We start from the raw sequence: 115,049 nt of genomic DNA, 5'->3' as shown, positions 1-115,049 counted from the left end.
TATACGTGCGATAGTTCGACAAAAGATGAGTGTGTACATGTATATGGGACTGTACAGTACCCATATACTGGTCATATAAGCTATTCCCGTTAGATCGCCCAGCCATCTCTGGACAGATTTGGCCGGGTAAGAGGAGGGGGTGAGGCCCGAGTGGACATGTCATGCGGTGAAATATCTTATCTAAAAGCGTAGCAAGCTTAAATCCCACAGTTTCTGCCCCGATAGTTTAATTTTATCATTTTTATCATTAATTATAGCCTAATTTAGAGAAGCTCTCGCGCATAATTGCCCTATTAATGATCATGTACGGGTTTGTACGCACGGCGTATACTAGCTGGAGTGTAATTATACTGTTAATACGAATAACATGCAAATAGACTTTTTAGTTCTAATTTGTGGCTATTTTAACAAATTTGTAGTATATATATTTGTCACTGTTCCTTTGGGCAATAGTGAAGATTTAATTTCCAATTTGTTTTTTGCTTATATAGTTGACACTGATGTGATGAAAAGGGTCTAAGAGACGAATGTTGAAAATCGAATCAAATGCATTAAATTCTGAAAATCGTTTTCTTTGCAATTCACTGAAAAGTCCAGGAATGCGTCTTAATTTGTGAAATCACTGACATCAGTGCAATTATTGAATGCCAAGTTGCTTTGGTAAAAGTGCTGACCAAACAATGAACGTATTAATCTCAGCCAAACTACCAACCGAAGTCAAAATAATTGAACTGAACTGAACTAAACTAATCGAAAGTTCCTCGATGTTTGGATTCGTAAACTGTACTAAAAACGAAATGCATGTTATTTTTTTGCAAATCCTGTATACATCCTTGTGGTCTATATTACTGTACGTCCTTTATACGCCTCTGTACATATAGCTTCCGTAAGTTGGTCTATTTATAGACACACGGTGTAATAAAAAAGAACTAAACAGTTCCAATTTCAATCCAACCAGGCACTCACACGAAACACCTGCTCCCTCTCTCAGAACTAGAAGTACGGTAAAAACTGATTGGATTTAAGCTGTGGGACCGTTACTGTAACCTGAGTTAGTCTAGACTAGAATCAGGTACACATGATATAGCAATAATTATATACTGTTCACCGGGTAACCAATCTAATCACACTCACAGGTAGGTTGTCAGAGATCATGCTGTATTTGCAATTTGGACGTTACAGCAAAGCTATCTCAAATTACATCCAAACAATCGTATAAATATCAGTAACTAGTAAGTTAGCCTAAACTTTTTGGTTACGGTAACCTAGGCCCATAGAACAGAATATTCTACTCAGGCCTAACCTAGAAATTAGAATTAACAGTAGCTTAATGTGACTTTGTTATGCACTTGTGCCTAAAGGTCAGGTCTACAAATTAGGCAACAGACCTAGGCTAACTTCGGCCTGGGGACCTACGGTAGTTCTACGCTAAACGTCAAGCTAAATTCCTATTCTAGCCTGACTTGGGTAAATTGTGGGAGGCCAAGGCCTAACAAGGGTCTAGGCCTACCTTCAGTCTATATCAGCATCAATGTCAAGTTGATCAAGCAAGGCTAGGCCTATAGTACTATAGCTTACTAAAAATACTACTAGTGGCAGCTAGTAGTAAGGCATAATCAGCCACCATAAGTCATATTTTCCCTGAAATAGACCTAGCTCAGAGTATGCAGAGACCATGTTAGCTTTATGCTATGCTTAGTAACCTACTGTGGGAACTATTATTTAACTGTCAGGAAATGTGGTGGCCCTAGCCTAGGCAAACGCTAGTGTGTCTAGGCTAATTAACTACTGTTTTGAATGTAGCCTAGCCTAAGCAGATCTAGTGCCATTCCGCCATAGGTACATACCGCCATACCTTTCCGCAGTAGGATTTGATCCTTTCCTCCATGGCGGAAAGGCTCGAAACCTATGGCGGAAAGGTACATTTTAGGAATGGATTTTACTACATGGTAAACAAGAATAATCGGTGAAACTTTCTATGAATCGCATGGATGGATAGGTTACTTTAGTTTAGTAGCAAAAATGGATCAGGAGGGCAATTAAGTCCCCATCAAGGACCCTATAGGAGAGAATAGAAATTGACGACAAAAACACTCAGACCCGATTACAATGCTTAAAGTGCTTGTCCAAAGCATTCTTAAACCCATTCACAATACTTGCAAACTACAACATTCTCAGGCAAACCATTCCACTCATTCACAACCCTCTTAGCAAAAAATGTATGCCAAATATTAATCCTACTTTGTGACTTTGAAGTTTAAGACAATGACCTCTGGTACAACTGTCAACTACTATTTAAAAACATGAAAAAGGCAGTGAAGGATAAATTGTCAAAACCGTACAAAAGCTTGAAAACCTGAATCAAGTCACCACGTAAGCTCCAGTGTGGTGAGATTCAGCAGCTGTAACCGCAGATAATAAGGAACACCCTTGAAGGAATTAATCATCCTAGTAGCCCTTCTCTGGACCTCCTAGGTACACTGTCTTCAAATGTGACGGTTCGCTGGATAGACTGAATTTGTAGTTAAGACAAGATTGGGGAATTGATATGTGTCTTTAATGAACAGGTTGATTGAATATTATTAAATTATTTATTGTAAGTTCGCAAGAATCGATTCACTGTCTTCAAATATAATAGTTGGTTGACTTTAAATCGTATAAAAATTAAGCTGAATTTTTATTAAAAGGTCCAATTCTGGTTGTTGATATAACTAACCGATTTTGCAGGCGTAGGTAGTGTGAAGCGAAGCAAAAGACAGTGCATATACAATGCACTCACAATAATGTGCTCTCTTTGCCGTACAAAAAGTGCTTTACCGCCATGGCAGTAACATGGCGGAATGGCACTTTTTCTATGGCGGAAAGTACCGATGGCGGAATGACACGACCCCTAGCCTAAGCCACTATATTCACGAATCACACTTAGAATGCTTCTCTACCCAAATCCTTGAGAAATTAAGGACAGTGTTACTGCTGGATTAAATGTCAGTTTTATAGGGGTTTTGTTTGTAAACAACATCACCCTCCTATTTTGCCAATTATGTGCGGTAGGTAAGAAATTCACTTTAAAACAAGATTGGACTCATTTGGAATTGGGATCATGTGGTATATTAGCAGCATGGCTGTCATAGTTCATGACCGAACAGCCAAAGAGGTAAACGGCACTGGTCTTGAGCCCTGGTACGAAGCTACCTTACTTAGCATTGGTAGAGTATCCTGGCCCTCTGTGAAAGCTTCTAAAGTAAGCTAGGTCTATATATGCCTTATCTACAGTAAGTCTAGATGTAGAAAACACCAGTTGGCAATCTGTTTCTGTAGGGGAGGAGGGAGTTAGGGGGGGGGTACTTTCTCTCAAGAAACTAGTACCCAGGCTAAGCCAAACTCATAAATAAACTTATCTACTGTACAGCTCTACTGATAGTCCTGAGCGATTTTAAATTTTGAGCAATGCTTCGTTCGAGAAAGAATTGCCTAGAGAAGTAGAGGCAATATTTATTTGTTTGTTAAATGTATCGCACATGATATCCAGGCTCTGATCATAGTATACATCATTGTACTTCATAGATTCTCTCTGATGATGGACTTTGATGCAACACAAGCGATTGACTTGAGTGACTTTGAAGATGATACACAAGATGAATCCGAGGGCAAAACTGCAGTAAGTACTTTTACATATATTCAAATATTAAAGATTGGCAACTTTGGGCTTGTTCACACTTAAGAATGCACCCGTACTTTAAGTTTGTAAAAGCGATTAATTCCCTTAGTGTGAACGCTCGCGTACTGGTAATTCAAGTCCGTGTGCGTTCTTAAGAATAATCCTCCTGTGTGGGTTTCTTCAATCTCTCATACGTTCTTAATAAATGTAATGTAACGGGTCACGGACATACGGTGACCCAAGATTTTCGGTCTAGTTATAATATGCGCTCCATCCAGGTGCAATTTGGCGGGTATTTTTGAACGTGCAGTAGGCCTACGGCACAGATCTGTCATAGTACAGTACAGAAAAGTGAGGCTACCTACATTGTGTTTATTTGAAAGTATCAGACTGTTGCCTTTCTTAACCGAAACACTACCCATTTCGTTTTTCTTTGCACCGATTTGACCAACACTGCAGAAATGTCGCCGTTAAGGTTGTGAGACTAAAACAAACTGAGACAGTCCACTTAAATCTAATAAACTTAAATTCATTGTACGCCAAACTCACAGGGTTTTGAAAAGGCCAAAATCGGTAATTTTATGTTGATTTCGAAACAGATGAGTTTTAATCGGTTGCTACGGCAGTTAATTTAAAGTTTAAATCATTACGTACAGTATGTTCTAGCTTATAATGAAATTACGTTAGCCTACACACATGCCTGACTAGGTCTTTAGACCTAACATTAAACGCCTTCCATGTTGGTTTATCCTCAAATACGACATCAGCAGTAAAACAGTTATGATAGTTATGATGTCAATTTGAAGGTTTGCGTCCCTGGCTTAAAGATTGCGTCCCAGACGTAGAATCCTTGTTCGTAACAATGCTGGTAATTATGTAGATCTAACCAAGTTGTAGAGTGCGCTAACCTGATTGAACTTGGTGATGGTCAAAGTTTATTTGAGGTCATCAGTGGTCAAAGAGTTAAATGTGATATATAATTCCAAAATTATAAAATTAAATTGATACATTAGTCAACTTAATCTTAGCAAGGGCTATAAAGGGTCAAACCTTAACATATTGGGTGCAGGTGTACTTTAAACAATATTGTTATCAAAAAACTGTGGCATGGATTCTTAAGCCTGCTGACTTTCTGGTTTCAAAAGAGAATCTCTGATATAATCAAAACATTTCTTGGAGAAATTTGTCATGAAAAGCTTCCCCAGACAGTTATGAAACGTCTGATTGCTATTTTTAACGATATCCAAAGTTCGATGTTCTTTTCCCATTTTCTAAAAAAAACTTGAACAATCGAGGAAGTCCAAATATGACAACTCATGTACACGATTTTGGAAAGAGTACATGTACCCTGTACAATATAGGCAGGAATGAAACAATTCACTTGCAATATCAGATAACTGTTGTACACACACACACACACACACACGCACACACACATTTTTAGCTGCTGATTGTGAATGGTTGATGAGAAGTAAGATGTTGTTAGTCAACACCTACTGGCTAATGGTGACTAAAGTGACAAAGATTGACTTCATATTTCTCTGGGAGACTCTGACAAGCAACTCATCTACTGAACTGAGGTCATGTGACCGACAAACTTTCCTTGCTTTAGAAACTAGTCTATTTAACTTGGTTATGTCTCTAGCAGTAGTATTTCCACCCCACGCGGCTAAACAGAATGTAATGATGGTCTCGATTGCCGCTTTATAGAACAGAGAAATGAGAGTTGTGTTTATTCTGAGTGAATTAAGCTTCCGTAAAAGGAACATACACTGATTAGTGTTTGCTAGAACAGTTTTTACATGTTCATCCCACTCCAATTTATCAGTGATGGTCACTCCCAGGTATTTATAAGATTGCACTTGTTCTACTGGCTCATTTCCAATCTCAATTCTCTCGAGTCGGTGCCCGCTACATCGAAAATCAACACATTCAGTCGTAATCTGTTTCTATCACACCAAATTGTGAAGGTGGATATTTCTTGCCTATATACCCGGTCTCGTCACCATTCTTACCAATAAGACAGATCTAAGATGCATGTGGCGTTGGCAAATTTAACAATATGCGTGTTAGGTTGTGTGCTAGGAAAGCTAGAAGTATAAAGGGTGAATAGAACAGGTAATATAACACAACCTTGCGGGGCGCCAGTTTTTGTAACAATATCACTTGAAAATCCCCCATATACAGACACTCTCTGGATCCTGTAAATGTTAGAAAATATATACAAGTAATGAAATTATTAACATGACCTACAATTGCTGGCATGCTGGCATCGGTTTCATTGTCAACACTGTTTTAATAAAGTGAATTCCTTGAAAATGTGACATGAAGAGCAAAGGGAAAGTAAATAAGAAAATTTCAAATTCTAGTTGAAATATGACACCACAAACAAGAATCGATAGCCTTTCTTTTCTCCCATTCTCTGTTCTGTTCCTCGGACACTATTTCTCATAATGTTGAAACTCAAACGAATGAAATAGTTTCAAATATTCAACTTTTACAATTTTACTACTTGTAGCTAATAATCTTAGATTGATATTTTTGCATCCAAACAGCTCTATGAAAATGTTTTCTTGATCAATTTGAAATGCTTTAAGTCAGAAGGGGTTGCACATGTATGGGAAAGTAAGTTATACTCATTAATATTCAAGTTATATTCATGGAGATCAAAGTCAACAGCAAAGAGAACAAAAAACCTCTGTAGTTTACAACAAATTCCATGCCAATTTCTATTGTTTATTCATTTTTCTGTTGTTTTGCTTTTCAGTTGGGATACTTGAAAGTATTCAGTAACAGAGGTTTTCAAGAGAAGGTTTATCCAGTGTTTGAAGGTGAGAATAACAAACTGTCTGTTCAAGGAAAACATTTAATATATCTGCTGAGTAATTGTTAGTTAGGTAGAAAGGGTGATAGTTAGGTTGATAGGGTGATTGTTTGTTAGAGTTTATAGGGTGGATGTAACTTCTAGGTTCAATGTGTCCATGGTTATAACTTACAGAAGGGTTCGTGGATGGTTGTACATTAAGGTAGCTAAGGGTGATTTGTAAGTCAGTATTCATCTAGAGTGGTACAAGTATGTTATGGTGGTTGTACAGTAACTTAGGCTTCATGTAGGTGTTTGGAAGTTGGGTGTTTCTTCTTGAGGTGAGATACTGTTAATTTTATCAGGTGATTTGTAAATCAATGTTTGTTGGTGATTGTATCATAAGGTTATTGTACAATAATTTGTAGCTATCATTGGGTGATTGTGAATTCTAGTTCATTGAGTGATTGTAAGTTACCCGTACAGCTGCTACATACGGTGATTCATAAGTCAGTATTCATAGGGTGGTTGTACAATAATTTGTAGGCATCATTGGGTGATTGTGAAGTATGGTTCATTAAGTGATTGTAAGTTACCCGTACAGCTGCTACATACGGTGATTCATACTGTAAGTCAGTATTCATAGGGTGGTTGTACAATAATTTGTAGGCATCATTGGGTGATTGTGAATTATGGTTCATTAAGTGATTGTAAGTTAAGGCTGCCATGGTGATTCGTAATTCAGTATTCATAGGGTGGTTGTATCTTAAGGTGGTTGTCAAGTGATTGTAAGTTAGGATTTGCAGATTGGTTGTTAGTTGGGATTGATATAGGGTTACTTCTGTTTGATCCAACGACTGTACAGTCATGCTAGAATGTCACATTTCAATCTAAGAACAAAGGCATGTCGCTTACAGTATTTTGTGGTGAATGACAGAAACAATACTAGTGTTGTGAAATGGATGTAAATAATTGAATTCAGAAAGGATGTCTTTGACACGTTGCTGCAATATGTTGTCTTTCTTTATTAAACTAGATTCAACAACTGTGTAGGGTTTCTGAATGAAAAAAAAAGGAAGAAAACAGTGTAAATAGTAGCATAAAGCATACTTAGTAGTAAGAAAATCATGGTTACCAGTTTTACCCCCCAAAACGATGAGAAATAAGCCCAACTGAAATAATATGTAACCTTGAAGTATGTGTTTTAACTTACGGCACTTAAGGGCATCCGTACAATACATTGGAAAAACCCTTCCCAGTAGTAGTCTTATCAACATAGAAAAAATAATTAGCCAACTAGAACCCGTGACCTCTAGGTCAACTTATAACTTAACATATACATACAACTTAGGGTAAACAAGTAGAAAGTAGGTTAATAGCAACTGTAAACATATCTCGCCCAGTATCAGGTCATAACTAAGAATGAGCTCACAGGCCTAACCAAGCAGAACCACGTAAACAATCCCCACCATAGTAGCCTAGCCCGTGATACAAATAATACGCTGAATAACTCCACCCCACTCTCCCCTATTAAATATAAAGCTAAATAAACGCTGAGAAGCAACTAAACATCAACATACCTTAACATCTCCACTGAACGTTATGTTTGAATATATGAAATGAACTGCAAGGTTGCACCGCAGCGCGGTGGTATGTCTTGTTGAAAGGCGAGCTATACAAGTAACTACAACGCATGTTAATAATAAAATATGAAAGTTAAAGTACGGAAACTTATACACGTCATAGAGGGAAAACAATTACACGACAACTAGCTTCATTGAATTACGGCAAAGCTTGATGGATATGTCAAACTACTGTAGGTTGCTTACAGTAATTTTTGGTGGTTTCATTGGTAGCGGTTTCTTGTATTCCAGGACATAATGTTCGGCTTGCAGGAGTACCAATATTGCCCAATTTCGTACAAGTCATCATTCTGATATTTATAAAGATATTTATAATACCTTTGGTATTTATGGTATTAGGAATAATACATCCTGTGACGTTAGTTTTCGACACTTTCGTTTCTACCGCCCCCTCCTGATCATTCAATACCATCACTAGTTCTATTGTCCTGTTAGTGCTTAAGGAAGTCCTGGATTGCCCCATATACTTCCTGCAATGTTCCAAACAATAACCTTTCAGAATATTTCTACTTTATGTTGTAGGTGAAAACTTCATCGGCAGAGATGATGCAAACCAGATTACCATACCAGTAAAGGTAAATATTCTGGGTTTTCTGTATGAAAGCAACATTTTGTCATGAACGTGTTTGATATTTCAATGCTGTTTTGGCATGAAAATTCAGTAGCAAAATGTTGATTTTAGGTAATAGTGATGACAAGTTTGAGAATTTCTCAATTGACTGTCAGACTTGTTATTAGTACCATGGAAAGTGTCCGTGGTAACGAGTGTTGTGAATTGTGTCAAATCATTTCCTAGGCCGCCCTTTATTACTCATTTGGTGGCGATAACAAAATTGAGAGTTATCTGAATATATAGAAAACTGAGTCATTTAGGGTATATTTATATTGATGACGAACATTAAAAGTTCCTGGATATGAAATATTTAGTCTTTGTTAACGACAAACTCCATCGTTTAATAACTGTGGATCACAGAATGAAAGAAAGCTTCCAAGCAGGAGAATAGAGTCTGATCCAGCGTCAAGAATCTTCTAAGGGAGCTGACGTAAAAGGGACAGTACTATGAAACCAGATCAACTCTTTGTTTCTGTATTTGGTAATAAAATGTCTTCAAAGTATGTGAAACATCGTAAGAAATTCCGGCGAGACTTGACGATATATTTATACTGTTTAATTCCTGTAGAGAAAACAAAAAATTCAAAATGGCCCAAGGAGGTACATCTTCTTAATTTCTTGTCATAAAAATGATCTTTGAAGATCTTTGTAGAATTGTTGGCATTAAAGGAGAAATGAACGCCAAGGTTTTGCAGTGTTCAAATGTTACAGAAAAACTTGAGAATAACGCCTGTAGCATAACAAATGGAAACTAACAATGTAGTTGCTCATAAAATACATGATAAATAATTAGAAAATACCATGGAAAGCACTTTTCTGATTAGTTATTTCTTATCAGAATATGATTCTGTAGTACAGTATGTGTTTACTGCAAAACCCCAGGATTTCATTTCTCCTTTAATGTCATATGTCAGATTATGGGAATAATACATAGACATTGGTTATATATATATTTGTATATTTAAATAATGCAATGTGATCCTGGTATTGATTCATTCATTCTTCCATCCTGAATGGTACTTGTAATCAGGGTCTCTGTTAAAGTACTGACTGCCTCTAACCAGCATTTTCAATTGACTGTACCACAGTCTGGAGTTGTGATATTTCACAGTCAAAATAAAGACAAACTCACCGAAAAAAACTTAAAGTATTCTTTGAATCCACCAAAACTGTCGTAGGAACTAAAATAAACTACAGTATTACTAATGACACAGTAGCACCGTGCTTTCAAATTTGTTGGAAACTTTGTTTTGAGTATCGACTTAAATGGTATTATGCCAATCGGAAGTTACCATATTTGGTTGTAATCACATGGATCTCTGAGGGGTATTTATTTATATATATGGCATTGCATGGTATTAGTATTTATTCAAAGCCACCACCTAACAATAAATGATAAAGTTAGGATGGTATTCTTCGGAAACCACATTGATCTCTGAGGGGTATTTATTTATATATAGCATCGCATGGTATTAGTATTTATTCAAAGCTACCACCAAACAATAAATGATAAAGTTGATGTTATGCTAAAGCATCATTACCCTGTATGTCAGATCTCTTGTAGCGGACAAAATGCCTGTTTTGTCGTCTTTGAAAATAACGTTCAGTCTGTCATTGTTTACTACTTCATTTCTTTGTAGTCCTTGTCCAAACAGCATGCTTGCATCGAAGTTCACGCAGACACACATTTGATATATGACCTAGGGAGCAGAAATAAATGCCGAAAAGGAAAGGTATGTTTTTTTTTAAGAGTCAATGTAAGTGCTGTACAATAATTCTTAAGATGCCGTCAATTACTGGAGCAAGTTTAAGGATTTAAATCATTTCGTTTTGTGATGAGGAGACTTCCCCTACTCAAATGACCTTACTGTAGATACGCACGTAATCTCTATTTGGAACTTGTACTTGTATTTGGGTCTCTAGCTTAGTAATGTTTCGCAGGTCACTTCTGGCTCTTCATCTTGCTATGGGAATCCTAAAGTCTCATTGGTGCTGTGGACATTTACTGGGCTTAAGGCCCGGTCACACTATACCGATTTTTTGTCGGAATACTATCCGATTTTCCGGGAGGAATCGAAACAGCCTGTTTTTCGTTCGGGTCTTCTAGCCACAGTGACAAAGGATCTGATTTGCTATCTGTTGAGCCATTCCGATGTGGAATAGCCCTCTCCTAACTTTTGATATTGATTCCGTTTCCTTTTATCGGATAGCTATCCGATTTCTCTTCCGATTTTTATCGTTTTTCGATGTGACATCACTTCAGAATGTAGTCCGTTCCAGAACCCCTCAGATTTGGAGTAGGTATTCGAATATTCCACTGCATTCATTACATTCACTACCACAAACCTCACTCTTCGGCCTAAAATCGGGAAAATCGCACCGTATTCCGATAAAATATCGCTGTAGTGTGACCGGGCCTTAACAGTGGGTAAAACTAGGTGAATAATTATGTGCCAAGAAATCCTTTGGTAACCTATTCGAACTCACGGTTACGCCGATCTTTCATGCATTCAATTCTTCTTAGTTCTAGTCGAATCAAGCCATTTCAGATCTGAAATAGCACAGTGACCCCCATGTCATTTTCATGCTTTAGTCACACTCAAATAAAAATACCCCCTCTCCTCACCCTCCCCTCACCTTCCCCTCCCGTCCCCCCCAAAAAAAAACGGAAAAAAATAATTAGTATTTCATTGTGGTAATAGGACTCAATTCTTGAAATTATCTGTGATGCGTAATATCGTACAATGACATAAGAAGAAATAGAAGGGAGAGTAATACTAACATCAGGTACTTGCATGAATAATAAATACTAATTAGTTTCATAGCTATTCGTGGATCATTTATTTACATAGAGAGATGTGTACATGAAGTATCATGGGAAGTCAGTAGTAGTAACCTCGTCTGTGCTTGTCTTCGCAGTTATTTTTGAAACCGAACGTTCGCTACAATATGCAACACGACGACAAGTTTATACTGGCAGATATGGCTTGCCAGTACTACCTTGCAAGTGAATATAACAAGGTAGGAAAGATATTCTATCAATTCCAAAGGTTATCGATAATAAATATACCATATCTAGAACAGGCTACTGTGAAGCACTGAACTGTGCAGTGTATTTAAAATTTACATAGATTTAAAACCTTTTTGATCGTTTTTGACTTCCGTTCTGACTCAGGAAAAGAGGGTTACCTGAGGAATGACATAGCCCTTTTTGTAGTTATATGATCTTTCCCATTGCATCCAGTTCACAGAGGTCTTTGAATAGTTTAAAGCACACCTGATCAGTTAAATATAACAGCTCTTTATTTGGTAATATCAAGTCAGCATTCATTTGAGTCATAACTGTGAAATTACGCAAATGTCTATGGTATATTTTCTCTGAACTGTTGCTGGTTTTGAAACAACACTTGAAAGGAAACTGCCGAGGTCATCATTTAAGAAACTTGTGGGGTTTAGTCACCTGGTACCTCGTCAGAATTAGAATGTACCATTACAAGTTGCATGTACGGTGTAGGTGAGAGGGCTTTCACATTGTTCCGAGTGCGACAATGGTTCTGGAATTGGGTTTTGTTGGAAATCACCCGAGTACGATCTTGTGTGGTAAAGGCTTTCTTACTGTTCATATCTGTTCATTGTCAACTTTGCATACAAGATTTCAGAGCTGACGTGTTTGACATCGTTTTAAAGCAAGTCACACAAACAAGTAACATGATCTTATGAATATTCATCAACCAAGCCACCTGCATCAGACAATATCAGCGGTTCTATTCTCAGACACTTTTGTAGATCTAATTTGATGAGAGTTGAAATTGTTTTTTTCATATCATTTGAAGTCTCAGGGATCTGGATCGGACACAGACTCCGAGCTGATGCTGGATGGTGTGGACTCTGACCAAGGATTGCTAATACCTCATACTGAAGATCAGAAAGAGGTAACAAGTCAAGTTTTGTTCACTGGGCTTTTTGTTTGTGTCTATTGTTTAACACGACTGTCTGCGAACAATCTTGGGGTGGGGCTGGCTGGGTGGAGTTGGGTAATCCAAAAATGGGTTGAGAAAAATGTTCATGGGTCACAGGATTTTTGTAGATGCCAGAACATATCTCTATATATATTTTAGAGATTTTTGACGGTGATCTTTTTATATATATATATATATGTCTTTAAATTTATATATCAATTCCAAAGTCCATAGCTTTCATGTATTTTCACATATATATATCTCTTCAGTCTGAAAATTCTGACTACTTGAACCTCAGTGACTGTATTCAGCCGACACAAGCCGTTAAGAGTGACCACGTAGGAAAGAATAAAACTCTTCAAATGAAGACACCGGCTGTGCCAAGAGCGGGAGGAGTCCTGGCTAGAGAATCAGATGAAGAGATAGCTGAAGACAAAGGTAATTACAGCCTCATAATTTACTTAGTTATTTAATTAATTAGTTTGAACAGACTGCCATCGAAGCAGAATGTTGGTTGATCATCAAGTTTGACCAAACAATAGAGCAGGGATGCCAGAATTCCGGCAATAGCCGGAATTCCGGCTTTTTCCCAATTTTGAAATTTGGTTCCATTTAAGGTTAAAGAATCGAACACATGACCATTATCCAGTTATGTTTTAATCTTATGGTGTTGTTTCTTATTTTTCTTATTGTATTTTTTATAGTATTTTTTTGGTAGTGTAAATTTCTAAAACGTGATATCCTCAAAATAAAGTTCAGATAAGAATAAATTTCAGATGCAACATACAAGGCCTGGGAAGTTCCATTTCCGGTGATCTGGGAGGGATATTTTGCCAAAATATTGATTGATTGATTGATATATTAGATAGTCTTTGGGACGTCCAAGTCCCCACAACTTTCAGGCCCTAGGGGAAAACCCTGCTGGCATCCCTGAATAGTACAATCATAATTGAACAAACGGAAGCCACTCTCCTGAATTTTTGCACAGGGTAGCGATAAAGGAGGCAGTTACATAGAGAGTACCCAAAGGCTTTTACTGAAGGGTCATTATAAAACTATTAAACCAGAACAAGTTATGCATATAGCTAGAGCTCTGAAATACTATCATTGTATCAATCATGAAACATAGAGAAACAGTGTTTGCAACATTAGATCATTAATTTCAAATGTGTAATTAGCATTCAGTTAATTTTCACTTCAGAGTATCTGATAAATGCATACAAGCAATTGCATAAAGTAACATACCTCTGGTTTCTCCGATCTACACGTGCCATGCTTGTGTCCCGCCTTCATTAACTTCACTATGTGTATATATGTATATGATTAGCGTGGAGCTGATCGGAGCACAGTAGGCAAAAGGAGGGCGTTAGCACTAGTCAACCTCAACTTTATGTGGGTATCCGCAGAAAGGGTCACAGGGTAGCATAACTTACATTGTATGACGGCTTGTAGGAACGCATCACATGACCAACTGCAGAATATGCAACAGAATACGATCAAAAAATGTGAGTGCAGTGGAAGGAACATATTAAACAAAGAATGAAGAACAATGAGGAGAGGTTAATAAACTTCTTCATACCCAGAAGGCGTAATTAGTCAGTAGGTAACCTTATTGCTCAAGGACGATAGGAACTCCTCTCAATTTAGGCCTAGGATATCTGCTCTAAGAAAGTTAGAAATTTGCCCAGGTGGATTAAAGATCTGCGACTAACAAAATATCGCATGCTCAAGTACATTTGGGTATAGAGGGGAAAATAACTTGGCCCTAAAAAACAGGTTTTTGTAAGAGTACTACATAACATGTTAATACAATTAAGTTATACTGTAGGTCTATAGAAATAACTTTATCAACTTGTCATTTTACATATTTCAAGTTTTGCCTTACAAATTACAAAGACCACCTCACCTGGATTCACGAAACTTCTGACAGTGAATTTGTTCCCTTCTCATAAAACATGAGCATGATTGGATCCCATTCTACAACCGTTACAAGTAGTACCCTTGGTTGTTGGACAATGCACTATTTTATCTGAGATAGTTGGATCTGTTGATGCCAGGTCACTTCATAGTGAGGGCTTCTGGACTATACCACTCAAAATAATTATGCATTTTACCGTAGGTACAGCAGATGTCTCTAGAGTTCTTGATTCAGGGTCAGAGGCAGATGTTGAACCAGATCTAGATGGTAAGATCCTTCCCTCTTAACCTTTCAACCTCAGGTCAGAGGTTAGATTCAAATTGTTGCTTATCTTTTATGATTGTTTTTTCTCTTAATAATGATAACAGAAGAAAAGTTAATTCAATTAATTATTGTTCTCATGATTTCTTAGTATTGTTTGTCTCTGTGACCTCTCCTTTGTTCATCCGTCTCGATAAGATAGAAGAAGGTCACATCCTTCTTAACCTTTCGACCCCTTAGGTCAGAGGTTAGATTCAACTTTTGCTTATCTTGTATACATGATTGTTTTTTCTCTTAATAATGATAACAGAAGAAAGCTTAATTCAACCAATTATTGTTCTGATGATTTCTATTGTTTATTGTTTGTCTCTGTGACCTTTCCTTTGTTCACTCATCTCGATAAGATAGAAGAAGGTCACATCCTTCTTAAGCTTTCAACCTTAGGTCAGAGGTTAGATTCAAAGTTTGCTTATATTGTGTGATTGTATTTCTCTTAATAATAATATGTGATTTGTGTCTAACGTAGTCCTCTTTGGCATCTGCAGGGTTGTTACATGCTACCTAGATCAATTTAGCATCGGTTGTAAATGTTTTTCATTTGAGACATTTCGGATAACCCAAAGAGAATAGAGATCATCAATTAATTGGCTGATAATAATCAATTGATTGCTGACCATCTGAATGCTCATCATCACCTGTCTGTCTCTTACAGTTTATTTTTATTTTGAATTATCCTTTTGTAATAAATTGAGTCACTATAAAGACGTTGACTGATCATTTCAAAGATGCATCACAGTAGTAATACATTTGTCATTTCATGGCAGATCTATTCCTCAGTAAATGTCTGAATCATGCATTTTTTATGTTATCATCTTCTCACTGCTATTCCCCTGGTAATTAATCCTCATATATAGCACACCCTTGAGCCCTTCTTATTGGCTTAGTAACATGCAACATCTTCTTCAAAGATGAGTGTCTATTAGTTAATAATACATTCTCATTTTCATGTTTCTCCATGACTCATGTTTCGTCATTCCTTTCAGACACAGATAACACAGAAGATGCAGATGACCTAGCTATGGCAGCAACTCAAGCAGTGGGTTTCATCCAGGATCCACCGACCCAGCCCACTAGTAAGGTCAGAGCCACCTTGACCTATGACCCAGATAGTGATTCTGAATCGGGTAAAGGTTTCTGGTATTCATTTTGTTGCATAATGTTTAAGAAAAAGGACATAAATAGACATACAGACACATACAAAGTATCACAATAGGGTGTGTATGGTTTCATGTCATGGGATGTAATGTGATATGAGACATAAAATAGACATACAGACACATACAAAGTATCACAATAGGGTGTGTATGGTTTCATGTCATGGGATGTAATGTGAAATAGACATAAAATAGACATACAGACACATACAAAGTATCACCATAGGGTGTGTATGGTTTCATGTCATGGGATGTAATGTGAAATAGACATAAAATAGACATACAGACACATACAAAGTATCACAATAGGGTGTGTATGGTTTCATGTCATGGGATGTAATGTGATATGAGACATAAAATAGACATACAGACACATACAAAGTATCACAATAGGGTGTGTATGCTTTCATTGCATGGGATGTAATGTGAAATAAGACATAAAATAGACATACAGACACATACAAAGTGTCATAATAGGGTGTGTATGGTTTCCGGTCATGGGATGTAATGTGAAATAAGACATAAAATAGACATACAGACACATACAAAGTTCCACAATAGGGTGTGTATGGTTTCATGTCATTGGATGTAATGTGAAATAAGACATAAAATAGACATACAGACACATACAAAGTGTCGCAATAGGGTGTGTATGGTTTCATGTCATGGGATGTAATGTGAAATAAGACATAAAATAGAGATACAGACACATACAAAGTATCACAATAGGGCATGTTTGGTTTCATGTCAGACACACAGAAAATGTACCATTGCCGTATATTGACTTTCATGCTGAACCTGATCTACAGTTGACATTCAGTTGTGGTTCGTAATATTATTCTTTACATGCACATCTATTTAATTAATTCTATTGTTTGGTTAATCTAGAAGATGGAGAAGGAGAAGAAAGGAGATTATTTGAAGCAGAAACCCAAGCCGTTCCATCAGCTGTATCGGATAGTGAAGATGGAGATGGTGAGTATCCAGGTTCTAAATGTTAAAATAAAATAAAACTGTTAGCAAACTGCTTATCCACTAGAGAGCCTAAATGTTGTTAGATTTATGTTTGAGTTCAAATGTATATTATGCATATTTAATCTTACCTGTAGGAGGATCAGAAGGGGGTAGGGTAGGGGGGAAGGGAGGGCATGGAGGAAAGGGAACAAGGAAGGGGAGAGAGAGGATGTGCAGTTTTGTCCTTTCATGTGTAAATGCATTTTCAGCCATCAGACAAGCTCAAGTATGTCATATATAGGTGTAAACTAAACTGTTTTTGGTTCCTTGCTTTAGCAAAAGGAACCTATGCAGTCAGGTTGGCGTGTGTGTGTGTGTGTGTGTATGTGTGTATGTGTGTGTGTGTGTGCGTCTGTGACACTTGCTTGGGTACGCTCTATCTCAATAAGGGAATGTTGGATTGAGGCCAAACTTTGACTATAGATCCGCCATATGGAGAAGGTGTGCCCTATTGTTTTTGGTGCTGACAAAGGTCACCAAAGGTCAGTTATGGTCCAAAAACAGAAAATATTAAAACTGCAATAACTCCCAGTGCAAATGTGTGACAAGGTTGATATTTTGGGACAAGTTGTGAACTGGTTAGGGGAACATTTTCAAACTTAATGGTCATGTGATCCGAGGTCACCAAAGGTCAATTAATGATAAAAAACTAGTATTTTTGCGATAACTTGAGAACGAATTGTCCGTTTGGGTTGGGAGTTGCCTCAATGTCATCCAATTGTCGACCCGCATCTTGGTGACCCTTGACCTCAATTTGACCTCTGGTGACCTTTTCGTGTTTTTGGGATTTTTACAGTTTCGATGCTATTTTCAGATGTCAAAGGTACCTTCTGATCATAAATGTCAATAGGTTGACCCTGTGTGACCTTTATGTGCGAAGTTATATGGGGTCAAAGTTTTTCGGTCGGAGTTAGGATGGTTGTACAGACTTTTCGTTTTGTTTTTTGGAATGAGGAGATTAAACTACATCTGCAACCAAGGTCAAAAGGTCAAAGGTCACATTAGAAAAAATGTGCTTATTTTGGGAGGAAACGAGCAAAAAAGAAAATGTTTGGTTTTGATGCTAGATTTGGATATCAAAGGTACCTTCCGATCAAAAATGTCAATTGGTTGACACCCGTGTGACCTTCGTGTGCGAAGTTATACGAGGTCAAAGTTAATTTTCAGACATTTAATGCAACAACTCCCAGTTCCAAGGTGTGACACGGTTAATATTTTTGGACAAGTTGCAAATGGTATAGGGGAATATTTTCAAACTTAACGGTCATGTGATCCGAGGTCACCAAAGGTCAATTAATGTCAAAAAACTAGTATTTTGGGGGTAGAAAATGGGCAAAGAAAAAATGTTTGATTTTTTATAGTTTGATGCTCTAATTTAGGTCTCATCAATCAAAAATGTCCATAAGTTGACCCAAGGTGACCTTTGTATGTTAAGTTATATGAGGTCAAAGTTAATTTTCAGACATTTAGTGTAATAACTCCCAGTGCCAAGGTGTTACACAGTTGATATTTTGAGACAAGTTGCAAATGGTATGGGGGAATATTTTCAAACATAACGGTCATGTGATCCGAGGTCACCAAAGGTCAATTAATGATAAAAAACTAGTATTTTTGTGATAACTTGAGAACGAATTGTCCGTTAGGGTTGGGAGTTGCTTCAATGTAATCCAATTGTCGACCCGCATGTGGGTGACCCTTGACCTCAATTTGACCTCTGGTGACCTTTTTAGTGTTTTGTGGAATTTTACAGTTTCGATGCTATTTTCAGATGTTAAAGGTAACTTCTGATCATAAATGTCAATGGGTTGACCCCCGTGTGACCTTCGTGTGCGAAGTTATATGAGGTCAAAGTTAATTTTCAGACATTTAATGCAATAACTCCCAGTTCCAAGGTGTGACAAGGTTGATATTTTTGGAGTAGTTGCAAATGGTATAGGGGAATATTTTCAAACTTAACCATTATGTGATACAAGGTCACCAAAGGTCAATTAATGATAAAAACTAGTATTTTTGCGACAACTTGAGAACAAATTGTCCGTTAGAGTTGGGAGTTGTTTCAATGAAATCCAATTGTCGACCCGCATCTGGGTGACCCTTGACCTCAATTTGACCTCGGGTGACCTTTTCGTGTTTTGTGGATTTTTTACAGTTTCGATGCTATTTTCAGATGTTAAAGGTACCTTCTGATCATAAATGTCAATGGGTTGACCCCCATTTGACCTTCGTGTGCGAAGTTATTTGAGGTCAAAGTTAATTTTCAGACATTTAATGCAATAACTCCCAGTTCCAAGGTGTGACAAGGTTGATATTTTTGGAGTAGTTGCAAATGGTATAGGGGAATATTTTCAAACTTAACCATTATGTGATACAAGGTCACCAAAGGTCAATTAATGATAAAAACTAGTATTTTTGCGACAACTTGAGAACAAATTGTCCGTTAGAGTTGGGAGTTGTTTCAATGAAATCCAATTGTCGACCCGCATCTGGGTGACCCTTGACCTCAATTTGACCTCGGGTGACCTTTTCGTGTTTTGTGGATTTTTTACAGTTTCGATGCTATTTTCAGATGTTAAAGGTACCTTCTGATCATAAATGTCAATGGGTTGACCCCTGTGTGACCTTCGTGTGCGAAGTTATATAAGGTCAAAGTTAATTTTCAGAAATTTAATGCAATAACTCCCAGTTCCAAGGTGTGACAAGGTTGATATTTTTGGAGTAGTTGCAAATGGTATAGGGGAATATTTTCAAACTTAACGGTCATGTGATACAAGGTCACCAAAGGTCAATTAATGATAAAAACTAGTATTTTTGCGACAACTTGAGAACAAATTGTCCGTTAGGGTTGGGAGTTGCTTCAATGTAATCCAATTGTCGACCCGCATCTGGGTAACCCTTAACCTCAATTTGACCTCTGGTGACCTTTTCGTGTTTTGTGGATTTTTACAGTTTCGATGCTATTTTCAGATGTTAAAGGTACCTTCTGATCATAAATGTCAATGGGTTGACCCCCATTTGACCTTCGTGTGCGAAGTTATTTGAGGTCAAAGTTAATTTTCAGACATTTAATACAATAACTCCCAGTGCCAAGGCGTGACAAGGTTGATTTTTTTGGACAAGTTGCAAATGGTATAGGGGTATATTTTCAAACTTAACAGTCATGTGATCCCAAGGTCACCAAAGGTCAGCTAATGTTAAAAAAGTAGTATTATGGGGGGGAGAAAATGGGCAACGAAAAAATGTTTGAATTTTTACAGTCATGCTCTATTTAGGTCTCACCGATCAAAAATGTCAATTGGTTGACCTCCGGGTGACCTTTGTGTGTGAAGTTACATACAAGTTCAAAGTTAATTTTTTGACATTTAATGCAATTAAATCTCAATGCCAAGGTGTGACATGGTTGATATTTTGGGACAAGATGTGAATGGGGTGGTGGAACATTTTGAAACTTAAAGGTCATGTCATCTGAGGTCACCATTGTTATCATATCTGTTGACACGCTTGAAGGTCTCTTATATTTCTTACATTTTCGACGCCATATTTAGATCTCAAAAGTGCCTTTTGATAAAAAATCAGATCACATTTTGTGATCACAGAAGTGTTGGCTATAGTGTTGGTTACTTTATGGGAACATGTAGGACCACAATTACTTGGACTATTTCAGCCCAATCTTGCTTGATAATATTATGTGTATTGTCATATACCCCAAGCAAGGAACCACAGTGCCCTTGGGCTCTTGTTTACTATAGTTGTGTGGTCGGCATCTTCCTCATCATTATCTGGAATTGGTCATGAATAGTTTCATTCAGGTATAAGGTGTGTAAACAAGTCATTTATGTCATGTTAATCTTGCAGTACGAGTACCACATCATGAGTACAAGTAGAATTCCTCCTGGTGTGAGTACAACTAAAAGCCTCTAAAAGCATGTGTACCAATAGATATTCTTGTACTATTAATAGTACCAAAGTTCCAAAATGTCGAAGCACAATTATGAGTACAAATCCAATAGGGAGAGTAGGAGTGCAAGCAATCTTGCAATAGTACAAGTAGGAGTACAATCCAATGGGGGGGGGGGGGGGGTGAGTAGGAGTGCAAGCAATCTTGCAATAGGACAAGTATAAATACCTCTGGATATTATATGGTTGTCATAAAGATCATCAACTTGATAATGAATCAGACAGTTTAACACGAAGATAAAAGAAGACTGTTGTTAAAATTGTTTCTTGTTGCCATGGTGTTGTGTTTTTGGTAAAGTTAAGTTGCCTTTATTCTTTTGTCTTATCTCCTTGATATTAACCTAATAATTTCTTTGAATGATTTTTATTCAAAGACAAATCCACTGGTCTTTATGAAGCAGAAACTCAAGCCGTCCCTGTGGTGTCCGAAGATGACGACGATGAAGGTAACCATTTTTCAGTCACTACAAAGGAAAACTATTGTCTTTTCTTGATAATAATAGATAATTGTTTGCTTGAGTTATATCATCAGTTGTTCATTACACTTTAGTAATGTATGAAACAAATCAATGAATGAACCCCATCCCATTCCCCTCCCGGCCCACAAAAAGAATTCATTACACCTTATAAACCTGTGAAATCATGAACAAACCCCTTCCCTTCCCCCTCCCCACCCACAAAAAGAATTCATTACACCTTTATAAACCTGTGAAATCATGAACAAACCCCTTCCCTCCCCCTCCCCACCCACAAAAAGAATTCATTACACCTTTATAAACCTGTGAAATCATGAACAAACCCCTTCCCTCCCCCTCCCCACCGACAAAAAGAATTCATTACACTTTTATAAACCTGTGAAATCATGAACAAACCCCTTCCCTCCCCCTCCCCACCCACAAAAAGAATTCATTACACTTTTATAAACCTGTGAAATCATGAACAAACCCCTTCCCTCCCCCTCCCCACCCACAAAAAGAATTCATTACACCTTTATAAACCTGTGAAATCATGAACAAACCCCTTCCCTCCCCACCCACAAAAAGAATTCATTACACCTTTATAAACCTGTGAAATCATGAACAAACCCCTTCCCTCCCCCCTCCCCACCCACAAAAAGAATTCATTACACCTTTATAAACCTGTGAAATCATGAACAAACCCCTTCCCTCCCCCTCCCCACCCACAAAAAGAATTCAATTACACCTTTATAAACCTGTGAAATCATGAACAAACCCCTTCCCTCCCCTCCCCACCCACAAAAAGAATTCATTACACTTTTATAAACCTGTGAAATCATGAACAAACCCCTTCCCTCCCCCTCCCCACCCACAAAAAGAATTCATTACACTTTTATAAACCTGTGAAATCATGAACAAACCCCTTCCCTCCCCCTCCCCACCCACAAAAAGAATTCATTACACTTTTATAAACCTGTGAAATCATGAACAAACCCCTTCCCTCCCCCTCCCCACCCACAAAAGAATTCATTACACCTTTATAAACCTGTGAAATCATGAACAAACCCCTTCCCTCCCCACCCACAAAAAGAGTTCATTACACCTTTATAAACCTGTGAAATCATGAACAAACCCCTTCCCTCCCCCTCCCCACCCACAAAAAGAATTCATTACACCTTTATAAACCTGTGAAATCATGAACAAACCCCTTCCCTCCCCCTCCCCACCCACAAAAAGAATTCATTACACTTTTATAAACCTGTGAAATCATGAACAAACCCCTTCCCTCCCCCTCCCCACCCACAAAAAGAATTCATTACACTTTTATAAACCTGTGAAATCATGAACAAACCCCTTCCCTCCTCCTCCCCACCCACAAAAAGAATTCATTACACCTTTATAAACCTGTGAAATCATGAACAAACCCCTTCCCTCCCCCCTCCCCACCCACAAAAAGAATTCATTACACCTTTATAAACCTGTGAAATCATGAACAAACCCCTTCCCTCCCCCTCCCCACCCACAAAAAGAATTCAATTACACCTTTATAAACCTGTGAAATCATGAACAAACCCCTTCCCTCCCCCTCCCCACCCACAAAAAGAATTCATTACACTTTTATAAACCTGTGAAATCATGAACAAACCCCTTCCCTCCCCCTCCCCACCCACAAAAAGAATTCATTACACTTTTATAAACCTGTGAAATCATGAACAAACCCCTTCCCTCCCCACCCACAAAAAGAATTCATTACACTTTTATAAACCTGTGAAATCATGAACAAACCCCTTCCCTCCCCCTCCCCACCCACAAAAGAATTCATTACACCTTTATAAACCTGTGAAATCATGAACAAACCCCTTCCCTCCCCACCCACAAAAAGAATTCATTACACTTTTATAAACCTGTGAAATCATGAACAAACCCCTTCCCTCCCCCTCCCCACCCACAAAAAGAATTCATTACACCTTTATAAACCTGTGAAATCATGAACAAACCCCTTCCCTCCCCCCTCCCCCTTCCCCCAAGAAAGGAGAATGAAAGAGAAAAGAAAGAGTTAACAAACCCACTTTTTTACTTAAACAAGCCAGCAAAGGTAAGTAATTTAGTTAGAAGGCCTGAAGTTGCAATCCTATCAGGATCTTCTGCAAAGGCAAAAGTTTGCCTCTGAAGGATATCCTGGTAGGATCAAAATGGCAGGTAAATTTAACTCATACGAAAAAGAAAATTGTAACAGTGGCTAAAGATAAGAAACAATGGTACATGTATGTCAGTGTTTCTAAAGACTCATAACTGAAGTCACTTAATTTCAAACTGTGAAATGACTCAAAGATTTGTGAAGTTAACTCCCCACAAAAATAATACTGTGACTTTATAGCAATGTTTAGACTGTTCTCAGGGAAATTCACTCGCAATGACTTGACTTGTTTGCTGTATAAATCAACAAGACTGATAAACAAATTCAACGGTAGGTTGATATCATGATAAAATTTTTAACTTTCTCTCAGGCATGAGACTCTTCCGCGGAAACGCGGATTTCCGATTTTTTTTTTTCCATTTTCGCGTTTTTTTCTCGTAATTCGCGTTTTTTATTATTATTTTTATTTAATTTAATTTTGTTTGTTTGTTTTTGTTTGTTTTTTTTTTGCCGAACATGCTGGACTGTGAAGGGAAGGAACACCGAATTTGACCAGTGGTGGAATCAAGTAGCACAAAGCAAGCAAAAAAGCCTTTTTTTGGTTCAAAAAAGCTAATGGATAAATTATACAAGCAGAAATTCCACACATTTTTGGCGAGTTACGTGAATGTGATAGATTCCATCTAGAGTCCACCATTTTGCATCTAAGCCCTCCTTACCTGACAAAAAATTTCTAAAGGGGAGGGGGACACCCCCTCCCCTTAAACCCCTCCCCCAGGACGGCGATCGATAAATTTCAGATTTTTTTTCCCCGCCTCAGTCTCATCCCTGTTCTCTAGAAAGAAATGTAAATTTGTGGAGAGAACTTGTTAGCTGCTATGGGTATTTATATTCTTTATCTTTTTTTTCTTCTTTGCAGATAGATCAAGTGTGTATGAATTGGCAACGCAAGCTGTGGAGATGGATGATTCTGATACAGAGAGAAGAAATGAGAAAAGAGGTATAAAGGATTAAAAGTGTGGATTAGAGTGGGAGGGCATATATATAGATTAGAGATACAGATTAAGCAACATCCAACTTCAAAATGTGACCACAGATGGCTAGAAATGTTTTTATTTGTCACATTTCCATTCCTAAAGAAACTTTAAGTGATCCTACTGAGCAAGGTTGTACCCTAGATGCTTTTAATTTGTTATCTTGTTAATTGTTATCTTGTTATTTTGTTATTTTGTTATTTGTTATTTTGTTAATTTGTTATCTTGCCAAGTCCAAAGTAGGCTAATGCCCTCATCAATAGTCATTGTGGCTGTTCCTTCTCTGTGTGTTGTTCCTGATCCATGCACTTTTGTTTGCATAGTTGTATTGTGTGGAATTTCTGTCATTTATATGAAACCGGTTTATAGTTCCTGGGTAGTATCCACTCGTTTTGTAGTCCTGTTCAAAGATTTAGGTTAATTTTTGGAACCAAGTATGAGTCAGAATTATTGAAGGTGTGAAATAGTTCAGCCTTTGATGAGCAGTTGAAAATTGTGGTTCAAAGTTGACTAATTTTACAAAAAATGCCTAAGAATGAAACTGCTTGTAGGGCACCCGGTATACCATTTTATGGCTTAAGGGGGCTTGTGGGCATACCAACTTCCCCATAGGGTCCTGCACCATGTCCCTGGACACACCGTATAGGATCCTGTATGTCACTGGACACACCATATCCCTATAAAGCCCTGAAACTTTCTTTTAGTCTATAGTACCCTATGGATGCACCACTTGCCAGTTAGGCCCTGGACACAGTTTTTGCATTTACAACCCCCTGGGGGGGGGGGGAATGAAGACAGCTATCTTGTTTGGAGCGATTAGGAACCCAGTTTTTGTTGTATTGTTTTCATTGAAAATCAGCAAGAAGTAGTTACATTCAAAAATGTTTTGTTTCTGAATTTAGTGGAATTAGTTCCTCTTGCTCCTTTTAGTTGGTAATTAATCATATTTCTTTAATTCTTATCATATCTTTGAGGCCCTGGTGTCTAAATATGTCAGCTTTGCCCCTTCCACCAGTCCATTCATCCAATTTCACTACACTTTCTGATAATACAAGACAAACTCCTGTTTTGTTTCGTTTCTCTGCTACAAGAGCAGTCCCTGTCATCTCTTCAACATACTTTACATTCTTTCTCTCTTTTCAGTATCCATTGCATCCACAGTACTGCTAAATCAATCCAGTGATTTGGAATCGAGTGCCAAGAAACCCAGGGAAAGTTTCTCTCCAACAAAGCAAGCCTTGATGCTATCGACTAAAAAGACCCCTGGCAGGAATGACACTATGGATAGCTTCATATTTAACGGCTCATCTACGAAGAAGGTTTGTTCCATTTGCTTTGTACAGTCAATGTAACAAAGTCATCTAGATAAAGTGACCCAGTTATATCAAAGGATGAATATGTACATGAGGAATCTCTGAATATGACTTCCACGCAGGCCTGGGTTACTTATGAAAAAGGACCCACAAGAGCTCATGGAATCTGCAGATGGTACCCCCTTAAACTGCCAGAAAGGGTCCATTTAAACCTTGGGTCACCTAGAAACACGAACCCCATCTATGTTATTGTTGTTTATCATGCACAAGCCCCATCTAGGTTATTGTTGTTTATCATGCACGAGCCCATCTATGTTATTGCTGTTTATCATGCACAAGCCCCATCTAGGTTATTGCTGTTTATCATGCACAAGCCCCATCTAGGTTATTGTTGTTTATCATGTACGAGCCCATCAATGTTATTGCTGTTTATCATGCACAAGCCCCATCTAGGTTATTGCTGTTTATCATGCACGAGCCCATCTATGTTATTGTTGTTTATCATGCACAAGCCCCATCTAGGTTATTGCTGTTTATCATGCACGAGCCCATCTATGTTATTGTTGTTTATCATGCACAAGCCCCATCTATGTTATTGTTGTTTATCATGCACCAGCCCCATCTAGGTTATTGTTGTTTATCATGCACGAGCCCATCTATGTTATTGTTGTTTATCATGCACAAGCCCCATCTATGTTATTGTTGTTTATCATGCACCAGCCCCATCTATGTTATTGTTGTTTATCATGCACGAGCCCATCTATGTTATTGTTGTTTATCATGCACAAGCCCCATCTATGTTATTGCTGTTTATCATGCACCAGCCCCATCTATGTTATTGTTGTTTATCATGCACGAGCCCCATCTAGGTTATTGTTGTTTATCATGCACAAGCTCCATCTAGGTTATTGTTGTTTATCATGCACGAGCCCCATCTAGGTTATTGTTGTTTATCATGCACAAGCTCCAGCTAGGTTATTGTTGTTTATCATGCACAAGCCCCATCTATGTTATTGCTGTTTATCATGCACAAGCCCCATCTAGGTTATTGCTGTTTATCATGCACGAGCCCATCTATGTTATTGTTGTTTATCATGCACAAGCCCCATCTAGGTTATTGCTGTTTATCATGCACGAGCCCATATATGTTATTGTTGTTTATCATGCACAAGCCCCATCTATGTTATTGTTGCTTATCATGCACCAGCCCCATCTATGTTATTGTTGTTTATCATGCACGAGCCCATCTATGTTATTGTTGTTTATCATGCACAAGCCCCATCTAGGTTATTGTTGTTTATCATGCACAAGCTCCATCTAGGTTATTGCTGTTTATCATGCATGAGCCCCATCTAGGTTATTGCTGTTTATCATGCACAAGCCCCATCTAGGTTATTGCTGTTTATCATGCACGAGCCCATCTATGTTATTGTTGTTTATCATGCACAAGCCCCATCTAGGTTATTGCTGTTTATCATGCACGAGCCCATCTATGTTATTGTTGTTTATCATGCACAAGCCCCATCTATGTTATTGTTGTTTATCATGCACCAGCCCCATCTATGTTATTGTTGTTTATCATGCACAAGCCCCATCTATGTTATTGTTGTTTATCATGCACAAGCCCCATCTAGGTTATTGTTGTTTATCATGCACAAGCTCCATCTAGGTTATTGTTGTTTATCATGCATGAGCCCCATCTAGGTTATTGTTGTTTATCATGCACAAGCCCCATCTAGGTTATTGTTGTTTATCATGCACGAGCCCCATCTATGTTATTGTTGTTTATCATGCACGAGCCCATCTATGTTATTGTTGTTTATCATGCACAAGCCCCATCTAGGTTATTGTTGTTTATCATGCACAAGCTCCATCTAGGTTATTGTTGTTTATCATGCACGAGCCCCATCTATGTTATTGTTGTTTATCATGCACAAGCTCTATCTAGGTTATTGTTGTTTATCATGCACAAGCCCCATCTAGGTTATTGTTGTTTATCATGCACAAGCCCCATCTAGGTTATTGTTGTTTATCATGCACAAGCCCCATCTATGTTATTGTTGTTTATCATGCACAAGCTCCATCTAGGTTATTGTTGTTTATCATGCACGAGCCCCATCTAGGTTATTGTTGTTTATCATGCACAAGCCCCATCTAGGTTATTGTTGTTTATCATGCACAAGCCCCATCAATGTTTTTGTTGTTTATCATGATCTTTCTGCTCATTTGTTATCTTCAGAAATTAAAAGACGTGGCATTTGATACGCTGGATTCAGAGGACACAGACTTGGATGAGAGTAGCACACAAGCAGAAGCACCATTTCAGAATGAACCCACGGAAGATACTCTACCTTGTACTGACATGGATGATACACCTCAAGAGGAGAGGGAGGACCAATCAAATCTCTCCAAAGAGGACCAATTAGTTTCTAAGGACAAGGAAGATTCCATTACTGATGAAGGTAAGGAAACAAGCAAGTATCCGCAAATCAGTAGTAGGACCAATTAGTTTCTAAGGACAAGGAAGATTCCATTACTGATGAAGGTAAGGAAACAAGCAAGAATCCGCAAATCAGTAGTAGGACCAATTAGTTTCTAAGGACCTAAGGACAAGGAAGATTCCATTACTGATGAAGGTAAGGAAACAAGCAAGAATCCGCGAATCAGTAGTTGCTCGTGTTTTCTGTCAAACACTTGAAAATTAAAGTGAATGGAATATTGAAAATTTTGACTTTTTTATGCTTACTTTATATCATGTTTTCTTTGAAAGCTGTTTAGGTTCCAGTTTGGAATAACTAATGAAAACTGTGAAACGTTTTACTCATGAGCTGTGTCTCTATATATCTAGGGACGCTCTTTATAATGACCATCTTTATGATGATAATAATAATATAAACCACATGCTGAGTCCTGTTCAGTTTCTACATGTTGTTTCCCTACGGTGAACCAATAATAACGCTTTGAAAAATGATGTCTTTTACCAACTTAAATAATTGTTATATTGCTGCTGCTGGCAAACACATCCCCTAAAACTTGATAGGGAAATGAAATTTAGCATCATATCAAGCAGATCAGGTAAATAGGAAACACATTCAGTTGTCCAAAACATCATAGTGGCTTGTTCCCTTCATGAGATTATTGTTTAGATACTAAGTGCATTGCACAATAATATGTGATTTAGGAACATTCCATGATACAATCTTTGTTTAGCATCATTTTTCAATGATGCAAATTAAAACCTCCTCCACGAGTGAAATCACTTTTCATATTTTATGAAGTCAATTGTTTACATCTTGTGTAACATAAAAGAAGAAACCATCTCATAGTTGAGTCATTTTCCAAGGTTATATCAGTATATATTATATATATATATATGTTGTATGTTGTGTTTAACTATATCAGCATATATAATATGTTATGTATATACTATATCAGTATACATTATTTGTTATATATGTACTAAATAACCATACATTGTATATGTTGTATGTTATGTATACAATATATCACCATATATATGTAATGTATTTAATATATCACCATGTATATGTTATGTACTATATCAGTATACATTATTTGTTACCTATGTACTAAATAACCATACATTTTATATATTGTATGTTATGTATACAATATATCACCATATATATGTAATGTATATAATATATCACCATGTATATGTTATGTACTATATCAGTATACATTATTTGTTATATATGTACTAAATAACCATACATTTTATATATTGTATGTTATGTATACAATATATCACCATATATATGTAATGTATTTAATATATCACCATGTATATGTTATGTACTATATCAGTATACATTATTTGTTACATATGTACTAAATAATCATACATTTTATATATTGTATGTTATGTATACAATATATCACCATATATATGTAATGTATATAATATATCACCATGTATATGTTATGTACTATATCAGTATACATTATTTGTTACATATGTACTAAATAACCATACATTGTATATGTTGTATGCTATGTATATATACTATATCACCATATATTATATATGTTATATGTATATACTATATCAGCATATATAATGTGTTATGTATGTACTATATAACCATACATTGTATATGTTGTATATTATGTTTGTATACTATATCACCATATGTTCTATATATGTTATGATATATACTCTATCATGATATATTATGTTATCAGTATATACTATATAACCCATACATTTAATATGTTGTATTATGTATATACTATATAACCATACAATATATATGTTATGTCATGTATATAAATATGTTGGGAGTAAGTGAGCTACAAGCCCTTTTTTCAATCACTCTACAAAAAGAGAAATGTTCAATATTACTCTCCTAGTTTCAATGTCTTGATGTTTGTATGAAGTGGACAGCCTGGATTCATTCATTCTCTAAGTGTAACTAACTGATTGTGTTTCTTCTTTCATAGAAACAGCAGACAACATTCCAGAAAACATTCCCGAAAAGTCTCATGAAGACGGAAAACCCGAAAACCTGAAACTTGATTTGGTGCGCCGTGGCACCGAAGGATTCATACCATCAAATTTTGATGCAAACTCGCAAGAAAATAAGATGGATGTTAAGAAAGATGATAGTGGAAATGATATCGGGAGCAGAGAAATCTCAATGGATACTGCTGGTGGTTCTGAAGAGATGGAAGAGGTTAGGGTTACAAATGGTGCTGGTAAGGAACAGTCTGTATATCCCACACTGCACTACAATCTACATCGATCTCAAAGCGATAAATCAACGGAGAGTTCCTTGGAAGCCATGCCCACAGTGCCATATCAGCTCGTGAAAGGATTAACCAACTCATCTACAGAATCTAAAGGAGACCCCGTAGAGACGGTGGTTTGTCCCATCGAAACGGATACATTAGGAGGGAATAACAGTAATGAAGGTCAGTCCATTGATGTAGAGGGGGGAGACAAGGAAGTTGGAAATGACAACACAGATGAAACTCAAGCGTATGGGATGGAAAGTCAAGGTGTGAGTACGAAATCTAGTCGAAAAAGGAGAACAGCTACCATAGATAGACCTAACATCGAGTTTCTGACCACCCCGGAGAGGGAGCAAGCAGAGAGGGATTTGACGGAAGCCGACTCACCATTGAGAAAAAGCAGAAGGAGCTCGACCAGGGAGAGGATAGTTGAAACCGTGGAAGAGGATGATAGTAATAATGGCATGCGTAAACCAAGCTCTAGGTCAGCTCTAGAGATTATTGGAGGGAATAACAGTAATGAAGGTCAGTCCATTGATGTAGAGGGGGGACACGTTGGAAATGACGACACAGAGGAAACTCAAGCGTACGGGATGGACGACGCAGACTCTTCTAGGACTGTAGATGAAGTAGAGAAAGGGCACGACAAAGATTGCGGTACGGCAGGTAAAGTTACCATGGATACAGATGCAACTCAGCGGTATGGAGATGATGAAACCATGGATACCGAAGAATGTGCCAAGATAAATGACGGAGGGGACGAACCCGTTGCTATGGAGACTGAAGAAACGCAAGCTTACGGCGATGAGCATGCAGATACAGGCGAGACACAAGTCTATGGGGATGATAGTTGTGATAAGGTGAGTATTAGTGGGTGTGTCACAACAGAGGTAGCATGTGCTTAAATGACATCCCTGGTATGCAAACTGGTTTTTATTCCTTGCTGACCCCAATATTCACGTTCATTATCTAGGCCACTCTCCAATTGCTGACGTCGTAGCCTGAGAATGGGTTTTTGATCAATTCTCTGCCGTTTGATCAATTTTCACATGATATTAGGTGGTGCTTGATTGTATGATGTAAATGATGTCGCAACTTTTGAAGTAATTTATGATCAAGATTTTTGTGGCAACCCTCCACAGTATTTTGGTGAGTGGTGACCCTCTTAAATAATCTTGGCAAACCTGAAAGAGGGTCACGACCCCCAGTTTCAATATCAGGAAACTAAGTGATACTCTTAATAAAGAGCATTTCTGATTTTTTAATCGTTTCCTTACCGAGATCTTGCATAACTCCATACATCTAAAGTGTACTATATGAGAAATTTGTGCCTAATTTTCCATTGTAGAATTGTTAAGCTGTTTGGTCTTTTGATGTTGACAACCCGGTGGGGACCTTTGACCCTAATGTTCCGTAGCTAATTGCCTGAGTTTGCCATTAGTTGGTCATTGCATGTAAATCATTAGGCATATGACATTCAAACTGTTGCATTCTATTAATCAATGACACCAAAGAAAAGTAACAGATAATGAATTATTCAGCCATTCTTTTCTGCTGGATAAGTTTAAGTTGTGATTCAATGGCGTCCAAATCAGAAATGTTAACAGTTTCGTAATCAGTAAATCAAAGTCACATAAGTATAATTTTTACTTGTGTTCTCATAGAGAGGTAGACCTCAGAGACTGATTTAAAATGGTTATGACTTTTCCAAAACAAACTAATTACACAGGGAAGTCAGAAGAAATCAGCCATTAAAATAAAACATACAAAATGCAAAAACTAACAATAGAAATAAATAATCAGAAAGGGAAAAAAAAAGTTTCATAAACCTTGGGTTTATTTTAATCCATCAGCAAGTTCCGGATAGTCAAGAAGCTGGCCCATCAACTGACTCCAAGTATAATCTCATCCAGACGGATAATGTGTTCGCAGAACCGGACCCGGTACAAAGCAGAGATGAGGGTAACCAGGTGGAGACGGATGCAGCGCCTCAGAGGAGAAAGTCTGGAGACGAGGGACTCCTGAAGAGAGGGAAGAGCAGTCAAAGCTTGAAGAGTTTAGACAGCTCTAAGAAAGGGGGTCTCCTCAGCTCACTGAAGAAGAAAGTTCGATTTGGTAGAAAGAGCTCCAGTTCCCAATCGGAGAGTATCAGCGTCACGTCCTCCACGAGAAGTTCTTCTCGCAGTTCACGGAGTTCCACCGGCAGCGGAGATGGCGAATTAGATGCGGCCGAGGTGAATGACTTGTCATGGGAGGGGGAAGATCAGGTAGAGGAGACGTCACCTTTGACCTTCAAGAACAATCTGGAGACAGAGGAAAGAGAAGGAGAAGATGATGAAGATGAGGCGGGGGAAGAAAGGCCGGTGAAAGTGAAGAGGAAAAGGAAGTTGGCAACGGTGGATAAACCGGATGAGGAAAGAGTCAAAGCAATGAAAACGAAGGTTGAGGATGAGGAAGCAAGAGAAAAAGGTGAGATGGATAAGATCGATACAGAGAAGCCAGAAGGTGGCAAAGGTGTAAGTACAAAATCTAGTCGAAAAAGGAGAACAGCTACCGTAGATAGACCTAACATAGAGTTTCTGACCACCCCGGAGAGGGAGGAAGCAGAGAGGGATTTGACGGAAGCCGACTCACCATTGAGAAAAAGCAGAAGGAGCTCGACCAGGGAGAGGATAGTTGAAACCGTGGAAGAGGATGATAGTAATAATGACATGCGTAAACCGAGCTCTAGGTCAAAGGTTAAGGAGGCGGAGGTTGCAGTGACTGGAGTGGTGGTGGCCGATGGTAATAACAGTGGTGTCAGAGGAAGAAGGACGAGAGGAAGGGGACGAGGTCAGGTAACTGATGAAGGAGGGAGTGAGAAGGTGCTATCCCAGTCTGGTAGTGATCAGGAAAGTAAACTGAAAACTGGTGAAGATGTCACCAGTGAGAGACAGGGGGAAGATGGCTCAGATGAGAGAGAGCAGAGATTAGTAGAGAGATTAGAGGATAAGAGCGAAACAAGAGGTAGATCTACTAGGAATACACGAGGAGGAGGGAGAGGAAATGGTAAAGGCGGAATTAAGGAGGAAAGAAGCATTGCTGGCAAAGGAACGGGAAGGAATGACACAGAGGGAGAAGATCCTCTTCCAGTCAGGACGAGTAAGAGGATGAAGAGCAAAGCAGCTGCGTCAGAGGAAAGAGAGGAAAAAGTTTTGGTGGATGAGAAAGGAAGTAGGAGTTCAACAAGAAGTAAAAGAAGCCAGTTAACCAATCAGGAGGAGGAGGAGGAGGTGAAAAAGAGGTTAGCGGAGGAAGAGAAAGATGTGGATGTGAGAGAAACTAGTAACAGGGTTCTGAGGAAAGGTAATAGTGATAGAACCACAGCTGCCAGTGATACCCCTAAGTCAACGAGGAGTAGAAGTAAAAAGCAAGAACTTGATAAAAGTGTAAATGTTGCTCCTACTACTTCGAGGAGCACGAGGAGCAGAGGTGGCTCAAAAGGGCCAAAGGTGGAAGAGATTACGAAGGAACCAAGTAGTGCTCCTAAAAGAGGGCGGAGGAAAGATAGGGATGAAGAATCTAACAGTTCAACGCTGTCTTTGGATTTGACTTTGAATTTGGATGAAAAGGAAGATATCACCTCCTTACAGCCGACATCATTGGGCAGCAGCAGAAGAGAGAGGAGAAGCGACAGCCCTGTAGTTAAAGTGGTAGATGCCAGTCCTAATGCAGCAGATGCTGATAGTCAAGGTAGTGTGGGGTCAACCATTCTGAGAAAGGGGAGACGAAAGGGAGCAAGAAATGCCTCAGAGGTTTGTATATATGTATTAGTTGACTTTTTTTTAGAGCAATGATTTTGTTGACATGATAGGTAGTGTGGCTGGGACTTGCCAAATTTTATGAAATATTTCAACCCCTTATTTGATGATTGGTAGAAAAAAATTTGTCAATTTGACTAGTGATGTCTCTGTTTTTTTACTTTGAAATGGTTATGAACAGTTTTGCTTTTACAAGAGCTTGATCAAGGAGTAGAGTGTTTGAACACTAAAAGAGAGATGGTGAAGATATTCTCAATTTTTGATGTGGCAAACTTGTTTGAATTTGCAAGATAGTTTGATATGGACAAAACTATTACACAAACGTAACATTAACTTCATTAGTCACATGACCACTGATTAGTTACCATGGTAATGACCAGATGTCAGCTGTCCTGATTTAGGATATTTTATTGCTCTCTCAGATTCTGTTCTGAACTCAAAATTTTTTAATTTTATCGCTTATTTTATCGTTTAGATCACATCAACTCCAACGAGTACCAGCAAAACGTCCAATCGGAAAGCTGGAAGGTCAACATCTAAGAACCCAAAGGTCACTGTGGATAAATTAGAGGTTGGCAGCAGTCCATCCTTGAGAAGGAGATCTAGTGAATCGAGGCCGAAAGTTATGTTCACAGGAGTTATTGATAAGTCTGGAGAGAAGGTACTAAAATTCAGGCCTCATTCCGATTATCAGATTATGCATGAATTATGTTTATAAAATTTGTTTTTTTTTCGTATTTTATGGGTTTTCAACAATTGATGTCACCTGGACTTAATGATGCTAGATCTTGGTTACTAGGAAGAGGTAAAATATGACTTTAGGCACAAAATTCATTAATTAATTAATTAAAAAAATAAATTGACAGTATGTTGTAGACCATGAAGCACCACTGCAAACAGCCAAAGTTGTTCTTTTATGATACATTCAATGACCCTCGGAACATTCCTTTTTCATGGATTTGTTTTGTTGTAATGTACTGGTACTGTCTTGTATGATGCCCACCAAATTATGCAAATTTAGTGGCATAATTTCATATTTTCAATTCAATATTTTACCTCCTGTCAGTCTCTACTGCTATCTCTCTCTCTCTCAAAAACAAACAAACAACAAGAAAATAGTTGTAATTTTTCGTTTTTGATATACCTGTACTTCATCAATATCTTGAAAACAAGGAACAAGTTTCAATTGTTATCCCATCCAATGTCAAGGAAGTAATGAAGGTGGAAATTTCTTTTCCACGTAGAGACCCCCATCTCCATCTCCCTCTCCCTGTCTCTCTCTTGTCTCTGGCACGACTGTAGCGAGCTGTGTAGGACTGACATCATCTAATTGTCCTTGGTGACATAAATGTGGTTACAGCCTGGATTCTTCTCGCACACGTTAAAAGTAGTAAAACAATGTGTTTTTTTGCTGTCAGTGATTTTTTTAAAGTTTTATAGAGAATGAGAGATGAAAGAACAGATGAAGGGTGAAGACTGAATGCTTCTTCATCATGTTGATGGTATCTTTGTTTTGACAGGTGGTCACATCTTTGGGTGGAGAGTTGGTAGAGTCTGTCTTTGACTGCACACACTTGGTGACAGATAAAGTAAGTCTGTTGCTAATCTGATCAATTCTATTCGCTTTGCCAGATGTTACAGCAGTCATGCTAGAGGATTTGATCTTGTATTCGATGGCTTCATGGGGTGGTGATGGTGATGGCCCCACACCTCCAGTCATCAGTGGAGGGGGAGGGGAGTGGTTCAGTTTTGAACTTTTTGTACATATCAGTCAAGAAGAATTAGACCACTCTGATAGGTGGAGGAGGGGGTGTGCCCTTATTTTCAATCTCACACAAGAGTCTTTTGGACAATCTTACATTAATTAAGACCTTAATTAGAGACCTAATTATATAGGCTTAATTATGCCTAAGAATGTATCATTCGACCTCTGATCATTAATTTTTCTCTTTCTTTTTTTATTGTGGGGGAGGACCCTAGACCTCATAAAATTTACTTAGTACCAGAGAATATTTGCACAAATCAATTTATCAATAGCCATAGTTTAGTTCTTATGGCTGCTGTTTATTTCTTTTTTGTAGTATTGACATTGAGTCATCTTCAAGGCTTTTCCCTGGAAACTGTTCTTCATAACCTTCTCTTCCTTTCAGGTTCGACGAACTGTGAAATTCCTCTGTTGCCTGTCGCAGGGTACTCTGATAGTCACACCAGAGTGGTTAGAGAGAAGTAAGCAACAGCAAACGTTTGTCGGTGAGTAGTGTCAATTCTGTTTACTCTCTCATCAGATTGGGATTATAGTCAAAGAAGAGATAAAACTGTAGATGGCATGCTTTCAAGGGTGTGAAGACTAGCGCGAAAAGAAACGTCTAATGCCGGTAATCTGACCTAGTTTCGACTGAGGTGTAACAGAAGTGTTAGACACCACCATCGATCCCAGAAAATACATACAGCTTGCTACCGTCGGTAATAAGACACTAGTGTACAGTCAGTACAGTACATACAGCTGCGGTCAATACCCACAGCACAGTGTACAAACAATACAGCGATGGACATCTCAGTTCCAGCTAAAGATAACAAGGTATCACGTTTCATTACTGTAGCGACACAAACAAAACGTCACTTGCAAGCAACAGAAAGATAACTTTTTCAGATGGCTGCACGCGGTTTGGGGCGAGTCTTCAATGCCTTTCATGAGCTATTTGTATTTTTGAGAGATTATATTAGCAATATTATTTTCTTTTGTATAAATCTCCTTACATAGATGCAGAAGAGTTTATACTCATAGATAAAGATGCAGAGAAGCAACATCAATTCAAACTGCTCGGGTCACATGAGAAGGCAAGAGAGGGCGCTCTTCTGACAGGATGGAAGGTCCACACCACTGCTAGCGTTAAACCAGAACCGGCCCACATGAAAGACATCATAAGGAGTGCTGGTGGAGAGGTCAGTCTAGAGACAATCAAAATACTTTAAAAGTTTAGAAATTTGCTCAAGTTTAGCGGGAAAATATTTCAAAAAAGCAACAAATACAAATATTGGCTGTTTAATTGGCTTTTGAGTGATTTTGGCATGAACAATGCACCCATGCATGAAAAAAATACATACATATATATATATATATATATATATATATATATATATATATATATATATAATGAATTTTGTGACCATCGCAGACCAAACCGCTACATTTGTAATTCAATGAGATAAAATGTTGTTGATGTTCACAGACAGTTCCATTGCTGGTTTCATTTGTCCTTGCATACAATCAGCAAAACGAAAATAGAAAGGGTAATGCATCAGAGAAAGAATAGTCCAGCAGGGGGAGGAAGAAGGGAGGGGTGCAGGAGTGCAAGGGGTGGAGGGAGGGGTGCAGGGGATATATTTTGACTGACTAAAGAGGAATCTAATCAAGGCATTTGTAGAGAGCATTGTCAAGACTGATCTACTGGAAATTACCTCAGGAGAGGGTTTGGGGGGCGGGGGGTAGACGGGAGGGGGTAGGCAGGATGGATGCAGGGGATTGATTTGACTGACAAAAGAGGAACAAGGTATTTGCACTTGAACATAGTATTATCAAGATTGATCTAATTGAAATTGTGTCAGTTTGTTCCAAAATGGGAAACTGAAGCTAACAGATTTGATCTCATTAATGCACTGCACACTGGCAGTAAATATTATGTTTTGTGTGGCTTTAATGTTCATTTTTGACTTAAATCAATGACTGTAGTGTATTCATGTTGAAATGAATCCTTATATTGAGGTAGAAGATTGGGTGGTAAATTTAAACAAAATCTGGAAACCAACTGTGTAAGTCCGCTTCTGTGATATCACACCTGCTTGTCTCAAGTTCTGGATAGGAGCAAAAAATGAGTCATCCTCAAATTGTGTTATCTCAAAAACTGGAATTAGATTTGAACATTCTTTAGGATGCCTAGGATCTGTTTCTCACTCCTCATTGGTCAGTCAAAAACCAATTTAAGCTTGAACTGTCCTTCACGGTTAAGTTGATACCAAGACACAAATTGAGATTTATGTTTGACTATCTTCGATTTGTTTTCTGTCCACCTTAGATTCTCGCTCGGGTGCCTTGCCAGCAGCAGGAACGTACCGTGGTCATCTCGTGTCAAGAAGACTCGGCAAAGTGCCTCCCAGCAGTGGCCGCAGACATTCCTATTCTAACTGCTGAATTTCTCCTGACAGGCCTCTTGAGGCAAGAAATAGACACAGAGAGATATCCTTTACTAACTAAATGTTGCATTCATAGACTTTAATTCTTTCACTTTTTGCTGAGATTAGGAGCTGTGTTGGTTCAAAACCCAAGAACGTAATGGATCATCGTTAAAATAAAGAATACAATTCTTTCTGAGACAGCTGTGTTTTAAGGATAATTATTAAATATTATATTATTATTGTTAATATCATAATTATTAATATTATATCATTAAGTATAATTATTTCACAGTCACAGCTGGTTTTTCCATGCCACATCCGTTGTTGAGATCTGATACAAGCTATATACATTTCAGTTCCTAACAGAATTACCGTTACTATAGACAATATGATTATTTGAGACAGGGTTGTATATTTGTAATCAAATTTTCATGGTCATAGCCTATTGTCTTGCCACTTTCATTGTTGCATTGTCTTGAGTTGTGTGATTATATCACACAATTATATCACAATTACATTACAATTATGACATTACATTATTACATTACATTACAACTATATCACACGATACACGATACACATTATATCACATATTATATGACACATGAGGGATTATACCAGTGTTAAGATATATGGATATCTATTTGCCTATCTATTTGATTTGCTCATCCGTCATATGGTCAAATCCTCATCAGTAGTTAACTAGTCAGCCCTGTTAAGTAAACAAACAATTAGCTGACTTCATCTCAGACTTGACAACCTTATAGATTTGTAGATGTTGAACATAAGCAACATTAACCTACTTTAACTCCACATAACCTTCGAGGTAGTTCTTATGTTAACATCACTGAGCTTTGACATGCAAGATTTGTCACTCCTTACACATTGAAGGCTTACATTAACATTATGTTTAATGAGAAGAGTACATTTCTGAATGGAATTGGAATGTGATTCGCAGGTCCATGTTGTGCAAGTTTCTGTGGTTTCTGAATGGCGACCCCAGCAAAAGACATGTCTAATGTAATGTAATGTAAATATATTCTTAACCAACTCATTGTATAACGCCTCATCCACCCGATACTCATAGCTAGTACAGTAACTACTGTCCATGTCCCTTAACCGTGCATCAGTAACTACTGCGCTGTGTTCGTAACACGGTAACATGTGTAACAAGTAGCACAGTAATTACTGCAAGTTTTTTCTTACTGAAAATTTAAAAAATAAAAAAATAAAAAAATAAAATTTAACATTTAAAAAGTTTAAAAAAATTAAATTTAAAATTTTGTAAATTACTGCAAATTTTCCCCTGTCGGACTCGTAGTTCAACCTGTAACATCTTTCCAGTAATTACTGTGCCAACTGTAACACATGTTACTGTGTTACGAATACAGCGCAGTAGTTACTGGTGCACGGTTGTGGAACATGAACAGTAGTTACTGTACTAGCTATGAGTATCGGGTGCCTCATCACGTCTTACAAGCATAAAATAAAAGCAAACAATTTTACAAATCCAGTCAAACAATTAAAAAAAAACAGTAAGATTTAAGCATATACAGAGGACAATTAGGTCATAAAAATAAGAATTATGAAAAGTTAATAAGGAATGTATAAAATTCCAATTACAGAAAGTTCTTGATGAAATTATATAGGAATCACAACCAACTAAAGGCTGGATAGTTCTGTTGGTAGAAAAAACTGGTCGAGTTGTAACCCTTAGGTCATTCTTACAAAATCCCCTTCCAGCCAAACATGTTCAGTTTGTTTGTAAATACCCAATCAGGTTTTCTTATGTTCATTTACATTCAGATTTAAATCAATCAGGTAAGACATTTCCCAATAATGGATAAACTGTATGTTATTTTTTAGAATGAAAAGAGACATTTAGTTGGTTAATATGTCAATTTTTGTATTTTTGTAAATTTCGGTAATACTTTTTATAAAAAATTTTCGTAAATTTTTGTAAAAATTGTTTTGTAAAAATTTGAATAATTGTGTAAATTTGTATGAAAAATTTGTCAACAATTTTTGTAAAAAAAATTTTTTGGTAATAATTTGTGTAATATTTTTGTCAATTTAGTTGGTAAATATGTAACAGTTAGAGGGACTGACGTTTTCGATCCTATTTCCCACTGTTTACAAATTGTTTCCTTGACTCTCCATTACTTATCGTCTTCCAATCCGAGTTGCGGCTGATTCGTCTACACCTGGAAAGAAGTCCAAGTCATCTGCAAGATCAAGAAGGAGGTAGCCACTCTGTGTCAATCCAAACCTCAGAGAGAGACAAACCAGACCGATAGTAAAACTGCGTAATATCTAAGTGCAAAAAGCCTGTGAAGAGGGAGGGATCTGTTCAGGAGCTACTTCAGACGCTAACTCAGAAGAAAACTAAGATCACCATAATTCCAATCCGTGTCTTTCGATGTCTTCTTAGTTCGTTTTTATTTTCAGCGAGCCTCTGGCAAAGATCCTGCTAGGATCGAAATGTTTGGCTCTGTAATATATATTACATATTAATATATCACTCCAAAAGCTGGTGAGCGAAAGAGAGAATATGGTGTGGAAGTCATCAATAATTTAAAATGCCAAATAATAACCATTCCAAATCAATAATCGGTTGCTAACGGGACGTAAGTAAACTTAACATGTTTGCGATGGAAATCATACTTGATAGTTTTAGAGATGTAGATAACATTAATTTCTGCAGATCAAAATCATACCTGGTAGCTCAGAACTATGCTTAATTGTTGGTGAAAATAAATTATTTGTATCTGCCTATTTTGCCTAACTGTTACATTTAACTTGTTGAGTACCTGGTAATTGTGGGGAAGCCCATTTGCACGACTAATTTTGAGACCCTGATACATAATCCAGTAGGACAAGGATGAAACATGCAGACCTGTTTGACCCCAAAATAGGGAGAATAACATTTTTTAGGGCCAAAAAATTGGGAGAACAAGGGGAAAATAGGGAGGTTTGTAATTTTCAACTGAAATGTTATAAATACTCCTAAATAAGTATAGTCTACTTATGCAATACAGTGAGAGAATCATCCAATCAGTGTTTCTTGTTGTAGTTTACAGCAGCTCGCTTCGCTTTCTACAGGGTTTCTTCAGTAGGCTTCCATTCAGAACAGGGAACAGTGGACTCTGGGTACTGTGACTTCATGGCTAGTATGCTAGATTGAGTCCCATCAAGCTTGAGACTTGACCGACTGTCTGTCTTGTCCTTGCGAACTACACTGAATAGCCTTTCCTGTTCAGCGTTACTGTGGGGAATTACACTAAGCATAGGACTAATTGTTGGCTATTTTCAGAAATGTCGCAAGTGATGAAACATTAAAAAAACGGGAGAATAGAATATGAAACCGGGAGGCCGGGAGATTCGGGTAAAACCGAGAGTCTCCCGGTAAAACCGGGAGACTTGACGGGTTAGAAACATGATACATTATACCTTTGTATTACTACACTAGATTATGTATTATTACTTTCTTACAGAATGGGTGCTGACAAACAGATGAGTTCCTATCTTAGCCAATATTGATTATGCTAGTGGATTATCCATCCATTGTCATATAGTGGATTATCCATCCATCCATTGTCATCTAGTGGATTATCCATCCATCCATTGTCATCAAAACTGAGTGCCACTGTTCACTTCATCCAGTCCTGTGTGCAGATTGGGGTGGGGTGTGGGGAGGGGGGGTTGTAAGAATTATGTATCCTATGCTGCTGCATTAATAAGTAAGTAAGCAATCAGAATCCGGTTAACTTTAACAGATTGTAAAGACATTATATCTATGTTAACCTCGTTACCTGATATGGATCAAACTGTCACCATGTTGTGCCCTTTCTTCGATTGTATTTCTGAAAATATAATTTGAGATGCATGGACATAATACACATTAATATGATCGCCGTGAAGAAATATTGTGTCTTCATTAGTGTTTCGTTGTGCTGATTTCAGTGGCGTGTGCAAACAGGGAGAGGTGGGGACATAGTGGGAGAGGTGGGGTCATAGAGGGAGAGGTAGGGCCGCAGAGAAGATCTTCATGTCAAATGACACCTGTCTTTCTGAAGAAGATCCTGTTATGATCAAAATGTCAGGCCCGCTTGCTTTTACACATTCTATAAAAACTGCTCAGAAATTGCAAAGCTTGCGGTCACGTGATGGGGCATCTGATCCATGATTGGTTCTAATACTACCTACTTCGGAACATTACTTATAATCATCAAAGCTATCAATGAATGAACCAATCATGAGTAAGAAGGAAAACAACCGGTGGTCCTTATTCAAGGGCGGCGGAAGCACTTTTAATCTGGGGGGGCACCGACATCAAAGGGCACTTTTCAGAAATTCGATTGGACTGATACAGCCTTATATTTAGTACCTTTTATAACTCTTATTGTATTATCTTATTTGCGTATACACATCACTCCATCAACGCCCCCCCCCCCCCCCTTCAAGGAAAATATGCATACTAGCACTGCAATATCCAATGTGCAAATCGGGAAACAAGGAACAAGTTTTCTTTTGAGACAAAATGAGGTGAAATCATGCTAGTTGCTAATCTAGGAATCTTCCAAATTAGAGTTTATTTCTGGTCAATATCTTAACAAATTTTTTCCTTTCGAAATAGCTTTGAGTTTGACCCACAGAAATTCATTAAAAGTCAGGGGCGTAGCCAGGATTTGCAAAGTTGTATGCACGACTATCTGAGCGGAGCGCCACCATCGGTTGGCGCGGAGCGTACAAGAAAATTTATGGTTTTACAAACCCCTCAGATGGCCTGAAACAGCCCTTCCCGAGTGTTGATTCTGGTTCCCTGGCCTCTTGCTAACTTGAGACACCTCAATTTTTATGTAGAAAAAGGGCACATTTTTAACCTGAGGAAAAGTGGGGGGGGGGGCACGTGCCCCCTGTACCCCCCGGTTCCGCCGCCCTTGTCCTTATTTTTGGTTATGAGTTTCTTTGTCTGAAAATACCGGCTCCAAACCTAGACGTCTGAAAATGTAACAAATAATTTCTTATGGATTTTTGTTTTTGGGAACCGTGGGAATTAACGAGTGTAAAAATTGAAGGTCAAAGTGCAAATGGTTAAAGACCTTGCAGGAGTTTAATAGGAACATGAATGGGGGGGGGGGGGGTATTACATCACTTCGTGACGATAGATTAATGTTAACATTACGCCGATTGGCTGATTAAACAAGTGTGTTTATGTACACACATCGTTTCTATGATTTTATAAGGCCTATACAATCAGCCGGTTTTTGGTTTCGATTAAATCGTAACCTATGCATTCATGCAGGCGGAGACTGTGTGCGTGTGTTGACTTTATCGAATCTTCGAGGACATGCTCATGATACCACACCTTTCCTTCGGGGACCTCATGTACGTCCGAGTACTTAAACACACGTCCTCGATATATTTTATGTGCTAATGCCTCTTCGAAGTCTTAAAAGCCGTCTGTCGAAATTTGAACGATGTCCTTGAAAGGATGGTTTAACCTGATCATTGGATTTACACACACTTGAGCCCAAACATGAAAAGTACACACACTTCAATGTTTAGTATCTAGCGCCACCATTTACAAAGAGTTTTTTCCACAATGGCATAAGTTCCCGCGAATTCATGTACGACGACGGGCCTCCATGTGAGAAATCGTAAGTTATGAAGTTACTTTTTACTTTTAAGTAATAAGAAATCAACGAGAAAAGATAATTTCAATGGAATTTTAGTTCTAAGTTGGTATATTCAAAAGACATGCTTCGTTGTCGAGGTGCTCAATGAACTCATATGTTATGTGTTGACTGTTCTTATAGGCGTATAGTACTTGTAATGGTGTATATACCAATAGTATAGTAATAGTGGGTTAGGCTAGGATAACCAGTAGCTTAGTGGTAGCAATAAGTAGCTTTAGCGGACTTTGTATACTGCGCGAATCACAAGTTATTTGTTCAGTATTTAATAATCCGAGAATACATTGTGTCCAGAGGAACAACTAAATTAGGTGCTAGGTCAAACGTTGGCCTAATGTTAAAACTTAAGGCCTTTGTACAAACCAGGTTTAGCAAAGGTTCAACTATAGCCTAGGCTTGTCTAGGACTTTAGGAGACTAATGCAGGAATGGTAGGATATGTTAGCAAATGAGGTTATACTTATAGCATGGAAGTAAATGAAGGCAGGCCATTTTATGGCATTATTACATTTTCAGAACCATACATATTGTCATTACTTTGGGATTATTGCAACTCCTGTAAAATTAAATTCAGTCTTTTGTCTGAGTCACCTGTAGCAGGACTTGACAGGATCACTGTAGTCGATCATAAAAAGATTTCTTTCTGGTATTTCTACTTATATGAGAGAGAAGATTTTAATTCATTGGTGTTTTTGCTTTCCCAACGTTTGCTTTGCCCATTTGTGCAACTGATATTGGTGAATGACTTGGTAAATGATGTATTGACAGAAAGGCCTAATGGATATTGGCTGTGTGAAGAAAGAATTCTTGAACTCCATGTATCATTATCCTCAATAAGTGAAATGATCCATCAGTGTTAGCTGAATTTACAAGGGACTCAGTAAATTAAAGGAGGGGTTTGATGAATTTGTCTCACGATGTTTGTATTCGGACAGGAGTATTACAAGTATCAATTGCTGGTTAGTTCTTTACCGAGCTACAATCAAAGCTTAAATAGAGTTTGAAATTAAATGTGTGAGATACTGTAACAAAATAGGAGATCCAATCTGCCATCTTCAAGTATTATGTATTACTAATAACATAGCTTCATTATTGAGAAGGGAAAGTGCAGAAGGAAATCATTGAAAGAGGGAAATAAAAGTATAGTTGAAATTGAAGTTGGACAGTACCACATAGTACCACAACAGTACCTCTTCATGACTGACATGTAAAAGACCAATTTTTCCTGATCATTGTAGACTGAACATTTTCAGTGCATTCTTCAAATTTAACCATCAATCTGTCAAATGAAGGTCATATTCACAGTCCGACACAGGAAACAGGTATCAGGGGTATTTGATAACATGCACATCAATCTCATAAATCTTAATAGTCTAATTGGTATTGGCTACTTCTTGAATGCATGCTGCATATATGTTAGGCTGCAATACTCACTGAACAGTTATATGCTATTTCGTTAAAGTGTAGTGCATATGTAAGGCTACAATACTTACATAAAAGTTCCTAGCATACTGTAGGCTGAACAGTTCCTGAAAATGTGATATAGACTACTTGTGTATATGTGCTGGATGTATGTTAGGCTACATTATCTACCACTTTAAAAGGTGTATAGGCATAGGATCTTTCTTGAATGTGTACTGCATATGTTGAGCTGCATTTCTTACTGAACAGTTTCTGATATAGGCTACTCCATGGGTGTGTGCTGCATATGTTAGGCTACAATATTTACATGTGATAGGCTAAACTCCTTTAACGTTTGTTGCGTATAGAGGAACAATATATACTGTAATATTAATAGGCATGTTGTGCCTATTAATATTGTAATGCTTGTTAATATATGTGTTTTATGGTTTTTGCTAAGTAGAATACATGACAACGAATACTAGTTTGTATGATTTTATAGTACATGTTTTGTGGCCTATAGAGATTTTTTTTCAAATTATTCTTAAGTAATTAATGATCAGTTGATTTAGAAAACTGAATTGATCAATCAAATAGTTAGTTAAGCATTCACATCATGACTGTTAGCTTGGGTGTGGGTGGTGTCATGCATTAAGATAACTAGTAGATTAATGGAATGAAAAAGGTTTAAGATTATGATCTCATAATGTCTGGGAACTATATATATATTGTTTGTTTGGCAAGGGAACAGGAAAGTGTCTCCCATACAAAAACATTATCAAATTTATTGATAGATGCAGACAAGAAGTAATAAAAACCAACAGCAACCTACAGCTTACGCAGATTTCATCAAGAAAAAAAAAGACCCTTCTGGGTTTGAAGTGAAATATGTTTCAGAAGAAGTTGGTGAGTCAATTGGTATCATATTTCTGTAACCTAGTTGAGATAAGTGTATGCAACTTATTGCCATTTAGAATATCTGCACAGTTTGTTGCAGTGATGTGGGACTTAACATTGGACAGCATGCTTCAATTATCAAAATGTGTTACGTGTGGTTAGTCCATCCAACACATAAAATGGATCAAGGAAGTGTAAACTTGCACTGATTTAACTGTCAGCAACTATGTCATATAAGGAGCATCATTGCTATATTTTCAAAAAGGGTTAATATTGAGTTGTTGGTGATCATTTTCCTTCATTTGTTATTATTAAAGGGTATGGATTATTTGCTACGGCAGACTTTGAAAAAGGAGAATTCCTCCTAGAATATTCTGGTGTGTTAAGACATGCCTACCAGGTGGGGGAAGAGGAGGACACTACTTTCATATTCTTCTTCCAGAGTGGTCAAGACAGTATGTGGTAGGTAACAGTTACTCTACATTTTCTTCACTGTTGAGCTACAAGTGTTTATTAGATCCATGTTTTTCTTCAAACAATTGGAAGGATGTTGTTAATTATGACTTTGTTATGAGTGACATTCTTTTCATGAGATTGATTGAGGCTTCATTTCACAACTTAAGTAGTACTTAATATCACAGTTTGCTAAATCAAGGTTGACTTTAGGCACAAATTAATGTTGAGGTGTTGTATACTGATTGTTTATCAATTGATGTTGTTTAATGTTCTGTGCCAAGTTTTGTTTTGATATGACCCTATTAAAATCTTAGGAACACAAAAGGGTTGGACTACTTAGAACATTGAGGAGTTCATTACCAATACACAGAATAAATTAAGAAAAGCAAGAGCCCTTTGAGCATAAGGTATTGCATGTATGTCAAGGATAGGCTATTAGAGTGTGTCATCCTAGGAAGTCTCTGTGTGTTGTGTCCAAAAATGTGATTGAAATAACATATTTTGAGTTGTTAGACCCTATAAAACACTAAATTAACATCAACATGTTTTCTTTTTCTGGGAGGGGTGGGGGAGGGGGAGGGGCATAGTTTGCAGAATGGTGAAGTAGAATTTAAGTTTTCTTCTTTTTTCCATTGCTAGCATTGATGCTACACATAGCACAGGAAAGGGAAAGTATTGTAATGATGATTGGAAGAAACCCAATGCTGTTGTGAAGAAGATTATCATAAACAAGCAACCAAAATTGGCCATATTTGCAAATTCAGAGATTAAGAAAGGAAATGAAATCAGATATGATTATGGACAACCTGATGCAAGATGGAGGAAGAAGGTAGGACAATGATATAACTGCTCCTTGTTTGTATCGTATTGAACTGTTAACAAAGCTTTACCTAAATACATGTTACGACAACTGTCGCCATCCAGTCTGAATAGCAATATCAAACTAAACTTAAATCAGTGTTTTAATGAAGGATTTCAGCTCATTTACAATACTGTTTGCATTGAAGGGTACATTCATGTAGTTAAAAGTGAGTTGTCTGAAATGAAGCTTTTATGATGATATTGTGTCGAATGTTCTCACTAGTATAGTTGATAATGACTGCTGACTTTACTAAGTAACAATGAAATATTTCTAATTTGAGATTTAGTTCTGAAAGCATATCACTTCAAATGCCAAAAGTGTTATCATTGAAAAAGGATTTTTAATCTTCTTAGAAAAAAACAAATCAAAACAAGCCACCTGAAGTTTTGAGAGAATGCAACACTGATAATGAGCCAGAGAGAGCACCTGGGGAATCAGAATGCACCACACAGATTGCCAAGGTAAGAAATAGGCCATGTTATTATATATACATCAATGTTAGATAAATATCATCAAGTTTATGTTTAACAAACCAGATGATTTAATACTGGTGAAATATCATTGAGCCAGTAAGTATATCCAAACCATTAGCATTATAGGTTAGATGTCATTATCACCTGAACCACTGTTGCAGTAGTTTGTACAATGATGTCCTCTAAGGAATAGCCAACTTTATAGCACACATGTGAAGACTTGACACGTCAGAGTTTGATAGGCCCAATGGTTTGATTTTTTATCCCTTTGCTGGATGATCAGTGATTTGCATTGAAGTAGATGTCCTGATGATGTATCCTGATTGATATTTGCAATTAATAGAAATGTTGCTAGTAAATGTTCTCACTGGTATAGTACATCTCAGTTGTGTTAGCCCTGACACAATTGCATTGTTAATGCTTATATGGTTATTAAGGTTCAATGTGTATAATGATATATACTAGTTTGTTACATTAGTAAGGCACAATATTGCAGAAATATTTATTGTCAACTGCAAAGATTGATATAAGTTTGTGTTTTAATGTATGATTTCAGCTGATATACAATATTACCCAGTACTATGTGTACTTGGTCCTCTAAAGAATAGTCAAGTATCATTGTGTATTGACCAGGCTTCATTCATGTATTGTTTGATGTATGCTTGTTTTTTCTTTGAAGATATAATCAAAACTCTTGGTTCTGTGAAAAGGACCTAACTGTTTGCATTGAAAAGTACTTTCATGTAGTTTAAACCCATTTCTAAAGAGAGGCTTTTATGATGATATTGTGTGGAATGTTCTCACTAGTATAGTTGATAACGACTACTGACTTTATTAACCATGAAATATTTGTAATTTGAGATTCAGTTCTGAGAAGCTTATATCTTTTCAAATACTTAAGTATTGTCATTGAAATGTGATTTTTAATCTTCTTAGAAACAAACAAATCAAAACAAGCCACCTGAAGTTTTGAGAGAATGCAACACTGATAATGAGCCAGAGAGAGCACCTGGGGAATCAGAATGCACCACACAGATTGCCAAGGTAAGAAATAGGCCCTATTATTATACATCAATCTTAGATAAATATCATCAAGTTTTGTTTAGCAAACCAGATGATTTAATACTGGTGAAATATCATTGAACCAGTAAGTATATACAAACCATTAGCATTATAGGTTAGATGTCATTATCACCTGTAGCATTGCTGCAGTAGTTTGTACAATGATGTCCTCTAAGGAATAGCCAACTTTATAGCACACATGTGAAGACTTGACATGCCAGAGTTTGAAAGAAAAAATATGCCCAATGGTTTGATTTTTCATCCCTTTGATAGATGTTCAGTGATTTACATTGAAGTAGATGTCCAGACTATGTATCCTGATTGATATTTGCAATTAATAGAAATGTTGCTAGTTAATGTTCTCACTGGTATAGTACATCTCAATTATGTTAGCCCTGACACAATTGTATTGTTAATGCTTATATGGTTATTAAGGTTCAATGTGTATAATGATATATACTAGTTTGTTACATTAGTAAGGCACAATATGCAGAGATATTTATTGTCAACTGAAAAGATTGATATAAGTTTGTGTTTTAATGTATGATTTCATGTGATATACAATATTACCCAGTACTATGTGTACTTGGTCCTCTAAAGAATAGTTAAGTATCATTTTGGTCAATACACAATGTGTATTGACCAGGCTTCACTCATGTATTGTTTGATGTATGCTTGTTTTTTCTTTGAAGATATAATCAAAACTCTTGGTTCTGTAAAAAGGACCTAACTGTTGTATTGAAAAGTACTTTCAGGTAGTTTAAACCCATTTCTAAAGAGAGGCTTTTATGATGATATTGTGTGGAATGTTCTCACAAGTATAGTTGATAACGACTACTGACTTTACTAAGTAATAATGAAATATTTGTAATTTGAGATTAGTTCTGAAAACCTAATAGCAATTCAAATGCCAAAAATGTTATCATTGAAATGTGATTTTTAATCTTCTTAGAAAAACACAAATCAAAACAAGCCACCTGAAGTTTTGAGAGAATGCAACACTGATAATGAGCCAGAGAGAGCACCTGGGGAATCAGAATGCACCACACAGATTGTCAAGGTAAAAATAGGCCATGTTATTATATATGCATCAATCTTAGATAAATATCATGAGGTGTTTGTTTAGCAAACCAGATGATTTAATACTGGTGAAATATCATTGACCCAATAAGTATATCCAAACCATTAGCATTATAGGTTAGATGTCATTATCACCTGTACCACTGTTGCAGTAGTTTGTACAATGATGTCCTCTAAGGAATAGCCAACTTTATAGCACACATGTGAAGACTTGACATGCCAGAGTTTGAAATAAAAAATAGGCCAATGGTTTGATTTTTCATCCCTTTGATAGATGTTCAATGATTTACATTGAAGTAGATGTCCTGACTATGTATCCTGATTGATATTTGCAATTAATAGAAATGTTGCTAGTAAATGTTCTCACTGGTATAGTACATCTCAGTTGTGTTAACCCTGACACAATTGCATTGTTAATGCTTGTATGGCTATTACGGTTCAATGTGAAGAATGATATATACTAGTTTGTTACATTAGTAAGGCACAATATGCAGAGATTTTTATTGTCAACCGCAAAGATTGATATAAGTTTGTGTTTTAATGTATGATTTCAGCTGATATACAATATTACCCAGTACTATGTGTACTTGGTCCTCTAAAGAATAGTCAAGTATCATTGTGTATTGACCAGGCTTCATTCATGTATTGTTTGATGTAGGCTTGTTTTTTCTTTGAAGATATAATCAAAACTCTTGGTTCTGTGAAAAAGACCTAACTGTTGCATTGAAAAGTACGTTCATGTAGTTTAAACCCATTTCTAAAGAGAGGCTTTTATGATGATATTTTGTGGAATTTTCTCACTAGTATAGTTGATAACGACTACTGACTTTATTAACCATGAAATATTTGTAATTTGAGACTCAGTTCTGAGATGCTTATATCTTTTCAAATACTTAAGTATTGTCATTGAAATGTGATTTTTAATCTTTTAGAAACAAACAAATCAAAACAAGCCACCTGAAGTTTTGAGAGAATGCAACACTGATAATGAGCCAGAGAGAGCACCTGTGGAATCAGAATGCACCACACAGATTGCCAAGGTAAGAAATAGGCCATGTTATTATATATACATCAAACTTAGATAAATATCATCAAGTTTTTGTTTAGCAAACCAGATGATTTAATACTGGTAAAATATCATTGAACCAATAAGTATATACAAACCATTAGCATTATAGGTTAGATGTCATTATCACCTGTAGCACTGCTGCAGTAGTTTGTACAATGATGTCCTCTAAGGAATAGCCAACTTTATAGCACACATGTGAAGACTTGACATGCCAGAGTTTGAAAGAAAAAATATGCCCAATGGTTTGATTTTTCATCCCTTTGATAGATGTTCAGTGATTTACATTGAAGTAGATGTCCAGACTATGTATCCTGATTGATATTTGCAATTAATAGAAATGTTGCTAGTTAATGTTCTCACTGGTATAGTACATCTCAATTATGTTAGCCCTGACACAATTGCATTGTTAATGCTTATATGGTTATTAAGGTTCAATGTGTATAATGATATATACTAGTTTGTTACATTAGTAAGGCACAATATGCAGAGATATTTATTGTCAACTGAAAAGATTGATATAAGTTTGTGTTTTAATGTATGATTTCATGTGATATACAATATTACCCAGTACTATGTGTACTTGGTCCTCTAAAGAATAGTTAAGTATCATTTTGGTCAATACACAATGTGTATTGACCAGGCTTCACTCATGTATTGTTTGATGGAGGCTTGTTTTCTCTTTGAAGATATAATCAAAACTCTTGGTTCTGTAAAAAGGACCTAACTGTTGTATTGAAAAGTACTTTCAGGTAGTTTAAACCCATTTCTAAAGAGAGGCTTTTATGATGATATTGTGTGGAATGTTCTCACTAGTATAGTTGATAACGACTACTGACTTTACTAAGTAATAATGAAATATTTGTAATTTGAGATTTAGTTCTGAAAACCTAATAGCAATTCAAATGCCAATAGTGTTATCATTGAAATGTGATTTTTAATCTTCTTAGAAAAACACAAATCAAAACAAGCCACCTGAAGTTTTGAGAGAATGCAACACTGATAATGAGCCAGAGAGAGCACCTGGGGAATCAGAATGCACCACACAGATTGTCAAGGTAAAAATAGGCCATGTTATTATATATGCATCAATCTTAGATAAATATCGTCAAGTTTATGTTTAACAAACCAGATGATTAAATACTGGTGAAATATCATTGAACCAATAAGTATATCCAAACCATTAGCATTATAGGTTAGATGTCATTATCACCTGTACCACTGTTGCAGTAGTTTGTACAATGATGTCCTCTAAGGAATAGCCAACTCTATAGCACACATGTGAAGACTTGACATGCCAGAGTTTGAAATAAAAAATAGCCCAATGGTTTGATTTTTAATCCCTTTGATAGATGTTCAGTGATTTACATTGAAGTAGATGTCCTGACTATGTATCCTGATTGATATTTGCAATTAAAAGAAATGTTGCTAGTAAATGTTCTCACTGGTATAGTACATCTCAGTTGTGTTAACCCTGACACAATTGCATTGTTAATGCTTGTATGGTTATTACGTTCAATGTGAAGAATGATATATACTAGTTTGTTACATTAGTATGGCACAATATGCAGAGATTTTTATTGTCAACCGCAAAGATTGATATAAGTTTGTGTTTTAATGTATGATTTCATGTGATATACAATATTACCCAGTACTATGTGTACTTGGTCCTCTAAAGAATAGTCAAGTATCATTGTGTATTGACCAGGCTTCATTCATGTATTGTTTGATGTAGACTCGATTTCTTTTTGAAGATATAATAAACTCTTAGTCCTGGGAAAAGAACCTTATTGTTTGCATTGAAGGGGAGATTCATGCAGTTAAAACCCATTTCTAAAGTGATGCTTTTATGATGAAATGATCTCAATAGTATAGTTGATAACGACTACTGAATTTACTAACCATGAAATATTTGTAATTTGAGATTTAGTTCTGAGAAGCTATATCACTTCAAATGCCAAAAATGTTATCATTGAAATGTGATTTTTAATCTTCTTAGAAAAACACAAATCAAAACAAGCCACCTGAAGTTTTGGGAGAATGCAACACTGATAATGAGCCAGAGAGAGCACATGTAGAATCAAATTGCACCACACAGATTGCCAAGGTAAGAAATAGGCCATGTTATTATATATTCATCAATCTTAGATAAATATCATCAAGTTTATGTTTAACAAACCAGATGATTTAATACTGGTGAAATATCATTGAACCAGTAAGTATATACAAACCATTAGCATTATAGGTTAGATGTCATTATCACCTGAACCACTGTTGCAGTAGTTTGTACAATGATGTCCTCTAAGGAATAGCCAACTTTATAGCACACATGTGAAGACTTGACACGTCAGAGTTTGAAATAAAAAATAGCCCAATGGTTTGATTTTTCATCCCTTTGATAGATGTTCAGTGATTTACATTGAAGTAGATGTCCTGACTATGTATCTTGATTGATATTTGCAATTAATAGAAATGTTGCTAGTTAATGTTCTCACTGGTATAGTACATCTCAGTTTTGTAGCCCTGACACAATTGCATTGTTAATACTTGTATAGTAATTACGGTTCAATGTGTAGAATGATATATACTAGTTTTGTTACATTAGTAAGGCACAGTATTTCAGAGATATTTATTGTCAACTGCAAAGATTGATATAAGTTTGTGTTTTAATGTATGATTTCATGTGATATACAATATTACCCAGTACTATGTGTACTTGGTCCTCTAAAGAATAGTCAAGTATCATTGTGTATTGACCAGGCTTCATTCATGTATTGTTTGATGTAGGCTTGTTTTTTCTTTGAAGATATAATCCAAACTCTTGGTTCTGTGAAAAGAACCTAACTGTTTGCATTGAAGGGTACATTCATGTCGTTTAAACCCTTTTCTAAAAGGATTCTTTTTATGATGATATTGTGTGGAATGTTCTCACTAGTATAGTTGATAACGACTACTGACTTTACTAACCATGAAATATTTGTAATTTGAGATTCACTTCTGAGATGCTTATATCATTTCAAATACTTAAGTATTGCCATTGAAATGTGATTTTTAATCTTCTTAGAAACAAACAAATCAAAACAAGCCACCTGAAGTTTTGAGAGAATGCAACACCGATAATGAGCCAGAGAGAGCACCTGGGGAATCAGAATGCACCACACAGATTGCCAAGGTAAGAAATAGGCCCTGTTATTATAGATAAAATATTAGAAGATAAATATATCGGCGAAGTGTATAGCCTAGTGGTTAACGCCGGCGTCTCCCAGTCATGAGATCCCCGGTTCGATTCCCCGCCGACAGCAATGTGTGTCGTCTGGCAAGGGTGTTGTTCAATAACAACTTCCTGACATGGACGTTAAATGGATGTGTGCCGAGAGATTGGCTTCGGTCAGCTTGCGAGTCTACAAGCCTCCATGGCTTCTTTCGCGAGTTCCTGCTTGCGGGAAGATCACATATACATACATACATCTTCTTTATTGACCAGGCAGCATTCCTTGCAAATAAATGTTTTCACTGGCATAATTCATTTTAGTTGCGTAACTCTTACAAAGTGTATCATCCACTGTGCAGACTGATACATACTTTTGGTACTTAAACATATTTATTTAAATACAAAACTTTTTAATTCTGTAAAATTTTGTTCAAACATGCACTTTTTAAAGGAGGAACATTCATAGTTCCGTCAACTCAAACATCCAAAATCTGATTTAGGTTGTTGTCTTGATTTATTGGAAAGGTCTTTACAACATCTGTTACTTCTTCCCTATTTAGGATAATGAAAGTGATGATAGCTATAATCCATTTGAAGACATCGATTTGTTCCCATGGTGTAAAGACACACACAAAGATGTCAGCAGTGGAGGAGATGATAAAGGAGAAAATGGTAGTGACAATGAAGTTTCATCTCAGACTAGTGAAGCATCGGACAACACTCAAGATAAAGAGCAGGAATGGAATGATGACCAAATGTCATATGTTTGCGATTCAGAAGATTCTACAAATAGTTCAGAATATATGATTCCCCTTCCTTCCCCTAAAATGAGAAGTCATGGTGCAGTTTGCATCAAGGAGCATCCGTCAAAATCTGATGTCGAGCACACCATAGTATCAACTACTGATCACAATCAAAATCAACAGCAAAGACATGGTAAAAACAGAAAATGTAACCAGAAAAAAGTGATATTTGCATTAGAAAAAGAAGAATCTGTCAGTTATACAGATTCATCGGACAGCAGTGATGAAAATAATGAACATTGTAGTGATTACCTCCCAACAGAAAGCAGCAGTGATGAGCAGATGTCACCGGAGAGCAACAGTGAAATGGATACTCAAAAAAGGAAAGGACCAGGAACAAGTCTGAAACGGAATGTTGACATGAGGTCATCGGCAAGTGATTCAGAAGCAGGTGGAAACATTGTCCACTCTACTTCTAGCTCATCATCTAAATTGAGACTGCAGAATGCTGAATGCAAAGTGTCAAGCAAGACACCTGAATCGAGTTGTGCAGTTTCTTCAACTACCAGTGAAACTAGATTCAAGAAGATACCTCGGGTGACTGTCATGACAAGCAGTAATGGATTTGCTAGAAAATGGGATAAACACCAGTTCTGTGTTTTTTGTATGGAACAAAAGGCAAAACTGGGAAGACATTTCCAGTCTATGCATGCACATGAACCAGAGGTACAAGAAGCATTCAGCTTCAGCAAGAATTCAAAGGAAAGAAAGGAATTGCTACAAATTTTGACCAATAAAGGTAATCATTCACACAACATCGAAGTACTAAACTCAGGGACAGGCATTCTTATTCCCTACAAGAGGCCACCCTTCAGTGTTCCTTTTGAAAGATACCTTCCATGTGAAAACTGTTTTGGTTACTTTTATGATGGAGATATGTGGAAACACACAAAAAAGTGTCCAGCGAAACAAAGCCACAGTGGAAGAAATAACGGATTAAGGTCTAGATGTTCATTGTTGCTCCCACTGGCTACCAAGGTTGATGAACAGTTCAAGGTAAAAGTCATTGGAATTATGCGTCGGGATAACATAAGCATTATTTGTCGAAATGATGAAATGATTTTAACATTGGGACAACGATTGTTTGCAAAGCTTGGAACAGATTCACACAATGGACAGTATGTCAGTCAGAAAATGCGGGAGGTGGGTCGCCTACTGAAGAATATTCAGGAAGTTGATCCAAGTTTAAAGACCCTTGCAGAATGCATACGACCATCATGCTTTGACAAAGTAGTTGAGGCTGTTCGCAAGTGTGCAGTTTACAACTCATCCACTCAACAGTACCAGATACCATCCCTTGCACTGAAGTTAGGCCATTCCCTAAAAAAATGTGCAGCAATACAAAAGGTGGCAGGCATCAAATTGGAAGATGGAGAACTGAAAGATTATGCAGAGAGATTTGAAGAACTTTGCAACTTAGAGTGGGCAGACAGTGTTTCTTCACATGCATTATCTACATTGTATCAAAGGAAGTGGAATAAGCCCACAATATTACCTTTGTCTGAAGATGTAGTCAACCTTCACAAACACCTCAATGTGAAAATTACGGAAAGCACCAAGAGATTGTCAACAGATCCGGATAAACTGGCATGGTACTCACTAGCTACAGCAACAATGGCTAAAATTATCCTATTTAATAGAAGGAGGAGTGGAGAAGTACAGCGCATGCCTCTGGAAGATTACCAAAGATGCAATACTCACACTAATGAGGATATCCTTGAGGATCTTACTGAATGGGAGAAAAAACTGTGTCAACAGCTTTCTAGAGTCGAGACTAAAGGGAAAAGAGGCAGAAAAGTCCCCATTCTGCTAACATCTGAAATGAAAGAGGCTGCCGATACCCTTGTAGAGACTCGTTCATCTGTTGGAGTGTCTTCAACCAATCGCTATATGTTTGCCAGGCCAACATTGGGTTCAAAAACTCCACTACGGGGATCTGATTGCCTTAGCAAAATGGCTTTAGAGAGTGGAGCCAAATGCCCTTCTGCACTAACATCAACAAAGCTTCGAAAACATATTGCAACAGTTTCTCAACTCTTTTGTCTCAAACGCCATGAACTGGACATTCTTGCCAACTTTTTAGGTCACGATATTAGAGTTCATCGCGAGTATTATCGCCTCCCTGACGACACACTGCAGATGACAAAGGTAGCAAGGCTCTTGTTGGCGATGGAGAAGGGAAATTCAAACAACTTCAGAGATAAGAAACTTTCTGAAATTGAGGTCTCTTTGGATGGTAAGTGTTTTTAATTGTTTTGTATTTTAAAGTTTTATGATAAATTGAAGTTATTGTCTTATGTGATAAATTTACAATATGAGTAACATGGATGGTTAAACAGATTTTCAATTGCAAACATTTTTTAACTCGAAACCCGATGGCATCAAAATGAGCTATTTACGAGTAACAAACAAGTTGTATTTAAAACTTAGTAGTCTTTCAGGTCACCTAGCTAGTCTTGTTTATTTCTCAAATTTCTTCTGTGAATATTCCTACCTCGTAAGCACTTAATTTTGTTACGCTTATTTCTTATAGTCAATTTTTTCCTTTGTTTATTTACTTTCTTCGGTCAGATCCATGTACTAGTGAAGAAGAGCTGGTTGACGAAGATGAGGAAGATGATTTACCTGATGAAATCAATACAGGAGGTACATCAAGTAAACTGGCATATATTATTAGACAGAGTTGCACATTTGAGACACATCTTGTTGCAACCAAGACTTTGTATTACTAGATACTTCAGAAAAACTTGTCATATGTTAATTTATAGTTATATCTCTTTCTAAATGGGGAACCATGTTTGATATTCTTGTTCTTATTTTTTAATGGTAGTTTCTTGCATTTTGTTCTATGCACTTCATGGCTTATTTCCTTTTCTTCATTCCAGCATCAATCCTTGCAAAAACGTGTAATGAAAGTAAGAAGAGGAGCAGTCTCCAGGCAAGAAGTCACAGTAACCTTTCAGTTAGAAAACCAGATCAATCAGAGCAAAGAGTTGTAGTAAACAAAAAGTCACATTGGGGTAACAAAGAATCAGATGCTGTCCAAGATTATTTTGACAAGCACATTAGGTTAGGCCGTGTGCCTCGAAAAGATGAATGCGACAAATGTAAGAAATCTCTGGCACCACTTCTAGATGATAAAACTTGGAAAAACATCAAGTATAAAGTTTATAGTGCCATTCAAGCTAATAAAAGGAAGCGATAATATCTGTCAAATTTGTAAGTTAAAGTGTTAAAAGACATGTTTCAGTTATGTATGTAACTAAAAGTCTTGTGTTTATGTGTTTCTATCATTTAATTCTGGCAGAGTAATTAAGGATTTTGGAAGTTTATCAGGGCTTAAGGGAGGGGTGGAAGGTTCAGAATTTGTTGTTCCAGATGTTCTTGTTGTAACTGTTCTTCTTTGTTTTAAGCTCATGAAGTATAAGTTGAAGGTGTTTCTTAGAATTTCTTCATTTTCTAATATAAGTTGATAAAGGTTCACGTTTTTAGTTGGCGTTTTTCACAACCATACCAAAAATATGCTTGCGTCAAACTAAATGCAGTATAACCTATTGTTACGACCAAAAATTCAACGTTAAATTTTCATATAATATTTTAGTTGCGAAATGCATTTGTATATGTGTTGTTAACAGTATTGTGTTAACAATAGTAGCAGTGCACTGTACTGTAGTCCAATGTTCGTGTTAGGACAAGGCCGCATTTGGTGCTTTGTTTTCACAATACGTTGAAAGATGAAATTCTTGTTAGGGAAATAATAAGCCATTGCGAATAAGCGTCAAAAGAGTGGACTAGACATTGGTAATCTTACAGTTTGACTTTTCAGTTTAAAATCTATTATCGAAACATGCAAAAGACAATTTATTAGTCACTTTCACTTCGTCTTAAAAATAATCATTCCGTTACGACCGTTATTTTTTCGCCAAAAAGCGAACAATATGAGTATGATTGTTTATCCCTTCTGACATTCAATTGAAGTTTGTTCAGCTTGCTTGCAAGTATTTCTCTGATCTTTCTTTTTAATTCTCATTAAAAGGATCATTTAGTTATGAGAAATTTGAAGGCTGCATGGTAAATGCCTGTTTCTTATTTCCACCAATTAAATAATATCTCACTTCGCTGCTTACTGGTGTAGCCTTTCTGCTTATATAAAAATAATAGTGGTTGTTAATTAGTTATAAAAAACGAAGTGAAATCAACGATAATCATACCTGATTTTCAAAACATAATATGTAAAATTGGGTATAGATTCTTTTTTTTTAATCTTTTTGACAAATTAGAAAACAGAGTACCTCAAGAATGTCTATGGTTATTAGCTTGGAAATGTGGCTACAATAAGTTACTGTTAATTAATATTTAGCTTTTTACAGATAAGTAACTGGCATTTTATTCTTCATCAGTTAGCAGTTGTTAATTTTGTTTTGGTTGCAAAGGTTTTTCAATAAAGGTGCCATAACAGAAATATGTTACTTTTCTGTCAGTTTATATATTGTTTATTAATGATCATAATGTTATGTATGACATAATATGTCACCTTTCCCTTCCATCAGCCTCCTAACCAACCCTAAAAAAAATACATTTATAGAACTAGTGGAAACTAAACGTATTTTGAAAAGTCTTGCAGTTTTGGCAATAACCTCACTTGAGCCCTTGCTTGAAAAAAGTTGATCGGCCTAAAGCACATCTATAAAGGTTTTTTCTACAACCAAAGATTGGGAAATTTGGTGTCCAAAGAATACATTGACTTCTGCTTGTGTCCATCTCTGCAACCCTTATCCCATCCTCCTCAGATGTACATACACTCTAGATACCAACTGGGGGTAAAATATGCGGAGCTAAGACTCTTGAGGTTAGACCATAGTGGTCACAATGAGCAATTTAATGTTTACTAATAAACCAACTTAAACATTACATCATGCATAAGCTGTCCTCAAAAGAATAGCAATCATATTCATACATACATTGTCCTCTAATGACTAACAGTTCTGGATATACGCAGAACGTCCTTAGATGCATAGAACAACCAGATATAATGTGTGTGGTTCTCACATGTATAGAAGATGTCACTTCAAAGAACAAACGACAGATGGTTTCCAAGAAGTTATAGATGACTGGTCAATGACATAAACTGAAACGTGTTTCTTTGCTTTAAGGCTACTTCACCCCTAACATAGTGTCCTCGAAAGATGGTCCCTTGTCAATGTCCTCCAATGGTATGCAAGGCAGGTATGTGTGCGTGTGTGTGTGTGTGTGTGTGTGACGCCTGGCTTGTAAACACGGTATCTCAAGTAGGGAAGCTTGGACCAATCTAATATTTGGTGTATATGAGTGCCACATTGAGTAGATGTGCCCTATTTTTTGGGGTGCCTGTGAAGGTCACCAAAGGTCAGTTAGAGGCCAAAAACCAAAATATTAAAACAAGCAATAACTCCCATTGAAAGGGTCCGACATGGTTGATATTTTGGGACTAGTTGTGAATGGGGTAAGGGATCATTTCAAAACATAACGGTCATGTGATCCAAGGTCAACAAAGGTCAATCAGGGGTCAAAAACTAGTATTTTTGCAATAACTTGAGAACCAAATGTCCGTCAAGGTTGGGAGTTACGCTATTGTAATCCAGGAGTCGACCCGCATCCAGGTGACCTTTGACCTCATGTTGACCTCTGGTGACCTTTATCAGTTTTTGGGGTTATTTGAATTTTCGTGACCAAAATCGGATCTCAAAAGTACCTTCCGATCAAAATGGTCCATAGTTGACCCCTGTGCGACCTTCGTGTGCGAAGTTATCAGAGGTCAAAGTTTTTGTTTTTTAATAAGTACAGTTAGGATGGTCGCACAGGCTTGTCATGTTGCTTTTTGGAATCAGAGTGTCAAACTACATCTGACCGCGAGGTCAAAAGGTCAAAGGTCAAATCTTAAAAAATATGCTCATTTTAGGAGATACGGGGCAAAACAAAACAGAACAAAGATAAGTCTAAAAATTTGTTGACATATGATAGAGCTTTTTGTGCTGAATATAGGAAACCAACTCCCGCTTCAATCCGACACCCAGTTCTCAAGTTATGAGGGGCCAAAGGTTGGTTTTGATACATTTCTAGCAATAACATTATGTGTGTACATTGTAGGCCAAACAAATTTTAGGACAGAGTGCACCTTATCAAGAGAAACATTTTGATAAAAACGATCAGGTCATCCAAGGTCATTCAAGGTTGATTATGTGCAAAAAACTGCCAGCTTATGCTAATTTTTGCAACAACTTCTAGTCACGAAGTCTGACATGGCTGGTATATTAGGACAAGTTGTGAATGGAGTAGGGACACATTTCCAAAAATAACCGTGATGTGATCCAAGGTCACCAAAGGTGACCATTTATGGGTCAAAATGTGTTTTTTTTCCTTAATAACTTGTGAAACTACCACTGACAGGGTCTGACATGGTTGATATTTTGGGACTAGTTGTGAATGGGGTAAAGGATCGTTTCAAAACGTAACGGTAATATGATCCAAGGTCAACAAAGGTCAATTAGGGGTCAAAAAATAGTATTTTTGCAATAACGTGAGAACCAAATGTCCATCAAGGTTGGCATTTTAGGACAGAGTGCACATCATCAAGAGGAACATTTTTGATAAAAACCATTAAGTCATTCAAGGTTGATTAAGTGCAAAAAACTCCCAACTTATGCTAATTTTTGCAACAACTTCTAGTCACGAAGTCTGACATGGCTGGTATATTAGGACAAGTTGTGAATGAAGTAGGGACACATTTTCAAAAATAACCGTGATGTGATCCAAGGTCACCAAAGGTCATTTATGGGTCAAAACGTGTTTTTTCCCGATAACTTGTGAAACTACCACTGACAGGGTTGAGAGTTACGGTATTGTAATACAATAGTCGAGCTGCATTTGGTGACCTTTGACCTCAGGTTGACCTCCAGTGACCTGTATTAGCTTCTTTCAAGTTGATTCTTTGAAGTTTCGTGGGCATATTCCAATCTAACTTGTCCATAAGTGGACTCCTCTGCAACCCTAATGTGCGAAGTTATTAGAGATTTGGTTTTGTTTTGTAATACTTGGTGTGTGGATTCATAACATTGAGTACAAGAACCCTATTGCTTTTGATGGAGGTGTGTATAACCACGTACAGTAGACTGACCTGTGTTAGCATGCCATAGTGTTATTGCAACAGCTAGTTATGGTTATACTAACAAGCAGAAGTCATCGAAACCTCAATGCATTTTGCATTCTGGTTAATGCGTAAGTTTGTAGTTTGCTAACTATACGACAGACTGCATAGTAGATATATTGTCCAGGAGTTTAGTAAATGGTAGGCAAGGCCGGATTGGGGCTATGTGATCTTACCGGCGGCGCAACCCCTTTGAAACAACCAGATCATTGGACGACTGACTAGTGTCTTTGTCGACCAAGGGAAGACGGGACCCAACGGCGCAAAGGTTTCTACCGGTTTGCCAATCCACCCCTGATGGTAGAAATCGTATCTTCGAGACCGTAGATAACCGATTAATTTAAAAGGATGAAACGGTTTAATGACAATTTATTCTCTCATTTCAATTAATGTATATTATCATGATGTAGAAAATAGTAAAGTTTATTGAATTATATATATAGTTCAATTATGCGGCCGCCATACTAACACCCAGAATATTATAAGCACATTAGTGTTGGCCCCGATACATGCCAGTTTGATATATCTTGCATACAACAGAAAATTAATGTATATTATCATGATGTAGAAAATAATAAAGTTTATTGAATTAGTTCAATTATGCGGCCGCCATACTAACACCCAGAATATTATAAGCACATTAGTGTTGGCCCCGATACATGCCAGTTTGATATATCTTGCATACAACAGAAAATTAATGTATATTATCATGATGTAGAAAATAATAAAGTTTATTGAATTAGTTCAATTATGCGGCCGCCATACTAACACCCAGAATAGTATAAGCACATTAGTGTTGGCCCCGGTACATGCCAGTTTGATATATCTTGCATACAACAGAACTGTTTTACTTAATATTTCTATTTGAAAAACAACCTACAAAGCTTGAAATTCTTCAAAACTTTGTTTGAAAACTTAGTCTGAAAATTTAACAAAGCTGCTACGGTAGATGAAAACCTTTCTCTACCTTGTACTAATTAAGAGATGCGACACAAATGTAGGCCTACATAGAGACATGTTGGATACCATTCGGGTAACCCGTGTCATGTTTGGAAGCTGAAAAGAAAATGCAAACGTAAACGTGACATGATTATTGGGCCCACTGATTCGATTTGTACACACTCTTTCGATGCGGGGTATGATTATGAACTATTAGCCTACATAATTTACAGAAATTATTTGCTTACAAACTTTCAAATTCTACATTCTTGTAAGTGAAGTCGATATTGTAAACAACAACAAAGGAGCCCCCCCCCCCCCAAAAAAAAAGACAAACCAAAAATAGGCAAACTACACTATATTAAATCAACAATATCACGTCGAGATAACCTGCAATGATTGACAAGGCTAATCGCAACTTTCGTAAGAATACATTAAATTCCAACATGTGGTCGCACGATAGTCGATAGTAGTAGCATTCTCAGAGGGACTTGAAGTGGTACGGTTTTCGCGAAAGAGTGACTACCATAGGAAAAATGACTTGTATTTTCACACTAGCGGGAGCAGATGACACAGTGCGTAGTGCATCTTGGTACCTGAAAATAAAATGAAAGCTGTGAATTAACGAATTTAATTTTGACAGGGTTGCTTAATGTCTTATTTTGGAAGGGCTTACATTAAACACAAATAATGAGAGGGCTGGACAGTGACCTGGACCCCGCGCATTATTCATTATCTGAATAAGGCCCCAAATCCTGACCCACTGACAAATGCGGCCTTTGATAAGGAGCTTATATAGTCTAGTAGAAACCCCTATCGCTTTGAGCATTCTAGAACTATCCGATCGCCAGACCTAAGTTAGTCCACTAATGTGAAATAGTTAAGATGTAAGGAAGGTAACATGTGAAGACTTAAACACAACAAATGAGCAGTGACCTGGACAGTGACCTGGACCCTGCGCATTATTCATTATCTGAATAAGGCCCCAAATCCTGACCCACTGACAAATGCGGCCTTTGATAAGGAGCTTATATAGTCTAGTAGAAACCCCTATCGCTTTGAGCATTCTAGAACTATCCGATCGCCAGACCTAAGTTAGTCCACTAATGTGAAATAGTTAAGATGTAAGGAAGGTAACATGTGAAGACTTTGGTCTATGAATAATTCTGAATGCATTTTGTTAATGATGCCTCCGAACGCCCGTCGATGTTTAGAAACTAGTTTTTATATTGTTTATTGAAAACTAAGTACATTCCTGGACGCTCTCTTCCACATTCCTTATATAAAAGTAAAGAATAATCTTAATGATGATCGTGAGTATGTTTCTTACATTTTCTAAGTTCATACTCACATTTTTTGATATCTTTCCAGCATACCAGCTTTTTCCGGTCGATTGCGTATTTTCTGATAACTTCCCAAAGAACTCATCAGTCCCAAAATGTGATTTAGGTCTCCTACGGTAACAGATTTCGTATCGAACCTATTTAACAGAAATGATAATAGTATATACTATGGGTTATACAGTTGTTTTGCTTGTCATGCAATCTTTCTTGCAGGTTGGATAAGAAAGGGTGGGGAGGGGGGAGGGGGGGGGGAGGGGAGTCATAAATGATATCCAAGTTTACAGGAACTCCAAATGGGCAATTTGGAAGGGTACCAAACTGACCCATTTCACTGACATGTAGCTGTTACATTACAGATAGCAACAAAGCGTACATTTGAAACTGATAATATATAGCAATAATATCATACACAATTAACGTAACAATAATTACTTCGTAACATCTGTATATCCGGGATGTGTGGGGTAATCTTCGTCCAGGTTGCTGAAAACTTGGTTGAATTCTCCGAAACATTCACCACAAAACTGCAACCAATTGAGAGAGAGAGAGAGAGAGAGAGAGAGAAAAGGAGAGAGTATTTGATAAAATTGGAAAAGAACGATCGATTAATAGTTGGCTTTATTATTATAAGAATAAGAACGATACGGTCCAGTGTTATCTGATATCGAAGGTTATTTAAAGGTTAAATAGTATTATTTTCACAACACCAAATATTTTTTTTAAAACATGGATTGAATCATCTTAGAGATGAATAAACATTTCGAGACGGATTCATTATAGAAGTGATGCACAAACGTCAAAAATCGATCTATGGTGTCGACGTACACACTTGGCGAATAGGAGCCGGGGTGTTGGGTGGCGGGGGGGGGGGGAAGTAATTGGAATTGTACGGGGTTTGGCCTGATTAGTGAACCGTATAAGCTTGCTTGTTCTCAGTAGATCTAGAATGCGTGACGTGCAATCACTTCAGTTGCCTTACCTCATGAAACAAATTACAAATCCTCCGACTCACGTCTTCCTTCCCTACGTCATCATCAAGTTTTAAATCACGGCACTTGGAAGATTTAGGGCCAATGTAGGCACAACATCCTCCCGGTCTCAGGACTCGGTTAACCTCCTTCAGAAATATCGGGGCATCCAACCAATGCATTGCTGACGCTACGTTAATAAGGTCTACTGATTCGTCGGCGAGAAACTGCATATCTTCAGCTCTAGAGTTCCTATATTGAAATAATGATCAGTCAATCCAAAAATCAATCAATTAATCTAGCGATCGACCAACCAAAATAAAAGAACTAAATGAAGAAGAGATTTTTTGTTATAGGATCGTAATCCAGTCAACCACCAATCATCTCACCTTGATGAATCTTTTTAAGAAGACACTTTCCATCGTTCGAGGTTTTAATGTCGTAAATAAATGTGCACATGACCAAACATTAATTTTTGGATGTTGATGTACACCGCAAATTGGGATTTACTTGGTTAACATGCGGTAAGATAAGAACAGACACCATCAGACTTTTGACTATTGATTAATAAGTATTCTTATACCTGTATTCCACGTTAGTGCTATTTGTTGCAATTTCGGCTTCCCTTAGCATGGCATCACTGATGTCAAGGCCGATCACTTTTTGGAAATGAGAGGTCAAAATACGCGTACCCTGACCCGTGCCACACCCGACATCTACCGCAGTGCCAAAAGGTGCCTTCAATAAAAAATATTAATTAATAAAAAAATAACATGTTGGATATCAAGCCAAAGTCTATCAACCCTGGTCAGGTTTGATTCCAATGTTTGGCGATGTTGTAGATCAGAGACACATGACTGGAACGGAATAAGGGTACGCTTATAAACAATTAATGTTAAATGAATCTGATACGCAGGTGAATTGCTATATCGTCACCTCTTTGGCAAGTTGATAGAAAACAGTTACTTTAGATACATAACTTTAGCTACATCTCCGCGACAAACCGAAAATGCGTCAACTTTGATATAATACCTGGCACGGTGCGATACGATAAATACACGCATATGAACTAAGCAGCTCAAGATACGTTATTTACTGTCTTGCAAACGAGAAACATTGTTACCCTGTTTATGAAACTAAACTGGAAGAGTAGAAGGACACAAATGAGAATAAATCAATGCAGAAAGATAAAATAATTGGTTAAGCTTTAATTAAATTCACTGTCAACGGCTGAAGCAGTTAAATTAATAAATTAATGTTAAGAATTCTTCCACTCCCAGGGGAATTCATTTTAATTATTAGTTTCCCATACTAATCATTGGATAGGTGCATTGACAAACTATAACCAGGATTGTTCGCAAACATATACCCTTGACGAAGAGACCGCATTTCGCTAAATTTGCGAATAGCTTACGGTACCTAATTTGATATTGAACTATTGTTATGCTGTGTTCTATCACATAAACTGTCCAATTTCTAGAATTGAAATTCAAATATCAAGAAAAGTCGATATTTTGAGATACGATATTGGAGATTTCAGGTAATTAGCCGAAATTTTGATTTAAAAAAGGAAAATATGAAGGTATAAGCCTAACAGGAGGTATATAAAGTCGACCATTGAGGAGCAGGTCGTCATATCGAATCTTGACCGAAAAAAGCAGGGGGGGATGTAGAACTGACGTAACAAATAGATTGTTCTGCACCTGTCTTTGTATTTTTGGTTAGCTGTCTGTCTAGCACGCATTTTCCACGCGAGTAAAGCCCGGGTCACATCTGCGCGACTCAACACGCGATTCAACTCGCAACTAACATCACGCGAATCAGAAAAGTTGCTTCTGAGAAGTTGCTCTGAATAGGACATTGCTCTGTTGCAAATCAACCCAAATCGACGGCGCAACTTTTATTGCGCAACAAGTTGATACCCGTGTCTAACTACGCGATTCAACCTTCAATTGTATTGCGAGTTGAATCGCGTGTTGAATCGCGCAGATGTGACCCGGGCTTAAAGGGCAGCACAGCCGGTGTGACAATTAATAACGTCCCCCTGAAAAATTTAAAGAGGGGATATTTTAATTCAAGGTAATGATCATCCGGGGATATTCTACAGTAGTATAGAATATGGCCCCTTAATTAGGTTAGTTCTTTCAATGCTCCATGACACCTACAGAAGTAATTTGCTCAAGGTTCGCAGTGCAACAACTGTCACTCTCAAAAGAACAGAGGAGTGCAAGCAATGAATTTGATTCAAATCAAACTCAATCACAACTCACAACTCTTTTCTCCAGAATTAAATCGAATTAAATTTTACACGGTGTGTTCTTTTCTCAATATGGAAGGCTCGTTCGTATGGCAAGGCGTTTTACATTTTATTCGATACTCGAATATATCAACAAATATTTGCTGATATCACCAATTCATTTGCTGATATCACTAAATAATTGCTGATACCATCAAATAATTGCTGATATCAGCAAATGAATTGGTGATATCAGCAAATCACGTATTGATTTCAACAATGACTTGCTGATATCAACAAATCAATTGATGATATCAGTAATTGATTTCATGATATCAGCAAATGAACCGTACATATCACTAATGCATGCTTTTGATATCACCAAATAATTATTGATATCATCAAATATCATATAAAGAGTAAAACGGCTTGCCGAACGTTCGGTGGAAAAGAACCTATACATAGGCGTAGGAGCCTCATTTGATTTGGAAGGCTGTAACGACTTGCCCGAAAAATATAGCCAAATTTTTTTCGCGCGCTTCGCGCGCGTCCCGCACTCGTTCCACTTATCATATAGGCATTCATCGGTTATGAAATCACCTGCCAATAACATAAAATCATTTTCCGTGTTATTACCCTTCCATATTGGTTACAATTATTGGGGAAGTTGTTACAACAATAATGATAATAATAATATAAGAAAAACACATTGCAAATTCTTCTTTTTTTTTTAGTAGGTGCCAGTGGCGGAGCTAGGGGTATTGGTCAGGGGGGAGAGAATGGTCTGTAGGGGCGCTTTTGACACTATCTAAGCGGAGCGCCACCACAGGTTGGCGCGGAGCGTACACAAATTTTTTGAGTAAAGATACTCCCTAGATCGCCGGAAATTACCATTTCCGGGCCTTGCTAATTTGCAGATAAACGAAGAATAAATAGGTGTCATCGCCATTTGTCAGAAAATTGCCACCAACAAAATGTGACAAATGTCAATAGGTATTTGAGAGCGCAATAAAAAAGTCAATAATCGCGAATAAGTAAAAAGTGCTGAAAAGCTGAAAAGGGCGCCAGCAGTCCATTTGAGTCCGTCAGGGGGGCATCCGCTCCCCTCTGACTGTATGGACGCTGGTAGGTGGCGCACAATTCTCAGCATATTGCCAAAATTTTCACCAACAAAATTGAAAAACACATTGCAAATTATTATTCTTTCAGTAGATGCCCGAAAAATTCTCAGCATATTGCCGAATTTTCACCAAAAAAAAAAAGAAAAAAAAGAAAACACATTGCAAATTATTCTTCTTCCAGTAGGTGCCCGAAAAATTCTCAGCATATTGCCCGAACTTTCACCAAAAAATTGAAAAACACATTGCAAATTATTATTCTTTCAGTAGATGCCCGAAAAATTCTCAGCATATTGCCGAATTTTCACCCCAAAAAAATGAAAAACACATTGCGGCAAATTCTTCTTCTTCCAGTAGGTGCCCGAAAAATTCTCAGCATATTGCCCGAATTTTCACCAAAAAAGTTGGTTGGGTGGGGGGGGGGGGCTGCAGCCCCCCAGCCCCCCGTCTCCTACGCCTATGAACCTATACCCGCCGATGCAGATAATATTTTTAGACATGGGCAATGACTGCCGCTGACATTGTAACGTGTTTGCCTGTTGTGCTGTTCCACATGGTTTTTAGCACGGGCATTGTACTTTCAAGGTCATTAAGCTCAAAACTGTGCAGATTGCAATGTCATGTAAGCAAATATCTGCAATATAATGCCTGCTTCTGGTTTAATTCACTTAATGGAAAGACTTTACTATAAAATGAATGTCAACCAGTACATACATGTACAGGGTGTACAGTAAATGTTTACAGTGTGTACATGTACAGAGTAACTAGGTGTAAACAGTCGTGTGGCACTCATTGTCCTTATCCTATCCATCCAATTTTCTCTCATTTTGGTAGGTAGCCTATAGTTGCACTCCTTTCAAATCGAATCAAGTAGGACACCAGTATGACTGTTTATAGCCAGGATGAAGTGTACATTTCTGGAATCACTGAACTTGGTTGGGTATTAAAATGGGTCTCTCCAAAGAGTCAACTGTTTGTTGCTTTGTGAAACAGCGTCCAACTTTCTGAAAAAGAACGCAATGCATCAATGAGAAAATGTAATCGCTGGCAGCCTATCACTGAGTGATGAAATAGACAATTCATTTCACTGGACCACTCCTAATGGGTTCCCATCAAACACATAACGTTTTTATAACAATTTGAGAAGAGCGTAGAAATGTTTTTACGAAATGTTATTGTAAATCGTTCATATAACATTTTGTAGATATCATATTAAAACATGAAAACATTTCTTATAAAATATTTTCCACAAATGTTGTTAACATGTTCTGAAAACGTTTAGAGGAAGGCGTTGAAAAAGCTTAAGAAAAGGGAAAATATGTGGTAATTTCAATACAACACAGCTCCCTGCATGGATAGCCTTTCAGTTGATCAAAATATCGCTGATTTTGTTCAGAATGTCATAAGATTATTATAAAATCATCAAAATGTTTGATTGAGACTTGAAACAATTAATAATGTCATTAACATGTTTTCACCAAACTTTTCTCCGGTGTACTTAAACTGTTATTAAAATAAAATTACAACGTTTTAAAAATCTTTATATAATACAGAATGATTGAACATTTTGCAAACATCGTCAAAATGTCTTCTTGAAACTAAAACATTTTGATGATGTTATTAATTTTTTTTAAATTTTGGTATTTTTTTGTGAGAAAAAAATGTGCCAATTTAGGTGAGAAATTGCTCCTAAACTATTCCTTGAGGATACTTGAATCTTTAAGAAGTTATTATGTCCAGTGCAAAAAATACAAAATAATGATGACAATGCTTCCGTAAATTATGTGTTTGCAAGTTGTACAGCTCTGAAGTTGCTATTTTGGTCTGCTATTCAGCATTTAGGAAAGGATTTTGATGCCATTTTCGTATAACATAACCATGTGAGACCTGTGAGGGTTTTTTTACTTTAATTATACACATACAGTTTGTACAACTTACCAAGTTGCAGACTTTTAGCTTTTCTCAATATTAATTAATGAGGTTATAAAGTTGCTTTGTACAAAACGAGGTCATCTTTGACAGCTAATATCTCAAAAGTGTCATGTCGAAAAAATGATTATTTGTTTTACTAGATTTAGTACACCCCTGTTTGCACAACAAATTTCAGGAGGGTGTTTTATTTATTTTTTTTACATATGATCCCTGTCTTCGTTATTCCTTTAATGGTTCAATTAAATACGGTGAAAGGTGCAGCATTTTTATGTTGGCATTATGTCTAGACACTCGTTTTACTTGATTTCCGACATTCACGGTATATGCACGCATTATTTAATGGTTTCACTTAAATCATTTCACTATTGCAGTATTTTTATGCTGGTATTATATCTAGATTAAGTCATTTTACTTGATTTCAACATTCACGTCATATGCACGCATTATTTAATGGTTTCACTTAAATCATTTCACTATTGCAATATTTTTATGCTGGTATTATGTCCTAGATTAAGTCATTTTACTTGATTTCAACATTCACGTCATATGCACGCAACATTAATGGTTCACTAAAATCAGTTGACTAGTGCTGTATTTTTATGCTGCAGCATTATGTCTGGACACTCTTTTTACTTGATTTCCGACAGTTCACAGCATATACATACCCTATAACAGTATCATACACACTTTAGTTGTATAACGTACAGCAGTGTGCACAAGGGCGTAGGAACCGGGGGGCTTGTGGCGCCAGCCCCCCCCAGTGAAAAATATGGGCGGCGGAAGTATCATTCCGCCCCCCGGTTCGCAAGTCAGAAAACCCCTTTTTCATTTCCAATTGAGAAAAAAATCTCATTTGGAGCACCAAATTGCATCTAAGGCCAGGTGAAAATGCAAAATTATTTACAAAATGGAGTGGGTGTTGAAGTGTGCTATATTGCACCTAATTGCATCTGAGGCCACCTGGAAATGCAAAAAAAAATCCAAACCCCCTCCCCATAAACCCCTCCCCTAGGCCGGCCATCAGTCTTCAGCCCCCCCCCCCACTCAAAAGTACCTTCCTACGCCACTGAGTGTGCATTGTATGCCGTCCAGCCAGATCTGGATATATGGTAACTAGTCTACGGCCAAATTTCTCGCTTTCCGTAATTTAACAGTCATTTTGTTACTGTATATTAATTAGAGGTATCATCTTTAACTGTATTTGTACAATTTATAGGCATACCACTACACGATTTCCTTACGCACAAGCCAGCGTATTGTCAGGGTCATTTTATATTTAAATATTGCGCGTTCCTGTAGAGGTATTTTAAAGTGCAGGACAGCAGCCTAGACACAAGTTTTACTGAGCCGACCCAAACGTTTTGAGGATGTTGCTTCCGGTGGACGCGAGTTGTAAAATCCCAGTAACAATACTGCTTATACCATATAGCAACTTCTAGAACTGTTATTGGTACACAATGTAATTTCAAGCTTGCATATAAGTCAATATACTAAATAAATACAGTGAGGTTTGCAGGGATGTCAAAGGTGAACTGTACTACCTGGGTGGTGTGATACAACATGAGCATCTACGTGTCACGATGAATAACACTTTTGAATGAATAGCACCCTTCTTTAGGGTGTTGGGGTGGGGGGGGAGGGGGTTCTTTTGTATACTTTGACTCAGTATCAAGTTTTGAACAATTAATAAAGACATATACTTCAGAGGTTGAACATCTTCATAGCTTCTTTCCAATGTTGAAATATAACATGTTCAAATACAGAAGAACCCTGTTGATGCTGGTGGAGGTCAGAAGTCATCTAGGGTCAACACAGGTCAAAGTGTGTACATCTTGTAAACACCGTAGGAAGGCTAACATTGAAAAGTCTTGAAAGGTCTCGTACTTGGCATATAGTGTACCGTGTTAATTGGTAGAACACCCTATTGATGTTGGTGGAGGTTAAAGATCATCTAAGCTCCACAGAGATCAAATGCATTTTTGCATTGTGGATATTGGAGTTTAAAGGTAATATCAGGTTAACAGATTTTCAAAGGTGTGAAGGACTAAATCATGGTATTGCAAGGAATGCTAAAATTTTGACAAATTTCCCAAAACAGATAAAAAATAAATTTAAAGATTTCATACATGGGGATTTGAACACTCCATATTACGTAGACCCCAGGCCTCGACAAATACGGTCGCCAACTCGCCAATGGCGACTAGAATTTGCGACTGGCGAGCAAACAATGCATTACGCTCGACATTTTGGCGAGTGGCTCATTCGCTCACTGCCTTTATACGATCGGCTTACTATTAACTTGTGAGCCAATCAACAAAGGCATATTGCCTAATGTTACACATCACAGTAGAACTATCAAGTGCACTGTTACAAGTATGTCCTAAGGAACAGCTCTGTTCACCAGCTCGAAACCAATTTGATACTAATATCTCAAACTAAATGATGCACGATAGGTGCAACCAAAATGGAAAACAACAAACTTAAATATAAATGCGTAACGACAACTGGGGTACCTTGCGTGTACGATCGGTACAAATGAAAACAACGTTGTCAGTATGTTAACCGCAATCGTGCAATAAGGCCTACCTGACATGTCAATAAGTAAAAAAACTAGTATCCAAATTCACAAGTCAGTAAAATGAGGCATAGCTTCGGCTTTTGTCGACAAACTTTCAGTTCTGTTACCAAATTGTTGACCCAGGCTTATAATGGCCATGCAGCAATAAAAAGACAAAACTTTGAATCCATCGGGTGTTGAAGAACTTGGGAGTATGGCTGGTCATTGTAGTACTTTGCTGCTAAATAATCAGAACAACCCAGATTGCTTGAAGAAATAAAGGAGGAAATTCAAAGAGAGTGGGCTCCACTCAAGTCTTAGGTCAGTGGCAAAAATATTCCATTTGGTCCCCTATCCCCGCTTGTAATCCAGGAAGGTGCAACTATCCTCTGTTGTCTGAATTATTTAAAGTAATGGTGGTTCTGCCAGTGAGTTCTGCAGATTGTGAAAGTGGATTCGCAACCGTCAATAGAATCAAAACTTCCCACAGAACACTTCTCTTGCCTCAGACTCTAAAGGATTTAACGCAAATTTCTGAGAATGGCCCGTCTATAACAGTTTTCAACCATACCACATCAATTGACAAGAGGTAATTTTCCAGCAAAGGGCGACGTCACACCGACGGATATCGTGTTATGAAATAGTGATACCATCTCTTTGATGTTACCGAAAAACTCCATCGAGACACCTTACGGGCCTCTTATGTATTTATCTAGGTCATGGATTCAGTTTTCCCACGAGAAGTTTTTAACTATCTTATTGAATCTTGGTACAGGGCCTTTTCCCAAAATAGATTCCATTATGTCTGTGGAACATTCGAGAAGGTTCTCTCACGTGGTATGGAAGTTTCCATAGAAAGGGGATGGACTTCCAAACTCCCAACCAATCAGGGCAGATCAGTGCCAGCGCACTTATTTTTATATCGTTAAGTTAATACAGGATGGTCAGGTTATTGGCTGCCTACTGATTGTGCGCAGAGAGATTTTGTAGAAGTAGGGTATAAAAGTAAAAGGAGGCCGAAATTTTGAGCACTCCGTCAGCAAATTTATCACTTGGTCAGCAAATTTATCACTCCGTCAGCGCTCCGTGATCAGTTCGTCGCTTCGTCATTGCTTCGTTACTATTTCATCACTCCTAATTGTTTAATTGACGGAGTCAAGTCAAGTCAAGTCGAGTCAAGTCAAATCATTGTAATTTAGTTTTATTTGTTAAGAGAATCGACAGAGAAGAAATTATACCGAATCATCAAATCAAATCCTATCTCGTCAAATTGTTTTTTGTGTGAAGTCATTGTTTTCTTCCGTTCGAGACATCTCCTGAAGAAGCATAAATACGGCATCAAGATATCCCAGTACCTTTCTATCGCGAGTCCCGATATAGTTTTACTATCGGAAGAGCGGGCTCGACACAATATTACAATCGATCCCCAAACACAACATCAAAACGCAAATCACCACCAACGAGCGACTCATCAGATGAAGAACTATAGTTTGCCAATCCCCCCCCCCATCCGTATCTTCGAACGTTTCAACTTCATTCAACACCACTGGCGGATCCAAGGGGGGGGCCATGGCCCCCCAAAGGTGAGCCAAAAAGTGTTTCCGAACATCCGCAAAATCATATGATTGGAAATTTAAAAAATCGAGAGGAATAGCAGTGGTAGACTAGTCTAAACCTTTTCGTTTTCTGGTTTAAAATTAAATGCAGAGCTCCCAACTGACCCGCAATTCGCGGGAATTAGACCCGCATTCTAACACCCAAACCCGCTGACCCTCACAAGCGTCCGAAAAATCCGCATTGTAATTGTCAAGTATACGTAAAAAAAATTTGCATCAAATTTTGACTTAGCAACCATCATTTCTTTAGCATTTAGCATAATAGAGTATAAAACCTCCTTTACAGCATCATTTGAACCTCAAATTAGCCTATATTTCTTTTCATTGGGGCGAGCAGCGAACATTTTCATGCCACGGGAAAGAATGAATTATCACCTACTATTCGATTTATTGATGTTACACACAAAAAAATGCATATTTCTCAGAAAATTTTGGGTGACAAAAGCCTTTCTAAGTGCCACCATTTTACATGTAGGCATCACCAGGATTCCAAAAAAATTCAAAAGGGGAGGGGGACACCCCCTCCCCTTATACCCCTCCCCCAGGACGGCGATTCGTGGCATGGACCAGCATTTGCCTTCTCAAGAGTTGGAAGCTATGAAAATGTATGAGCATGAGGAATTACAGTTTAACACCATTTTGCAATTACAGGCTGGTTGTAAGAAATTTATAACCTATGAGAAATTTCTTGAGAAAGATGATCCCAACTTTGTTTTATAAATATTTTAGAAAATTACACCTGGGAAACATTTTTTTAGAAGTAAATCAACATCACCATTGTACACTTTTGTCCCACCAAATTGCATCTGAGGGCATTCAGCAATAGAAAATTTTCCAAAGGGGAGGGGGCACACCCTCCCCTTAGACCCCTCCCCCATATCACTCTAATGCCACTTTGGCCCCTCCCAAACAAAGGCCCTGGATCCGCCAGTGTTCAACACCATCATTTATTCATCTTCCCAAAGATAAGTAATTAAGCAAGCAGTATTCGCGGGAACCTTAGCAGAAGCAGAATGTGTGCTAAAAAAATAAGGAAAAAAGCCCGCGTATTTTTACAATTTTTGTTATAAGTATCACAATGTAACTGCTGTCTGAGCTTGGTGGTTTCTTCCTTCGTCAACTTACTATAAGAAAGTTTATTGCAGTGAACTTGAAGCAAGTCCAAATAGGATTTTTGGTCAACGACCAATGTCAATGGGAGATAACTGTGTAAAATCGCTCACTATTTTTACGTACATTATGTACGGAGATTTTTCAGGTGCGGTAACTTTCTACGAAGTGTATTGATACGAACTGAACTTTCAAGGAAACAAACGTAAAATAATAGTTTTGCCGAAATAACATTACATTTCTCGAAATGAACAACAGGAAGTTTATTGGATTAATTTTTAGTCCCAAAAAATTGATAACTCTCGAGACCTGACCAGTGAAAGCTGCAAGTCGGACACTCAGTAGGCTAATCATCGATAATGATAATAATTGTCAGTACCAAGCGTTATCTTAACTTGTTAACGATACTAACACATACACTGATACAGTATAGTCTGATGTCATGTACAGATGGTCAGCCATGCCATTGCTTATTTTTGTGATCACTTTTACAAAGCAAGTCATAAACAATGTTTCACCGTTTTATATTTTCATATATATCATGCTTTAAACACTTTTGACGAACACAATTTAGATCGATTTTGCTGTGAACAACTAACAGTAACACTATAACGCGATATCCTAAGTTAGACCATACTACCTAGGCTTATATCACACAAACACTTAGCGAGAAAAATGGCGAGTAAATTTAACGTTTTGTCGAGCAGAATTTTAGACTCGGTCGCCAGTTGGCGAGTAGTTTTCAAAACATTTGTCGAGGCCTGTTTTTGTCTTTGGTATAGGTCAAAGGTCATCTGGAATCAAGAGAATGTGCTTCCCCCTTTCACTGTTTTAGTTGCACTATATCATAGTATGAAGAAAGCCTTACAAATATGGCATGTAATGTTTGAAGGCAAAACCAAATATACAATCCACATTTCACAGTGTTTTAGTCTATAATCAAGCCTGTTTTGTTTTTCTTGGTTCCAAACAGAGACAAAACTTTTTTGGCACAGAAGAGGAAAGAACTTTCTTGGAAGAATATGGTGGATCTTCAGAGTGATGATTGTTTTTTATCACATGTGCTTTCTCTGACAATGTCATGATTTGTGCTTTATTACAATTAATTGACAGTAAAGAACGCTTTCCAGCAATACTCTAACTCTTTTCTGGCAGTGTTGGAAGCACCAGACAGTACCAACCAGTCCGAATCTCACGTTTCATTACATTCACAAACCGAATAACCCGTCTAAGGTACTCCAGAAGTTTTCGAAATGTTTTAGATATCATTTTCTATAATGTTTTAACATTTGTCAAAACATAACTATAACGTGTTTACAAATATTTCTGAAACATTTTAAAAGCATTGTGCTGACATCGAAATAATGTTATATAAAACGTTGTGAAAATGTTAACCTGCTTTTCTAGCGACCCAACATTTAATGTTTTTATAACGTTATTTTATAACGTTATCATAATATTTCTCGAAATATTATTATAACGTCTTTACAACATTTTCTGCATCATCTTAAAAGCGTTGTACTGACATCGAAATAATGGTATATAAAACGTTGTGATAACGTTATCCTGCTATTCTAGCGACTCAACATTTAACGTTTTAATAACATGTTGCGAGGGCCCATTGTAGCCTAACACTAGTCACTGCTAGTGAGGAACCTAATGTTATAATATAGAAAGTATTTGAAGTGGCCTATGTGACAAATCAATATTTGAGAAATTAGGTCAGGTTACCGTATCAGAATGTTCTTTATGAAATGAGCAATACTCGATTGTTCTGGTATATTTCTTATAATGACACGCTGGTCTCGGGTTCCCGTCGGTTTACGTGAAATCGTGTTGTACGCTGTGCACGCATCTTCGTGGATTCTCTGGTATGTTCGCGAGATATGCAAAGGACTTCCGCGATCGGAGAAACTGGGTCGAGTTGTTACTCAGGTGTATCGAGAAAGATCTAGATGATTCTTGACATGGCGAATCGTATAAAAACCCGCCCATATCGGAGAGTTTCTCAGTTTCTGAACAAATACAAGCGACGACACATATTATACCATTCTACTATATATCATCAGTGCTCAACTGCCAGTAGTTTCTGAGGGATTGAGATATCGATACCAAGATTGATTCTACACTTCCATTCAGAAGTTTGAAGAGGTCTTTGCTGTGAAACTACAGTTTTCCAGTCGTTATTTCGGAGAAGGTGACGAATTTCTGTCTCGTTGAGGAAGTTCGTTTACGCCAGGAGTTGGTGGCTATAGAGCTGATTTTGGACTGACTCTGGTAATATTTAGTCGGCTAGAAGTTCGACTTGTGCTTCACTCGATTGTTGCTGGAAGTCCGTCTTCTATTTTGGAGCATCGCCGGAAAGAAGGTGACTGCTGTTTCTGGGATCGCGAGAAACTTCGTCGAGGACCAGTGAATTTCGCGGTACAACGGACCGAGAATCGTCGTCATCAAGGTCGTGGCCGCTGAGGGATATCGCCGTTGGAAGAGACCAGCGTGTTTAAAGTGTATCCTATCTTGTTAAGTTTGTGATTAATTTTCTATATATTTGCAATTACCACTTGTAACTTGGTTCAAACTCCATTGTTCAATATATTGTACGTTCTCATTCAAATTCTCTAGACTCGTCAATTTGTCTGTGTTCCTATCAAAAACGAACCCAGGCTTGTGTCTCGTTAAAAATTAATTATCGAGACCTCTCGCATTCCAACGTAACAAACGTTATTTATAAAGTTATCATAACATTTGTTCAAATATTTACCGATATTTTAAAAACGTTTTTGTGTTTGCTGGGTTGTGTTAAAAATCAAACTTAAATGTCACAACTAATATCTTAATAATGGAGAAAGTCTTAAACGTATCTTCACAAACATCAGCACTTAATCCTGGTCCGCGCCTTCAGTACTTTCTGACAAATGTAGCCAGGGGACCAGAAGCTTCCAAAAAGGGGAGGGGGGGGGGGCACAACATCAGACGGGCATTTTCTCATTCCACTACCACTACTCGTTATGCTATAAACCGATACACACCGGCTATATCACTTAAATATATAAGATGTGTTAGTATGCTATCAATACTAATATGGTGAATTGCAACATTGATTTTTTTATATTTGAGATTGTTTATTGTGAACGGTGCTACAAAAGGTATGGGATGCCATTTAAAAAAAACATGTACGGACTAAAAATAAATAATTACAATAAAATATTAAAATTGAAAAGGCTTGAGATATCATATATAATATAAACATATATATATATAATATAAACATATACCTTTATATATATTTACATATACCTTTATATATATATATATATATATATATATATATATATATATACCTTTATATATACCTTTATATATATAACGTAGGCCTACCGCCCAAAAACCAACACACCCTCATACAAGAAAAAGGAATTGTTGCATAGTTACCTGTTGAAAATATTTCGATAAATACGTAGCGTATGCATCTTCAATTCCAGCATTTTCGTAGTTCGGACGGTATGCCTGGTACAGCTTAGCATGTTCAGTTGTTTCGTAAAATCTCAACGCCATACTGATGAGAATGCTATACAAAATTTTTGCAGGAGGAATGCTACCAATTTACCAAACTGTTTTATATATCGAGAGAGCGAGATATGGTCACATATGATAGCGATGTAGTTTTGACATATAGGCTATGTATGTATGTTTATATTGCTGCATAGCAGGTTTGCCCCCTGATTTTTTTCGCTGTTTACTGTAGCGCTATTTAGCAATTAACTATTGGTGGGGTAAGTTCATTAGGAACCACAAGTATTCCAATACGATTTTGCCAATTTCACAAAGGAACAATATGCATAGTGTGAACTTACGTGTCACATTCATTGCATGATTGATTAATCATTTGTCATTTAATTTCAAGTAAATAATCAATAGCAGTTAAGGACAGTGTTATTTTGATCTAGACAAATACTGCATATTAGTATAATTTCAGCAACTTAATTAATTTCAGCAACTTAATTCATTGCTCACTTAAGAAACTAGACATTGATGAGAATGATATCAAGTTGATACAGGCATGATACTGGGAGCAAAAAGCATCAGTCAAATTTGAGGAAGGACAGTCGGATGTATTCACCTTAGAACGGGGGGTCAGACAAGGGTTTGTTCGATCTCCGAAGCTGTTCAATCTGTACACAGAAACCATTTTCAAAGAAATAGCAGACCTGAAGGGTGTTAGCATCGGTGGACGGAATTTGAACAACCTGCGATATGCAGACGACACAGCACTCTTGACAGAGAATGAAGACCAACTGCAAAGAATAGTGAATGAGGTTAAAGAAAGGAGTGAGAGGATGGGCCTGAAAATGAACACGAAGAAGACAAAAGCCATGCTAGTCAGTCGGTTAGACGAGGGTAAGGAGCTGAATATCAGAGTGAACGGAGAACTACTAGAACAGAGCTTGGACAAACGATAACCGATGATGGCCGCTGTGATAAAGAGATCAGGTCACGCATAGAAATTGCAAGAGGCTCCTTCATAAAGCTTAAAGACGTGCTGACTAGTAAGAACATAAAGTTTGCAACAAGGAAAAGAATGGTGAGATGCTACGTCCTTTCAACCCTGCTGTATGCTTCAGAGACATGGACACTCTCTAAAGAGACAGAAAATTAGATTAAAGCCTTCGAGATGTGGCTGTATAGAAAGATGCTGAAAGTGTCCTACAAAGACAGGATGAGCAATGAGGAGCTAACAGGGTGAGCGAAGAGAGGAAGCTACTATCAGAACTGAAAAACAGAGAGATGCAGTATATGGGCCACATCTTGCGATCGAATGGGCCTTCAGAAACAACTCCTTGAAGGGAAGGTGGGGAGCAAAAGGAAAAGAGGGAGACCAAGGAACACGTGGTTGGCAGACATCCGGAATTGGACAGGAAAAAGCCTACACGATCTGGCACGAACAGCGGAGGATAGAACGAAGTGGCGAACCATGGCATCCAGAGCCTCGAAGGGACAAGGAACCATATAAGGTAATTCATTGTAAAACACACCTGGAACAATATACGTATAAGATGAAACAAACATATAACTTGCATGATAGGCACATGAGTATGAGCTCACAAGGATTAAAACTCAAATGCAGGACTAAGTATTACCGACGTGCATCACATCCATAGCCTAGCAGTATTACCAATAATGTAGATTTGTGGTCGTTTATCTGAAGAGTACAGCGTCAACTACAAACAAGAAGAACATTTCCACTTCAATTTGGTAGACTGGTTAACTCCCACACACACACAACTAGGCCTAAGCAATAATAAACACTTTTTGGAATGAACATCTTTCTTTCTTTCTTTTAAAAAAAACGCAACTTCTCAAAAGAACCAAAACATTTCCAATCCTTTCTTTAAAAAAAACGCAACTTCTCAAAGAACCAAAACATTTTCCAATCCTTTTTTTCACAGATGATTGAATTTGTTTGAAAACAGATAATTAATAACAGTTAACCCAAGTTACAGAGTTACAAAGATTTTCATGTTGAAAGTAGTCAATGATGCGTTTCCAAATTCCCGTGACTTGATTGGCTGATAGCCCCTTACAATTGTCTGCAAACATTCTTGCATCTATAGTGCTCAATGAACACAACGTAGGTTGTTTAAATGCGACTACCTGTAACGTTAATGTCCAATGTGTAGAGAGAGCGAAGTTTGCTCTATAGACTACCATATGTGTGCACTTAAATACAATAACGTTAGGTGTTGTTGACACATATATGACAAGAAGCACTGATGGTAGGAAGTTGTAGTTGAATTTGTTTCTAAGAATATCACGTAGGGCCTACATTTGAATCATTCTTTTGATCACAAAATGTTATGAGTTGAGACAATTTATGAATTTTGTGGGAAGCTAACATCTCTGATACTAAAAGGCTTTCTTCATCTCACAGTAGGCATATATTTGTTCTCCCCGCATGGAGAGTTGCTAAAGTAAAATGTGCATTCAAACCACAGTAATGTCTTCATCGGACACTTGCATAAATGATCGCGGTCCATTTGACCACGTGCTTCTGTTAATTTTTTTTGTGATTGTAACTATATACATCATACTTCGTCAAAAGTCCATTGGGGCTTGAGTTTTTAATCGACATTGCGTAAAAAGTTATTTACATACTGCAATAGGAAAGGGGTCGACACTGGCTGGGATTGGTCCGACTTGCTTATAGTGGTTGGGGGAACAGGTTTGTTCAACTTTGAATAAAACTTAAGAATAAAAGTGCATTGGGTAACTGTTAATGGTTGACTTACGACAGGGGCTCATAAAAGTTGTGAGCAAGTATTCGCCCTTTTAGGGGCGTGTTCTTGTTTCTATACGTAATTTTCTACATCATTTAAGGGCCTTAATTAATCATTTAAAAGTGCGGTATTTTTGTTCTTGCACTTTCTCTCTAGGCACTCGTTTTATTTTACATTGGTTTCCGACATTCATAGCGTATTCATATCCCATAACATATTCATAGACGCTATGTAAGGGAGTTGTATACCTCGTACAGAAGTGTGCACTGCATGATGCCTAGGCCATCATATATATATGGTAACTATAGTCTACGACAACAATTCCCGCTTCAGAATTTGACAGTAATTTTGTTGTTTAAAACTATTTCCAGCTTTCATCATTTGACTTTTGGGGGCACATTATAGACCTATCACTACCCTGGTGGAAATTCCAGTTGAACTTTTGAACTGGGTTCAACTGGAATTTTCTGTACGGAAATTGGCCCAAATTTGAACTAGGTTGAAATGGGTGAACTGGGGTTCCCAACTGGTTCAACTATGTTTTACTGGGTGCAACTGGTTCAACTATGTTTTACTGGGTCCAACTGGTTCAACTATGATTTACTGGGTCCAACTGGTTCAACTATGTTTTACTGGGTCAACTATGTTTTACTGGGTCAACTATGTTTTACTGGGTTCAACTGGGTCAACTATGTTTTGCTGGGTTAAACTGGGTGAACTATGTTTTACTGCTTATATTTTTAAATAGTTTGAACTGGGATTCTCAACTGGTATTATCTAAACTTATATAACACCACACTATAAGACGTTTTCATTTTTTAACAGTAGATCTATACTGTGTCTGTATGTAAGGGTGTTAGCCACTGAAAATAAATGTTTGTTCTTGATTAGAGAACTCTGGGTTTGGTGTCATGACCAAACACAGAGCAAGACACATAAAAAATGGAGAACTCAACTGGATTGGATCAAAATAAATTATAATTATGAATAACAAACAATGTACAGCTGATTTGGGCCCAGTCAAAGAATTAATGAAACAACTTACAGTCGTGAGGTGCGCACCCAAAATATAAAGAAATACACTTAATTTAAAAGTCTGATCTGGTGAGTTGGCCTGCTGGTGACATCAAGTATTCTTCGACCTCAGATCTTCCACGACATCAGATATTCTACGACATCAGTGTAGTTGAACCCAATAAATTGTATCATGAATGTGCGATCCCAACAAAATAGTATCTTTTAATTTATATGAAATAGTGTTCCAGGGTATCCTTTCAGTAAAATAATGTCAATATCCTTTGAACGTAGCAAAAAATAATGTCCCTTACAAGTGATGGTGTCCTGGAATATCCTTTTATATTGTAAAATAATATCCTTTATAGTAAATAGCATCCTTTATAATAAATAGTGTCCCAGACTGTGAGTTTAATATCACAACTTCCATAAAATAATAAGGTCTACAGTAACTTGAACTATGTGATTTAAGGTTTAAAACAAACAACCCAGACATTTAACTATCTTTCTCTTCTTTTACAACTGCCTTGCTCAGATACTCATAGCCAACTGACATCTCCCTATACCCTCACAAAACTCCTTTGTTCCTAAAATATATACACACAGACCCCATATCCTGTGAGGGCTAATTTCCAGGAAGAACAAGATAGTTGCCTAGCAACCCAGAAGAGAGTTGTTAAGCAACCCTTTTGCTGCCACAAGACAACATACAAATATACTGTACAAATGTATAGCTCTGTGTACAGTGAGCACTGCACTAATAAACAAGTAAAACTATGGTACAAAACAAAACTTTATGTAAGAGCTGACCATCTTACACTGTACAAATAAAGCCTCACTTGGAAATTAGATTCATAGTTTAATCATATGTTCATAATGTTCAGTGTACTGCAGGGCATCCTCACATTTGTAGCATACACGTGTATGCTGTACACTTCACTAATGACTTTTGAAACGTATGTTATTATGCCAATAGGACACTTCATGTTTGAAACAACAATCGAGGCAATTGCGTAAATTTTGAAAATTGCTATTATGTTTGCTAGTTGACGATAGCTTTCCTAAAATCATGCGGCTAAATATAGGTGTTAACTTGAGTATAACTAGGTTAGGCCCCTATAAGCTAGGCAACTATTACTTTAGGAAATGAAGAACGTTAGTAAATGTACCATGTGGTATACCTAGTACTGAAACCGGTTTGTTAGGCCTAGCCTATACTATAGTCCTAGGTCATAGTATATATAAAGTTTCTGTTCAATTCAAATATTTATGATAAAGAGCACGTTTACAATCAATTATAACGTTACAAGTATGTGTCAATAATATAAAGATACTGCAAGATCACAACGGAGGGAACTTAGCCGCTGTAATAATTTAAAATTGTTGGCAAAATCGGTTACAAATGCGATTATTCTGCGAAACTTCTGTTGGCGTATGTAGTTTGCGGATTCGGAATTTATAAATTTAGCGCTAACGCAAGACAAATGTCAAAGTTCAAATTTAGTCGGATCATACTATTTTGCACTAGGAAGGAATTTTGCCTACCAATTTTTCAAATCGACGAACAAAGTATAACATGGTTTTTTCAAATTTATTATATAGTAAATATTTCATATCTTTAATCATTGCGGTACAAAAATGTAATCGTTTGATAAAAGCTGTGATAAATATGACAAAGATTTATTTTACACCCCTCATAAGTTGGCTAATTTAGCATGTTCAATATATTACGATACGGTTACTGCTTACGAACTTACATTATAATATTCTTGATAATTACGCCTAAAATAAAAGCAGTCAACATAGTCCAAACCCAGTTGGGCCAGTGTGAAACCTAGTTCAACCCCAACAGGGCAAGTTCACCAGTAAACATAGTTCAAACCCAGTTGGGCTTGTGCAAACCAGTAAAACCTAGTTAAACCCCAGCTGGGTCAGTTCACCAGCCAATAGTCCAAACCCAGTCGGGCCAATGCAAAACCAGTTGAAACCTAGTTGAACCTCAACAGGGCAAGTTCACCAGTCAACATAGTTCAAACCCAGTTGGGCTAGTGCAAAAACCAGTGAAACCTAGTTGAAGCCCAACTGGATCAGTTCAAACATAGTTCAAACTCAGTTGGGCCTGAACAAACCCAGTTGAACATTGTGTAAACCCAGTTGAACCTAGCTCATGTACAGCATAGCCCAGTTGGAACCCAGTAAGACCCAGTTAAACACAGTTAAAAACCAGTTAAACATAGTAGGCCCTAGTAGAACCTAGTTGATTTTTTAACTGGGTTCTACTGGAATTTCTACCAGGGTATAGGCATCCGTTTCTCACAAGCCAATGTTTTGTCAGGGGTCATCATAATTAAGTATTGTGCGTTCCTGTAGAGGTATTTTAAAGTGCATGTTTTCATGGAGGACTGTAGGGACGCAAGTTTTTCTAAACAGACCCAAACAATTTTTAAAATTTGCTCTTTCCGCCATGTTACCGCCATGGCGGTAAAACACTTTTGTATGGCGGAAAGAGCATATTATTGTGAGTGCATTGTATATGTACTGTGTATGCTTCGCTTCACTCTTAACTTGTGAAATTGTGCCGTCGAGTCGTGTCCGACCCCTGGTGATGACCATGACTTTCATCCTTCAATCCTTCCGGCTCCTGGTTGCCCCTCGCAGGCCATCCAGAGTTAACCCAGTCTCCTGCTTGACACCATCCATCCATCGTGCTCGTGGCCTGCCACTCTTTCGTGATCCATCACTCATTCCCACCATTATTGATTTTTTTCCAGGGAGTCGTCCGCTCGCATGATATGACAACAAATTAAGTTGTGCCTCCAGTGGAAGTGAGGGTTTCATTTGTTCCATAATCGAGATGTTCGTTCTGTATGCAGTCCAAGCTGGGGACTCTCAATAGCCTGCGCCAGCACCATAATTCAAAACTGTCTATTCTTTCCCTCATTCCCTTTGTTTTTGTCCATGATTCACTCCCATAGAGCACAACTGGGAAAACTATTACTCTCATCAGTTGACTCTTCGTTATAATTGAAATTGCTTTGTCCTTCCAAATCTTGTTTAACCCCGTCACAGCAGCTCTTCCAAGAGCTAGCCCAGTGGCGTAGGAAGGTACTTTTGAGTGGGGGGGGTGGCTGAAGACTGATGGCCGGCCTGGGGGAGGGGTCTAAGGGGAGGGGGTTCCCCCTCCCCTTTGGATTTTTTTTGCATTTCCAGGTGGCTTCAGATGCAATTTGGTGCAATATAGCACACTTCAACACCCACTCCATTTTGTAAACTTAATTTTGTATTTTCACCTGGCCTTAGATGCAATTTGGTGCTCCAAATGAGATTTTTATTCTCATTTGGAAATGAAAAAGGGGTTTTCTGACTTGCGAAGTGGGGGGGGGGGCGGAATGATACTTCCGCCCCTCCACATTTTTCACAGGGGGGCTGGCGCCCCCAGCCCCCCCGGTTCCTACGCCCTTGAGCTAGCCGTCTCATAATCTCTCCCTTACAGGTACCATTGCCATTGCCATGCACACGTTCCATCAGGTTAAGCAGGTCTTCTTTGCTTTCTGCGAGCAGTGTGGTGTCATCAGCATATCTGAGGTTGTTGACTCTTCTGCCACCTATCTTCACCTCTAGCTCTACATTGTCTAGATTGGCTTGTCTCATTATGTACTCGCTATAAAGGTTGAAAAGGTAAGGTGAAAGGATACACCCCTGTCGAACTCCCTTGCCGATGTTGAAACTTTCTGTATCCCCATATTCACTCTTTAGGCCCGGAAAATAGGTCATTTAAATCGACAATCAGAATCGGAATTTTAATAAACAATCAACCTAATTTAATTCGATTTATTCAACTAACTATTATATATCTGAAGACAGTGTATCGACTCTTACGAACTTGCAATTAAAACTATTCAATCAACCTGTACGTTAAAAACTGTGTATCAATTACTCAACTTGTCTTTAGTACAATTCAGTCTATCCAGCAAACCGTCACATTTGAAGACGGTGTATCTACCCTTCCACTCGATTCAAAGAAAGTTTCACCGATATATTCCTGTACACCACCGTAAAAATCCATTCCTAAAATGTACCTTTCCACCATAGGTTTCAAGCCTTTCCGCCATGATTGAAAGGATCGAAATATATGGCCGCGCGGAAAGATATGACGGTATGTACGTATGGCGGAATAGCCATATAGACCGCTAAGGCTAGGCTATATTCAAACAGTGGTTAATTAGCCTAGACCCATTAGCGCATATCTAGGGCCACCACATGTTTCCTGACAGTAAAATAATAGCTCCCACAGTAGGTTACTAAGCATAGAATATAGCTAACAATACATGGTCACTGCTTACTCTAAGCTAGGTCTATTTCATGGAAAATCTGGCTGATTGTGCCTAGTTAGCCTTACTACTAGTACTAGCTAGGCTACTAGTACTACAAGGCCTAGTAGTAGCACTAGGCTATAGGCCTAGCCTTGCTTGATCAACTTGACATGATGCTGATATAGAGCGTAGACCATTGTTAGGTCTTGGCCTACCACAATTTATCCAAGTCAGGCTAGAATAGGAATTTAGCTTGACGTTTATCGCAGAACTACCGTATATCTTGGGTCAGTGAATGAACCGGCAAGACCCAATATATAGTAAAATAATGGTCGCAGCATAGCCGAGTCCATTATTTTGCCACATTTGGTGTCGAGATTATGTGTACGAACCTATAAAAGGCAAGCTTATGCAATTTCTACAAACAAATTGATATTGCTACAAAGTATACTGAAAATAAAAGGAATGTTTAGTAAGAACAATAACATGCGGTGTTGTCAGTCAGTGAAAGATCACGGTTCTTGACGGTGTCTAGTACTACGATTTGTTCTTGACACTTTATGGTTAATGAAGGCAGGAGAACTGGATGATCTAGACCTAACAAAGCAAGTTTCTCTTTGCTTTTAAGGCAGGTCTGTTTCATTGCATTACTCCTACTGGCTTACTATGCTATGATTGCTATAACAGGGGGCTTACAAACATAAAAGCTATTTACATGGCCATAATTATTACTGATCAAGTAGAACATCGACCTACATACTGATTGTCATACATGTGGAGTGGACTGCGTTGATTTAAGATAGTCCTACATTGACGTGCTAGGCCACAGACAGCTGTCATGCATGGCTGCACATAACCACTGGTGTTTGACAGCCTGTGTGTTCGGTGACATCCCTATGTTCCGACGTCTCTATGTTGCGACGTCTCTATGTTTCAACGTCTTTATGTTTTAAATATATAGAGTCAAAAAAATTTGATCATAAACATTTTTTGGTCCGAAAAAAATGTTTTGGTCCGAAAAAAGTTGGGTCCGAAAACATGTTGGTCAAAAATTTGGGTCCCAAAAAATTTGGGTCCCAAAAATTTTGGTAAAGAAAAATTAGGAGTCCCAAAAAATTGTCGGAACAGAGAGACGTCGGAACATAGAGACGTCGGAACACAGAGATGTACCCGTGTGTTCAACCGTATGCCTTTACTTCTTTCGTTGTTGTGCCTACTAGTTGAAGGCTGCTAAACTGCAAATGACTGACAGCTACGGTGGCGCTCATATAGTGACATATTCATAGCTTGGAATGAATGAACTCATTATAATTTGACCTCACACAGGTCAGAACAGGCTGATATCAAGTTTGGATCTTTGCACTCCTTGTTTAATGTGCAAATAATAAAAAATAGTAGCTTATATTAAATTGTATTTTACATTTTGCCAGAAGTACATAACATTGCTTTAACCATCAGTGTGGATAACAGCACATTAGCCTTGACCCTTACTTGACACTGTTTCTTGCATAACAAGTACAGAAGTTTAAGTCCCCTCACAAGTGGTATTACAAATGACTTTGCATGCTAACGAAGTAAACTATTCATTATTAGCACATAACAGATGGTTTGGAAGGGCCACATGACACCTTATAAACCAATTACAATGCCAGATTGTAAATAACACACAGGTTGAAACACTGAACCATGGTTATATGCAGGAAAGATATGAAATGAATCATGGCATACAAGTTTAATATTCTTCTATATAAGTTCTTGCTTTATCATTGTGAAAGGTGCACTATGCTGTTCATACTAGGCTAGGGTCTTAACAAGACTCGTCCTACCACGCTGTACCGTGCTTCACAAGGTCAGTAAACTGTGTTGGCTAATCGTCGTGTTGTGATTGCGCCCACAGGGGTGGCTAATCGTCGTGTTGTGATTCCGCCCACAGGGGTGGCTAATCGTCGTGTTGTGATTCCGCCCACAGGGGTGGCTAATCGTCGTGTTGTGATTCCGCCCACAAGGGTGGCTAATCGTCGTGTTGTGATTGCGCCCACAGGGGTGGCTAATCGTCGTGTTGTGATTGCGCCCACAGGGGTGGCTAATCGTCGTGTTGTGATTCCGCCCACAAGGGTGGCTAATCGTCGTTTTGTGATTGCGCCCACAGGGGTGGCTAATCGTCGTGTTGTGATTGCGCCCACAGGGGTGGCTAATCGTCGTGTTGTGGTTGCGCCCAAAGGGGTGGCTAATCGTCGTGTTGTGGTTGCGCCCAAAGGGGTGGCTAATCGTCGTGTTGTGATTGCGCCCACAAGGGTGGCTAATCGTCGTGTTGTGATTGCGCCCACAGGGGTGGCTAATCGTCGTGTTGTGATTGCGCCCACAGGGGTGGCTAATCGTCGTGTTGTGGTTCCGCCCACAGGGGTGACTAATCGTCGTGTTGTGATTGCGCCCACAGGGGACTTTTTAACCGAGACAGTGTCACATTAGTGTCACATATGTCTTCAAGCAGGCATCACCTTTATTCAGTACTGCATTATCCACCCTAGGGCAGTCAGTTGAGGGTGATACTCTTACCAGGGAGTTTTTATGGAACAACTCCTTGTTCTTACAAGGCCCCGCGTTACTAGTAATACTACCCGAGACGGTGCAATGCCATGCACATCCTCGTTGGACGAATCATATTACTTCTCTGCCTTGGATTCACCCTCTAATATCGATACAACGAACGATATCCTTCCTTTAAATTATTCAATCTGATTCTGCGCGTGTTATTAACGATAGTTTGAGACTCGGAAAGCGAGGACACTGCCATACTGATTCTCATCTGCACACCTCGTCACCGTGACCAAGTACATATGGGCCTGATGATATGACGCTGAGACACACAATTGATATGCAGCAAGATTCGGCTCGAGGTGCGCCGTTGCCGTGTGCTGAAGGCATTCCTAAAATTATCTAAGAGGCGTGCGTGCTTAGTATATCGCCCTCTGTCTTGATTTTACCAGCTGTTCGTTTTTGCCCACTGTTCGTTTTGATTCTCTCCCAATGTTTAATTGGATTCTGTCCCAAGGTTCGTTTTGATTTATACGGAAAACTTTCAATTGTGGGGGCGATCTTTCATTTAGTTCGCGCGGTCATTTCGTTTATCGATGACTTGGTGTAGTTTTTTTTTTTTTTTTGGTTGTTTAGTCAGATTCCTTTTGGTACATCTAGTTTCTTATTATGGGAATATCGAGCTCTATATTCTGTCCGCCACTGTATGGAGATTGTGTTAGCCAAGCATTGTTCTTTTTAGTTTCTTATTTGTTATATCTTTGTTTTTTCCAACAGTAATTTTGGTCTTCTCTTAGAGTCTTTTTAAAATACAAAAAAAGCTGCATGTATGATCATGTCAATTTTCTTCATTTTGGTTTGTTTTGGGCTTGTTTCTTGTTTAGAATGTTTCATCTCTATATCCTTTCAATCTATCTGTAATACACTACAATCTTATTTTTCCTTTTCATATTTTTTTCTTGTCTGTTTGTCTCCTGTTTCATCGTTGTATTTTTTGCCCAAATGGCCGCCAATACTGGAGCATTGAAGGAATACGGTAAATCAATCCCGGGTGATTAACCCGGTGGGTTACGCTTTGTTTCGATTGGTATACTCACTTAAAACCTTGACATTCTTGTTCACTCGACTGGACATAATTTGTTAAGGTCAGTACTGTCCAGTGGATAGCGATTTCATTGTTATTTCTAAAGTTATACAACAATTTAAACATACATATATATAACTACATCGCTATCATATGCGGCCATATCTCGCTCTCTCGATATTTAAAATAGTTTGGTAAATTGGTAGCATTCCTCCTTCAAAAACTTTGTATAGCACACTCATCAGTATGGCGTTGAGATTTTACGAAACAACTGATCATGCTAAGCTGTACCAGGCATACCGTCCAAACTACGAAAATGCTGGAATTGAAGATGCATACGCTACGTATTTATCGAAATATTTTCAACAGGTAACTATGCAACTTTCCCTATTTGTTGTGTGAGGGTGTGGTGGTTTTTGGGCGGTATAGGTTTACGTTATATATATATTATATATGTAAATATACATGTATAAGTGTATATATACACACACATATATATATATATATATATATATATATATATATATATATATATATATATTGTACCAAACATTGGCTGTTTTACTTCCAATCACTTACCTAATTCAATTATTGTATCTCACTCGAGATCCAGCCTTTCTCTAAATGCAGCATAGTTGTTTAACAGTTTTTCCGTTATTCCTACATATATATATATATATATATATATATAAAACCATTTATATATATATATATATATATATATATATATATATATATATATATATATATATATAAATATATATATATATATATCATATATATAATTAAAATGAATTCCCCTGGGAGTGGAAGAATTCTGAACTTTTAATTAATTAATTTAACTGCTTCAGCCATTGACAGTGAATTTAATTATAGCTTAACCAATTATTTTATTTTTCTGCATTGATTTATTCTCATTTGTGTCCCTCTACTCAACCAATTAAGTTTCATAAACAGGGTAACATTTCTTCTCGTTTGCAAGACAGTAAATAATTTATCGTGAGCTGCTTAGTTCATATGCGTGTATTTATCGTATCGCACGGTGCCAGGTATTATACTCAAAGTTGACGCATTTTCGGTTGGTCGCGGAGATGTAGCTAAAGTTATGTATCTAAAGTAACTGTTTTCTATCAATTTGCCTAGGAGGCGACGATAAAGCACTTCACTTGCATATCAGATTCATTTAATATTAATTCCATGTTTATAATCGTACCCTTATTCCATTCTAATCATGTCTCTCTGATTTACAACATCGCCAAACATTGGAACCAAACCTGATCAGGGTTGATAGACTTTGGCTTGACTTCCAACATGTTGTTTTTTAATGATTTTTTTATTTTTATTGAAGGCACCTTTTGGCACTGCGGTAGATGTCGGGTGTGGCACGGGTCAGGGTACGCGTATTTTGACCTCTCTTTTCCAAAAAGTGATCGGCATTGACGTCAGTGATGCCATGCTAAGGGAAGCCGAAATTGCAACAAATAGCACTAACGTGGAATACAGGTATATAAGAACACTTATTTATTGAAAGTTTAAGTCTGATGGTGTCTGTTCTTATCTTACCGCATATTAACCAAGTAAATCTTAATGTGCGGTGTATATCGACATCCAAACATTAATATTTGGTTATGTGCACATATATTTACGAAATTAAAATCTCGAACGATGGAAAGTGTCTTCTTAAAACGATTCATCAAGGTGAGATGATTGGTGGTTGACTGGATTACGATCCTCTAAAAAATATTTCTTCTTCGTTTAGTACTTTTATTTTGGGTGGTCTATCTGCGCTCGATTGATTGAATGATTGATTAATTGATTGACTGATCATTATTTCAATATAGGAACTCTAGAGCTGAAGATATGCAGTTTCTCGCCGACGAATCAGTAGACCTTATTAACGTAGCGACAGCAATGCATTGGTTGGATGCCCCGACATTTCTGAAGGAGGTTAATCGAGTCCTGAGACCGGGAGGATGTTGTGCCTACATCTACCCTAAATCTTCTAAATGCTATGATTTAAAACTTGATGATGACGTCGGGAAGGAAGACGTGAGTCGGAGGATTTGTAATTTGTTTCATGAGGTAAGGCAACTTGAATCATTTCACGTCACGCATTCTAGATCTGCTGAGATCAAACAAGCTTATATTAAAGTTCACTATAAATATAGACGCACCTTTAATGGGGCGCCTAGAGTCAGATCAAGCACCGTACAATTACTAATATGTCATATCAGATTCCCCTTTAATAAATTATAAACTTATTGTATCAATTAAGTTTATCATGTCTATATAGTAGGCCTATATATGTCAAGAATGTGTTAAAACATGATAATACAAATTTTTCTTTATCCAATATTTATCAAAGATACTAATAAACCTCGGGCCCGAAGATGCAGCCCCCCCCCACAACATCCCACTCCTACTCGTCAAGTCTGTACGTCGAAGATGTAACTCCCACCCCCCCCCCCCAACACCCCCGCTCCTACTCGTCAAGTCTGTACGTTGACACCATAGATTTATATTTGACGTTTGTACATCACTTCTGTAATGGATCCGTCTTCGGAACGTTTATTCATCTCTTAGATGATTCAATCCAGGTTTAAAAAGGAACAGAATTATTTGATAACGTCAAAATAATAATATTCAACCTTTAAATAACCTTCGATATCATATAATTCTGGACCGTATCGTTCTTATGCTTAAGCGAAACATTAATCGATCGTTCTTTTCAATTTTATCAAACACTCCCTCCTTTTTTCTCTCTCTCTATTGGTTGCAGTTTTGTGGTGAATGTTTCGGAGAATTCAACCAAGTTTTCAGCAAAATGAACGAAGAGTACCCCACACATCCCGGATATACAGATGTTACGAAGTAATTATTGTTGCGTTCATTGTGTATGATATTATTGCTATATATTATCAGTTTCATATGTACGCTCTATTGCTATCTGTAATGTAACAGCTACATGTCAGTGGAATGGGTCAGTTTGGTACCCTTCCAAATTGTCCGTTTGGATTTCCTGTAAACTTGGATATCATTTATGGCTCCCCCTCCCCCTCCCCTCCCCCTCCACCCTTTGTTATCCAACCTGAAAGAAGTATTGCACGACAAGCAAAACAACTGTATAATCCATAGTATATACTATTATCATTTCTGTTAAATAAGTTCGATACGAAATCTGTTACCGTAGGAGACCTTAATCACATTTTGGGACTGATGAGTTCTATGGGAAGTTATCAGAAAATACGCAATCGACCGGAAAAAGCTGGTATGCTGGGAAGATAGTATGAACTTAGCAAATGTCAGAAACATCCTCATGATCGTCATTAGGATTATTCTTTACTTTTATATAAGGGCTGTGGAAGAGAGCGTCCAGGAATGTACTTAGTCGTCAATGAACAATATTAAAATTAGTTTCTAAAAACAAAACCCCCAAAACATTCTATATGCGCTGGTGAAGTCTAGTCACATTAAAACAATCTAAAATACCAGTTCCTCAAATTAGCATACTGTGAATGACTTGAAAACGTCTGCCATAGCTTGTTCACTATTGCAAAATTCTCATATTTGGTTAATATTTTATTAGGGTATTACACAATAGTCTGTCAGGCATGAACTAAACCAGACAAAACTTTGTCGTGCCCTTTTCCCCGAAGTTACGTTAAACTGTCCTACAGATAAATCGAGAGGCGAAATTCGTTCGAAGGCATCATTCACAAAATGTATTCAGAATTATTCATAGACCAAAGTATTCACATGTTACCCTTCCTTTACTGCTAAACTATTTCGCTTGGGTGGACTGACTAAGGTCTGGCGATCGGACAGTTCTAGAATGCTTAAAGCGATAGGGGTTTCTACTAGACCATGTAACCTTCTTATCAAAGGCCGCATTTGTCAATGGGTCAGTATTTTGGGCCTTATTTAGATAAGGTGGAGAGGTCGTATAATGCGCGGGACCCAGGTCATTGTCCAGGACACTCATTTGTTGTGTTTAATGTAAGCCCTTCCAAAATAAGACATTAAGTAAACCCTGTCAAAATTCAATTCGTTATTCCCAGCTTTCGTTTTATTTTCAGGTACCAAGATGCACTACGCGCTGTGTCATCTGCTCCCTCTAGTGTGAAAATACAAGTCATTTTACCCATGGGAGTCACTCTTTCCCGAAAACCGTACCACTTCAAGTCCCTCTGAGAATGCTACTACTGTGGACTATCGTGCGACCACATGTTGGAATTTAATGTATTCTTACGATTATCCTTGTCAATCACTGTAGGTTATCTCGACGTGATATTGTTGATTTAATATAGTGTAGTTTTACTTGTATTAGAATTTTGAAATGTTTTGACCTCTCTTCTTTTTTAATTCTTCTTGTTTGCGTTATTGTTTCTCTGTACAATATCGACTTCATTTATCTAAGAATATAGACTTTGGAACAGTTTCTAAGCAAATGATTACTGCAAATTATATAACCCCGCGTCGAAAGAATGTATAAAATTCGAATCAGAAGGTAGCATACGCCCATTAAAAGCCCCATTGACTTACACACTAAATCACAAAAGTAATGTCTCTAAGTCTAGATAGAAGTTTTCACTAGCTTAACGCTACCCATCACCGGATAGCTGACAAGTTGGCCTTTCATGGCACCATCAATTTTCCGTACCATGACCGTGAAAATTTTTTGCTATCCGAGCCGGAAGTTTTCGTCACTTGTAAACAAACCTCTTCACTCATTGGTAAACAAATTTCCTACGCTGCTCCTGGGAAGCCTAAAGGGGTCTAAAATTGCCTCAATTGACCCAATTTTCTCACCACATGTACTTCCATTCATGCTCTTCAACATGCAAGCCACAAAAAACTAGATTATGATTGATAACAGGTCACAAAAGATGTTCTCCTGCAGTCCTGCTGCTTTTTGGCACTTTTCCTGAAGGAGAACAATCGAGCGGATTGATATAGACTCTAATAGGAGTATGCCACCAGAAGGCCTAATAATCGAGTCACGTTTATGTTTACATTTGCTTAATATCAGCTTCCAAACATGACACGGGTTACCGAATGGTATCCAACATGTCTCTATGTACATTCACGTCGCATCTGTTAATTAGTACAAAGTCAGTGTTCACTTTTCCTCTGTACTGCAGATTGACTACGTATTTTTCACCCATTGCCCACTCTTGAAGAAAAAGGTGCCGAAGCTGTTTTGATAATTTTCAGAATATGTTTTCAAACATTTTCAAGCTTTGTAAGTTGTTTTCCAATGGAAATATTAAGGTTGTTAAAGTTCTGTTGTATGCGGCAAGATTGATCAAACTGGCATTAAGCGGGTTAACACTATTGTGCATATTATGTAACATTCTGGTTTTTAGTATGGCGGCCGCATATCATTGAACTATAATACAATAAACTTGACTATTTTCTACATCATGATAATATACAATAATTGATGGGAGAGAATAAATTATCATCAAATCAGTTTTAACCTTTAAATTAATTGGTTATCTACGGTGTCGAAGATACGATTTCTACCGTTCAGGGGAGGTTTGGCATACCGGTTTACCGGTCGGAACCTTCGGAAACGTTGGGACCGAGGGGCCGGTGTAGCAGTAAAGACTGTCGCATGTCCCCCCCCCCCCCTGATTCAGTACATCCTACCCTAGTCCCCCTTGGACAATTTATACTGGATTTACCAGTACATTTAGTCTCCCCGGACCTATTTTACAAGGCCAGTTGGTACATAATATTGTCTTCCGGACAACATATGTTATGGTTAAACGAAGGGGTCATTATTTGACGGCCGTTTATTTTGTTCTAAATTTTGTACCCCCTCCCCATCCCCTATCACAATGTCCCCTAGCAGATACGTTAAAGTAGTAAACAATTAATCAGTAATATATATCGGCGGTATCCGTATAATAAGCAAATTTGTCGCATGTCGGTTTCCGTATATTGAGCAGTAAGTTGATCGATCGATCGATTGTTGAAGACAAATTGCTTATTTTCTAAGAGATGAGAGCTATCCCATTGGTTTCGCAAAAACACAGAAAGGTTCTTACGGAGACAAAGTCAGTTGTTCAGACTGGCTGAAAATGGAACTCTACCATTATGGAAGGTTTTGCCATCTTTAGGGCTTCTCTACTCTCCCAAATCGAGGCAGCTTATATAGCGGCAGTTATAATGTCTGTAACTTACAGTATGGGATATATGCCATATGCCAGGCCGTTTCGTAGATAAAAAAAATCAGTGATTTTTGTCTTAATAGAACTTATGTGTATGTAAGTTTATACGTGGAAAACGCTTATCCTCTATTTGCACCGTGATGGTCACATTTACGAAAGGTTATTTATACATTACATTGCATATTTCAATTTTTGTCATGTTTTCGTCAACCCTCACACCTCCTTATATAGTCTTAATGGCCTAGTTAAATTTCTGGCCACGAAACTGCAGCGCGGTAGTTCTATCCTAGAAATAAAAAGGGATATATATATATATATATATACATATATATATATATATATATAATATATATATATATATATATATATATATATTTATATATATATATATATAAATAAATACATATATATATATATATATATATATATAATACACTTTTGAATACATATATTTTTGAATATATTTATATTTGAATAGAAATATTTTTGTATATATATTTTATTAAAAAGCCTAGAAATAAAATGGGTCTTATTTAGTTTACGGTTCGTTCTGCGTGGCTTATGCAATTCTGTACTGGCCTTTAATTAAATTATTATCGTATATTTTGGTCATTCACCCAGAGAACTCTGAATTGTGTAATAATACATGCCAAATGGCGAACAGCCATTCCACAGTTAAACAATAACTAGGCCTGATTGGTGCACAAATCGTATGAAAGACGAAGTAATACTTGGACTATGGTCAGAAGGTCATTTGGTCTAATCCCCAATAGAGATTTTGCCTTGAACTGTTTCACTGAAGCAGTTTACTTGTTCAAACAAATCAGGGGCGTATCCAGGATCTTCCAATAGGGGGGCGTCAGGCATGAATGATCGCCGTCCTGGGGGATGGGTCTAAGGGGAGGGGTGTACAACTTTTGCTTTCGAAGAAGGGCTGAAATGCAAAATGGTGTCATATGCATGGGCGGCGATCCGTACTTCCGAGTGGGGGGGGGGGGGGGGATATGACCTTGCTGACTATCTAAGCGTAGCGCCACCATGAGTTGGCGCGAAGCGTACAAGAAAACTTTGGGATTAACAAACCCTCTAGATGGCCGGAAACGGCACTTCCCGAGGTTTCCAAGCGGCATATACCCAACTTTAAAATAGGGATGTCATGTCCGAAATATCTCATAATCAGGATCCAAAATACTTTTTTTTTTAAATTTCGGGTGTCATTTTTGGAAAATTGCCCCTGTCAATCTTGTTTCAGGCGCAACGTTAGAATGTTCGAGAGCTCTTTTATATTATTCGATGAAGAAAATGGTCTCATGCAGGCTATTATAGGCCTATACACATGCAATACACAATTACACATAGTTACATTCCTAGGTACCGATTGCTAGGGCATCCAGGTGAAACGTGTATTAAGCATTACCCTGGTTACATGAGATTCTCAGCTGTTCGAGGGAACATGTACGTGTGTATGCCTACTATAGGGCCTATATGAATACTATGAGGGTGCATATATGTACTATATCAATACCGTGGGCGCAATAATACATTTTGTTGTTATAGGGCCAATGAAGCCTACAGTCAACTATTCTTGCTTTATAAAGACGCTTTATTTGAAAAGATCGCACTACGTTTATGGTAGGCGAGAAATGAAGCTAAAAAAGAGCCGTACATTAACGAAGATGCATAAATGTAGGCATGAAAATATTCTTATCCCTGGCATTTGGTGGGGGGGGGATATGGTGCATTACATCCCCTCCACCCACTTTCATGGGGGGATATTATATCCCCCCTCCACCCAGGATCGCCGTCCATGGCCATATGTGATCCATTTTTCGACCTTAATAATAAGCAACATTTCCAGTAAATATGGATACAAAATGCACAATTTAGTATGGCTGGCATGTCATTTAGTGTTTATATTGATAATACAAACACAATTACCATCTATGTTTCTAAAACTATTATGCCGCCGAACTTCGCCAGAACCTTTTTTTGACAAACAAAAAATAAAGCATACGCGAGGGGGGGGGGGGGTTGAGCGATCACCGACATCTCACATAAAGGTCGTCATCAATTTTTTTTTTTTTTTTTTGCTAAACTTTTTTTTTTTTTGGTGACGGCCAATAGGGGGGGCGCGCGCCTGTTGCGCCCCCCTCTGGATACGCCCCTGCAAATGATGAGTAATTAATTAAGACTATGTACATTCCACAGCTGGACATCACCCATCGTTACTCTTGTTCAAGAAACTGTCGGACAGTTTGATCAGGGAGTTGTTCCATAACAACCCCCTGGTTTGATATTGTAACCACAGGGAACTTTCTGTTTAGAAAGTGTGAACTTATTACTACTTGGCTGTCTTGACAGGAACTTCAACACGATAATAGTGATAATGCATCAACTGAGTTTTGGTACCATTTCTCTGCTAGGTCCTTTGAGGAAAATTGTCAATGTGTGTGTGTGGGAGGGTAGGTGGGGTGGTGGGTGTATTTTCTGAAACCTGGTGGAGGGTCCCCCTTTCTTTGGCAAAATAAAGCATTTTTTAGGTCTCTTGATGCAAATTGATGCATAATAGTACATTTAACTCTAATGGTGAGCTAGCATTATTATTTTTTTGCATTTGGGTCATAAAGAGGGTGTTTTGAACCCCCATGGTTCCTGATTCATGACAATTAATGTTTGATTTGCATTATACAGTCAGACATTGTACACATAACTCAATTAAGCACCACCCTGCAAAAAAAAACTTACTCTAATTTGATAAAATTATCTGGTAATTAATTCAATTAATGTGTCACAAATGTTGTATTGGCTTCTATGGTTTATGCAGGGAGGCTGCACTATCAGCACCACCCTGCAAAAGGCATCAAACTTCTTGTATATCCTAACTTACTCTTATTTGATAAAAATATCTGGTAATTAATTCCATTAATGTGCCACAAATGTTGTTTTGGCTCGTATGGTTAAAACTGTTCAGGTTTTTGTAGTGAACTTTGTAATATGTGCAACGCCAAAAATATGACATGCAAGCTCCAATAACAACAAGTTGAGCCAGTAGGCCCATACACATGTATGTGTCACAATAAAAGATCATCCAATTAACTCAATGACAATAAGCATAGTTCAGTTGCACACTAACAGTCTACACTCAACCATTATGGTGAATGTTAATTATTTTTGTAGTGGAGCTTAACCATAAACGTTTGAAAATGATAATTTATTTCATGTATGATTTACAGTGTGGCATTCAATACTCATAATATTGCTTTCAACTTTGAATTTTGCACTGATTCGGTTGCATTGAGTGCAGCCGATTAAATTTTCTCAAATGATATGTTATAATCACTTTAATGTGTACTATAATCCATCAACTCTTAATTTCAAGATAAAGACAGGATTATTGTCAGCAACAAGTTAAAGGCATTGAAGACTCGCCCCAAAACGCGTGCGACCATCTGAAAAAAGTTAACTTTCTGTTGCTTGCAAGTGACGTTTTGTTCGTGTCGCTACAAAATGCAAACAGTAATGAAACGTGATACCTTGTTATCTCTAGCTGGACCTGAGTTGTCCATCGCTGTATCGTTTGTATACAGTGCTGTGATGGGTATTGACCTCAGCTGTATGAACTGACTGTACACTATAGTATAGTGTCTAATTACCGATGGTAGCAAGCTATGTGATGTGTATTTTTCTGGGATCGATGGTGGTGTACACCTCATTCGAAACTAGGTCAGATTACCCGCATTTGACGTTTCTTTCTTGCGCGAGTCTTCACACCCTTTAAAAAAACAAAATTGTCAAAAGTGTGAAAGCTTGGCGCAGCATTGCCGCGAAAATGGATCTTTTATTTTGTATTAGTGTCTTAGTTTGGCTTAAGTAAGCATAGCCACACATACAGTTACATGAGTTAGCCTATGTGCGATAAGTGTTATGGACGATTTACTAATGACAATGTTACTCATTAGACCATTCTATTGATATTTTGTTTCTTAAACCATGTAATGCCAGTGGTAAAAATATGCATAAGTGAAGTACCTTGGTGAATGAATTATATCATAACAGCAACAAAAACGAGGAAAATATTATAACTGACGAAGATAATATTAATGAAAGCCTCCTTACTCAGATAGCCACAACTTTTCCAGACTTTTCTCGCAACATTTCATCGAAACGGGATAAGGCTTGACAAATAATGCGTCTGGCGAAGCCGATCGGACTGAAGTTGTGGAAATCATGTCTATGGCAAGCCATATGGGACAAACGACACATCATTTATCCTTGTATTAATACGAATATATACGTGTATTAATTCGAATATATACGCGTATTAAATCAGACAATAACTGGCATGTCTTATAGCTTTCACAAACGAGGGGGGTGGGGTGGGGGGGGGGGGGTAGGACCTACTATATCTCTTCTAGCTCAAATATAAAATGGTAATGGTGGCAAAAAATGAATGTGCTATGATGTAGCCCAAACTATCTGCTGTCACGTGGTGGGTAGGATATGTCAGGTGGAACCTTCTATCTATATTCTTTATAGGACTTTCGAAAGTGACGAAGTTAGTGTGTAAGTCAATGGAGCAATTAATCGTGGTACGACAAAGAAGGGCCTAATCTCCAACCTCCTCCCACCCCAAAAACTTTGTAAGCACCCCCCCCCCCAAAAAAAAAGAAGAAATTATCAAACTTTTTATGTTAGAAATGGGTCGTGCCTGCTCCCTAGAAAGGTATAGTAAATGTGAATAGAGGGCGCTAAACACATATAGGTTGCTGCAAATTATTATTGATACCGCTGCGAATCATAACATGCCAGTATAGACTATACATATCTTTTATGGATTAGTCTTGTAAGGTACAGTCCCACGTTTACGAACTACTCCAAAAGCAATAAGTATGAACTAAAGATATGTCCCTAAAGGAAACGATGATAGGATAAAATACACTTTAATTTCAAATTGCAAGGTAAGTTGTCTATATATGACTCCATCCCAAATTATTGCGCAATGTACTTATATCTGAATCCGAATCAATAAATTTCAAAACATTAAATCTTAGCATCGAAAATACAATCTATCAAACTTGGAGTATCCCTTTATAAGGTTAAAATTACCCGAGTCGATCACCATGCCAACCGTTAAGAATTGCTAGATGTCCATTCATTTAGTAATAATTGCTATGGTAACGCTTACGTATAGTTTCACTAACAATGCTTTCACATGTGAGAGGCATAATTGAATTTCACTGCGATACCGACAATATTACTGTAGCAATGCTTAAGAGCAAGTTAAGAAAAAGGGAGAAATACATTATTATGCGAAAGTATTTCCGTTTGACTTCTGTCAAGAATAAATTACACGTAGCCTAAGTAACCGTCGCACTTGAAATACATGTGTATAATTATACATTGTTAATATGTTACTTGAGGCTATCTTGTTTTCCTATTAATTGATGTATGGATCGTCTGACGTGTTGATCGAAGTAGTTTAGTCACATTAATATTCACGAGCCTCGGATGTTTAAAGCAACATTTCTTATAAATTAAATGCAATAAGGAAATACAGCATGCATGGCCTGCAAGAAGGTGACCTTTGACCGTCTACAAAATATCAATATTTATTTTGTGTATACAGCCATCACTTTGAACCCTGATGCCCAAAGTGGACGTCGTAGCCCCTTTTAGACTTGTCCCAAGAAATTGGAAGGGTTGCAAAAAAATCATATCTGGAAAAAGACGATATTTGTGGGGAAAAAGGTGAAAAATATTGTACTGTTTTGCAACAGAACTGCATCATTAGTCACATCAAAGTTTCTCGAAGGGTCTGATGCTAGCTCCTCCCCGAAGAGTCTTTCCTCATGTTGTAACATCCGCTATTGCAGTGTCGGCAAGATAATGAAGGTGAAAATTTGGGTCACTAAGCCAAATAAGAATGCAAACCTATAGGCTTCATCATTCAGCCTTCACGTCGAGTTGACATAGTCTATTAACAGCAGCTTTGTGACGTCAGATGTTGATAGTCTTCGGCTTACAATAGCACCACTACGGGTTTGTCTGTATTTATGTTTAGGATTTAATCTAATTTGGATTATAAGCTAGGTCGCCTACTGTAGACCGTACATCGCACTGAATACTGTAATGAAAGTGTACATATCTACAGGCAGAGTAGCTTTCAAACCCTCCTATCGATCGGCCAAAGAAACTAAATTGAACAAAAGAGACGATAGGACAATAGGCGGGGCTTTATCAAGGACCTTTTGTTGTGTGTTGTGTTTAGCAACAGAGGGGGATACTATATCTCTGTGCAGGCTTCTTCCAATAATACATGTTAGATACAACATTATGTGTGCTTAGTCTAAGGATGGCGTAAATATTTGCATTGACTTTTGAGACGACGGGAAAAGGTTATATACTTGCTAATGTAAATTTGTCAATTCACGTTACCGTTCTAGAATTCAAGTCCCTCTGAGATAACAAGTTGTACTGTGATAACGTATATAGTATTCTTTCTCATATGGATTCTGTAGCAGAGAGGATTAATAAATGAAGATACGGTGCTCTCAGCGTACTGGTTAATGTCACACTAACGAGTGGTTATTTATGAGGTAAGTTAAAACTTATTTAAGAAATGCTAAGTGATCATGTACAAAATAATAAAAGGCTATGTATAGTGTTTGATTTGTTGTTTATAGGTAAGTAATATTGAGAATTTTTCGGTTTAATAATAAGGCGTTTCTGGTCTCTTGAAATAACATTTTAAAAAAACACCATTTAACAAGATATTCTTTACGAGAGGGATACCGTAACAATAGCTTACTATAGGTATCAATTGCATATAACTTTCGCATGATGGTACTTTTTAAGAAAAAGTCGCCCAGGAAGGTCCTGGGCACGAAAACCAAACTACCAAACGATTGATCCGCTCTCAGCCCCAGTCCCCTTGCATCGGGACTGTGACTGTGTGATCATCGTCGGGTGTGCATCACCATTCCCCTCGAAAGGGAACAGATACTACACATGATCTTAGCCAAAAGGCCGAGAAGCGATCACATGATGGTAACTACTAAACTCATATACGGTAACCTATGTAAGTTGTACAGTAAAAGATATGAAGCTACCAGTAAGGAAGAACATACTAAGATTGTAAACCGTGACATTTTTGTAGTGCTGTTCTTATCCTCGTCTCATCCCCCCTCCCTCCCCTCCTCTCGCCCCATCCACCACCCACCTGCGTTGAGATCGCGTCAGAGGTTTGGAGCTTGGGCACAAAAACATAGTCTAGACAATTGATACCTCTAAAGGTAGATATTAAACAAAATGTTATAAATGGTGGTAATTAAGACATACATGAACATGCTGATTAATTCACTAAAATATAGAAATAAATATATATATATATATATATATATATATATATATATATATATATATATATATATTTTCAAATACATGCATAGGCACCCAGTTGTGGTAAATTGATATTAGGTTATATTGTTATTTCTATGTCAATCGTCCCAAAATTGTCAATATTTCAGAATTTATACTTCCACTGCATATTGAATTCGGTTGCATTAGGTTTGTATTATCCTGATCATATTCACATGATGGTATCATATCACTGTGTCGTCACCATTTATAGTCCAGAACAGAAAATGTAATGTGTCTTTTTTTCTTTCTCATTTGCAAATCTTTGAATTGTGACCTTCCTTATGTATACAGTAGTTCATGAAATTACCGTACATTAGGTAGACTTAAGAAACATATATTGTTTTCAATTACACCTCATCATTCATAAAACAGTTAAATATATATATGACACCACCCATATTACATTTTCAAATATTAACTAATTTAGTACTTACGTATTAAGCCAGTACAATATTTGCATAGTAGAACTCAATGAATTTCTGTCTTAGTTTAATACGAAGTGTATATATAGCCGTCAGACGGTTCCGATTCCAGTTAACTACTGTATTTAGCCGTCACTTCCGTCTGACATGCGTAGTTATCAATCTTGCGGACTTGTGATTTTTTCTTTTTCAGTTTTTTTTTTTCTTTTTCATTTTTTTTTTCGTTTATTGTGTGTTTTGTTTTGAAGTGACGGCTAAATAGTAACCTGGAATCGGGAACCGTCTGACGGCTATATATCCACTGCCTTATTAGTTAGTAGCATACGAAAAAGTCTGGACGTAAATGGCTTTTTCTTTGTGTGTGTAAATTCCTACAAGTTGACCGTATCAGTTGTTGACGAGATTTCAAGATTCGTGAAAACTATATACTGCGCTGAATTTGATTGGTGGCGGAATTTGTTAACTTAAAATCTACCTGCTGTACGGTATATATATAAGCTTATAATATAGTTTACTTTATCCACAAACAGATCCATTTGTTGTTTAATCGAGTAAGTATCGCATTGCATATCCATTATAAAGAAAACCTCGATCCTCCCGCAGTACCCTACACGAAAGCGATGAATTTCCCCGATATCTCACCCGCACCCTACCACCCCACCCCCACCCCACCCCACCCCAAATTACAGACAAACAAAAGAGATGGAATTATAACATATCATAACCTATGATTCCCTGGTATCATTATCATTCTATATGATATAGAGCTTTACATGCTTGCTATAAGCTAAGACTACAGTATAGTTGCGTGTGCTGTAAAATGCAATCTTGTCTCGATGAAAGGCTTGGTATAGGAGATTTAAATGACTTCATCTTTCACAGAAGGTAATATCATAAATATGGCCAAGTATAGTTATATCAGTTATGGTCATTCATTTGCTAATACTCTAATTGTTAATGGACACAACTTCTTGAGGACTTAACATTTTTTTTTTTTTTTTTTTTTTTTACAGCGTTGGTTGGACGTGGAGTTGAGTTCTCAGTGTCTTGCTACATGAGAGAGTCGTCTTCGTCTCGAGTCGGTGGGTTTTTGTTTGTCTAAAGTACACTTCAAGGATCCAATCTCTGTTACAACAAAAGAATCCTGGTTTAAGTATCATCATCATTTTCCAGATTCCTCGGAGAAATCAAAGGTTAATTCTCTATGGAAACAAAGCAGAAATTCCTAACAAGAAATCGGATAGACCAGACCAAATGGAGGAAAGACTGTATGATAGGTTGGAGGCAATATTGATGTTGAACGTGTGTATCGAACACACAAGGTGAACTTTGTACAGCACAACACTAGTACTTGGATCAACTAAAGGAAATTATATAGTACACAGGCACATTAATGGGTTAATTCCGAACGGTGGGTGTGTTCAACCATTGAAGGAAACTAGTTCTTGGATCAAATAAAGAGGAATATAGCACACAGTGACACGAGAACAGTATATTTAATTGGTTATAATTCCGAACGGAGGGTGTGTTCAATCGTCATTGAAGGAAACTGGAGAGCATTTCGCGGAGGATCGTCTGTTCAGTTATTCGTCAGGATACCTTGAACACCGACTGGGAATAAAATATGACTAAACATTGACTTTTATAAAATAATGAACGATGAAAAAAGGCAGGCTTCCTTTACCTCACTATTTAAAAGTCGACTTGTCTCTTTTCAGGAAATGAGTGACGTCGGGTTTAAGTGACAAAAATAAAATGCAGCTTTATTCTTTTGAGAAGCAGAATGTCTGATGACGAAATGTTGGTTGCTCAATCTCCTAAAACGCCATTTCCGGCTTCTACGATAACCGAGGGCGTGCTTCATCCAAAGGATGACGGTGACTGCAATGACCAGTCACGAAAATCCCGTCCTAGGAAACGGGTGACCTTCGACATGCAGCTTAAGATTCACACCATTCCGAATAGGATTCCTGTGTACGAAAGGAGACCAGCCTATAACAACATGGGACCCCCGGCGCATTATTCTAGTCTACTTAATCGGGGTCAAAATCAACGAAGTTTGCTACCCCGTCCACTTGATATCAAAACTCGAGATAGGTATCTTGTTGGTGCTGCTAACCTGAGTGCAAAAAGGATTATTGATATATTTGGTTCAGCGAACAATCGGCATGTGTCTTCTCCGAGCCCAAACAGGCAACGGACCTCAGGATACAGAAACGCACGACGCGTGCCGCAGTATGCATCTCCCACTATCAGTAGTAGCGCGCGCTTAACGCAATCATTAACGGAAAGTGCTGCAACAGAGAGGCATGAGCCGGTAATGAGCCGAGCTGCCGCAAATCTTAAACAGATAACTGATGCAATAGGGGAGGAGTCACCGAGAAATGGGGAGGAGCAATATTTCCCAAGGGACGCCGAAATGTTAGAAACGATTTCAAATGGAGTCACAGGTGAGCGGGATATCTCAGCTAATTCAGTTTACGGTAGTCAGCAAACACGGACCAGAGTTCAGAGCTCTCCATCTCGTGTTCAGAGTTATTCATATACACAAAATAACCTCTCAAACTCTCACCATGGGGGTCGTTTCTCGCATGGCCCAGAAAGGTTAAGATCTGCTTCGCTAGCCACGCCCAGACCAGAGCCCCTTGATGGAGGTACAGGTCGATTACCAATCGTCACATCAGAGCAAATTCAACTTAATAACCGCTACATGACTTCCAGGGTAAATACTGGTAAAGATGAACAAATGCGCCTGTCGGCCCATGGTAGAAGTGATTTATATAAATCTAATAGTGATGAATATGCAAATGATAAAGATTTCAATGGTAACGTACCGAATAGGACACCATCCAGATGTTCTACTATTGATGCATATGCAATTGATGGTCCAGATCACAGTAACGTCAATTCATTCAATCTATCCGCAAATGGGTCTGCAACAACCAGAAGGATAGGAAGTGGGCGTGGACAGAGGCGACTTATAACCACGCCCCCTTCTCGAGCATGGGAAGGATTTGAAATGGCAATTACTCAACCGTCATTGCAAGTCAGTGCTTTGCGAACAGCAGTTAATTTACCTCATCAATCAAGTCCAATATCTAGTCACCTCTCAACTTCAACTTCACAGAGGACTTGGTCAAGTAGAAATACATATTCATGAGAGAATGTAACTTGCCAGCCAGTTTGGACTATTTCCAAATGCTAATAACTTCCTAAACTGTACTCCAATATCATGCTCTCAAAGCACTGATGTTGACAGTACAAACAGTTCCTAACCTTGATCTGATAGAAACATGATATACATATACACTGCTCGTACTGACAATACGAGTGCTCTGGAGAGGGACATGACACTACAGTGTAGAAAAAAATGTCCCAACTGGGTGTGATAACTTGCTGCAACTGTTAACTAATATTAACGCTATAAATAGTTGTCAATAGCAGTCATCTGTCAAAGCCAACCTCACAGTGGACTCTGACGAGTAACTTACATGTGTTTTCATGACTAATACCACTCTGTACTGTATTAACAGTCAAACGAATTCAAAGTGCAGAACGGACAATACAGCATTTGTTAAGTACATACGCAAGTAATATTTTAGTAAACAGTATGTTGTTTTGTATTACTAAAATCGCAGTACCGGTAGTCCTGGATACATAAGATTAAATATGTGACTTTATCACGTGTCGCATTTAACTTTCCTCATTCCTACGGTTACAATGCTGTCTGGAGCCAGTAAACAATTCTGATATATATATATATATATATATATATATAAATATATATATATATATATATATATTTATTTATATATATATATATACATATATATATTTATACATAAATATATATATATATATATATATACATATATATATATATATATATATATATATATATATATATATATATAAAACATAATAATGACATCAGAAATCAAATGACGTTATTCATATATACTGCATTCTCCCATCAAACCATACATTAATAGTGCAAGTAACATATCATTTTTTAATCAAATTAAAATATTACTTTAAAGACTTAATACATTTTATTATCAAAATAAACTATGCAGGAATACATTACATGATATTGGTCTTATACGCTTCTTGTTTATTTTTGTTGTCAGTGGTGTTAAGTTTTCTTGTATTTTCCGTACTTTAACCTCGGCAATTCGGAGGTCAGTGCTAGTTTCTGTCACAGTCTACAGTTATATTACCCATTTCCTCCGTATTTTTCTCTCATATTTGTCACACGTTAAACTTGTGGAGTATTTAACTTTAAACAAACGTAATGCAGCTGTATTGATGGTAAGAGTCTTATAGCTGAACTGTTACAGGGCAACCATTTCAAGGAACCGGGTAGGATCTGCGCCAAACATCTGCTCAGAATTTTCAGTCAATGATGTTAAGCCCCGATTATGACTTACTTTGCATGAAAACATAATTCCGTGTAAGAATGGTGGTGTGGGTAAGGGGGACGGGCGTCTCTTTGCCCTCTCAAGCGTTCCGTCTCCTAAGCCCATGTCACAACTTAAGGCATACGTATATTTCAAATGAATCAAAGGATTCACGTTAACGTTTCATTTGCCGTATTGTAGCAGCAGCCTATCATTCTTCTGGCAATTATATCGAATACTGCTGGGTGAAGCAATCATGAAGGTATCACAAATTGATTGGCCTGGAACACTAAAACCGATCATGCATTTGCTCGGGTGTAAGTTTGTAAATGTTTTTAGCGTTAGCGTTATAGTTTCGCGTCATGCAGTGCAGGTGAGCTGCTTTTTTTCCCCCTTGAAAATAAGTTCGTAGACACTGACAACTGGTTAGCAAATAATCGGTCGTAGCCATAAAGTGATACATAATACATATAAAGAGTGGAAGTGGCATATGGAGGGAAATGAAGTGGGGCGGTGGGGGTGGGGGAGGGGTTTTACCTTCTGCATAAGTTCTTGGAGTCTTAGAACTTGTGGCGGTATGTATGCTCATCTGATAACAAGTGGACCATAATATGTTGTGGTATTATCGTAATACCGACCTATGACTGGGTCCTATAACCCGATACGTGAACGCATCATTGAATCATGCTTCACTATTACTGGATAGTAACAGCTGACATGTTTTACTACCATTTTCGCCCCACGAGATCATCCTATACGGATTCTTTAGTCTTCATAACTTTATAACAATGAGGTAAATATTGATTGTGTCCGAAGACAGAACAGGAATCACAATCGACAAGCACAGGTTGAAAAGAACACCAGAGAATATTCACTTCTGTAATCAATACATTTTATTCTTCTCTCCCAAGGCTTACGAGTTTCGAATCTATATGCACTGCGAAGGGTGAGGACCTCTTCCCACGAGGCAGGCTGCAGGAACACGAATCATATCGTGAAGTACTTACTCCGTCGTTGTGATAGTGTGTTAAGGGTGGGGTGGGGGTGGGGTAGTGGGGTAAGGATATCGTGAGCGGATTGCTTTATAAAAATAACGTCATGAACAATTCCCATACTTAAAGTGTCGCCTGCGAGAAACGGTAACGCCACGTACGTTTTGTTCAAGTCCAAGTTACTTGTCTAAAAGCTCGGTCCCTTTCACCGGGTGTCACCACGGACCTCTCGTGAATTACTACTTAGAGTCTCCATATTTGTTTTCTCAGTTTACCTAAGTTCTCGAACTCATCCCCTCATCTTAAATACTGTCGAACATTGGTTTATTGTGAGACGTGGCTGTATATTACTCGTTCCCAGGACTCGAGTTCAATGTTTTGTGCCCTTGAGTCTATATCAATTCGCTCGATGTTGTTCTATCTCAGGAAAGTTGCCAAAAGAGAAAATCTTTCAGATATGTTATGAAACAAAATCTGTCTTTTTTTAATGGCTTGGATGGCAGAGTACACAAATTGTAAATTGGAAGTAAGTGTGGTACAAACATCCTGGCAATTGAAGCGATTTTAGACCCTTCTACTTTAAACCAATTTTAGACCCCTTCCCAGGAGCAGTGTACGAACATTGTGTACCATTGTAATCTTCATATATGGATTTAATCTACCGTTAGATCAACATAGAGCAAAATATAGGAATACCTGTCAATATCTAGTTTTTCCACATACTTCTTTATTTTTGGGTAACGTAAAAGGCAAAGCGTGGTTCGGCCATAAAATAAAACGGAGGCAACACATAGCTTTGTAAAATGCAAACAAGACCTATATAGCAAAGGAGCATTAAACATAATGACTTCCTGAGCCAAAGAGAATAACAAGTATAGCAAAGAAACAGGTGATTGCTTAATTATAATGACCAGCTACGCAGGCCGATTTCATTTGCATAAAAACTTTCACAGTTCAAGATAGCGAGCTCGTAATGAGACTGTCAACTAGATAAGAAAGACAACTGCTATGAATTGGAACAACTGAATTTGTATACAAGCACTTGTCATTGTAGTGCGTGGTGAAGGTTAAAGTTAGTTGTTCATATTCGATTGAGGGCAAGGGCGGCGGAACCGGGGGGCACAGGGGGCACGTGCCCCCACTTTTCCTCAGGTTAAAAATGTGCCCTTTTTCTACATAAAAATTGAGGTGTCTCAAGTAAGCAAGAGGCCAGGGAACCCGAGAATGAACACTCGGGAAGGGCCGTTTCCGGCCATCTGAGGGGTTTGTAAAACCAAATACGCTCCGCGCCAACCGATGGTGGCGCTCCACTCAGATAGTCATGCATATAACTTTGCAAATCCTGGCTACGCCCCTGACTTTTAATGAATTTCTGTGGGTCAAACTCAAAGCTATTTCGAATGGAAAAATTGGTTAAGATATTAACAAGAAATCAACTCTAATTCGGAAGATTCCTACATTAGCAGCTAGCATGATTTCACCTCATTTTGTCTCAAAAGAAAACTTGTTCCTTGTTTTCCAATTTGCACATTGGATATTGCAGTGCTAGTAAGCATATTTTCCTTGAAGGAGGGGGGGGGGGGGGCGTTGATGGAGTGATGTGTATACGCAAATAAGATAATACAATAAGAGTTATAAGGGTACTAAATATAAGGCTGCGTCAGTCCAATCGAATTTCTGCAAAGTGCCCTTTGATGTCGGTGCCCCCCTTAATCTGCAGATTAAAAGTGCTTCCGCCGCCCTTGATTGAGGGGTCTTTGTTACTGCAACCCTTTTTAGTTCTTTCGATCACGAAGAAGCAAGTTCGGCGTTTGGTCCTTTATAACGTAGACCAAAGTTAGGCTATATTGTGTGATGTTTATAAACAATACTCTAGATAACATGTGTCTGCAATATAAACGAAGGAATGATGACTAACACCATCAGAACTAAACTGTCAATCACAAATCACGCCAGTTTCGGACGTGACAGAGAATGCACAGAGTCCTGGACACTGATTGGTCAAACTGAACAAACTCTTAGAGTGGCCATGACACGAAAGTCCTATATATTTGGGATCCATCAAAGAATGTTCTCTACAACATGTATCAACCATTCTGCCAGCTAAAAACTTGATTTTTCAAGTCGAAAGTTGAGAATGAATTGATCCTCTTCGGCGTTTGAAACTCTGTTTGCTCGAAAAGTTTCCGATCGCATAACGTCATGTGACGTCATGTTAGGAACACGATTTGTTGTCGCTGTTTCCGATCCTCCGAACATACCATACACGTACACATTAGACAAGTACACATACCACTAGTAGTTACTATACAAAACACCGATCACAAGTGCAGGGGCGTCGGAGCCGGTACGGCAGGTCCGGCGAACGCCGGACCAATATTCACGGCGCAAAAAAAAGTAGGACTAAGAAAAAAAAAATGCCAAAAAATAATCTGGGAGGTATATTTTTAAATAATTTTCAATAATGATGACGGCAAGTAGGCTAAATGTGACTACTCTGGCATGGCAGGGGTCTTGTTTTCAAGCTCGGGAAGTGCCATTTCCTGCAATCTGGGAGGCATTTTTCAAAATTTTCTCCATTACGCTACGCGCCAATCATGGTGGCGCGTAGCGTAGTTTGGCCTATACCAAACGTCCGCCCGATAATTATGATAGATGGCCACACTCTCTTCTGCCGTACCAATCAAAAATAGTTCCGACGCCCCTGAAGTGCGATATTAAATCGAAATTTCCTGTGAAATGGCGGATCCAGAACCAATTGCGGCAACCGAAGTTCAAGTTTTCTAAGAATATCACGAATGATTTGAATTATTGTTTGAAAGCAAAGTTTACTGAGTTGAAGAAAAAAATTGAAATGTTGGGGGAAGCTGATACTGAATAGGATTTTTGATCTCACAGTTTGTTTCTCTGTACATTTAGAGTTGCCAAATAACATACGCATTCAATAGCACAGTGATTTCTTCGTTGCAAAGTTTTTTGCGGTCCCTTTGACCTCGGGCTTCAGTTATTTTTCATTTTTTTGTGCCAAGTTTTACATGAGCATGAAATACTGATACAGTATATAGCCTACCAGCAGTATAAACAACTTACTGCATACAATTTATCATAAAGTACAACAATATCAAGCCCTCTTCTTTTCTTAAGTAAGTTATACTATATTTTCAATCACTGCTTCCAAAGTGTTAGCCAAACATGATTGCACTGATTTTCACGAAACTGTACCAGTACAGTAACTTAGACATATGCATGGCTATAGCCCTTGCCTATTGCTATTAGTGGTAGGTACTGTATAGCTGTAGCCTTGGCTACCTTTATATATCGCCGTGTTTTGTCGTCCTTCGGCGATCGATGAAGGCTAATTGCACATGGTTATCTATTTTTACCTCCATGTTATAACAAAATCCCCCAACAACACAACGGACCGGCATTTACGTAAGATATTGTACAAGATTGTAAAAACTTGAAAGTTGTAGCGATGTAGCATATTCCGTGGGTTTTCACGGAGTGTTACTGTGTCTGTATGTGACGGCATGATCGTCGCGCATTCAGTGTCTGTGGTTAGCACTTCTGTTCCTAACATGACATCATCGTTGTGTTGTTAGGAAATCACGTTTTTCAGAGGTCTGCTTCCGGGTGCGGATTTTAAAACCAGTTAATTACTCATTAGTGCTTCATGGGGTTTTAATTAAGGGTGAGAACAGTTT

The 115,049-nt window shown here is 37.7% G+C and overlaps 5 protein-coding genes and 1 pseudogene across 18 annotated transcripts; 4 read left to right on the top strand and 2 right to left on the bottom strand.

Moving 5' to 3' along the window:
* Positions 1-924: 924 nt before the first annotated feature.
* On the top strand, positions 925-41,923 carry LOC139974205 (uncharacterized). 7 transcript variants are annotated; one of them, XM_071981180.1, is made up of 24 exons: positions 937-1,136; positions 3,565-3,658; positions 6,426-6,489; positions 8,627-8,679; positions 10,358-10,450; positions 11,637-11,738; positions 12,551-12,649; positions 12,946-13,114; positions 14,796-14,861; positions 15,899-16,045; positions 16,958-17,044; positions 21,412-21,483; positions 24,552-24,632; positions 25,810-25,985; positions 28,219-28,441; positions 30,444-30,914; positions 31,260-31,594; positions 32,588-34,528; positions 35,010-35,195; positions 36,055-36,123; positions 36,685-36,784; positions 37,296-37,477; positions 38,608-38,768; positions 40,871-41,923. In XM_071981180.1, the coding sequence occupies exons 2-24, from the start codon at positions 3,575-3,577 to the stop codon at positions 40,953-40,955; spliced, it is 5,046 nt and encodes a 1,681-aa protein (XP_071837281.1). In that variant the 5' UTR covers positions 937-1,136; positions 3,565-3,574; the 3' UTR covers positions 40,956-41,923. The 7 variants fall into 7 exon arrangements, with proteins under 7 accessions (XP_071837276.1, XP_071837281.1, XP_071837280.1 ...); XM_071981175.1 differs by having other exon boundaries at positions 925-1,072; positions 30,444-31,594; XM_071981179.1 differs by having other exon boundaries at positions 15,899-16,039; positions 16,961-17,044; positions 30,444-31,594.
* A 2,103-nt stretch (positions 41,924-44,026) lies between these two features.
* Positions 44,027-64,146, top strand: LOC139974206 (uncharacterized). Of its 7 annotated transcripts, none has more exons than XM_071981182.1 (14): positions 44,027-44,367; positions 46,598-46,709; positions 47,018-47,162; positions 47,796-47,985; positions 48,372-48,479; positions 49,428-49,535; positions 50,506-50,613; positions 51,566-51,673; positions 52,650-52,757; positions 53,699-53,806; positions 54,764-54,871; positions 55,471-57,949; positions 58,285-58,359; positions 58,599-64,146. In XM_071981182.1, the coding sequence occupies exons 2-14, from the start codon at positions 46,598-46,600 to the stop codon at positions 58,916-58,918; spliced, it is 4,077 nt and encodes a 1,358-aa protein (XP_071837283.1). In that variant the 5' UTR covers positions 44,027-44,367; the 3' UTR covers positions 58,919-64,146. The 7 variants fall into 7 exon arrangements, with proteins under 7 accessions (XP_071837283.1, XP_071837282.1, XP_071837287.1 ...); XM_071981181.1 differs by lacking the exon at positions 44,027-44,367 and adding an exon at positions 44,453-45,361; XM_071981186.1 differs by lacking the exons at positions 44,027-44,367; positions 48,372-48,479 and adding an exon at positions 44,453-45,361.
* Positions 63,250-80,427, bottom strand: LOC139974211 (putative methyltransferase DDB_G0268948). The gene is made up of 6 exons (XM_071981206.1): positions 80,148-80,427; positions 66,730-66,884; positions 66,158-66,398; positions 65,611-65,702; positions 65,187-65,315; positions 63,250-64,431 (listed from the first exon to the last, which is right to left on the bottom strand). The coding sequence occupies exons 1-6, from the start codon at positions 80,268-80,270 to the stop codon at positions 64,317-64,319; spliced, it is 855 nt and encodes a 284-aa protein (XP_071837307.1). The 5' UTR covers positions 80,271-80,427; the 3' UTR covers positions 63,250-64,316.
* Positions 80,428-92,082: 11,655 nt separating this feature from the next.
* Positions 92,083-96,273, top strand: LOC139973738 (uncharacterized). 2 transcript variants are annotated; one of them, XM_071980587.1, is made up of 6 exons: positions 92,109-92,133; positions 92,169-92,305; positions 93,285-93,439; positions 93,778-94,018; positions 94,716-94,807; positions 96,013-96,273. In XM_071980587.1, the coding sequence occupies exons 2-6, from the start codon at positions 92,183-92,185 to the stop codon at positions 96,125-96,127; spliced, it is 726 nt and encodes a 241-aa protein (XP_071836688.1). In that variant the 5' UTR covers positions 92,109-92,133; positions 92,169-92,182; the 3' UTR covers positions 96,128-96,273. The 2 variants fall into 2 exon arrangements, with proteins under 2 accessions (XP_071836687.1, XP_071836688.1); XM_071980586.1 differs by having other exon boundaries at positions 92,083-92,305.
* Positions 96,274-104,208: 7,935 nt separating this feature from the next.
* Positions 104,209-109,732, top strand: LOC139974188 (uncharacterized). Its single transcript, XM_071981154.1, has 2 exons — positions 104,209-104,708; positions 106,967-109,732. Exon 2 carries the CDS (start codon positions 107,737-107,739, stop codon positions 109,111-109,113), a length of 1,377 nt encoding a protein of 458 aa, XP_071837255.1. The 5' UTR covers positions 104,209-104,708; positions 106,967-107,736; the 3' UTR covers positions 109,114-109,732.
* On the bottom strand, positions 105,074-105,150 carry LOC139974596 (U2 spliceosomal RNA; annotated as a pseudogene).
* Positions 109,733-115,049: the final 5,317 nt, after the last annotated feature.

Source organism: Apostichopus japonicus, chromosome 9 (genome assembly GCF_037975245.1).
Source record: "Apostichopus japonicus isolate 1M-3 chromosome 9, ASM3797524v1, whole genome shotgun sequence".
In the NCBI taxonomy this organism is placed as follows: domain Eukaryota; kingdom Metazoa; phylum Echinodermata; class Holothuroidea; order Aspidochirotida; family Stichopodidae; genus Apostichopus; species Apostichopus japonicus.
This window is presented reverse-complemented; position numbering and strand designations above follow the sequence as displayed.

Coding starts and splice junctions, on each gene's coding strand:
- LOC139974188 (XM_071981154.1), top strand. CDS start 107,737: ATGTCTGATGACGAAATGTTGGTTGCTCAATCTCCTAAAACGCCATTT.
- LOC139974206 (XM_071981181.1), top strand. CDS start 45,320: ATGTTTGTATTCGGACAGGAGTATTACAAGTATCAATTGCTG. Junction 49,536..50,505: donor GCACCACACAGATTGCCAAG/GTAAGAAATAGG, acceptor TAATCTTCTTAG/AAAAACACAAATCAAAACAA. Junction 58,360..58,598: donor TGATGAAATCAATACAGGAG/GTACATCAAGTA, acceptor TCTTCATTCCAG/CATCAATCCTTGCAAAAACG.
- LOC139974211 (XM_071981206.1), bottom strand. CDS start 80,270: ATGGCGTTGAGATTTTACGAAACAACTGAACATGCTAAGCTGTACCAG. Junction 66,399..66,729: donor AGCACTAACGTGGAATACAG/GTATAAGAATAC, acceptor ATTTCAATATAG/GAACTCTAGAGCTGAAGATA. Junction 65,316..65,610: donor GGATATACAGATGTTACGAA/GTAATTATTGTT, acceptor TCTGTTAAATAG/GTTCGATACGAAATCTGTTA.
- LOC139973738 (XM_071980586.1), top strand. CDS start 92,183: ATGGCGTTGAGATTTTACGAAACAACTGATCATGCTAAGCTGTACCAG. Junction 92,306..93,284: donor TATCGAAATATTTTCAACAG/GTAACTATGCAA, acceptor TTTTTATTGAAG/GCACCTTTTGGCACTGCGGT. Junction 93,440..93,777: donor AGCACTAACGTGGAATACAG/GTATATAAGAAC, acceptor ATTTCAATATAG/GAACTCTAGAGCTGAAGATA.
- LOC139974205 (XM_071981175.1), top strand. CDS start 3,575: ATGATGGACTTTGATGCAACACAAGCGATTGACTTGAGTGACTTTGAA. Junction 35,196..36,054: donor TTGATAAGTCTGGAGAGAAG/GTACTAAAATTC, acceptor TTGTTTTGACAG/GTGGTCACATCTTTGGGTGG. Junction 38,769..40,870: donor CAAGAAATAGACACAGAGAG/ATATCCTTTACT, acceptor ACTCTCCATTAC/TTATCGTCTTCCAATCCGAG.